Below are 143,386 nucleotides of genomic sequence, written 5' to 3'. Positions count from 1 at the left end.
GGAACAGAGCAAGAAGGCAGCTGTCTGCAAGCCAGGAGGAGAGTCTTCACGAGAATCTGACCATGCTGGCACCCTAATCTTGGACTTCCAGGTTCCAGAACTGTGAGAAAATAAATCTCTGCTATTTGAGCCACCCTGCTGCTAAGTCGCTTCAGTCGTGTCCGACTCTGTGCGACCCCATAGACGGCAGCTCACCAGGCTCCCGCGTCCCTGGGATTCTCCAGGCAAGAACACTGGAGTGGGTTGCCATTTCCTTCTCCAATGCATGAAAGTGAAAAGTGAAAGTGAAGTCGCTCAGTTGTGTCCGACTCTTAGTGACCCCATGGACTGCAGCCTACCAGGCTCCTCCATCCATGGGATTTTCCAGGCAAGAACACAGGAGTGGGGTGCCATTGCCTTCTCCGAGCCACCCAGTCCATGGTATTTTCTTATGGCAGCCTAAGTTGTTGTTATACTCTATATAAACAGAATGGTTAGGACATTCCCTCTTCTCAGGAAGAGCATTTCAACAGGGTAGTTAGTTCCTGGAGACAATGTCAATGACTGTGGTCTACTCCTTAGTAAAACCTGGAACAGAGGCAGCCATGTTTTTTCCATCATGAGCAACATGGCCAGAAATCTGTATTTAAGATTTATATTTTACATATATTTACATGTAAATATATTTTACATATATTTATGGAGAAGGCAATGGCAACCCACTCCAGTGTTCTTGCCTGAAGAATCCCAGGGACGGCGGAGCCTTGTGGGCTGCTGTCTATGGGGTCGCACGGAGTCAGACACAACTGAAGTGACTTAGCAGCAGCAGCAGCAGCATGTAAAAGATACAAAATTTTAATTGTATCAAATTTTATTAATTATAAAGTAATATTTATTTATAAGTCATACAGTATAAAAATAACAATTTAACAAACACTTGTATTCCCACCATCCAATTTAACAAAGAAAACAGGGTAGCATTACCTCTGTATGCCTTCCTGATCTCATCCAGTCCCTCCTCAACCTAAGGTAATCCTCATCATTAATTTTGTGCTTACAATTCCTTTGCTTTTCTTTACAGTTTTATCATATTTTAAATCTCTAAATGGCATAATGTTTGATTTTATGTATTTTTGAGTATTTTATCAATGGAGTCAAAGTAAATTTCTTCTTTTGTGACTAACTTCTTTCATCTGTGTTATGTGTATTACAAATTATTTCTTTTTTTTGTAGTACAGAATTCCATTGTGTGATTGTATCATTGTGTATTGCATTACTTCTCAATTCTATTGCTGATGAAAAGTATTATTTTTCCCAGTTTGAGAGTACTGAATACCATGCTACAATGAATATTCTTCTTCTTGTCTCCTGATGCATGTGCTGAAGAGTTGCTCTAGGCAACTCTTTCCATATAGAAATGGAATTGGTGGGTTACAGAGAATATGCATCTTAAACCTTGCTAGATAACATAAAAACTGTTTTCCAAGGTAATTATACCAATTTATACGTCCATTAATGATGATTTGTCAGACTTAATTTTTCTTTGTTTATCTGGAGGGAACAAACTGATATCTTTTATGTTTAAAATTTACATATCCCTGATGGCTAATGGATATTTTTTTAAGATATTTTTTGGCCATTCAGATTTATTTGTGAAGTTCCTCTTCAAACATTTTACCCATGTTTCTTTTGGATTGTTTGTCATTTTCTTATTGATTGTAGGGGTACCTCATATGTTATCAATAGGAGTTCTTTGTCAGATATAAGTATTACGAATCTCTTCCCATTCTGGTTTGCTTTTTCACTCTCTTAAGATGTCTTTCCACCTCTTTTGCTTTAGAGCTAATGCTTTTAGTTCCTATTAAAGAAATATTGCCTACTTCAAGGTCATTAAGGTACTCTTTTATATTTTCTTCCAGAAATTTTCTTGTTTTATCTTTAAATTAGTTCTCTTTGTCTGGAACTGAGTTTTGTATGTAATGTGAAGCTGTTGGTTACCTCAATGGTGAAAGCTGTCCAGGTCTTCTGTGGAACAGACCTCAGAAGACCTGTGGAGGTCTGTGCCAAGGAACACTACAGGGTCCTCTGCTGTGAAAGTTGTGGGGAGCCCATAGTTGTCGTGGGAGCTATTGAGGTCCTTAGTGGCAAAGTCTTCCAGAGATCTCCATGGAGAGGGCCACTGGGAGCTGTGATGATATTGATACTGATGGCTCTTTCCCGCCTCCTTCATCCCCGTCCATCTCTAGACATCTCAGCTAAGCCAATCTCCCTAATAATCTTCCTGTGGTTGTTCTTTGTTTTCTGTTCCACTGTGTTGCTGAAGTTCTAAACTGGACTCCTGAGCACACCAGAGCTATTTTTTGTTTGTAGATAACCATCTGTTGTTTGTTGGCAGAAAAGTGCTCCTACCTCTTACTCTACCATCTTGCTAATGTCACTCCAAGGCTATTTTTGCTGTTTATAAAATGCTACATGTGGTTGTTTCCCACACTTTAAAAACATTATTCCATTGTCTTCTGGCTTTCATTGTTTCTGTTGAAAAGTTCACTAATTGCAACAAAGTTTGTTTTTACCATGCCTCCTTTTGTAACAGGAGGGAAAGGGGCAGGGCACAACTTTTCCAAGAATGACATAGCCCTCAGATACAACATAAACCAATTAGAATCAAATGAGACCAAGGTGGCAGACAAGACTAGACCTTGATCTTCAATCAGCAAGTGAAATGACACACCCAGAGGTGCCATGACAGTTTCAAGGCACTGTCAAAAGACCAAGGAGTGGGTGGTGGCTCAAATCCTGGAAATCTCCACCCCTTCCCAAAAGTAGTTGGAATAATCCTCCCACTCATTAGCATATGAAATTACACAGTCTATAAAAGCTAACTGTGCCACATTTTGCAGCACACTCACATCTGTGATGGCCCACACTCTGTCTGTGAAGTATTCTCTCTGAATCTGAATAAATCCACTTCTTACCTATCACTTTTTCTCTCACTGAATTCTTTCTGTAATGAGACATAAAGAACCTGAGCTTCATTAGGTCCTTAAACCAGGTACCATGGTTTTGGCTGGGTTTGAGTCCCAGCCACGTGGGTTCAAGTCTCAATCTGAGGTAAATGATTTCACTTTTAAGGTATTCTCTTTGTCTTTGTTTTCTCTAGATTATTGTGATGTATTTAGATTTGGGAGAAGAGGGATGTTTTATGGATATTCTTCAGTCTGTGGCTTCATTTTGAAATATTCTATGATTTAGAATACTTCTATGTGAAGTATTTCTTCAAATACTGAATCTGTCTTATTCTTCTCCCTCTCCTCTGGCACTACAATTATGTGTACATTGGGATTTTAACTATGTACTATATGTCTCACACATTTTCCCCCTAAACGGGTGGCGCTAGTGGTAAGGAATCTGCCTGCCAATGCAGGAGATGCTGGTTCAATCCCTGTGTTAGGAAGATACCCTGGAGTAGGAAATGGCAACCTGCTCCAGTATTCTTGCCTGTAAAATTCATACTCTGCACTGAGTTCACACTCATTGGAGAAGGAAATGGCAACCCATTCCAGTATTCTTGCTTGGAAAATTCCATGGACAGAGGAGCCTGGCAGGCTACAGTCCATGGGGTTGCAGAGTTGGACACGACTGAGCACACAGGACAGGAGGGGTACATATTTTAATCTGAATAGTTTCTATTGTTTCCTTTTTCCAATTTACCAATACTCTCCTTTGCTTTGTCTAATCTACTGTTAAACTCATCAAATGAATTCTTAATTTATGCTATTGTATTTTTCAGTCCTAGGATTTGCATTAAATTCCAATTATTTTAAAATACATTAATCATTGTTATTTTAAAGTATGTATCTGGTAAATAAAAAAAAATCTGAATCACCTGTGGTTCTGGGGTTTCCTTTTGGGGGAGGGGCCTTTTTTCTTGGCTTTTAATCTTTCTTTTGTTGTTAATTTTCAATTACTTGCTGGATATTTGTTTTCTCAAAAATTTTAGGAGCTCTTGATGGTAACTTCCTCTAAATAAAGCTTTAATTGTCTTGTGGTAGGCAGATAGGTTATGAGCAGATTAACTTGGTCCAATTGAGACTTACCTGTTTCCATGTTATGCTTATTTCTAGACTATCTGGTGGCTAAACTGGGGCCCTGAACTCTAATTTTGTCTCCCCTAATCCATAAACATTGCCAAAATTTCTACTTGTTTTCTTTTATTTTCACTTTTTAAGCTTTTCATTTTGTATTGGGATATAGCTGATTAATAATGTTGTAATAGTTTCAGGTGAATAGCAAAGAGACTCAGCCACACATATATATGTACCCATTCTTCCCCAAATTCCCCTCCCATCCAGGCTGCCACATAACATCAATCAGAGTTCCACGTCACCTACTTTCTTTCTTGAAGCATTGCCTCACACGTGCAAAATTTAAACAAAGGTCTTCTTTGGAAATTGGCTTTAGAATGTTGCACTTATCAGAGCACATTTCTCTTTTCTTTGGATCTTGGCCCATCGAGTCCTGGCTACCAGCTTTGTGCCTTCAAATACTTTTACCCAGGATTTAAAATTCTCAGTGTGAGGAGTAATCTGATGCCAATTATTTTTTTCAGAAGTATAAATAAAAGTACCTCTTAGATTAAAAACTCTATGAGAGCAAGGACCTTGTCTATCTTGTTCATCACTGTACCCTAATTTCTAGAGCAGTGACTGGAATGTGTGTGTGTGTGTATGTGTTAGGCACTCAGTTGTGTTCGACTCATTGCGACCCTCATATAGCCCACCAGGATCCTCTGTCCATGGGATTCTCCAGGCAAAAATACTGGAGTGGGTTGCCATGCCCTCCTCCAAGGGATCATCCCAACCCAGGTCTCTGGCATTGCAGGCAGATTCTTTACCATCTGAGCTACGAGGGAAGCCCAACTGGTATATAGTAGGTGCTTAATAAAATGGATGGCCCAGTCCTTGGCTTCTACATGGGTCACAGCAGTTATCTGATTTGTCCCCTACATTTCTAGTGAACTTTAAAACCCAGTTGGATGCTGCACCATCCATGCTGAACCATGATAGCATCTCTTGGAATTTTGATGGAAATTGCATTGCAATTATAGGTTAATTTGGGGGAGAATTTGATATCTTTATAATTTTAAGAGCTGACATTTTTATAATTTTGTGTACTCTCAATGGTAAATAGGATGTCTCTCTCCATTTATTTTATTCATCAAGAAAGGCACCATAATACAAGATTCTATAGCCAAGTTGCTTTGGTTGAAATCTCTGCTCTGTCACTCAGTAGATTTCCAACTTTGTGATAGTTGCTAGTTTCCTTAACTGTGAGTGGGATTATTTTTATGATAAAAGTACCTTTCTCATAGAAATGGTTATGAGGATTTATTAGGTTAACAATTGTAAAACATTAGAATTACATAACATGTAGTGGCTTCTGCATAAGTATTTGTTAAATAAAATAATAATTTTCCTTTAATGTTTTGTAATAAAGTTTTAAATATTTCTTCATGAAAATCTTGCAATCTTATGTTAGGTTTATTCAGAGTTACTTTATATTTTTATGTTCATTCAAATGACTGTAGTTTTAGTTTTAAGAGGAACTAAAGAGCCTCTTGATGAGAGTGAAAGAGGAGAGTGAAAAAGCCAGCTTAAAACTCAACATTCAAAAAACTAAGATCATGGCGTCCAGTCTCATCAGTTCAGTTCAGTTCAGTTCAGTCACTCAGTTGTGTCCGACTCTTTGCGACCCCATGGACTGCAGTACACCAGGCCTCCCTGTCCATCACCAACTCCCAGAGTTTATTCAAACTCATGTCCACTGAGTCGGTGATGCCATCCGACCATCTCATCCTCTGTCGATCCCTTCTCATCCTGCCCTCAATCTTTCCCAGCATCAGGGTCTTTTCAGATGAGTCAGCTCTTCGCATAAGGTGGCCAAAGTATTGGAGTTTCAGCTCCAACATCAGTCCTTCCAATGAACACCCAGGACTGATCTCCTTTAGACAGGACTGGTTGGATCTCTTTGCAGTCCAAGGGACTCTCAAGAGTCTTTTCCATCACCACAGTTCAAAAGCATCAATTCTTTGGCGCTCAGCTTCCTTTATAGTCCAACTCTCACATCTATACATGACTACTGGAAAGACCATAGCCTTGAGTAGATGAACCTTTGTTGGCAAAGTTATGTCTCTGCTTTTTAATATGCTGTCTAGGTTGGTCATAACTTTCCTTCCAAAGAGTAAGCATCTTTTAATTTCATGGCTGCATCACCATCTGCAATGATTTTGGAGCCCCCCAAAATAAAGTCTGACACTGTTTTCACTGTTTTCCCATCTATTTGCCATGAAGTGATGAGACCAGATGCCATGATCTTAGTTTTCTGGATGTTGAGCTTTAAGCCAGATTTTCACTCTCCTCTATCACTTTCATCAAGAGACTCTTTAGGTCTTCTTCACTTTCTACCATAAGGGTGGTGTCATCTGCATATCTGAGGTTATTGATATTTCTCCCAGCAATCTTGATTCCAGCTTGTGCTTCATCCAGCCCAGCGTTTCTCATGATGTATTCTACATATAAGTTAAATAAGCAAGGTGACAATATACAGCCTTAACGTACTCCTTTTCCTATTTGGAACCAGTCTCTTGTTCCATGTCCAGTTCTCACTGTTGCTTTCTGACCTGCACACAGATTTCTCAAGAGGCAGGTCAAGTGGTCTGGTATTCCCATCTCTTTCAGAATTTTCCACAGTTTATTGTGATCCACACAGTCAAAGGCTTTGGCATAGTCAATAAAGCAGAAATAGATGTTTTTCTGGAACTCTTGCTTTTTCAATGATCCAGTGGATGTTGGCAATTTGATCTCTGGTTCCTCTGCCTTTCCTAAAACCAGCTTGAACATCTGGAAGTTCATGGTTCATGTATTGCTGAAGCCTGGCTTGGGGAATTTTGAGCATTACTTTACTAGCCTGTGAGATGAGCGCAATTGTGCAGTAGTTTGAGCATTCTTTGGCATTGCCTTTCTTTGGGATTGGAATGAAAACTGACCTTTTCCAGTCCTGTGGCCACTGCTAAGTTTTCCAAATTTACTGACATATTGAGTGCAGCACTTTCACAGCATCATCTTTTAGAATTTGAAATAGCTCAACTGCAGTTCCATCACCTCCACTAGCTTTGTTCATAGTGATGCTTCCTAAGGCCCACTTGACTTCACATTCCAGGATGTCCGGCTCTAGGTGAGTGATCATACTATTGTGAATACCTGGGTCGTGAAGATCTTTTTTGTACAGTTCTTCTTTGTATTCTTGCCACCTCTTCTTAATATCTTCTGCTTCTGTCAGGTCCATACCATTTCTGTTCTTTATTGAGCCTATCTTTGCATGAAATGTTCCCTTGTTATCTCTAATTTTCATGAAGAGATCTCTAGTCTTTCCCATTCTATTGTTTTCCTCTATTTCTTTGCACTGATCGCTGAAGAAGTCTTTCTTATCTCTCCTTGCTATTCTTTGGAACTCTGCATTCAAATGGGTATATCTTTCCTTTTCTCCTTTGCTTTTTGCTTCTATTCTTTTCACAGTTACTTGTAAGGCTTCCTCAGACAACCATTTTGCTTTTTTGCATTTCTTCCTCTTGGGGATGGTCTTGATCCCTGTCTCCTGTACAATGTCACAAACCTCCATCCATAGTTCACCAGGCTTTCTGTCTATCAAATCTAGTCCCTTAAATCTATTTCTCACTTCCACTGTATATTCATAAGGGATTTGATTTAGGTCATACCTGAATGGTGTAGTGGTTTTCCCCACTTTCTAAAATTTAAGTCTGAATTTGGCAATAAGGAGTTCATGATCTGAGCCACAGTCAGCTCCCGGTCTTGTTTTTGCTGACTGTATAGAGCTTCCCCATCTTTGACTGCAAAGAATATAATCAGTCTGATTTCAGTGTTGGCCATCTGGTGATGTCCATGTGTAGAATCTTCTCTTGTGTTGTTGGATGAGGGTGTTTGCTTTGACCAGTGCGTTCTCTTGGCAGAACTCTGTTAGCCCTTGCCCTGCTTCTTTCTGTACCCCAAGGCCAAATTTGCCTGTTACTCCAGGTGTTTCTTGACTTCCTACTTTTGCTTTCCAGTCCCTTATAATGAAAAGGACATCTTTTTGGGGTGTTAGTTCTAAAAGGTCTTGTAGGTCTTCATAGAACCATTCAAATTCACCTTCTTCAGCATTATTGCTCAGGGCATAGAGTTGGATTATCGTGATATTGAATGGTTTGCCTTGGAAACGAACAGAGATGATTCTGTCGTTTTTGAGATTGCATCCAAGTACTGCATTTTGGACTCTTTGGTTGACTATGATGGCTACTCCGTTTCTTCTAAGGGATTCCTGCCCACAGTAGTAGATATAATGGTCATCTGAGTTAAATTCACCCATTCCAGTCCATCTTAATTCGCTGATTCCTAGAATGTCGACATCCACTCTTGCCATCTCCTGTTTGACCACTTCCAGTTTGCTTTGATTCACGGACCTAACATTCCACGTTCCTATGCAATATTGCTCTTTACAGCACTGGACCTTGGCAGTGTTAGACACGTCTATTTGTGCAGCCACAGTCAAAAGGCCCTCTCAGCATATCTTCATTGCCACCAGCCCCTACTCATCCCTGGAATCTTTGCCAGTGCTTCTGTTCCCCAGTCCCGCCCTGCACTGCAGGCCAAAGCTTGCTTAGTAGGGGCTTGTGTGGATCTTTTCTCAGCTCCCTGGCCCTACCCTCTGCATTGTGGAGACTTGTGTGGGCTTTCCTCAGCCCCTTGAGCTCTCCTTCTATGTCCTGGGCTATGTGCACATGTTTTGGCTCACCAGGCCATCCCACTATGTCGTGGGGCTTGTGTGCATTTGTCTCAGCTCTCTGGGCCTGCCCTCTATGTCACAGGGTTTCTGTGCACTTGTTTTGGCTCACTGGGCCTGCCTTCTATGTCACAGGGCTGTGTACAATTGTCTCAGCTCTCTGGGCTTGCTCTCTGCATCGTGGCACTTGTGTGCACTTGTTTTGGCTCCCCAGGCCTGCCCTCTACGCTGCAAGGCTTGTGTGCACTTGCTTCATCTCAGCAGGCCCACCCTCTATGTTGTGGGGCATCTTTTGGCTCCCTAGGCCCACCCTCTGTGCCACAAGGGTTTTTTGTGTTGGAGAGGTTTGTATGCTGTGTCTCTCGGCACGCTGGGCCTGTCCTCTCTGCTGCGGGGCTTCTGTGGGCTTCTCTCTGTTCCCCAAGCTCACTGTCTGGTCGAGGCCATGGTCCATGCACTGTTTATAGGCTGAGAAGTGCAGCTTTTTCTGTTTTCTGCCCTTTAAGTCTCTGCTTTGCCTGACTTTCTGAGATTCCATGGCTCCCCCTTGAGCCTCCCTGTAAGGGAACTTGCAGTGTGTGGGAACTCTTCCTGCTTCATGACTCCCTCCCTCCCTCAGGGCAAAAGCTCCCATCCAGAAGTTCTCTGTGTTTTCCCTTTTTATGTCTCAATCCTCTCTCCTACCTCATTCCAGGAAGCTTAGCCTGCCCCCCTGGAGGCCTGGGGTCTCCTACGACAGTAGAAGCCTAGAGGTTGCTTTGTAGGAGTTGTTCTGTATCTTGATGAGTTTTTGATGTATTTGTGAGGAGGCTGGAGATCTCCCTATCTTACTCCTCCACCATCTTCTTCCACCTTCCCATTCCTAGTTTTTTAAGGACTCTCCATAGTGTTCTCCACAGTGTTTGTATCTGTTTGTATTCCTACTAATAGTGTAAGAGGGTTCCCTATTTTCCACAGCCTCTCCTGCATTTATTGTTTGTAGACGTTTCAATGATGGCCATTCTGACTGGTGAGATGATGCCTCATTGTGGTTTTGATTTGCATTTCTCTAATAATGAGTGACGTTGAGCATCTTTTCATGTGTTTATTAGCCAGCTGTATGTCTTACGTCTGTTTAGGCCTTCTGCCCACATTTTGATTGGGTTGTTTGCTTTTCTGGTATTGAGCTATATGAGCTGCTCATATATTTTGGAGATTAATTCTTTGTCAGTTGTTTCATTTGCTATTATTTTCTCCCATTCTGAGGTTTGTGTTTTCACCTTGCTTATAGTTCCTTTTGTTGTGCTAAAGATTTTATTTTTAATTAGGTTCCATTTGTTTATTTTTGTTTTCCATTACTCTAGGAGGTAATTCATAGAGGACCTTGCAGTGATTTATGTCAGAGAGTGTGTTCTGCCTATGTTTTTCTCTAAGAGTTTTATGGTTTCTGGTCTTATGTTTAAGTCTTTAATCCATTTTGAGTTTATTTTTGTGTATGGTGTTAGAAAGTGTTCTAATTTCATTCTTTTACACATAGTTGACAATGAAACAGTCCTCTTCAGTCTAACAGACACCGAGTTCAAAAGGAGGTAATGAAAATACTGAAGGAATTAAGAATGGCTATTGACAGAAATGCACATTACTGTAAAAAAGAATGAGACACTATAAGGAAGAGGCAAGAAAAATTAGAAAGTTCATTTTCCAAGATTAAAGCTGAGCTAAAGGCAATGAATACTGGAAAGAATAACGCAGAAGAATGAAGAAGTGGTCTGGAAGGTAGAATAATGGAGATTACCTAATCAGCATGGCAACCAGAAAGACAAATGAAGAAAAATGAAAGCCGTATACAAAATCTATGGGGTAATATAAAGCATGCCAATCTACACATAATAGTGATTCCAGAAGGAGAAAAAAAAGAAAAGGGGATTGAAAATGTATTTGAAGAAATTATGGCTGGAAACTCCCAAACCTAAAGATATCCAGATATAGGAAGCACAAATGTTCCCAAATAAGATGAACACAAACAGACCTAAACCAAGACATGTTATACATAAAATGACAAAAATTAGAGAGACAATTCAAAAGCAGAAAGAGGAAAATAAAACAGTTAATTAAAAGGAAATCTCCATAAGGTGATAGCTGATTTCTCTACAGAAACATTGCAGGGCAAAAGGGAAAGGAAAATATATTCAAAGTCTTAAAAGAGAATAATCTGCAACATAGACTACTCTACCCAGCATGATTATCATTTAGAATAGAAGGTGAGATAAAGGATTTATCAGGCAGGCAAAAATGAAAAGAATGCAGCAATATGAAACCTATCCTATAAGAAATATTGAAAGGTCTTCCCTAAATAGAAAAGAAGTAAGAAGATATAGGAAAAAAAGAAATCACAATTATAAAATAAATCACTTAGCCATCATATAAATCAAAAAAGAAAAAAAAACTATTTGTGAATGCAATGATAAACACATGGAACAGCAAAGGGATAAACATGAAGATATAAAAGAGGATATCAAAACCATTAAATGTGGGGGAAGAGAGTAAGAAAATGTAAACTATTTTTTTTTTTAGAATGTCTTTGAACTTACATGACTATGCGTCTAAAACAAGCAGACATAGGAAGGGGTTAATATACTTGAAAAACAGAGTAACCAGAAATCAAAAACATAAACTAGATTCATGCAAAACAAAAAAAAAAAAGAGAGAGAGATAATACAAGCATACAATAAGACCATCATCAAACCATAAAAAGTAAAACAAAATAATGAAACAGTGGAGAAATATAGAATCAACTGGAAAACAAGGTTTAAAATGGCAGTAAATTCATATTTATCAATATTTAACTTACATGTCAATAGACTAAATGCTCCAATCAAAACACATAAAGTGACAGACTGGAAAGAAAAACAAGAGTCTACAATATGTTGCCTCTAAGAGACCCACTTTAGGGCAAAGGACACACATAGATTGAAAGAGAGGGGATGGAAAAAGATATTTCATGCAAATGGAAATGACAAAAAAGCAGAGGTCACCATATTCAGACAAAATAAACTTGAAAGCAAAGTGGGTGCTTGCTTCAGCAGCACACATATTAAAATTGGAATGAAATAGAAAATTAGCATGGCCTCTGCACAAGATGACAATGAATTATGAATTTGTGAAGAGCTCCATATTTTTGGTTCAAGAGGAAGGGGACATATGTATACCTATACCTATGGCTGATTCATGTTGATGTATGGCAGAAACCAACTCAATATTCTAAACCAATTATCCTTCAATTAAAAATAAATATAACCAAAGTGGGATGTCAGATCCCACATGTCACAGAGAAACTAAGGCTGTGGGTCAAACTACTGGGCCTGTGTGCCACAACTACTGAAGCCCACACAATCTGGAGCCCATGTGACAAAACTACTGAGCCTGCATGCCACAGCTAGAGACTCTAAGTGCCAAAACAAATGATTCCTGCATGACATAATGAAGATCGCACATGCTGTAACTAAGACCTGAGGCAGCTGAATAATTAATTTTTAAAAAGGCATAAAGAAAGATACTATATAACGATAAAAGATCAATACAAAAGGAGGATTTTACACTTATCAACATATATGTAACTAATATAGGAGCACTCAAATACATAAAACAAACACTAACAGACAGAAAGGGAGAATTGACAAGAATACAATAATAATAGGAGACTTCAACATACCACTCACATAAATGGACAGATTTTTGAGGCAGAATATCAATAAGGCAACAGAGATCATAAATGATACTATAAAACAGTTAAACAGTTGATATTGGCAGCACTTTACATTGAAATAACAGAACACACATACTTTTCAGGTGTACGTGGAATATTTACTAGTATTAACCACATACTAGGGCACAAAACAAATCCCAAAAATGTTGTTTTTCAGTTGCTAAGTCCTGTCCAACTCTTTGCAACCCCATGGACTGCAACGTGCCAGGCTTCTTTGTCCATCACTATCTCCCTGAGACTGCTCAAACACGGGTCCATTGATTTGGTGATACCATCCAACCATCTCATTCTCTGTTGCCTGCTTCTCCTCCTGCTTACAATCTTCCCCAGCATCAGGTTCTGTTCTAATGAGTTGGCTTGTCTCATCATGTGGCCAAAGTATTGGGGCTTCAGTTTCAGCATCAGCCCTTCCAATGAATATTCAGGGTTGATTTCCTTTAGGATTGACTGATTTGGTCCTTGCTGTCCAAGGGACTCTCAAGAGTCTTTTCTAGCATCACAGTTTGAAAGCATCTTTTCTTCAGCACTCAGCCTTCTTTATGTTTTCACTTTTTCCTCTTCTATTTGCTATGAAGTGATGGGACAAGATGCTATGATCTTTGTTCTTTGATTGTTGAGTTTTGAGCCAGATTTTTCTACTCTCTTTCACCTTCATCAAGAAGCTCAAGAAGTTCCTCAAGAAGTTCCTCTTCACTTGCTGCCATTAGGGTGGTATCATCTGCATTTCTGAGGTTGCTGCTATTTCTCCCAGCAATCTTGATTCTAGCTTGGATTCATCCAGCCCAGCATTTCACATGATATGTTCTGCATAGAATTTAACAGGGTGACAAAATATACAACCTTGATATATTCCTTTCCCAATTTTGAACCAGTTCATTTTTCCACGTCTTGTTCTAACTGTTGCTTCTTGACCTGCATACAGCTTTTTCAGGAGGCAGGTAAGGTGGTCTGGTATTCTCATCTCTTTAAGAATTTTCAACAGCTTGTTGTCACAACAAACTGTGGAATCACAGTTTCCAGAGTGTGGAAAGCCTTTAGTGTAGGCTTTAATGTAGTCAATGAAGTAGATGTAGTCATTGTAGTAGATGTTTTTCTGGAATTCCCTTGCTTTTTCTATGGTCCAGTGAGTATTGGCAATTTGATCTCTTGTTCCTCTGCCTTTTCTAAATGTTCACATACTGTTGAAGCTAAGTTTGAAGGATTTTGAAAATGACTTTGCTGGCATGTGAAATGAGAGCAATTGTATAGTAGTTTTCACATTCTTTTTGCCCTTCTTTGGGATTGGAATGAAAACTGACATTTTCCTGCCCTTGTGGCCGCTGCTGAGTTTTCCAAATTTGCTGGCATGTTGAGTGCAGTACTTTAACAGCAGCATCGTTTAGGATTTGAAATAGCTCAGCTGGAATTCCAGCAACTCCACTAGCTTTGTTCATAGTAATGCTTCTTAAGGCCCATTTGACTTCACACTCCAGGATGTCTGGCTCTAGGTAAGTGACCACACCACTGTGGTTAACTGCATCATTAAGATCTTTTTTATACAGTTCTTCTGTGTATTCTTGCCACATATTCTTAATCTCTTCTGCTTCTGTTAGGTTTTTGCCATTTTTGTCCTTTATTGTGCCCATTTTGCATGAAATGTTCCCTTGGTATTTCCAATTTTCTTGAAAAGATATCTGGTCTTTCTCATTCTATTGTTTTCCTCTATTTCTTTGCATTGTTCACTTTATTATCTCTCTTTGCTTTTCTCTGGAACTCTGCATTCAGTTGGGTATATCTTTCCATTTCTCCTTTGCTTTTCGCTTCTCTTCTCTTCTCTTCTCAGCTATTTATAAGGCCTCCTCAATCATTTTGCCTTCTTACATTTCTTTTTCTTTGTGATGTTTTTGTCACTACCTCCTGTACAATGTTATGAACCTCTGTCCATAAGGTCTTCAGGCACTCTGTCTATCAGACCTAAACCCTTAAATCTATTTGTCACTTCCACTGTATCGTCATAAGGGATTTGATTTAGGTCATACCTGAATGTCCTAGTGGCTTTCCCTACTTTCTTCAATTTTAGTCTGAACTTTGCAATACGGAGGTAGTGCAATAAGTGCAATCTTATCTTGCAATAAGATATGCTGCTGCTGCTGTTGCTGCTGCTGCTAACTCGCTTCAGTCGTGTCCGACTCTGTGCGACCCCATAGACGGCAGCCCACCGGGCTCCCCCGTCCCTGGGATTCTCCAGGCCAGAATACTGGAGTGGGCTGCCATTTCCTTCTCCAATGCATGAAAGTGAAAAGTGAAAGTGAAGCCGCTCAGTCGTGTCCGACCCCTAGCGACCCCATAGACTGCAGCCTACTAGGCTCCTCCATCCATGGGATTTTCCAGGCAAGAGTACTGGAGTGGGGTGCCATTGCCATGAGCCACAGTCAATTCCAGGTCTTGTTTTTGCTGACTGTATGGAACTTCTCTCTCTTGCTTCAAAGAATGTAATCAATATAATTTCAGTATTCACAAAATTCAAGACTATAGAGATTATTTTAAGCATTTGCTCTGAGCACAATGGCATGAAACTTAAAATCAACCACAGAAAAATAAATGGGGGTGGGGAAGTGATTACAAGGAGGCTGTTATTTCATTTTAATAATGCAACTAAAAAACTAATGGAACAACAACAAAAAATCAATAAAGAGATTAAAAAATTGCCTAAGATAAATGACAATGAAAACACAACCATACAAAACCTATGGGATACACCAAAGCAGTTATTAAAGGTAAGTTCATAACAATACAAGCTTTCTTCCAACACAAGAACAATTTCAAATAAACAACCAAAACAACCACCTGAAAAAAAAAACTAGAAAAAGAGTTAAAACCTAAAGTTAGCAAAAGGATGTAAATCATAAAGATAGAGAGGAGATAAATAAAATAGATTTTAAAAAATAGAAAAAAATCAATAAAATCAAGAACTGGTTGTTTGAATGAGTAAACAAAATTGATAATCCCCTCACTGGAATCACCAATGAGAAAAGAGAGAGAGTCCAAATAAAATAAGAAGTGAAAAATGAGAAATATCAAACAATACTGCAGAAAAACAAACAAAAAAACATGAGAATATTATGAACAGCTAGTTATATGCTAACAAATTAGACTACCTAGAAGAAATGGGCAATGGAAACGTACAGCCTGTCCAAGTTGAGTCAAGAAGTAGATAATTTGAACAGACTGATCACTAGAAATGAAATAAAACCTGTAATATTAAAAACTCTGTATAAACAAAGGTCCAGGGCCAGATGACTTTACAGGTGAATTCTTGGAGACATACAGAAAAGAACTTGTACTAATCATTCTCTAACTCTTCCAAAAGATTGAAGAGAAGGGAACACTTCAAAGACATTCTATGAAGCCATCATCATTCTGACACCAAAACCAAAGATCCTACCAAAAAAAGAAAATTACAGGCCAATATCTTTGATTAATGTAAATGCAAAAGTTCTCACTAAAATATTGGCAAAATGAATCCAACAACACATAAAAAAGATCATGCAGCGTGATCAAGTGGGATTCATCCCAAGTTCACAAGAATGGTTCAACGTGCATAAATCAATCTATGTGATATACCACATCAACAAAAGAAGACAAAAACCATATGATCATTTCAATAAATCCAGAAAAAGCACTTGAAGAAGTTCAACATCCATTCATGGTAAAAACTCTTAAAGTGTGTATAGGGAGAATATGTCTCAACACAATAAAAGCTATTTATAACACAAACACTTGGAGGATAAACAATATGTTACTAATTAATCAATTGATCAGTGAAGAAATCAAAGAGAAAATAAAAAATACCTTGAGACAAATGACAACAAAAATACAGGAATCCAAAACCTATTGGATAAGGAGAAGCAGTTCTAAGAGGAAATTTTATAGCCATACAACACTACTTCAAGAAACAATAAAAATCTCAAACAACCTATCCTTACACCTAAAGCAACTAAAGACAAAAGAACAAATAAAACACAAAGTAGTAGCAGGAAAGAAATCATAAAGATAAGAGCAGAAATAAATGGGATAGGAATACCAGACCACCTTATCTTCCTCCTGAGAAACCTGTATGCAGGTCAAGGAACAACAGTTAGAACCAGACATGGAACAACGGATGGGTTCAAAATTGGGAAAGGAGTAGGTTAAGGCTGTATATTGTCACCCTGTTTATTTAACTTCTGTGCAGAGTACATCATGTGAAATGGCAGGCTGGATGAAGCACAAGCTGGAATCAAGATTGCCAGGAGAAATATCAATAACCTCAGATATGCAGATGCTGTTGCTGCTAAGTCGCTTCAGTCGTGTCCGACTCTGTGCAACCCCATAGACGGCAGCCCACCAGGCTCCGCCATCCCTGGGATTCTCCAGGCAAGAATACTGGAGTGGGTTGCCATTTCCTTCTCCAGCGTATGAAAGGGGAAAGGGAAAAGTGAAAGTGAAGTTGCTCAGTCGTGTCCGACTCTTAGCGACTCCATGGACTGAAGCCTACCAGGCTCCTGCGTCCATGGGATTTTCCAGGCAAGAGTACTGGAGTGGGGTGCCATTGCCTTCTCCACAGATATGCAGATGACATCACCCTTATGGCAGGAAGTGAAGAGGAATTAAAGAGCCTCTTGATCAAAGTGAAAGAGGAGACTGAAAAAGCTGACTTAAAATTCAACATTCAAAAAACTAAGATAGTGGCGTCTGGTCCCATCATTTCATAGCAAATAGATGGGATACAATGGAAACAGTGACAGACGTTATTTTCTTGGGCTCCAAAATCACTGCAGATGGTGACTGCAGCCATGAAATTAAAAGATGCTTGCGCCTTGAAGAAAAGCTATGACAAACCTAGACAGCATATTAAAAGCAGCGACATCCTTTTGCTGACAAAGGTCTGTATAGTCAAAGTGAAAGTGAAGTCGCTCATTCATGTCCGACTCTTTGTGACCCCATGGACTGTAGCCTACCATGCTCCTCCGTCCATGGGATTTCCCAGGCAAGAATACTGGAGTGGGTTGCCATTCCAGAAGATCTTCCTGACCCAGGGATCAAACCCAGGTCTCCCGCATTGTTAGCAAGCCGCTTTACTGTCTGAGCTACCAGGGAAGCTACCATGGTTTTTCCAGTAGTCATGTATGGATGAGAGAGTTGGACCATAAAAAAGGCTGAGCACTGAAGAATTGATGCTTTTGAACTGTGATGTTGGAGAAGACTCTTGAGAGTCCCTTGGACTGCAAGGAGATCAAACCAGTTAATCCTAAAGGAAATCAAACCTGAATATTCATTAGGACTGATGCTGAAGCTGAAATTCCAATACTCTGGCCACCTGATGCAAAGAGCCAGTTCACTGGAAAAGATGCTGATGCAGTAAAGAAGGTAGGAGGAGAAGGAGATGACAGAGGATGAGATGGTTGTATGGCATCACCAACTCAATGGACATGAGTCTGAGCAAGCTCTAGGAGATGGTGAAGGACAGGGAAGCTTGACATGCTGCAGTCCATGGGGTCCCAAAGAGTTGGACATGACTGAGCAACTGAACAACAGCAAAAAGAAGAAATGGACAAAGTCTTAGAAATATACATCCTTCTAAGGCTGAACCAGGAAGAAATAGAAAACATGAAAAAACTAATCACAAGTACTGAAATTGAATCTGTGATTAAAATTCTTCCAACAAAAAGGGCCAGGGACAGGTGGCTTCATAGCTGAATTCTATCAAACATTTAGAGACGAGTTAACACCTAGCCTACTGAAACTCTTCCAAAAATTTGCAGAGGAAAGAATATTCTCAAGCTCCACCGTCATGTGACACCAAAATTAGACAAAGATATCACACAAAAAAAGAACATTACAGACCAGTATCACTGATGGGCATAGATGTAAAACTCCTCACAAAAATACTAGCAAACTGAATCCAACAACACATTAAAAAGATCAAATACCCTGATCAAGTGGAATTTATCCCAGGGATGCAAGAATTCTTCAATATATGCAAATCACTCAGTGTGATACACTACATTAACAAATTAAAGAATGAAAATCATATGATATCTCAATAGATGCAGAAAAAGCTTTTGACAAAGCTCAACGGTCATTTATGACAAATTAAAAAAAAAAAGTTCAGAAAGTGGGCCAAGAGGAAACTTGAAAATGTTAGTCACTCAGTCATGCCTGACTCTTTGCGACCCCATGGACTGTAGCCCACTAGGCCCCTCTGTCCATGGAATTCTCCAGGCAAGAATGACCTAGGGATAGAACCTGGGTCTCCTGCCTTGCAGGCAGATTCTTTACCATTTGAGCCGTGAGGACACCTACCTCAACATAATAAAGGCCATATACACATACCTACAGCTAACATCATAGTCAATGGTGGAAACCTGAAAGAATTTCCTCTAAGACCAAGAATGAGAGAAAAATGTCCACTCTTGCCAATTTTATTCAAAATAATTTTGAAATTCCTAGCCACATCTATCAGAGAAGGAAAAGAAGTAAAAAAAAAAAAAAATTCAAGTTGGAAACAAGCAAGCAAAACACTCACTGTTTGCAGATGACATGGTACTATACAAAGAAAATCCTAAAGATGCCTTTAGAAAACTTCTAGAGCTCATCAATGGTTTTGGTAAAGTTGCAGGATATAAAATTAATATACAGAAATCTCTTGCATTCATATACACTAATAATGAAAGAGCAGAAAGAGAGATTAAGGAAACAATCTCATTTACCATTGCAACAACAACTACAAAAATACTTAGGAATAAACCTACCTAACCAGGCAAAAAGCCTATAGTCAGAAAACTGTAAGACTCTGATGAAAGAAATCAAAGATGACACAAACAGAAGGAGCAATATATATATCATATACTTGGATGAGAAGAACCAATATTGTGAAAATGACTATACTATCCAAAGCAATCTAAAGATTCAATGCAATCCCTATCAAAACACCAATGACATTTTTCATAGAATCAAAATAAAAATGTTTGCAATTTGTATGGAAGCAAAAGACCTCAAATAGCCAAAGCAGTTTTGAGAAAGAACAGAGCTGGAGGAAGCAGGTTCCTTGACTTCAAACCCTTCTACAAAGCTACAGTAATCAAAGCAGCATGCTACTGGCACAGATACAGAAATAAAGATCAATGGAACAGGATGGAAAGCCCAGAGAAAAATGCATGCATGTATGGTGACCTAATCTTTCATGAAGGAGGCAAGACTATACAATGGAGAAACGACAGTCTTTTCAACAAGTGGTGCTGGGAAAACTGGACAGCTACACGTGAAAGAATAAAATTAGGACAGTCCCTAACACCATACACAAAATAATCTCAAAGTGCATTAACAACCTAAATGTAAGGACAGATATTATAAAACTCTTAGAGGAAAATATAGGTAGAACACTCTGTGATGTAAACCATAGCAAGATCTTTTTCAATCCACTGCTTACAGTAATGAAAATAAAAATAAATAGGACCTAAGTGAAAGTGAAAGTCAAGTCGCTCAGTCGTGTCTGACTCTTTGCGACCCCACGGACTGTAGCCTACCAGGTTCCACCATCCATGGGATTTTCTAGGCAAGAATACTGGAGTGGGTTGCCATTTCCTTCACCAGGAGATCTTCCAGACCCAGGGATTGAACCCGGGTCTCCCTCATTGGGAGACGCTCCCTCATTGGTAGGCAGACGCTTTACCGTCTGAGCCACCAGGGAAGTCCCCAAATAGGACATAATTAAACGTAAAACTTGTGCACAGCAAAAGTAAAACTTGTGAAACCATAAACAAGAGGAAAAGACAACCCTCAGAACGGGAGAAAACATTTGCAAATGAAGCAACTGACAAGAGATTAATCTACAAAATATACAAAAACAACACGCAGCTCAATTTAAAAAAAAAAAAAAAAACAATTCTCGGAAATCCTAAATAGATATTTCAACAAAGAAGACATACAGGTGACCAACAAACACATGAAAAGGTACTCAACCTCACTAATTATAAGAGAAATGCAAATCAAAACTACAATTAGGTATCACCTCACACTGGTTAGAATGGCTATCATCAAAAAAATCCACAAATGATAAATGCTGGAGAGAATGTGGAGAAAAGGGAACATTCCTACATTGTTGGTGGGACTGTAACTTGGTACAGCCACTATGGAGAACAGTATGAAACGGCCTTAAAAAGAAACTATAACTAGAGTTACTATATGACCCAGCGATTCCACTCCTAGGTGTATATTCAGAAAAAACAATAATTCAAAAGGATGCATGCACCTGATGTTCCTGTGGCACCATTTACAATAGCCAAGAAAAGGAGGCAGCCTAAATGTCCATCAATGGAGGAATGGATAAATAAGATGTGGTACATATATACAATGGAATATTATTTAGCTATAAAAGGAAAGAAATTGAGCCAGTTGTAGTGATGTGGATGGACCTAGAGACTGTCATATAGAGTGAAGTAAGTCAGAAACAGAAAAGTAAATATTGCGTAATATCACTTATATGTGAAATCTAGTCACTCAGTCGTGTCCAACTCTGCAACCCCATGGACTGCAGTACGCCAGGCCTCCCTGTCCATCACCAACTCCCAGGGTTTACTCAAACTCATGTCCATTGAGTCGGTGATGCCATCCAACCATTTCATATTCTGTCGACCCCTTCTCCTCCCACCTTCAATATTTCCCAGCATCAGGGCCTCTTCAAATGAATCAGTTCTTCCCATCAGGTGGCCAAAGTACTGGAGTTTCAGCTTCAGCATTAGTCCTTTGAATGAATATTCAGGACTGATTTCCTTCAGGATGGACTGGCTGGATCTCCTCACAGTCCAAAGGACTCTCAAGAGTCTTCTCCATCACCACAGTTCAAAAGCATCAATTCTTCGGCGCTCAGCTTTCTTTATAGTCCAACTCTCACACTCATATATGACAACTGGAAAAACCATAGTTTTGGCTAGACGGACCTTTGTTGGCAAAGTAATGTCTCTGCTTTTTAATATGCTGTCTAGGGTGGTTATAGTGTTTCTTCCAAGAAGCAAGTATCTTTCATGGCTGCAGTCACCATCTGCAGTGATTTTGGGGCACCAAAAAGTAAAGTCTGCCACTGTTTCCATTGTTTCCCATCTATTTGCCATGAAGTGATGGGACCAGATGCCATGATCGTAGTTTTCTGAATGTTGAGTTTTAAGCCAACTTTTCACTCTCCTCTTTCACTTTCTGCCATAAGAGTGGTGTCATCTGCATATCTGAGGTTATTGGTATTTCTCCACACAATCTTGATTCCAGCTTGTGCTTCATCCAGCCCAGCTTTTCTCATGATGTACACTGCATATAAGTTAAATAAGCAGGGTGACAATATACAGCCTTAACGTACTCCTTTTCCTATTTGGAACCAGTCTCTTGTTCCATGTCCAGTTCTGACTGATGCTTCCTGACCTGCACACAGATTTCTCAAGAGGCAGGTCAAGTGGTCTGGTATTCCCATCTCTTTCAGAATTTTCCACAGTTTATTGTGATCCACACAGTCAAAGGCTTTGGCATAGTCAATAAAGCAGAAATAGATGTTTTTCTGGAACTCTCTTGCTTTTTCAATGATCCAGTGGATGTTGGCAATTTGATCTCTGGTTCCTCTGCCTTTCCTAAAACCAGCTTGAACATCTGGAAGTTCATGGTTCATGTATTGCTGAAGCCTGGCTTGGGGAATTTTGAGCATTACTTTACTAGCCTGTGAGATGAGAGCAATTGTGCAGTAGTTTGAGCATTCTTTGGCATTGCCTTTCTTTGGGATTGGAATGAAAACTGACCTTTTCCAGTCCTGTGGCCACTGCTAAGTTTTCCAAACTTGCTGACATATTGAGTGCAGCACTTTCACAGCATCATCTTTTAGGATTTGAAATAGCTCAACTGCAATTCCATCACCCAGACTAGCTTTGTTCATAGTGATACTTCCTAAGGCCCACTTGATTTCACATTCCCTGACTCTAGGTGAATGATCACATCATCGTGATTATCCTGGTCGTGAAGACCTTTTTTGTGTAGTTCTTGCATTCTCTTGGCAAAACTCTATTAGATTTTGGCCTGCTTCATTCTGTACTCCAAGGCCAAATTTGCCTGTTACTCCAGGACTTCCTACTGTTGCATTCCAGTCCACTATAATGAAAAGGACATCATTTTTGGGTGTTAGTTCTAGAAGGTCTTGTAGGTTTTCTTAGAACCAACCGTTCACCTTCAGCTTCTTCAGCATTACTGGTCAGGGCACAGACCTGGATTGCTGTGATATTGAATGGTTTGCCTTGGAAATGAACAGAGATCATTCTGTCGTTTTTGAGATTGCATTCAAGTACTGCATTTTGGACTCTTTTGTTGACTACTTCATTTCTTCTGAGGGATTCTTGCCCATAGTAGTAGATATAATGGTCATCTGAGTTAAACTCACCCATTCTAGTCCATTTTAGTACACTGATTCCTAAAATGTCTATGTTCATGCTTGCCATCTCCTGTGTGACCACTTCCAATTTGCCTTGATTCATGGACCTAACATTCCAGGTTGCTACACAATATTGCTCTTTATAGCATCAGACTTTACTTCCATTACCAGTCCCATCCACAGCTGGGTGTTGTTTTTGCTTTGGCTCTGTCTCTTCATCCTTTCTGGAGTTGTTTCTCCACTGATCTCCAGTAGCATATTGGGCACTTACCGACCTGGGGAGTTCATCTTTCAGTGTCCTATCTTTTTGCTCTTTCATACTGTTCATGGGGTTCTCAAGGCAAGAATCCTGAAGTGGTTTGCCATTCCCTACTCCAGTGGACCACGTTTTGCAGAATTCTCCACCATGACCCTTCCATCTTGGATGGCTCTACATGGCATGGCTCATAGTTTCATTGAGTTAGACAAGGCTATAGTCCATGTGATTAGATTGGTTAGTTTTCTGTGATTGTGGTTTTCAGTCTGTCTGACTTCTGATGGAGAAGAATAAGAGGCTTATGGAAATCGCTGATGAACATAGATGCAAAAATCCTTAACAAAATTCTAGCAAACAGAATCCAACAACCTATTAAAAAGATCATACATCATGACCAAGTGGGCTTTATCCCAAGGGTGCAAGGATTCTTTAACATACGCAAATCAATCAATGTGATACACCACAGTAACAAATTGAAAGATAAAAACCATATGATTATCTCAGTAGAGGCAGAGAAACCCTTTGACAAAATTCAATATCCATTTATGATAAAAACCTTACAGAAAGAAGGCATAGAAGGAACATACCTCAACATAATAAAAGCCATATATGATAAACCCACAGCAAACATAATCCTCAATGGTGAAAAATTGTAAGCATTTCCCCTAAACTAAGCAATAAGACAAGGGTGCCCACTCTCACCACTACTATTCAACATAGTTTTGGAATTTTTAGCCATAGCAATCAGAGAAGAAAAAGAAATAAAAGGAATACAGATTGGAAAAGAAGAAGTAAAACCCTCAAGTTTGCAGATGACATGGTCCTCTACATAGAAAACTCTAAAGACGCCACCAGAAAATTACTAGAGCTAATCAATGAATATAGTAAAGTTGCAGGATATAAAATTAGTACAGGGAAATCTCTTGCATTCCTATACACTAACAATGAGAAAACAGAAAGAGAAATTAAGGAAACAATTCCATGCACCATTGCAACGAAAAGAATACAATACTTAGAAATAAATCTACCTAAAGAAACAAAAGGTCTATATATAGAAAACTATAAAACAATGATGAGAGAAAGCAAAGATGACACAAATAGATGGAGAAATATACCATGTTCATGGATCGGAAGAATCAATATAGTGAAAATGAGTATACTACCCAACGCAGTCTATAAATTCAATGCAATCCCTATCAAGCTACCAATGGTATTTTTCACATAACTACAACAAATAATTTCACAATTTGTATGGAAATACAAAAAACCTTGAATAGCCAAAGCTATCTTGAGAAAGAAGAATGAAACTGGAGGAATCAACCTGCCTGACTTCGGGTTATACTACAAAGCTACAGTCATCAAGACGGTATGGTACTGGCACAAGGACAGAAATATAGATCAATGGAACAAAATAGAAAGCCCAGAGATAAATCCACGCACCTATGGACACCTTATCTTTGACAAAGGAGGCAAGAATATACAACGGACAAAAGACAATCTCTTTAACAAGTAGTGCTGGGAAAACTGGCAACCACTTGTAAAAGACTGAAACTAGAACACTTTCTATCATCATACACAAAAATAAACTCGAAATGGATTAAAGATCTAAACGTAAGACCAGAAACTATAAAACTCCTGGAGGAAAACATAGGCAAAACACTCTCTGACATAAATCACAGCAGGATCCTTTATGACCCACCTCCCAGAGTAGTGGAAATAAAAGCAAAAATAGACAAATTGGACCTAATTAAACTTAAAAGCTTTTGCACAACGAAGGAAACTATAAGTAAGGTGAAAAGACAGCCTTGAGAATGGAAGAAAATAATAGCAAATGAAGCAACTGACAAAGAATTAATCTCAAAAATATACAAGCAGCTCCTGCAGCTCAATTCTAGAAAAATAAACGACCCAGTCAAAAAATGGGCCAAATAACTAAACAGACATTTCTCCAAGGAAAACATACAGATGGCTGATAAACACTTGAAAAGATGTTCAACATCACTCATTATCAGAGAAATGCAAATCAAAACCACCAGGAGGTGCCATCTCACGCCAGTCAGAATGGCTGCTATCAAAAAGTCTACAAACAATAAATGCTGGAGAAAGTGCAGAGAAAAAGGAACCCTCTTACACTTTTGGTGGGAATGCAGACTAGTACAGCCACTATGGAGAACAGTGTGGAGATTCCTCAAAAAACTGGAACTAGAACTGTCATACGACCCAGTAATCCCACTGCTGGGCACACACACTGAGGAAACCAGAATTGAAAGAGACATGTGTAGCCCAGTGTTCATCACAGCACTGTTTACAATAGCCAGGACATGGAAGCAACCTGGATGTCCATCTGCAGATGAATGGATAAGAAAGCTGTGGTACATATACACAATGGAATATTACTCAGCCATTAAAAAGAATGCATTTGAATCAGTTCTAATGAGGTGGATGAAACTGGAGCCTATTGTACAGAGTAAAGTAAGTTAGAAAGAAAAACACCAATACAGTATATTAACACACATATATGGAATTTAGAAAAATAGTAACGATGACCCTATATGCGAGATGGCAAAAGAGACACAGATGTTAAGAACAGTCTTTCGGACTCTGTGGGAGAAGGCGAGGGTGGAATGATTTGAGAGTGTAGTGTTGAAACGTGTATATTATCATATGTGAAGCGGATTGCTGGTCCAGATTCGATGCATGAGACAAGGTGCTCAGGGCTGGTGCATTGGGATGACCTTGGGGGATGGGATGGGGAAGGAGGTGGGAGGGAGGTTCTGGATGGGGAACATATGTGCACCCGTGGCTGATTCATGTCGATGTTTGGCAAAAACCACTACAATGTTGTAAAGTAATTAGCCTCCAGTTTAAATTAATTAATTTCTTTAAATGCAAACTTAACTTAAAAAAAAAACAAAAACAAGGCTTATGGATGCTTCCTTATAGGAGAGACTGACTGAGGGGGAAACTGGGCTTTTCTGATGGGCGGGGCCATGCTCAGTAAATCGTTAATCCAATTTTCTGTTGATGGATGGGGCTATGTTCCCTCCCTGTTATTTACCTGAGGCCAAACTATGGTGGAGGTAATGAAAATAATGGGGACCTCCTTCAAAAGGTCCCATGCACGCACTGCTACAGTCAGTGCCCCTAACCCTGTAGCAGACCACCTCCGACCCACACCTCTGCCAGAGACTCCAAGACACTCAGGGCAAGTCTGGGTCAGTCATTTGTGGAGTCACTGCTCCTTTCTTGTGGGTTCTGGTGCACCCAGAGTTCTGTTTGTGCCCTCCAAGAGTCTGTTTCCCAGTCCTGTGTAAGTTCTGGCGGCTCTATGGTGGGGTTAATGGCAACCTCCTCCAAGAGGGCTTATGTCATACTCAAATCTGCTGCACCCAGAGCCTCTGCCCCTGTGGCAGTCCACTGCTGACTGATACCTTCTCTGGAGTGGCAGCTGCACAGCACTCCAGCGAGTATGTACCCCACGTCTAAAGACAGAGAAGCACCAGCAAGATGCTAGACGCTGGAGCAGTGGCTGCATGACCCTGGAGTGGTTGGAGCTGCTGTGAGGAGATACTCCACGCCCAAAGGCAGAGAAGCCCCAGCAAGACGGTAGGCGCTGGAGCAACGGCTGCACAGTGCTGGAGATGTGGGGTTGATCCCTGGATCAGGAAGATCCCCTGGAGGAGGGCATGGCAACCCACTCCAGTATTCTTACAGGAAATTCCCATGGACTGAGGAGCCTGGTGGGCTACAGTCCATAGGGTAGCAAAGAGTCAGACACAACTGAAGCAACTGAACACACGAGCATATATATGTGTGTGTGTGTGTGTGTGTGTGTATCTTAATCACTTTGCTGTATAGCAGAAATAAACACAATATTATAGATCAACTACACTTCAATAAAAAAAGAAAGCAGACTAAAATTGATGTGTTAAGCATTCTAGTTAAGAAACTAAAATCACTATATATACCTGTCAGAGTGGCTATCATCAAAATGGTCACAGATGAAAAATATTGGCAAGGATGTGGAGAAAAGGAACCTAGTATACTGTTGGTGGGAATGTAAATTTAGGTAGCCACTTGGGAAACAGTACGGAGTTTCCTCAAAAACTAAAAATAGAACTGTTTCATTATTTAGCAATTCTACTCTGGCTATCTACCAGAAGAAAACAAAAAAACAAGTAAAAAACAAATTTGAAAAGATGTATGTACTCTAATATTCATAGCAGCATTATTTACAATAGCCAAAATATGGAAATAACTTAAATGCCCATCAAGAGATGAATGGATTAAAAAATATGTGAGATATATATATATATGAATATTCGGTTCAGTTCAGTCGCTCAGTCGTGTCCGACTCTTTGCGACCCCATGAATTGCAGCACGCCAGGCCTCTCTGTCCATCACCAACTCCCGGAGTCTACCCAAATCCATGTTCATCGAGTCGGTGATGCCATCCAACCATCTCATCCTCTGTCGTCCCCTTCTCCTCCCACCCCCAATCCTACCCAGCATCAGGGTCTTTTCCAATGAGTTAACCCTTCGCATGAGGTGGCCAAAGTATTGGAGTTTCAGCTTCAACATCAGACCTTCCAATGAACACCCAGGATTCATCTCATTTAGGATGGATTGATTGGATCTCCTTGCAGTCCAAGGGACTCTCAAGAGTCTTCTCCAACACCACAGCTCAAAAGCATCAATTCTGCGGCGCTCAGCTTTCTTCACCGTCCAACTCTCACATCCATACATGACCACTGGAAAAACCATAGCCTTGACCAGACGGACTTTTGTTGGTCAACCATAAAAAAGAATGAAAATTTGGCATTTGTTTCATTGCCTTTTAACTGAGAGTGGTTCCTCTGCTTCTTCATTTTACTTTTATTTCTCTTACTCTGTGAGTTTATGAGAAAGTTATCTACTGTAGTCTTAGACAGCTATTTACATGCAGCAGTGTCCTTGTGTAACTTGTGTGGCTTTAATATTTTTGGCATGAGGGCTGCTTTTGGTTTGGATGCCTTCTGCCGCTTTCCTCAGCATGCCCTGGCCATTATCCCCTTCATAGGGGATGTGCAGATGTAGTGGCTTGCATGTACTCCTGGAGGCCACACCAGCAAGGACAGTGATTGACTATTGCTCATGTGTCTCTCCTGAGAAGGCAATGGCACCCCACTCCAGTACTCTTGCCTGGGAAACCCCATGGACGGAGGAGCCTGGTAGGCTGCAGCCCATGGGGTCGCGAAGAGTCAGACACGACTGAGCGACTTCACTTTCACTTTTCACTTTCATGCACTGGAGAAGGAAATGGCAACCCACTCCAATATTCTTGCCTGGAGAATCCCAGGGACGAAGGAGCCTGGTGGGCTGCCGTCTATGGGGTCGCACAGAGTCGGACACGACTGGAGCGACTTAGCAGCAGCAGCAGCATGTGTCTCTCAGCAGTGCCGGCAGTCTGTGCATGCTTCCTAAGCCCATGACAAGGGACAGTGATTGGCACTCGCTCCTGCTTCTCTTGGCAGTGGGGGTGGCCTGCACCCACCTCTGGAACCCACTATGGCAATGGGGGCTCACTCTCACCCTGAGAGCTTGTGTAGGTTGCCTTCTGTTGCCTGAGAGCATGCGGAAGAGAAAGAGGTTTCTATAGTGATCCTGCCCCTTCCCTAGCACAACCCCCAATAATGATACCTTGTCTCTCTGGCTGGCCCACGTTTCTTCTGCATATACCCTTGGTTGTAACCGCACATACCCTTGGTTGTAACCGCACCCCTCTCCTGTCTGTTCAGGCTGTCTCTATGCAGTCAATCCCAATTGTCTCCCCAGGTCTGACCTCCGAAGCTCCAGCTTTGGCACTCAGTCCCTGCCCGTCCTGGCAGACAAGCATCTCAGACTGGGGAGAGCATGGTGGTGGTATTGAACAACTGGGCAAGTCTCTCTCTGTTCTGCCTTACACAAACCAGTTGTTGTGCTCTCCTCCAAGTTTCTGAAGCTCCCCTCCCATCCTGGCTGGTCTTCACACCAGTGAGGTGATTTCCCAGGGTGCAGGAACATTTTTCTTTCACAGCTCTGTCCCAGGAGCACAGGTCCTATCCTGATTCCTTTCTCTCTCTCTCTCTCCTTTTTTTCTTTTGTCATACCTGGTTCCATGGAGATTTTCTTGCTCTTTCAGAAGTCTGAGATCTGTGTTCAGTAGATGTTTTATGAGAATTGTTCCACACATAGATGTATTTTTGATGTATTTGTGGGAGGAGATAAGCTCCACGTCCTGTACCTCTACCCATATTGATCCCCCTTCTGATTTGTTTTCTAATATAGGCATTTAAGACTATAATTTTTCTTTAAGGTACCACTTTAATTGTATTTCACAAGTTTGACATGTAATGTTTTGTCTGTAAGCCTTTCTAAATATTTTTAATTTCAATTAAAAATGTCATTATTCCATGAGTTCTTTTAATGTTTTTTTATCTTTCATGGATGTTATTTTCATACATATGATAATACAATAGATTTATAATAGATTTATTTTTATTTATCACATTAAAGAATATTATTGTACTGTCCTCTAACTTTCACTGTTGATGAAAAAAGGAGTCAGTCTAGGTATCATTTACTTGAAGGTTATATATTTTTTCTTGCTGACTGCTTTTAATATCTTTTCTCTTTAATTTTTATTTTTTTAATTTTTAAAATAAACATTTTATCCATCTGTTTATGACATTATGACATAGTACACAAGATGCAAACTGTTTCACATCAGAGATTGCACTTCCAACTCCTTGAAATGCTTGGGCAACTAAAATAAGGTTGCGGCCAAGGGGAGCAATACTAACATCATCCTCACAGGGAATGGGCACAATGGGCTGTTTGTGGCAAGCTGATTTTCTAGGACTGTTAGCTGGAAGCATAGGAATACCACTTCTGGATGCTCATGCTATCTCATGCTTAAGTCATCCCCAACACACAGGTATAGAGCACTTTCTGGTAGTCACTCTTGGTGTCTTGCTGGATGTAGTAGTACAGCAGCTTGTAATTGTGGGAGACCATGATTCTAATCAAGCCCTTATAATGAGGGCTTGCCCCTCATGGAGTCATATACAGCAAAATACAGGAATTTATTATGAATACTCTGGGCCAGGTTTAGGAAAACATCTTTCCAGTCTCCTTTGACCTCTTTCTTTATGCTCTCTAATATGTTTATAAATCTCTAAGGGACATAACTCTTGTACTTTTCAAGTACTTTCTGACACACACTCCACTTGGTCATGATGTTTATTCATTAAGAACATCAGTTCTCTTCTCTTCTCTTTAGTACAGTAGAGACTGTAGGTATCTTGGTCAGTTAGTACATAATGACAGAGCCATCCTCTCCTCTTCTACCCTTTACAGGGGCAACTGTCTACTTGCCGAAGTCACTAGATATTTCAGAAATAATGTCCTTCTCCAGATCAATTTTCTAAATTTCTTTGTAGACTCTTAATTTTCTGTAGCTCCTGGTTGGTTCTTGAGCAAATAATCTCAGGGAGTCCTCATAACACCCCAGCCCCTTCATGGAGGCTTTCAAATCAGAAGCATAATACTGAGCAAGTGTTTTCAATAGTTCTCAAATCACCATCTTTAGGTGGCTGGACAAGGCTGACTTCAGTGCTGCTGCAAGTTTCTTTTTGGTCCTTCTCTGGTAGGCAATATCCTGTCTCTTTTCATTGCTGCATTCAGTCAAAATGTGGATGGTGGCAACCTCATCCATACCTTTGGTCTTGATGGCTGTTTCAATGTTCAAAGCATCCTACTCAGCATCAGAGTTGTTCTATGCTTTGACTGACTTGTCTGTACTTAAAAGTGTAGTGTGATTACCCTTCATGCTGGGCTTGCACAGAAATTCATGAACAGGAGACATTTTGACAGAAGTTGGGCCAAGTACCAAGAGTTATGTGGAGCCATTTTTTAAAATTTATACATTATGAAATTTTAAATATGTGTTATGGGTGTATAAACGTTTTATTTAAACTGCTTGTGATTAGCTGGGCTTCCCAATTTTGTCAATTATTTGTTCTTCAGTTCTGAGAAATTTTCAGCCTTTAGCTCTTCAAATACTGCCTCTCTGTCTCATGTCTTTAGAATTTCAGTTCAATCTTTCTCTCCTACTTTTTAATCTCTTTGTCTCTCTGAACTGTGTTCTGAAGAGTTTCTTTAGATCTGTCTTCCAATATTGTAAATCTCACTTCAGCTTTTCGTAAGCTGGTGCTTAACCTGTTCATTTCATTTTTCAAATGTCTTTTTCAAACTTTTTTTTTAATTGAGAAAATGTAACACAAATCAGAAAAGTGCAAAAATATAAATGGAGAAGGAAATGACAACCCACTCCAGTGTTCTTTTCTGGAGAATTCCATAGACAGAGGAGCCTGAAGGGCTACAGTTCACAGGGCCGCAAAGAGTCGGACACGACTGAGGGACTAACACTTTCACTTTCACAGCTTAACAATTAATTATGAAACAAATACTAAGTAATCACCCTAGAAATGGAACTTTACCAAAGTCCAGAATTTGTGTCTGTTCCTGATCCTCAACCACCACTTCCTCCACCAGAGATAATCATCACTCTGACTTTAGTCTAATAATTTATTTGCTTTTCTTTACAGTTTTACCAGCTATATCCATTTTTGTTTGTCTGTTTTAATGTAATACTCTATATTTGGGGTCTTACATCTTTTATTCAACATAATATTTGAAAATTAATCCATGTTTGTACCTGTGATTCACTTACTTTCCATGCTTTGAGGCAGTACAGTTCATGAAAATATTATACTTTTTATTCTGTTTTTGATGGATATCTGGATTAGTCTTTTCCCCTTTTATGGAGGCACTATTTTCAACAGTGCTGCTATGAACATTGTTGTATATGTATATTGAAACACATGTGCATGAATTCTCAAGGCTGTGTACCAGGAGTGGAATTGTTGGGTCACAGATTATGTATATCTTTAATTTTACTAGATAATCCCAGGCTATTTTTCAAAATGTTTGTTCCACTGAATTTTTTAGTTCAATTGTTTTGCTTAATTCATTTTTAAAAATTTTATTTGGCTCTTCAAATACGCTTGATAATATATTTCTTTGCTGTTTTTGGATATTTTAATTTTCCTTAAGTTTATATATATATTATATATGTTTTTTCAGATCCAAAATAGAAGTCTTGTAGGCAAGATTCTGCTCTCTCAGGGTTTCTCAATGTTAGCACTACTGACATCTTGAGCTAGAGAAGACTTTATTGTAGAAGGTTATCCTCACATTAGAGGGTGTTTGACAGCAACTGGCCTCTGCACACTAGATGCCAAGAGCATACACATTCCCCTCCTAGCTGTGACAACCAACAATGTCTCTTGGAGGGCAAAATTGCCCTAGGTTGTGAACCACTGTATGCCCTCTACTTTTTCCCTTATGGGACCTCACTCATGGTATCTTGTTTCCTTGTGTTTTGTAATTTTTTGGTAAGCTCACGTTTCTTAAACCTGTATCTGTGGGAATTCTCTGATGCTTGGATTGAAATTGCTTTCCTCTGGGATGTTTTCTATTTGCTACTGCCAAGCACCTGAGGAAATTGCTAGCTCAGGATCATACAAAAAATAAATGTTTGGCTTTAGATTTTTTGAACTCCCAGGATAGTGTGAATTGTGGGCTGCAAATCTGCACAAGGTCTAGCTGGTATCTAGTAATTCTCAAAAGAAATGCTTTTCTTCTCTCTATTTAGTGCCAGATTTAAGGCAGCTGGGCATGACACAGATTTATTTTTAATTCACCATTGTAATGAATTGTAGCCCTTGGGCTCTAGGTTTATGGATTTATACTGGAAATGTAGACTCCTATTAGTCTCTTTGCCTTTAATAAACCCTCTATGTCTTGCAAGATATGTGAAAATTGAAACTCATTATAAATGCTGACATTAGTACAGGTTTATCTTTCTGGCTTTTATGTGATTTTAAGGCTTCTGAATTTACCTGTAATGTTTTCCCAATCTATTGGTGCATTTAAAAAGAGTTTTCAATTATTTTGTCCAGTATTTTTAGTTTTAACGAGAGGATCAATCACTAAACTACTATGCTATACTTCAGAACATGAAGTCCATAACTTAAACGATAACAACAACAGCGAAGCTCACTGAACAACTTAACAACAACACAAAAGCAATATAAAAGCAGTTAGATTAATAATTTATACAAAGTGCACTCTTAAAGGCCTTTGCTAAATGTGGGTTGATTTTAAGAGGATTGATGAAGTCCATGCTGCTGCTGCTGCTGCTGCTGCTAAGTCGCTTCAGTCGTGTCCGACTCTGTGCGACCCCATAGATGGCAGCCCACCAGGCTCCTCTGTCTCTGGGACTCTCCAGGCAAGAATACTGGAGTGGGTTGCCATTTCCTTCTCCAGTGCATGAAAGGGAAAAGGGAAAGTGAAGTCGCTCAGTCGTGTCCAAGTCTTAGCGACCCCATGGACTGTAGCCTATCAGGCTCCTCCATCCATGGGATTTTCCAGGCAAAAGTACTGGAGTGGGGTGCCATTGCCTTCTCCGAAAGTCCATGAGGATAGGTATATAACAAATGGAGTTGTGGAGGGTGGTCCAGCAGGTCATATCTCAACACAGGATCCAGATTTACTCACTAGTGAGGGTTCTTGGCACTGACCTCAATGGTTTCTTGAGAAAAAGAAAACGCACTCAAATATTGCTAAGTCAGACCACATAGTAGGATATTTTAAGTTCTGGAATTTATCCAGTGCTTTCTATAATTCTAGGAAAATTGATTTTCTTGGTGAGTGTGATTAACTTTCACTATAATCAGTTCCATGGAAATGAAGCCCCACTGATAGGGTTGATGCTTGGTGATTTAGATACATCTTCAAGTTTACACAGAGTGGTTAAGAGCACAGAAGTCAGACTGCTAGAATTAGAGTCTGGATTCCCCTACTTAAAAATCTTTCTTCTTAACCTTACTGTGTCTCCATTTTAATATTTGTGAAATGAAAACAATGCTAGAAATTATCACATAGGTTTGTTGTGAGGCTTGAATGTACATGTAAAACACCTAGACTAGTGCCTGGAACATATAAGCACTCAATAGATATTAATTTCAAAATGGTAACATATATGTATGAGAGGGTAACAGGCAGGAAGGCCAGCGGTCTCCGAACAGAGGAAATAGGCTGCAAGTGTCAGACATTTTTTATCTCTCTCTTTAGCAGCAGGAGGAAACAAACAAGTGTTAGATTTTTTCCCCATCTCTATACAAACTTAAAAGGAGGTTTCTTACATATATATACATATAACATAGCATATATATAATATATATAACATATATATATATACATATATATAAACATAACAAAATTCATACTAAAATTCATACCATTCATATCAAAATCTGAGAACATCTCCTGAAATGTGAGTTTATGTCCATCAGATAGCACTGCATTTCTTTATTGTTGGTGATTTCATTGGGCTTCCCTTGTGGCTCAGCTGGTAAAGATTTCATTGTGCTCAGAGTACTGAAGCAATAAGAAACGAAAGCAGGTTCCAGTGGTCAGTCACTTAGTCCACACATCCAGCTTAAGCTCAACATGAGTACTTCCTCCATCCAATGCATCAGCAGTGTTTCACTTTCAGGATCAGAGTGTTTACAAGTCTTGTCACATATAGAAGACATGAGTTGCCTGAGGTCTGAAGAGTTGAGTCCTTCAAAGCTTTTTAATTCCCTGTGGTAGAGAAGCAGTTCAGTAAACCTTTCAAGCAAATTTTCCATGACTTCACTACCCAACAGCATCAATATAAATAATATTTCCATACTATGTTTCATCTTCTAAAATTTCAGTAAACTAACAATAATAAAAGCACAAGAACAAAGAAAATTCACAACTTTGGTGACTTCCTCCATGGTATCAAGCAATGAGGTGATTTTCAAAGTTCACAGTACACATTCTTCAAACAAATGATGCAATGCAAATACCTTTTGGTGGGAATAAACTGCTGAGATCCCTCTGCCCCATCTATACTTTTCTTTGTGGGAGAACAGGCTACGAACAGTGAGCTCTATTTTTGCATGTTTGTATTCACACTCTCTTTGATAACCTCTTTTTGGGAGGCTGAGGTTTAGTTCTGTCAGAAGTTTCTGGTATACTGCCTTTCAGAGTCGGTGGGCCATACACTGATCTTGATCTTATGAACAGAGGCAGCATGGTATATATGAATCTTACTTTAAGTCTCTGCACTTCTTACTTGTTCTCTTAATTTAACATTTATTGAGCACTTACTGTGTGACAGGGACTTTTCTAGGTGCCTTCCATAAATTCATATAATTGGGAAGGCAAGAACAGGCTCCCTAAGCCATAACTGGCCTTTCTCAAGGAGATGGAGGCAAAAGAAGTGAGAGACCCAAATCAAAATGATCATGTGCCTCCAGATACACCCTTACCCTGTGCTCCTCATATTAGCCACTGGATCCCCTCAACATCTGAGATGGAAACTGGGAAGTCATCCTAGAACACTCCTCCCTCCCTTCTCATAGCCCATTTATTCCTAGTCTCTCAAGGCTTCTCCCTCTCTGATCTGTAGCCAGCTGTCTATATGTCCAACTTTCTCTCTTAAGACAGACCCTGTATTTGATCACTGACTGACTCGTTCAATTGTTAAGTTAGGTCTGACTTTTTGCAACCCCACGATCTGCAGCGTACCAGCCTCCTCTGACCTCCACTATCTTCCAGAGTTTGCTGAATTTCATGTCCATTGAGTCAGTGATGCTAACCATTTGACCCTCTGACCCTTCTTTTGCCTTCAGTCTTCCCCACCATCAGGGTCTTTTCCAATGAGTCAGATGACCAGAGTATTTGGAGCTTCAGCTTTAGCATCAGTCCTTCCAATGAGTAGTCAGGGTTTATTTCTTTTAGGATTGACTGATTTTATCTCTTTGCAGTCCAAGAGACTCTCAGGAGTCTTCTCCAGCACCACAATTTGACAGCATCAGTTTTTTGATGTTCAGCCTTCTTTATGGTCTAACTCTCACATCCGTACATGACTACTGGAGGAAACCATAGCTTTGACTATATGGACCTTTGTCGTCAAGGTGATGTCTCTGCTTTTTAATAACATTGTCTAGGTTTGTCACAGCTTTTCTTCTAAGAAGCAAAAGTTTTTAAATTTCATGGCTGTAGTCACTGCCTTGGGGCTTCCCAGGTGGAGCTAGTGCCAATGAAGGAGATGCAGGTTCGATCTCTGAGTCAGGAAGGTCCCCTGGAGGAGGGCATGGAAACCCACTCCAGTATTCTTGCCTGGAGAATCCCATGAAGAGAGGAGCCTGGTGGGCTACACTCCATAGGATCCCAAAGAGTCAGACACAACTGAAGCAACTTAGCACAGCACAGTCTCCGTCCACAGTGATTTTCAGTTCAGTCGCTCAGTTGTGTCCAACTCTTTGTGACCCCATGGACTGCAGCACACCAGGCTTCCCTGTCCATCTCCAACTCCCAGAGTTTACTCAAACTCAGGTCCATTAAATCGGTAATGCCATCCAACCATCTCATCCTCTGTCAGCCCCGTCTCCTCCTGCCTTCAATCTTTCCCAGCATCAGGGTCTTTTCAAATGAGTCAGTTCTTCACATCAGGTGGCCAAAGTATTGGAGTTTCAGCTTCAGCATCAGTCCTTCCAATGAACATTCAGGACTGATTTCCTTTAGGATGGACTGGTTGGATCTTCTTGCAGTCCAAGGGACTCTCAAGAGTCTTCTCCACAGTTCAAAAGCATCAATTCTTTGGTGCTCAGCTTTCTTTATAGTCCAACTCTCACATCCATACATGGCTACTGGAAAAATCATAGCTTTGACTAGATGAACCTTTGTTGGCAAAGTAATGTCTCTGCTTTTTAATATGCTGCCTAGGTTGGTTATAACTTTTCTTCCAAGGAGCAAGTGTCTTTTAATTTCAAGGCTGCAGTCACCATCTGCAGTGATTTTGGAGCCCAAGAAAATAAAGTCTGTCACTGTTTCCCAATCTATTTGCCATGAAGTGATGGGACCAGATGCCATGATCTTAGTTTTCTGAATGTTGAGTTTTAAGCCAGTTTTTTCACTCTCGCCTTTCACTTTCATCAAGAGGCTCTTTAGTTCTTCTCCACTTTCTGCCATAAGGGTGGCATCATCTGCATATCTGAGGTTATTGATATTTCTCCTGGCAATCTTGATTCCAGCTTGTGTTTCATCCAGCCTGGCATTTAACATGATGTACCCTGCATATAAGTTAAATAACCAGGGTGACAGTATACAGCCTTGACGTACTTCCTTCTCTATTTGTAACCAGTCTGTTGTTCCGTGTCCGGTTCTAACTGTTGCTTCCTCACCTGCCTACAGGTTTCCCAAGAGACAGGTCAGATGGTCTGGTATTCCCATATCTTTAAGAGTTTTCCACAGTTTGTTGTGATCCACACAGTCAAAGGCTTTGGCACAGTCAGTAACGCAGAAGTAGATGCTTTGCAATGATTTTGGAGCCCAAGAAAAGAAAATCTGTCACCGTTTCCACTTTTTCCCCATCTACTTTCCATGAAGTGAAGGGACTGGGTGCCATGATCTGTTTTTTGAATGTTGAGTTTTAAGCCAGCTTTTTTATCTCCTCTTTCACTCTCTCAAGAGGCTCTTTAGTTCCTCTTCACTTTCTGCCATTAGAGTGGTATCATCTGCGTATTTGAGGTTGTTGACATTTCTCCCAGCAAGCTTGACTACAGCTTGGTGAGTCATCCAGTCTGGCATTTAACATGATGTACTCTGTATATAAGTTAAATAAGCATGGTGACAATAAACAGCTTGTTGTACTCCTTTCCCAGTTTTGAACCAGTCAGTTGTTTCATGTCAGGTTCTAACTGTTGCTTCTTGACCCACACACAGGTTTCTTGGAAGACAGGTAAGTGGTCTGGTATTCCCAATCTCTTTAAGAATTTTATACAGTTTGCTGTGATCCACACAAAGGCTTCAGTGTAGTCAATGAAGCAGAAGTAGATGGTTTTTCTGGAATACCTTTGCTTTCTCCATGATCCAATTAATGTTGGAAATTTGATTTCTGGTTTCCTTTTCTAAACCCAGCTTGTACATCTGGAAGTTCTCAATTCATGTACTGCTGAAAGTCAAGCTTGAAAGATTATGAGCATAACCTTGCTAGCATGTGAATAGGCACAATTGTATGATAGTTGGAGCATTACAACTGGATGAAGCACAAGCTAGAATCAAGATTGCTGGGAGAAATATCAATAACCTCAGATATGCAGGTGACACCACTCTTATGGCAGAAAGCGAAGAAGAACTAAAGAGCCTCTTGATGAAAGTGAAAGAGGAGAATGAAAAAGCTGACTTAAAACTCAACATTCAGAAAACTAAGATCATGACATCTGGTCCCATCACTTCATGGCAAATAGATTGGGAAACAGTGACAGACTTTATTTTCTTGGGCTCCAAAATCACTGCAGATGGTGACTGCAGCCTTGAAATTAAAAGACACTTGCTCCTTGGAAGAAAAGTTATAACCAACCTAGGCAGCATATTAAAAAGCAGAGACATTACTTTGCCAACAAAGATTCATCTAGTCAAAGCTATGATTTTTCCAGTAGCCATGTATGGATGTGAGAGTTGGACTATAAAGAAAGCTGAGCACCAAAGAATTGATGCTTTTGAACTGTGGAGAAGACTCTTGAGAGTCCCTTGGACTGCAAGAAGATCCAACCAGTCCATCCTAAAGGAAATCAGTCCTGAATGTTCATTGGAAGGACTGATGCTGAAGCTGAAACTCCAATACTTTGGCCACCTGATGTGAAGAACTGACTCATTTGAAAAGACCCTGATGCTGGGAAAGATTGAAGGCAGGAGGAGACAGGGCTGACAGAGGATGAGATGGTTGGATGGCATTACCGATTTAATGGACCTGAGTTTGAGTAAACTCTGGGAGTTGGAGATGGACAGGGAAGCCTGATGTGCTGCTGTCCATGGGGTCGCAGAGTTGGACACGACTGAGTGACTGAACTGTTAGCAGGTGCTCAAATTTTGTTCACTGAATGAATTAATGAATAAAGTTTATTATTTCTACATAAAAATTTCATAGTGAATTCCTCTACCCTTATCCCATTAATTGCCCCAGTTTAGGGTCTTACTCTTTCCTATCGGAACTCTTACAATAGTGCCCTAATTTATGTTCCTTCTCTCCACTTTGTCCTAAGCCACCCAGTTTCTTCATTGCCTCAATGGTAATCTTCTAAAGCACAAATTAGAGTATGCTGTTGCTCTGATTAAATGTTTTAATGTTTCTTATTGCCCTTAGAATAAATTCAAGGCCTCATCTCTTACCTATGTTTCTCCCAAACCCTATGTTCAGCTATACTGAATGATAGTTTGTGTGTGTGTGTGTGTGTATGTTTAGGCCCTGGTGCCTTTGCACATGTGCCTTCTGCCTAGAATGCTGCCCCCTTTTCTCTGTCTGATAATCTCCTGCCCATTCTTTGAAATGCAGCTCAAATGTCCTTTGCTTGTGAAGCCTTCTGGGACACTACATCCTCCACCTACAGAGTATCAGACCTCTATTTGAGCTTTTGTTGACTGGCTATAATGTGAAGAAAGCTGAGCGCCGAAGAATTGATGCTTTTGAACTGTGGTGTTGGAGAAGACACGTGAGAGTCCCTTGGACTGCAAGGAGATCCAACCAGTCCATCCTAAAGGAGATCAGTCCTGGGTGTTCATTGGAAGGACTGATATCGAAGCTGAAACTCCAATAATTTGGCCACCTCATGCGAAGAGTTGACTCATTGGAAAAGACCCTGATGCTGGGAAGGATTGAAGGCAGGAGGAGAAGGGGAGGACAGAGGATGAGGTGGCTGGATAGCATCACTGACTCAATGAACATGAGTTTAGGTAAACTCCAGGAGCTGGTGATGGACAGGGAGGCCTGGCATGCTGCGATTCATGGGGTCGCAAAGAGTCGGACATGACTGAGTGACTGAACTGAACTGACTATAACCGTTTGCTCACACATCTGTGCCCTCATCTCTCTCTAGACACTAGAATCTGAGTTCTTTAAAATCCTGTGCTTGGTATCCCTAAATTCTTCACTGGCTTTAAAAAATATCGAAGGGAACAGGGTGGAAGGTAAACATCTGTGTACGGTGGAAACTGTTTTCAGTTCTTCACAGTTTTTACCCTATATTGACACGAATCAGCCATGGGTGATGGCTGGGCCACGGGCTGGGCCGTCTTTAGCCATAGAAACAATGTCAGCGATAGTGTTGACTGAGGCTCTTCCAGGCTCCTTGGGCTGAATCAGCCATGTGTTCCCCATCCTGAACACCCCTCTCACCTCCTTCCCCATCCCATCCCTCAGGGTCTTCCCTGTGCACTGGCCCTGAGCACCCTGTCTCATTCATCGATTGAACCTTGACTGATTGATCTATTTCACATATGATAATATACATGTTTCAATGTTTTCTCTCAAATAATCCCGCCCTCGCCTTCTTCCACAGAGTCCAAAAGACTGTTCTTGACATCTGTGTCTCCTTTTCTGTCTCGCATATAGGGTCATCATTACCATCTTTCTAAATTCCATATATATGTGTTAATATACTGTATTGGTGTTTTTCTTTCTGACTTACTTTACTCTGTATAATAGGCTCCAGTTTCATCCACCTCATTAGAACTGATTCAAATGCATTCTTTTTGATGGCTGAGTAATATTCCATTGTATATGTACCACAGGTTTTTTTTTAATTAGTTTATTTATCTATTTTTTAAACTTTGCAATATTGTATTTGTTTTGCCATACACTGACATGAATCCCGGAGAAGGCAATGGCACCCCACTCCAGTACTCTTGCCTGGAAACTCCCATGGACGAAGAAGCCTGGTAGGCTGTAGTCCACGGGGTCGCAATCCACCATGGGTGTACATGTGTTCCCCTTCCAGAACCCCCCTCCACAGCTTTCTTATCCATTCTTCTGCAGATGGACATCTAGGTTGCTTCCATGTCCTGGCTATTGTAAACAGTGCTGTGATGAACACTGGGCTACACATGTCTCTTTCAATTCTGGTTTCCTCAGTGTGTGTGCCCAGCAGTGGGATTACTGGGTCGTATGACAGTTCTAGTTCCAGTTTTTTGAGGAATCTCCACACTGTTCTCCATAGTGGCTGTACTAGTCTGCATTCCCACCAAAAGTGTAAGAGGGTTCCTTTTTCTCTGCACTTTCTCCAGCATTTATTGTTTGTAGACTTTTTGATAGCAGCCATTCTGACTGGCGTGAGATGGCACCTCCTGGTGGTTTTGATTTGCATTTCTCTGATAATGAGTGATGTTGAACATCTTTTCAAGTGTTTATCAGCCATCTGTATGTTTTCCTTGGAGAAATGTCTGTTTAGTTATTTGGCCCATTTTTTGACTGGGTCGTTTATTTTTCTAGAATTGAGCTGCAGGAGCTGCTTGTATATTTTTGAGATTAATTCTTTGTCAGTTGCTTCATTTGCTATTATTTTCTTCCATTCTCAAGGCTGTCTTTTCACCTTACTTATAGTTTCCTTCGTTGTGCAAAAGCTTTTAAGTTTAATTAGGTCCAATTTGTCTATTTTTGCTTTTATTTCCACTACTCTGGGAGGTGGGTCATAAAGGATCCTGCTGTGATTTATGTCAGAGAGTGTTTTGCCTATGTTTTCCTCCAGGAGTTTTATAGTTTCTGGTCTTACGTTTAGATCTTTAATCCATTTCGAGTTTATTTTTGTGTATGATGATAGAAAGTGTTCTAGTTTCAGTCTTTTACAAGTGGTTGCCAGTTTTCCCAGCACTACTTGTTAAAGAGATTGTCTTTTGTCCGTTGTATATTCTTGCCTCCTTTGTCAAAGATAAGGTGTCCATAGGTGCGTGGATTTATCTCTGGGCTTTCTATTTTGTTCCATTGATCTATATTTCTGTCCTTGTGCCAGTACCATACCGTCTTGATGACTGTAGCTTTGTAGTATAACCCGAAGTCAGGCAGGTTGATTCCTCCAGTTTCATTCTTCTTTCTCAAGATAGCTTTGGCTATTCAAGGTTTTTTGTATTTCCATACAAATTGTGAAATTATTTGTTGTAGTTATGTGAAAAATACCATTGGTAGCTTGATAGGGATTGCATTGAATTTATAGACTGCGTTGGGTAGTATACTCATTTTCACTATATTGATTCTTCCGATCCATGAACATGGTATATTTCTCCATCTATTTGTGTCATCTTTGCTTTCTCTCATCATTGTTTTATAGTTTTCTATATATAGACCTTTTGTTTCTTTAGGTAGATTTATTTCTAAGTATTGTATTCTTTTCGTTGCAATGGTGCATGGAATTGTTTCCTTAATTATCTTTCTGTTTTCTCATTGTTAGTGTATAGGAATGCAAGGGATTTCTCTGTGTTAATTTTATATCCTGCAACTTTACTATGTTAATTGATTAGCTCTAATAATTTTCTGGTGGCGTCTTTAGGGTTTTCTATGTAGAGGATCATGTCATCTGCAAACTTGAGAGTTTTACTTCTTTTCCAATCTGTATTCCTTTTATTTCTTTTTCTTCTCTGATTGCTGTGGCTAAAAATTCCAAAACTATGTTGAATAGTAGTGGTGAGAGTGGGCACCCTTTTCTTGTTCCTGACTTTAGGGGAAATGCTTTCAATTTTTCACCATTGAGGATAATGTTTGCTGTGGGTTTATCATATATGGCTTTTATTATGTTGAGGTATGTTCCTTCTACGTCTGCTTTCTGGAGGGTTCTTATCATAAATGGATATTGAATTTTGTCAAAGGATTTCTCTTCATCTATTGAGATAACCATATGGTTTTTATCTTTCAATTTGTTAATGTGGTGTATCACATTGATTGATTTGCATATATTAAAGAATCCTTGCATCCCTGGGATAAAGCCCACTTGGTCATGATGTATGATCTTTTTAATATGTTGTTGGATTCTGTTTGCTAGAATTTTGTTAAGGATTTTTGCATCTATGTTCATCAGTGATATTGGCCTGTAGTTTTCTTTTTTTGTGGCATCTTTTTCTCGTTTTGGTATTAGGGTGATGGTGGCCTCACAAAATGAGTTTGGAAGTTTCCCTTCCTCTGCAATTTTCTGGAAGAGTTTGAGTAGGACAGGTGTTAGCTCTTCTCTAAATTTTTGATAGAATTCAGCTATGAAATTGTCTGGTCCTGGGCTTTTGTTTGTTGGAAGATTTCTGATTATAGTTTCAATTTCCATGCTTGTGGTGGGTCTGTTAAGATTTTCTATTTCTTCCTGGCTCAGTTTTGGAAAGTTATACTTTTCCAAGAATTTGTCCATTTCTTCCAAGTTGTCCATTTTATTGGCATATAGTTGCTGATAATAGTCTCTTATGATCCTTTGTGTTTCTGTGTTGTCTGTTGTGATTTCTCCATTTTAATTTCTAATTTTGTTGATTTGATTCTTCTCCCTTTGTTTCTTGATGAAGCTGGCTAATGGTTTGTCTATTTTATTTATCTTCTCAAAGAACCAGCTTTTAGCTTTGTTGATTTTTGCTATGGTCTCCTTTGTTTCTTTTTCATTTATTTCTGCCCTAATTTTTATGATTTCTTTCCTTCTACTAGCCCTGGGATTCATCATTTCTTCTTTTTTCTAGTTGCTTTCGGTGTTAGTTAGGCTTACTTAGTTTATTTGATTTTTCTCTTGTTTCTTGAGGTAAGCTTGTATTGCTATGAACCTTCCCCTGAGCACTGCTTTTGCTGAATTCCGTCGGTTTTGGGTTGTTGTATTTTCATTTTCATTCGTTTCTATGCATATTTTGATTTCTTTTTATTTCTTCTGTTATTTGTTGGTTGTTCAGAAGCATGTTGTTTAGCCTCCTTATGTTTGTATTTTTAATAGTTTTTTTTTTTCCTGTAGTTGACATCTAAGCTTAACACATTGTGATCAGAAAAGATGCCCGGAATGATTTCAATTTTTTAAAATTTACCAAGGCTAGATTTATGGCCCAGGATGTGATCTATCCTGGAGAAGGTTCCATGTGCACTTGAGAAAAAGGTGAAATTCATTGTTTTGGAGTGAAATGTCCTATAGACTACTTTTTAACTTAATATCAGGAGCTTTTTCATACTCCTACACAGTCTTCATAATTATTATTTTAATGCTACATAATATTCTGGTGAATATATATAACAAGTTTTACTTGTTTCTTTTCTGCTAGATATTTCCAATTTTACTCTGTTGCAGAGAGTGCTGTTGTATACAGTGCTTTTACATCTTTTACGTTCTTTTACGTCTTTCTCTTTCTTACTCTTTCCTGTTCACTTTCTTTCCCTTTCTACTCTCTTCATTCTCTTTTGCATCTCCTTCTGCCTCCTTGGGTGCCCTCTCTTTCCTGGAGCAGTAGTTTGTCCCCAACTGTATGTAGAAATCATCTTAATTTGCAGGGTTTTTAAATTACTAAAAATGTGTTATAAAGAGTTCTTAAGGACACTTTTACTATTTTTGTACCCTTAAAACAGTATAAATGGTAAATTTTCCCCTTCACAGGGGTAGGAACATAGGACCAGGCAGGACAAAGTTGGAGAAAGCTCAAGCATGTGACAGAACACAATGTTTATAATAGAGAAAATGAGAGAACCTGGATGTCTGTCAACAAGAAGGTGGCTAAATGAACCATGATATGTCTATTCCAGGAAAATCATGTGGCATTACAAAATATCATGATGTAAATCTATACGTACTGATTTAGATAAGACCTTTTTATAGTAAATTTAGTTGTGAAATATTTGTAGTTTACAACTTACGTAAAAAATAACAGCAAAATCCAAGTCCACATGACAGAATTATATATTTTTCTATGTATATATTAAGCAAATATATATTCAAGCTGGTAACAGTGGTTACCTCTGTGTTGAGGGGAAATAGTCTGGATTTAGGAGACTGATCAAAGGGAGTCTGAATCTGAAATGCAATGGTTTCATTTTTCTATTCAAGGAAAGAACATTTACATATTGCTTATATAACAAAAAAATTAATTTAAAAAATATTGCCACTGTGTGTCTTTCTGTTTACATTGTACACTGAAACCCCTGATTCAGGTCCTGGCTACAAATAAATGAAATGTAATAAGAGAATGCTATTAAATATGCAAATATCCTTTTGAGAAGAGTGGGCTTCTTGCTTTTTTTCACACTGCATTTACAGTTTGTTTCAGTCAGTGCTGGTAGGTCTAGGATAGAGAAGCACCAGGCCTGCTCTTGTAGGAGATGAGGGTGCCCCTAACTCAGACTCTGCCTTTCAGCCAGTGCTCCCTACCTCAATCCTGGCAGGTGAAAGTTGGGGATTGTGAAGTTTAATCTCTTGCCCTGGATCCCAGATGCAGGACAACAGATGAGACCACATAGCCCTACTGTTCAGACCCAGTGAGACAGATGGAGACTCTGGATCCAGCGTGTGAATGGTAGTGATTCATAAGGGGTACAGGCAGGGAGAGTGCCTAGCTTAGGGCCAGTGACAGCTGAGCAGCACATGGGAAGGGGAGGAAGCAGGGGCATGGGAGTGGGGTGAGTGGGTTTAGCCATGGAGGAGGAGGCATGAGAGGGCGGAGAACAAGGGAGGGAAAGAGGGGGAACTCCTCCCATCCTACCCCCAGAGTGGAGCAGGCTTGAGGTCAGAGGTCCCAGGATGACCTGGAAAGCTTACAAAGTTGCAGGGTAGGTGGACATAATGAGAGAGAAGAGTGCTCCATATCTGCCCCTTCACCCTTCTCCCCCATCCTCAGCTGTCCTCTACCTAGCTCTAAACCCAGGGCATTTGGGCCATTCCAGCAGTAGCCATTCCCTTGGCTGGGTCAGGGCCTGGGCAGGTGGATGGAGCAGCTGCCACCCCTCCCCTGGCAGACAAGGGGTTGGAGCACAAGGAGACTGCTGGATCGCGGACATTTCAAGCACATGACTGGGCTATCCACACTTTTCTTTCCAGAACTCCTACCTGCCTACTGTACCCCTCACCCCATTCCTCTTAAGTAGAGTGACAGAATAAGAAAGGTAAAAGAATTATGAAAATAATAGTTATTATTAATAATATTTACTGAAGTCACTATATGCATAGTGCTATTGATTTTATGATATATCACTGAATCATCCTAACAGCCCATTATGAAAGTAAGGCCTATTTTATAGGTGAGAAAAATGAAGCTTCTTGGTTAAGTAATGTGCTCAAGGTCAGACACTAAGAAGGGACAGAAGTGAAATTTGATGCCAAATTTTTTTGACATTACAGATAAACTCATAACCCTTGAGGAGGACTGAATTAACAAAATATCCAGCAGAAAGCCAGCAGACCCACATTTCCAGAAGAAATAAGAGGTGGATGCATCTAAGCTAAACTTTCTCACAGTTGGAAGTGACAGGTGCTGGATGAGGTGGGGTGGGAAAGTAAAAGAAGCTAGAAAATCCTCCTCTCTAGAGATTTTGCTAAGTAGGAGCCATCCCATCTTTTTGGGCTGCTTTAAACGGCTATGCCTGGAGAAAGAAGAATAAAGGAGAGCAGTCTCTTCATTCCCTCTGGGTGGGCTCTCCAGAGGAGATCCTGGTCAAAGCCTGGAGAGAGTAGGGACTAGACACAGGCTGTCTCCTACAGGTCTGATCTGTTTTACTCTGGAGCATCCCACCTGAAGGCTTTTATAGTGTATTCAATCGTCCCCCTAGCCTTGAGCCTCCTCCCAGCCCTAGGAATCCTAGCTCAGAGCAGGCCCAGCAAGGAAGCCTCTGCTGAGTGGAAGCCAGCCCTCCACTGCAACTCAACCAACACCCAGGCTTTGGGCTGCCAGCAGGGGGACCCTGAGCCCCAGGCAACAGGGCCGAACTGGGCAGCTTCTTCTGGATTTGGATCCCTTCTCTGAGCAGATCCACATGCTGCCCTGAGCCAGTTTTCTGCTCTGAAAAAAGGGAAAATATGCTTACTTCGCCAGCAATGCTGTGAGAGTTAAATGAGTTCTAAATAAACAATAAAGCATTGCTAGACTTTTTCCTATTGTTGTACTCTTGTACAATTACTATATTATGCTGAAAATTCAGCATTCAGAAAATGTTTCTTGAGCTCTATTATTCACCAGGAGTAATTTTAAGCCCTAGATGGAATCTCTTCAACCCTTGGGTCAGGGACAGTGATTGAAATAGAAAAATCCAGCAACTGGAGGGTTCCACTATGTCTCCCACTCCATCTGATCAGCTGGATAGAGTGGATGGCTCTTAGATATAGTTGGATACCTCTGGCAAGCTCCTGTTTGTTCTCCTGGCCTGGAATTTAGAACTTTTGGGTGGGCTCACTGAGGGGCTTGGGAACCCAGGCCACAGCCTATCTCTCCGTCCATCCTGACTTCAGAAAATGTACTTAGTGTAGAGTCTTTTCACACACCCAGTGTTCTTTGTTGAAAGTGTCTTAGACTCAGGGTAGAGGGTCAAGACATGTTTGAATAGAATATTAGGATTCTGCTTAAGATAGGGAAATTAGCTTTAGGATAAAACTGGAGCTGAGAGAATGAGCTGAAGCCAGAAAAAGGTCTCCTGTCCATTCTTTCCCCAGAATTATTTCCCAGGAATGTTTTCTCCTCAGTGTGATGGGGTGCATGCTTAGCGTTTTGACTCTGGTTCCATCCCTGCTGGGCAGGGCTTCAGTTAGACAAATCAGTAGGAAAACCTGTGTGCGGAAGGCTCTTTGACAGGCTCCCAGGGTCCTATAGGAGGAGAGGGGCCATTCCACTAGCCGGCACCTAATTAAGAGTTTAGACTGACTGTTCACTTTATGTTGCTTTTCAAAATTCATGTGTTTCAAAGTTCTTGGAGAGTCATTGCTGACTATCTGAGAGTATTCACTGTGCTGTGTTGGAAAGAACCCTAGACTGGGTTCATATTTCAGCTCCAGCATTTGGTGCTTTCAGGCCTCCCTCCGAGCCTCAGTGTTTTAATCTGTTAAATGGGATCATACAATAGTGTCCCAGACAGGCAGCATGATGATAAATGAAATAAATGTGAGAAAGGGTCAGGCACATGGTTCTACTTTTCCTTCTCTCTGAATTAACTCAAAACAAATGAAAATATAGATTTACACAAAAACTAGTATCAATACATGAATGTTCATATTGGCGTTATTCAAAATAGTCTGAAAATAGAAACAACCCAAATGAACATCAACTCAAGAATGGATAAACAAAATGTGAGACATCCACACAACAGAATATCATTCAGCCTTATAAAGGAATAAAACACTGACATGGTACAATATAGCTAACTTTCAAAACGTTTTGCTAAGTGAAAGAAACCAGTAACAAAGGACTGCATATTGTTTGATTCCATTTATACAAAATGTCCAAAACCGGAAAATCCATAGAGACCAGAAGTAGATTAGTGTTTGCCTAGAGGTGGGTAGGGATGGGAAGGGGTTAGGTAATGACTGCTAAAGGGTTTAAAATTTTGGGGGGAGTAAGAAAAATGTTCTAAAATTAAATTATGATAAAGTGAAAGTCACTCAGTCGTGTCCAACTCTTTGAGACCCCAGGAACTATACAGTCCATGGAATTCTCCAGGCCAGAATACTGGAGTGAGTAGCCTTTCCCTTCTTCAGGGGATCTTCCCAACCCAGGGATTGAACCCAGGTCTCCCGCATTGCAGGCGGATTCTTTACCAGCTGAGCTACTAGGTAATGGTTGGTAATGGTTGTATAATTCTGCAAATACACTAAAAACCATTGAATTGTACACTTTATATGGGTGAACTTTTTGTTATGTAAATTATATTTCATTAAAGCTGTTAAAAAATTAAACCATTCCTAAAATTAATCTGACAACTCTAGTTTTATCCTTCCTTCCTCTTTGCCCCAGTCTTTAGGGCCTTCTTCTCTTCCTCAGAACATACAGAAGGTAGTGCGCATATTCCTTTCTTAAGGGGACAAGAGCACTGTTTGATGAGTGAGGAGTAAGGGAGGCATTAGGGAATCTGGATACCAGTCTGCTTAATCTCCAACAGAAGTCACATAATTCCCCAGTCTTGATCTTTCTTTCTGCCCACTGAGGGGAGGGAAAGCAGAGAATCCTTGCCTCACACCCTTAGAGGTGATGTTTGAGGAGTGGGCATGAATATTCTGGGCAGGATAGGGTAGGCTGTGCAGGGAGGTGTGAGCGCTAATGAGTCTAGTACATGGTAGTGTCAACACCACATCTTCCAGCCTGGCAGACAGATTGCCCAGAGGCACCTTTTCGGCTGCAGTCAAGGACCAGAGAAGTCAAGAAATTCATAGCCAGTACCGTGTGGGCTGGGGTCAGGAGTGAAGGCTTTGCCATGGGCCCAGATGAAGAGGAGCTGCTGCTGGGAGAAGACTGATTGTTTAACTGATGTGCAACAGGGCCAGGCAAACTGCTGGCCTCCTGTCAGGGGCGGGTGAGAGTGGAAGAGTGGAGGGGCTTGCAGAGAGACTGGGCTGGAGCAGAAGGCCTGGGAGCTTCCCCTCAAGATTCAGTGGGGGTGGGAGAGAGGGCCTTGGAGCACTAGTGCTCTCCAAGGTTTCTGATTATCTAGAACCTCATGCCCAGCACTCCTAAGTCATTAATCACTTAGGACTTTGACAAATAGGATGTCTTCTCAGTTTCTGATTCATCTCTTCCTTGCCACTACTTCCCTCCCTCCGTCTATGAGCATGCTCAAGGTTCCCCATGTAAAACCAACTTCTTTTTGATGCTACTCTCTTGCAACTGGCAGTCCATCCTTTATTCTCTTCCCTGCCAAACTCTTTCAAAATCTTATCTGCACCTACACACCGTATTTCCCTGCCTGCGCCAGTGTTAACCTGTGAGATGATGCTTCTACCCCACTCCTCCTCCTTCTTGTCACCAAATCTTACCATTGCCCCCTCAGACCATTCAAGCTACTCTCCAGGCCTGAATCCCCCCAGAAGCTTTCTTCCTGAAATACCTGCTAGCCTGCTCCCCACTTTGGGTGCTCCCCCTCCCAGGTGCTATAGGCACAGCCCTGCTTCCTTGCAACTACTCTTCTGAGTGATCTCATCTCTACCAGACCTCAGTTGAGATGACTCAGATGGAGCTCCAGTTGTGCCCTTGGCCATTCCCACAAGCCCGCTAGACCCTGCACCAGAGTGTCCCTATTGGCACATCCCACCAACCTGTCCCGGAGCGGATTCCCGTCCTTCCCCAGCCCTCATAACCAGCAGCTGCTGCTCCCTATCTCCCTTATAGGCATCAGCATTTCCTCAGGAGCCCAAGTTTGACATCCAAGAGTCATCTTTGCCTGGCTGTTCTGCTTGACTGGCCAAGGAGCCCAGGAATCCTACACATCTCTCTTGCTCATCTCCTCTGTTCTCACGGCTTCCTCTTATGTTTGGCTTTTAATCTTCTTGGACCAAGACTGTTGTTACCTCTGACAGGTGTCCCTGCTTTTAGCTCTCCCTCCACCAGTTCCCTCTGCACAGGGTCATAGAATTATCTTTCCAAAGCTTCATTCAGATCTGTCAGTCTCCTGTTCAAAACCTACAAAAGCTTCCCGTCACCAATATAATAAACCTTGATATCTATTTAGTGATTTACAACCTGAAAAACACTTTCAAATAAGTAAAATAGGTAATGTGATCACCCCTCCTTTATGGATAAGAGAAATGAGGCTCAGAGCTGTGGTGAATTGTTGGGGTTCACTCAGAGCTGAAGGGAGGAGCCAAGATAGGCACTGAGGCCTTCCAGATTCAATTGGGTGCACCGCCCACTCTAGTCTTCTCAACCTCCCCTGAGAAGCCTTCAGAAATGTGACCCCTCACTGTTGCCCATCAGCTCAGCTGGAGGTCAGTGCTCTCACTAAGTCCCTGACCTTGCCCAAAACATACATCCTTCGCTCTGGACAGGTTGAGCTGAAGCTCAGATTTTCAATTCTTTTAAAGTCACATGGCTACTAAAATCTTATGTTTAAATAAAATCTTATATCAGCAACCCATATGTAATATAAGTCAGAACAGCTAAAGCAGGGGCAGCTCTATGAGCCCCAAGACCTGACCCTCCTTCCCAGCTTTTAGAGCCTCTTCTGTCTAGTCCTATGTATTGGGGGTCATTTATGCCTTCTGTTCCCTGACTGGGAGCTTTTCTTATCTCTATATCCGCAGTGCTCAGCTCACTGATACAACAGAAGGAAGTCAATAAACGTCTCTTGAATAGATCAAGTGGATGGATGAGTGAAAGAATGAGCAATGAGTTTAAGAAGAAATGAAAGTGACATCTTCACTTCAGGATTTAGAAACAGTTCCATGCTGTCTGGAGGGACTAACTGGCCTTGACCTACCCCACACCTCCCTCTCCTCACAAACACACCAATCCACAGGGAATTTTCCACCTGTGTTGTCACTCCTTCTCATAGACCCAGGATCTCCCACAATGGAGCCTCTGATCCCAGAGAAGGGAGAGAGGAGGAGGGAAGGAGAAGGAGGCAGGGAGACCTAGATTCCAGATCTGAATGGGGGGAGGGTAGAAGAAAGAAGGAGAGGAAGGGAACTTCAGGAAAGCCGATGCAGAGGCAGGCTTAGCTTGGGGTGGGCCCCACTGGGGAAAGGCCAGGGGCTTCCCTGCCATCTAGAAATCTTTTCCTTCCAAACTGCTTGTCCTTGCCCAGTCCTGTTGTTTTCCTCCTCCTTGTACATGACAGTCAGAATAATCCTAAAAAATAAGGCAAGAACTGAAATAACCTTCTGCTGTTGGGAAGAGGAGAATCCTAAAACTTCATCTACCCACCCAGTCCCCTCAGAGCTACACAGAGCCTTGACAGCCCCCTTCCCTGCTGGTGTCCTGGTGGGGGGATGTGTGACTGGGATGGCTTCAGCCTCCCTGGGGGGCCCTTCCTGACTTGGGGTGTCTAACCCAGTCTGGAAAACTACAGGAAGGAAGACATGCAGTGCTTCCATCTCAGCCCTCCCTCTCCTCTATCCATCTTTCCCCCACTGCTGAGACTGTGGGGGTAAAGGGTTAGGGGCCCTGAGAGGACAGAAGCACGACCAAGAGGTAAAGGGGTAGAAGGGATGAGGGCCAGGCCCTGGGGACCTTAAGACCCACGGTAATGTTATCTTGCTTCCAGACCCACATGCCAAATATAAGCTTTTCATAAGGTATTTTAAGGACACCCAAACCTGGTACCTGTGGAACTTTAGCATGACTGGCTGCACAGAGCAGATTCCAGAATTTTTCACTTCTCTACTCTTTCTACCCCCACTACTCCACCTGCTTGGTGCTATCTACTTGCCTTGTTGATAAAATATCTGTGCTAGACATTCTGCAAGTCAGCTCTTTAAGCCTTCATAACCATGCAATGAGGTGGTATTCCTATGCCAGTTTTATGAATAAGGAAACCAAGGCTAAGCTGCTCAAGGCTGGTGTAAGCATGGAGGTCATTTATGCTTTGGAGGTCTGCGAAGCATAAGTGGACCCTGGCCATAGGGATATTCATCTAGTTAGGGTGCCCTGGACATACTGTGAAAGCCAGAGTTTTTGGCTCAGTGTAAACTCCAGACACCTTGGTTCCACTTGTTTGGCTAATGCCTCTCTACACCATCCTCTGCCCACTATAAACCTCTGTCCCCCTTTTCTACTTCTCCTACCACAAACCTCCCCTCCTCTCAGCCCTGAAATCTGCCTTAGATTAAGTAGCTTGGATTTAGAAGTTTTCTAGATGGAAAATGGGCTTCCCTGGTGGCTCGACTGGTAAAGAATCCGCCGGCAATGTGGGAGATCTAGGTTTGATCTTGGGTTGGGAAGATCCCCTAGAGAGGGGAATGGTTACCCACTCCAGTATTCTGACCTGGAGAATTCCATGGGCTGTATAGTCCATGGGGTCACAAAGAGTCGGACACAACTGAGCCACTTTCACTTTCACTTAGATGGAAAATCCAAGTGCCCGTGGGTTCCGTGTCCATCTTGGCATCTTTTCCACCTTGGAATGTACTCACCAGTTGTCAGAGCAGGACAGGATGGTAGGTGTCAATCGCCTGAGATGACTGATGGTTAAACTGAAGCCAGGAGAGGAAAAGTAACTTGGCTGAGGCCACATAGCCAGTGAGTGGCAGAGTATGGTCTAGAAGCCAGCTTCCAGCTCTGCTAACTCTCAAGTGCTCTTGAAAAGTGTGCCAAAGGGACCTGCTGCCAAAGACAGTTCACCACTGACACCCCCACCCTCTCCCACCCAGAAGACTCTGAGGAGATCGTGTGCTTTCCCCAGAGCAGTTCTCCAGGATGGACCCTAACTGAATCAGCTCTGTTCTCAAAGAGGCCAGTCTATTCCCCTAGGACGCTTGACCCTGGAAACAGGCAGGAGTAGAGGTAGGGAGGGAAGGATAGGGGGAGGAAAGAAGGGAAAATAATTTTGATTTATTTTACCCAGAGCTGAAGAAAAACAAATTACCTACAGGTATTATGCAAATGTATCTATTACATGTCAAAAATCCATGGTGAGGTGAGAAGAATTGCAGATGAGAGTGTGTGAAGGTTGGGGGGTGGGGGACAGGGGAGCTCAGTTGCCTCTAGGACTGAAGCAGCTGCTGGAGCCTCAATAGGGTGACCCAACCGTCCACCCCAAGCTAGGCCAGCCCAGCTAGGGTTTTGCAGGTTTTTATGACAGCTAGATTAATGAAAATTAGGAAACTGAGTGAAAATTAAGAGAAAGCCTTGAATCAAAAAGAATTTGAGTCAAGGAAAGGGCTGAGAGACAAGTGTATGGACACAAGGCTTGTATGTTCACAGGGCATGGGGAGTAAGCAGACCTTCAGGAACGTGAAGGAAATCTGTAGGGGAAGTGGAGGGGGATGCGGGTAGGAAAGTTGACATGTTCCAGTTTCTCCAGCTAGGTTCTAGGGAAAGATTGCAATTTTGCTCTTGAGGCATAGATTCCTTGAAGGCATAGATTCCCCCTGAAGGTAGAAATGGAAGCTAACTTTCCCCATACCGGGCTTCCTCCTCCTCCGGGGAGATTTGATCCACCCTTACCCATCTCCTCCAAGCTATTCAGGTTCTAGCCCCACCTCAGGCCTCACTGTGATTCAGCACAGATTTCCAGCAGAAGCTGTGGGCTCACGCTTGTTAATTGAAAAAATGTACAACATGAAAATTGTGTGTAATGTTTTATTTGGGGCAAAAAGAGGACCATAGCCTGGGAAACAGCTTCTCAGATAGCTCTGAGAACTGCTCCAAAGAGGTGGGTGGGGGAAAGGCAGTATATATGTGATTTTGGTGAAGGGGGATATGTGCAAACAAGCACACATTTTGGTAGAGGGTTTCTGTTAGTTATAAGGAGCAAATGTCTCCATTAATGATTTTAGTGATTTTCCATGAGAAGATGGAAGAAATTGGGCTCATAGAATCTTCTTCTGAAAATATCTGACTATCTGAAGGGCTGTTTGGCCAGTTTTTCCCAGAGCACAGAGTACTTCATTCCTGATCTCTGCCCTAACTCCTGAGTTGAAGCTCGGTGACTGCAGTGGCTAGTGACCTAATCTTTGTAGAGGCAGATGGCAAGTGACAATTTTTAGTTGGCAGGGGCTCCCTCATGGTTATAAATTCAGCCATGATTTTTGGAGGCATTTCATGACCATTTTGTCCCATGGTGCTAGGTCAGGTGAGGACTTCATTGATAGGCCACTCAATGTGATATTACTGGACTATAAAGGACAGAAATTGTATGGAGCTAACAGAAGTAGGGCTTCCCTGGTGGCTCAGAGGGTAAAGTGTCTGCCTGCAGTGTGAGAGAGCCGGGTTTGATCCCTGGGTCAGGAAGATCCCCTGGAGAAGTAACTGGCAACCCACTCCAGTATTCTTGCCTAGAGAATCCCATGAAGAGAGGAGCCTGGTAGGCTACAGACCACAGGGTCACAAAGAGTTGGACACGACTGAGCAACTTCACTTTCACTTTTCAACAGAAATAGAAGATATTAAGAAGAGGTGGAAAGACTACACAGAAGAACTATACAAAAAAGATCTTAATGACTTGTACCCATGCTTGTATGCATGCAAGGAGTCAACTCATCTCTCTCCCTACCTGTCTCCATCCTTGGCTGCATCTCTGAGTCCTGCCCAAAAAACAGCCTTGGGTAAGAGCATGGCAAGATGGACCATTAGGTTAAGTGGACTCTGCAGATTTTCTTCAAATAGAATGACCAAGATTCAACACAAAGCTTCAAGAACTAGCTTTAAGGATTAGTATCCTGGACAAATGTGTATTCTTAGTCGTTCAGATGGACACGACTGAGCAACTGACTGGTGCCCAATATGCTACTGGAGAAGAGTGGAAAAATAACTCCAGAAATAATGAAGAGATGGAGCCAAAGCAAAAACAACACCCAGGTGTAGATGTGATGGGCGATGGAAGTAAGTAGGATTCTGTAAAGAACAATATTGTACAGGAACCTGGAATGTTAGGTCCATGAATCAAGGTAAATTGGAAGTGGTCAAACAGGAGATGGCAAGAATGAACACCAACATTTTAGGAATCGGTGAACTAAAATGGGCTGGAATGGGCGAATTTAATCCAAATGACCATTATATCTACTACTGTGGGCAAAAATCCCTTAGAAGAAATGGGGTAGCCCTCATAGTCAACAAAAGATTCCAAAATGCAGTACTTGGGTGCAATCTCAAAAATGACAATGATTTCTGTTTGTTTCCAAGGCAAACCATTCAATATCACAGTAATCCAATTCTATGCCCCAATCACTAATGCCAAAGAAGCTGAAGTTGAATGGCTCTATGAAGACCTACAAGACCTTCTAGAACTAACACCCCCCAAAAGATGTCCTTTTCATCACAGGGACTGGAATGCAAAAGTAGAAAGTAAAGAAATACCTGGAGTAACAGGCAAGTTTGGCCTTGGGGTACAAACTGAAGTAGGGCAAAGGCTAACAAAGTTTTGTCAAGAGGACTTACTGATCATAGCTAACACCCTCTTCTAACAACACAAGAGACAACTCTACACATGGACATCACCAGATGGTCAATATTGAAATCAGATTGATTATATTCTTTGCAGCCGAAGATGGAGAAGCTCTATACAGTCAGCAAAAACAAGACCAGGAGCTGACTGTGGCTCAGATCATGAACTCTTTATTGCAAAATTCAGACTTAAATGGAAGAAAGTAGGGAAAACCACTAGACTATTCCAGTATGACCTAAACCAAATCCCTTACAATTATACAGTGGGAGTGACAAATAGATTCAAAGGATTAGATCTGATAGACAGAGTGCCACAAGAACTGTGGACACAGGTTCATGACATTGTACAGGAGAAAGTGATCAAGGCCATCCCCAAGAGAAAGAAATGCAAAAAGGTAAAATGATTGTCTGAGGAAGCCTTACAAATAGCTGAGAAAAGAAGAGAAGTTAAAGGCAAATGGGGAAAGGAAAGATACACCCATCTGAATGCAGAGTTCCAAAGAATAGCATGGAGAGATAAGAAAGACATCCTCAGTGATCAATGCAAAGAAATAGAGGAAAACAACAGAATGGGAAAGACTAGAGATCTCTTCATGAAAATTAGAGATACAAAGGGAATATTTCATGCAAAGATGGGCACAATGAAGGACAGAAATGGTATGGACCTAACAGAAGCAAAAGATATTAAGAAAAGGTGTCAAGAACACAGGGAAGAACTATACAAAAAAGATCTTAATGACCCAGATATCTATGATGGTGTGATCACTCACCTAGAGCCAGACATCCTGGAATGTGAAGTCAAGTGGGCCTTAGGACACATCACTACAAACAAAGCTAGTGGAGGTGATGGAATTGCAGTTGAGCTATTTCAAATCCTAAAAGGTGATGCTGTGAAAGTGCTGCACTCAATATGCCAGCAAATTTGGAAAACTCATCAGTGGCCACAGGACTGGAAAATGTCAGTTTTCATTCCAATCCCAAAGAAAGGCAATGCCAAAGAATGTTCAAACTACTGCACAATTGCACTCATCTCACATGCTAACAAAGTAATACTCAAAATTCTCCAAGCCAGGCTTCAACAGTACATGAACTCTGAACTTGCAGATGTTCAAGCTGGACTTAGAAAAGGTAGAGGAACCAGAGATCAAATTGCGAACATCCGCTGGATCATCGAAAAAGCAAGAGAGTTCCAGAAAAACATCTATTTCTGCTTCACTGACTATACCAAAGCCTTTGACTGTGTGGATCACAACAAACTATGGAAAAGAGATAGGTATAGCAGACCACCTGACCTGCTTCCTAAGAAATATGTACGCAGGTCAAGAAGCAACAGTTAGGACTCGACATGAAACAACAGACTGGTTCCATTCGGAAAAGGAGTACGTCAAGGCTGTATCTTGTCACCCTGCTTATTTAACATATGTAGAGTACATGATGTGAAATACGGGGCTGGATGAAGCACATGCTGTAATCAAGATTGCCAGGAGAAATATCAATTACCTCAGATACGCAGACGACACCACCTGTATGACAGAAAAGAGTGAAAGTGAAGTCGTTCAGTTGTGTCTGACTATTTGCGACCCCATGGACTGTAGCCTACCAGGCTCCCCCGTCTGTGGAATTTTCCAGGCAAGAGTACTGGGGTGGGTTGCCATTTCCTTCTTCAGGGGATCTTCCCAACCCAGAGACTGAACCCAGGTCTCCCACATTGCAGGCAGACGCTTTACCATCTGAGCCACCAGGGAAGCCCTTATGACAGAAAGCAAAGAAGAACTAAAGATCCTCTTGATGAAAGTGAAAGAGGAGAGTGAAAAAGCTGGCTTAAAACTCAACATTCAAAAAACTAAAATTATGGCATCTGGTTCCATCACTTCATGGCAAATAGATGGGAAAACAGTGGAAACAGTGGAAGACTTTATTTTCTTGGGCACCAAAATCACTGCAGATGGTAACTGCAGCCATGAAGTTAAAAGACACTTAATCCTTGGAAGAAAAGCTATAACCAACCTAGACAGCATATTAAAAAGCAGAGACATTACTTTGCTGACAGTCTGTCTAGTAAAAGCTATGGTTTTTCCAGTATTCATGTACACATATGAGAGTTGGACCATAGAGAAAGCTGAGTGCCGAAGAATTGATGCTTTTGAACTGTGGTGTTGGAGAAGACTCTTGAGAGTCCCTTGGGCTGCAAGGAAATCCAACAAGTCCATCCTAAAGGAAATCAGTCCTCAATATTCATTGGAAGGACTGATGCTGAAGTTGAAACTTCAATACTTTGGTCACCTGATGTGAAGAACTGAATCATTGAAAAAGACCTGATGCTGCGAAAGACTGAAGGCAGGAAGAGAAGGGGTCGACAGAGGATGAGATGGTTGGATGTCATCACTGACTGGATAGACATGAGTTTGATTAAGCTCCAGGAGTTGGCGATGGACTGGGAAGCCTGGTGTTCTGCAGCCCATGTGGTCGCAAAGAACCGGACATGACTGAGCGACAGAACTGAACTAAGACTTTATTAATGGTAGCCAAAAATCTCTGGACAGTTTGTCTTATTAGTCTGTTATGGTCCAGGAACCGATTCCCTATTGCTTTTTTTCCATATTAAAGTTACACTATTACAATCATTCATATGTTACTACATAATTGGTCAACTGCTTCAAGTCGTCTAGTTATTATTTTATCAGAGGCTCAGTCATACATTTGGTAATGCAAGAAACAACAACTTTGTAAATCAGGCAAAATATAAATGCCAAGAACTTCCATTAGGTGTGGCCCAGTATATCCTTAGGTCATCTGACTTATTCTATTCTGTACCAATTGTATCTTTAACAGAAATTACATATCATCATTATTCATAAGGCACCCAACCCAATGTCCTACTGTTATTATACTTTTTAATCCTTAGTATGGTTTAATTGTTCCCAACTTAAGGGGGACCTTGAACTTAAATGATTATATCTTGATGTTAGTCATATAAACCTATTCCACAACTGAGGGAGGTTATATTCCTTGGCTAAAATTTTACTCTGACAAGTTTGACTTTAGAAGAAAATTCCTATTTACGGTCAGAGTCAGAGCAGGTATTATTAAATGGCCAGGTGAGAGGAACCTACCTAATAATATGAATAGTGGCTTGAACAGAACTACGATTTCTTTCTTCTAGAATAATTTCCTAAGGGCCTTCCAATTAGAGCCTTGGGGTAGAGAAATCAACAAATGTAACCCAATTATAGGTAACTGACCATAAACCTAATAATTGGATGAACTTTAACTCTGCATAAGATTGTGATAGACAGGTTCGATGCATGAGACAAATGCTCAGGACTGGGGCAATGGGATGACCCAGAGGGATGGGATGGGGAGGGAGGTGGGAGGGGGGTTCAGGATGGGGAACACATGTAAACCCATGGCTGATTCATGTCAATGTATGGCAAAAACCACTACAATATTGTAAAGTAATTAGCCCCCAACTAAAATAAATAAATTTATTTTAAAAAAAAGATTGTTATAGACATTTGGTTCATAAGCAAAGGTGTGAGCAATTATCAAAGTAATTGGTATACAGGCCTGGTCCAGCATCTTGGGTCAGCTGTCTACTTCAGATGTTGTCTTCCTCTTATCCTGTTCTGGTAGTTTCTTCTCTGTTTGAACATTGATTTAAGGTAATTTTAAGGTCAGAAGTCCTCTCTATAGGCCAATCCAAAGCAGGGGGACTTTCTAAGAGGAAATAGTAATCCTAGAGTCAATTCTCTTCAGTTTCCTGTGTATGAGCTAGTTAAGAGTACCTGATAAGGGTCCTTCCATCTAGATTGGAGATAGTCTTTTAAATGACATCTTCTCAAGTGTGCATACTCCCCTAGTTTCAGGTCACAAGGCCTCTGATCTTCATCCAAAGGTAGATTAATGAGATAACCTTCAGAAACAAACTTAGAGTGTCCTTTTAATAATTCAATTAAACTTTACAAGAATATAACATAATAGCAAAGAGCTGTGTGTGAAGTGAGGCTTAGGCAGTGAATACAGACCTCAATTAACAAATCTAGAATTTAATATCAACTGAAACACCATCTTTCTCTCTCTAAAATTACCCTCATTTCTAACAAATACTGCCAAATTGACTAATTTGTTTGCAAAATAAGTCTGGTTTCAATAAACTTGACCTGATTACTTATATAATTTATCATACAGGCTTTTTAAAAATTGGGCTTTGCTGGTGCTTGTCAATAAGTTCTTGCTAGGGACTTCTCTGATGGTCAGTATTTAAGAATCCACCTTCCAACCCAGGGGACTAAGATCCCACATGCCACACTAGGATCTGATGCAGTCAATAAATAGATAAATATTTTTAAAAGTTATTGCTATGAGTCTTCTTGAAGAGGAAACATTTTTGCAAAGGCATAAGTGTAAAACAATGAATGACAAAAAAGACTTAACAAGGCACAGTTAAGTGCCTGATTATACAATACCGTTGACAAAGAAACTCAGTTACTGCTGTGACATACAATGTTTTAAGATAATAACTAGAATTATGACTGATAATAGTTTATCAGAACATACCATATTTTTAGAAATTCCATATAATTTAAAAAATATCTAGATTAAAAACAGTAACCCAGGAATTCCCTGGTGGTCCACCGGTTGAGAATCTGCCTGCCCATTCAGGGGACGTGGGTTTGATCCCTTGTCCGGGAGGATTCCACATGCTGGAGGCAACTAGGCCCGTGTGCCAGATCTACTGAGCCCGTTCTTCCAGAGCCTATGCTCCACAACAAGAGGAGACACCACAACCAGAAGCCCTTGAAACGCAATTAGATAGTAACCCTCGCTCACAGCTAGAGAAAGTCTATGTGCAGCAACAAAGACTCAGTACAGCCAAAAATAAAATAAATACATTTTTTAAAAGATGAGGTTTCCCTCATTAAAAAAGCATTACTCATACAATATAACCTAAGAAGACTTATTACCCATTTGACAATACTTCCCATTAATTAACATACCAAATGAACTTAATTAGTTTAATATTGTTCTTTGGGATGTTTCAGGGCCCCTTAAAGCATCCCCAAGTAAGCTAGATGTTAAATAAACTTCATTAGAATTTTATTTGGGAAGTCTGTCAAAAAATATCAAAGAAGTTTTAAAACTCTTGGTCAAATAGGATCATAGGTCACTGTGAAAAAATACTTATTCATTTATCCAATGTGACAATAAAATATATCAGAGGCAAATACAGAGGCGAAACGCTTAAAAGGTAAAGAAACTTAAAATCTGCTATCAAAGCAGATCAACATTTTAAGAAAACTTTGTTCTCTTAACAGAGGGAAAAGCTAAATTTAAATTTCCACAGTTTATTTTTAAAATTGATTTATGCAAAGTAATTCAAAATTTAGTCAATCCTAATCATGCACAAATCTCTTCTCAGGGCTCCTTATCCATCTCTTTCTATATCCATATTAGTTTGTCCCCTATTTTCTCCATCCAGAAACAACCAGCTCTAGGACAAAATTTCTTTCCCTTAATGAAATGCAATTCCATTCCTCACATCTTCTTTATTGAAAACCTACATCCTACTTTCTTACTGCATACTGAAACTTTTATTATTTCTAGCAGCTTTGAAAGTGAAGTCGCTCAGTCGTGTCCAACTCTTTGCGACCCCATGAATTCCATCCATGGGATTTTCCAGGCAAGAATACTGGAGTGGGTTGCCATTTCCTTCTCCAGGGGATCTTCCCAACCCAGAGATTGAACCCAGGTCTCCCGCATTGTAGGTAGACGCTTTACCGTCTGAGCTACCAGGGAAGTCCTCTAGTAGCTTTAATGACATTTAAATTAGAATCCTCAACCCTTAAAAACCTTAATTTCCAGTGAAAACTAAAAAGTAAGCAATTGTGAACTGTCTACTATGTTAGCATCCTGTAGACTGGAAAGCATAAATACCGATAACAATTGCTAAAAACCTGTACTTTTTTATATCAACTATCTCAGTATGGCACCAAATATATTTATTAATAGTACTGAATACCTTTGGTTTCTCTGTGAAAGAAGGCCAATGTTTAGTAATTAAAGTTTTAGTATCTTATTTTATTTGGGAATGATAAACTTCTATCATTTAACTTAACTTAGCACAACTCTAAAATTTTAAGTTACCAAATATCTGGAGATTATTTTTAAGTAAACATTCCTGGGGGGGCTTTTCCGATGCTCAGCTGGTAAAGAACCTGCCTGCCAGTGCAGGAGATGCAAGAGTTGTGGGTTCGATCCCTGGGTCAGGAAGATCCCTTAGAGAAGGAAATGGCAAACTCCTCCAGTATTGTGCCTGGAAAATTCCATGGAAAGAGGAGCCTAGCAGGCTACAGTCATGACATGACTGAGCACACACACACATGCACAGATATTCCTAAAATATAATTACTCCTAAAGAGTTCACCCGAAAGCTCTTATCTTATTTATACTCTAATTTACTTATAAAAATTTCATCATACCAAGTTATTTCTCTTGCTGACAAATTTGCAATAGATGTTAAGATCTTATTTAACTTCTATTAAGCCTAGGTACTTATCACCAGTCACAACTGTGGATGTGACTGGTGATAGACGCAGAGTCCGATGCTGTTAAGAGCAATATTGCATAGGAACCTGGAATGTTAGGTCCATGAATCAAGGCAAACTGGAAGTGGTCAAACAGGAGATGGCAAGAGTGAACGTCGACATTCTAGGAATCAGCGAACTAAGATGGACTGGAATGGGTGAATTTAACTCAGATGACCATTATATCTACTACTGTGGGCAAGAATCCCTTAGAAGAAATGGAGTAGCCATCATGGTCAACAAAAGAGTTCGAAATGCAGTACTTGGATGCAATCTCAAAAACGACAGAATGATCTCTGTTCATTTCCAAGGCAAACCATTCAATATCACGGTAATCCAAGTCTATGCCCCAACCAGTAACGCTGAAGAAGCTGAAGTTGAACGGTTCTATGAAGACCTACAAGACCTCCTAGAACTAACATTCAAAAAAGATGTCCTTTTCATTATAGGGGACTGGAATGCAAAAGTAGGAAGTCAAGAAACACCTGGCGTAACAGGCAAGTTTGGCCTTGGAGTACAGAATGAAGCAGGGCAAAGGCTAATAGAGTTTTGCCACGAGAACGCACTGGCAATAGCAAACACTCTATTCCAACAACACAAGAGAAGACTCTACACGTGGACATCACCAGATGGTCAACACCGAAATCAGATTGATTATATTCTTTGCAGCCAAAGATGGAGAAGCTCTATACAGTCAGCAAAAACAAGACCAGGAGCAGACTGTGGCTCAGATCATGAATTGTTTATTGCCAAATTCAGACTTAAATTGAAGAAAGTAGGGAAAATCACTAGACCATTCAGGTATGACCTATATCAAATCCCTTATGAGTATACAGTGGAAGTGACAAATAGATTTAAGGGACTAGACCTGATAGACAGAGTGCCTGACGAACTATGGACAGAGGTTCGTGACATTGTACAGGAGACAGGGATCAAGAAAATCTCCATGGAAAAGAAATGCAAGAAAGCAAAATGGCTGTCTGAGGAGGCCTTACAGATAGCTGGGAAGAGAAGAGAAGCAAAAAGCAAAGGAGAAAAGGAAAGATATTCCCATCTCAATGCAGGGTTCCAAAGAATAGCAAGGAGAGATAAGAAAGCCTTCCTCAGTGATCAGTGCAAAGAAATAGAGGAAAACAACAGATTGGGAAAGACTAGAGATCTCTTCAAGAAAATTAGAGATACCAAAGGAACATTTCATGCAAAGATAAGCTCGATAAAGGACAGAAATGGTATGGACCTAACAGAAGCAGAAGATATTAAGAAGAGATGGCAAGAATACACAGAAGAACTGTACAAAAAAGATCTTCACGACCCAGATAATCACGATGGTGTGATCACTCACCTAGAGCCAGACATCCTGGAATGTGAAGTCAAGTGGGCCTTGAAAAGCATCACTACGAACAAAGCTAGTGGAGGTGATGGAATTCCAGTTGAGCTATTTCAAATCCTCAAAGGTGATGCTGTGAAAGTGCTGCACTCAATATGCCAGCTAATTTGGAAAACTCATCAGTGGCCACAGGACTGGAAAAGGTCAGTTTTCATTCCAATCCCAAAGAAAGGCAATGCCAAAGAATGCTCAAACTACCGCACAATTGCACTCATCTCACATGCTAGTAAAGTAATGCTCAAAATTCTCCAAGCCAGGCTTCAGCAATACGTGAACCGTGAACTTCCAGATGTTCAAGCTGGTTTTCGAAAAGGCAGAGGAACCAGAGATCAAATTGCCAATATCTGCTGGATCATCGAAAAAGCAAGAGAGTTCCAGAAAAACATCTATTTCTGCTTTATTGACTATGCCAAAGCCTTTGACTGTGTGGAGCACAATAAACTGTGGAAAATTCTGAAAGAGATGGGAATACCAGACCATCTGACCTGCCTCTTGAGAAACCTGTATGCAGGTCAGGAAGCAACAGTTTGAACTGGACATGGAACAACAGACTGGTTCCAAATAGGAAAAGGAGTACGTCAAGGCTGTATATTGTCACCCTGCTTATTTAACTTATATGCAGAGTACATCATGAGAAACGCTGGGCTGGAAGAAACACAAGCTGGAATCAAGATTGCCGGGAGAAATATCAATAACCTCAGATATGAGGATGACACCACCCTTATGGCAGAGAGTGAAGAAGAACTAAAGAGCCTCTTGATGAAGGTGAAGGAGGAGAGTGAAAAAGTTGGCTTAAAGCTCAACATTCAGAAAACTAAGATCATGGCATCTTGTCCCATCACTCCGTGGGAAATAGATGGGGAAACAGTGGAAACAGTGTCAGACTTTATTTTTTTGGGCTCCAGAATCACTGCTGATGGTGACTGCAGCCATGAAATTAAGAGACCCTTACTCCTTGGAAGGAAGGTTATGGCCAACCTAGATAGCATATTTAAAAGCAGAGACATTACTTTGCCAACAAAAGTCCGTCTAGTCAAGGCTATGGTTTTTCCAGTGGTCATGTATGGATGTGAGAGTTGGACGGTGAAGAAAGCTGAGCACCGCAGAATTGATGCTTTTGAACTGTGGTGTTGGAGAAGACTCGTGAGAGTCCCTTGGACTGCAAGGAGATCCAATCAATCCATCCTAAAAGAGATCAATCCTGGGTGTTCATTGGAAGGTCTGATGTTGAAGCTGAAACTCCAATACTTTGGCCACCTCATGTGAAGGGTTGACTCATTGGAAAAGACCCTAATGTTGGGTAGGATTGGGGGTGGGAGGAGAAGGGGACGACAGAGGATGAGATGGTTGGATGGCATCACCGACTCTATGGACATGGGTTTGGGTAGACTCCGGGAGTTGGTGACGGACAGGGAGGCCTGGTGTGCTGCAATTCATGGGGTCGCAAAGAGTCGGACACGACTGAGCGACTGAACTGGACTGACAATAAGTATTACACTAAAATATTGATGTCTCTAAAGACATGTCCATATTAATTAAATCAACAAGCTTTATTGTTCATTCCCTCAGTTGTGTCCAACTCTTTGCAACCCTATGGACTGCAGCATGCTTGGCCTTCCTGTCCCTTACCATCTCTCAGAATTTCCCCAAGTTCATGTTCATCGAGTCAGCGATGCCATCCAACCATCTCATCCTCTGTTGTCTCCTTCTCCTCCTACCTTCAATCTTTCCCAGAATCAGGATCTTTTCCAATGAGTTGGCTCTTCACATCAGGTGGCCAAAATATTGGAGCTTCTGCTTCAGTATCAGTCCTTCTAATAACTATTCAGGGTTTATTTCCTTTAGGATTGACTGGTTTGATCTCCTTGCTGTCCAAGGGACTCTCAAGAGTTTTCTCCAATACCTCAGTTCAAAAGCATCAATTCTTTGGCACTCAGCCTTTTTTATTGTCCAGCTCTCACATCTGTACATGACTACTGGGAAAACCATAGCTTTGACTAGACAGACTTTTGTCAGCAAAGTCATGTCTCTGCTTTTTAATATTCTGCCTAGGTTGGTCACAGCTTTTCTTCCAAGGAGCAAGCATCTTTTAATTTTATGGCTGAAGCCATCATCTGCAGTGATTTTGGATGGTATTAATTTAATACTAGGTAACTCAGCTGATAAAAAAATCTGCCTACAATGCAGGAGACCCCGGTTGGATTCCTGGGTCTGGAAGGTTCCCTGGAGAAGGGATAGGCTATCCACTCCAGTATTCTTGGACTTCCCTGGTGGCTCGAAACTTTAATACCAGGTATTAATTTATTACTAAAAATTTCCCAGTTCATGTGAATACAAAATTCATTCTGGCTAGTTTCTTATTCTGAGAAATCTATGTAACCTCTTAATTTTCTTTAAGCTAATTAAGTAGAGCTAATATCATTCAAAGTTAGATGATATTAACAGACATATAGACAGATACAACCAGAGATCTCATAGCTTCATTTTAACACTTAGCCATGAATCAAGTATTACAATATAAAACTCATTAGAATGCCTTGTTCTTGATCTCTGCCCCAAACTCTTGTGTTGAAAGTCAGTGAATGCAGTGGCTAGTGACCTAACCCTCATACAGGCAGATGGCAAATGACAGTTTTAGTTGGCACCCACCTCGCAACAGAACCCCTCTCTTGACATCCTGAGACCAAACAAGAGTGCAGTGACCTCAGGGACTGGGGTGTGGCCAGGTGGCATTGGGCTCCCCCCACTTGACTCTTTGCCCTTGCAGAGCTCTTTTCCAATATCCATGAGCAAGGACTTCTCAGGTCAGGATCTTTGTAAGGCACATGGTCTGAGTGAGCATCTTCCTTGGGGTGGTCCTGAGGCAGTACCAGTGGCCCACCTAAACTGAAACTGTGGCAGGAAATCGCCAAGAGAGGGGTCAGGAGGGGGGACAGTAGAGAGAGCACTGTGTGGGGAGTCAGAAGCCTGGCTTCTTACTCCGGTTCTGTTAGGACTTGCTATGGTAACTTATGAAAGTCTCTTTCTTCCCTGGGCTGGCTTCTTTATCAGTAACACGTGGACATTGGACTGGATACCTGTAGTTTACGTACTGTGCTATGACAAGGGAGATAGAGAAAAGAAAGGGGGCACACGAGGAGGTGGCACTGACGGAAATGACCTTGTGAAGCCAGTAATTCACTGGTCACTTCTCTGAGTCTCAGAGCCCTCATCTGAAAAATGGCAATTGCTAATAGATTAAAAGGTATTCTGAAAGATAGAGGTAAAGTGTTGGATAGAGCCTTCAAAGCAACGTGTGCTGGAAGAACATTAGCGCCTAAGAAAATGCAGGGGCTGGTGTCATGGAAAAGGAGGGTTTCAGGGCTGAGGGGTAGGCGAGTGTCCCAGGGCTTCCAACTGACTGTTGAGGGAAATGGAGAAGGGGCGTCCTAGAGACTCGCAGGTGCGATTCCCTGCTGTGACGGGTGGCGGGGGAGAGGGGACCGCTGACACCCCACATTTGGGAAGAGGGGGCTGCACCTCTCTCCACTCTTGAAACTGGATTCGCACATCAGACTCTACGGAAAGCTCACATCTCCCAGCTTCTCTCACCCAGAATCATGGCCTTTGTTTAGAGGAGGGGATGAGGGAGGAGACAGAGGCCCAAGGAGGGAGGGGCCGGGGCCGCCCCCGCCGGCCCTGGCTGTGCGGAGCAGGGCAACCTCGCTCCCGCGCCGGGGCGACGGAAGTGCAGGGCGCCCGAGTTGAGTCTCAGCCAGTTACTCTCCCTGTGGATTCTTCAAGCATCCCTGGAGCGAGCTACTGCGAACGGCGTGGAGGAGAAGGGCGCTTGGACAGAACCATTCAGGTGGCTCGGAGCTCTGCCAGCTTTGGTAAGTCTGTACCTCGTTCGCCTGCCAGTCATCCCCAGTGGCGATGGAGGAAAGGGCTGACAGGGACTGCTAGACTCACCTCCACCCCCCCACCCCCCCCACCCCCGAGACCGGGTGTTTACGAGGGTCCCTGGCAGAGCCAGACCGTGACTGGGGACTGCTAGAAAGCAGGAACCAGCCGTGTCTCAGGTGGGTGGGCGTATGGCATGCATGCGCGGCAAGGTGGGAGACGGGGATCCCCGCACCCTGGCAGCTGCTGGGCTCAGTCCTCCAGACCCGCGTCTGCCAGACCAGTCCCAGGTGAGAAACTGGGGCGCTACCTCTTTAAAAGCGTCCAGTCTGAGCCTCTGCTGCACCATGTGATTGCTTGAAAGGCAGGGCTGGGAGCCTGGAGGATGGTGAACCGCTGCGCGGAGCCCAGAGCCTAGCCCTGTCTGGCGCAGCCTCTAGCCTCGGGCGGCACCAGGTGCCCAGAACTTTGGGCACCGCCTCTGGGACTCCCTGGTCACCAGCAGACAGGATGGTGAGCTCCCTGCGTCCTGTTCTATGAGCATGGGTAGGTAGAGCCAGGCATCGGGAGCCCTGTGGGTTGTGTGTGTGCTGGGAACTGCCTCACACCTGATAAAAAAAAGCCAGTGGAGGAGTGAGTGCTGCTATTTTAAGTTGTTGAATGGATCCTCTGGGGTTGACATGGGGAGGGGACAGAGATTAGGCAGAGAAAGGGTTAGTGTACCCAGTCAGCTTGGGTAGGCACTAGATGTGCCAAGTGGGGCACATCTCCAAAGGGCAACTGGAGTTCCAGAGCTGCCTGGTTCCCCTCCCCCCGATCCTCCAGGCAGGCCTTCCCACCCTAGGCTTCCCTGACCACAGGTGCTTGCCTCCTGCCCCTTGGCGCCTGTCTGCTGATGTGCCCAGCCTGTGCCCACCATGCCGCCCTCCATCTCGGCCTTCCAGGCCGCATATATTGGCATCGAGGTGCTCATCGCCCTGGTCTCTGTGCCTGGGAACGTGCTGGTGATCTGGGCGGTGAAGGTGAATCAGGCCTTGCGGGATGCCACCTTCTGCTTCATCGTGTCACTGGCAGTGGCTGATGTGGCAGTGGGCGCGCTGGTCATCCCGCTCGCCATCCTCATCAACATTGGGCCGCGGACCTACTTCCACACCTGCCTCAAGGTCGCCTGCCCTGTCCTCATCCTCACTCAGAGCTCCATCCTGGCCCTGCTGGCAATTGCTGTTGACCGCTACCTCCGTGTCAAGATCCCACTCAGGTGAGTCTAGAGCAGCTGCAGGTACCCCATGCTGGGAGGCTTGAGGGCCATCTGAAGAGGATAAAAGGTAGAGCATAAAACCCCATGTGAGCAGGACTTTCCTTGGGCCGTTATGCCCCAGCCCTTACTCTGCAGCACCAAGCTGAACTGAAGTTGAAGCAGGAAGGGGCTGGGTGGTTGGAAGAATGTGAACCTAGAACTGCTCGGGACCCCAGAAGCTGCTGCTGCTCTCCTGATCCAGCCAGGGCACCTGAGGCTGCCTGTCCAGCCTGCGGAGGCGGTGGTGGGGAGGGACTGGGTGGGAGCGAGCTGAGCTCCACCAGTTTGAGGCAAATAGAAAGAGCAGAGCAGGTTGCTAGGGTGGGCTGAGGGTGACGCACTGCAGACAGGGGTGCTGTTTCTCTAGCCAGACCTGGGAAGTCTTCCTAAAGATACTCTATAGCTCTCCTGTTCTCCAGATACCCCTGCGCTAGCCAGCTCTGAGCTCCAGGGCTGTCCTGTTGAACCCAAGCAGTCTGATTACCTCTGCCCAACTCCCACTTACGGAATCTCTGTTGCAGGCAGGAGGAGACAGGCTCTTAATGATTCCCTTCTGTTGTGAAACTGGTGTTTCTCCAGTCACAGCAGAGGTCCTTATGCTGTGTCCAGGCAGCAGCAGAGTGGGTGGCCTAATAACAGCAGTCCTCTCATGCAGGTGTCAAGCCCACACTGGGGTTCCTTCCCTGGGCCTGCCAGGCCATAGTCTCATCACCAGGCAGTGCCTGGGCCACCAAGTGCCAGCAAATGCCTGGGCACACTGCCAGGGCTGCCTTGCTGGGACATTCTTGTGAGGCACGCTTGCCTCCTCTTTAACTCTTCTCACTGGTAGATTCCGTCTCTACTGTGAAGTTCTAGCCATCTTTGTCACCTGCCATCCCTGGAGTAGCTTCCATACCTGGGACATGGGGCCCCTGGCCTCACTTGATAATTTGCCCAAGCAAGCCTGCTGCTGCTGCTGCTGCTGCTGCTAAGTCGCTTCCGTTGTACCCGACTCTTGTGCGATCCCATAGATGGCAGCCAACCAGGCTCCTCCATCCCTAGGATTCTCCAGGCAAGACTACTGGAGTGGGTTGCCATTTCCTTCTCCCAAGCAAGCCTAGGCACCCACATTTGACCTGTTTGTACATTTAATTTTTCAAAGCTTCTTTAATGCACCATTTTTCCCCCTCTTTTCAACATGATTCTGTAAGGGAGGTGAAGTGGAACCTGGTCAAGGGGAAACAGATCCAGAGAATCTCCTGAGGTTGGCTGGGAACACAGCCTTAATCCCACAGCTTCCCTTCCTTTCTGATTCCCCCATGTCCTAGCCCCTCCATGCCGGTCTCTCTGCCCTGTTTACCTCCCTCACAACATCCAAGTTTCCCAGGGAAGGTGAAGACTGCTGCTCAAGGGAGAAGGGAAGGCAGCCCAGAAATCCTGTGAGCTGAGGGGCCTTCATGCTGTTATTAGCATGAACAGGTCACGGCTGGCCTGTGCTGATGAACTTGGTTTCAGTCTGTCAGAGTGGGCTGGGCCTCTGAGCCTGGCCATTACAACAAAGTGTTGCCATAATCGGAAAGTCATGCAGATTTGTGAATATAGGAAAGCTGCTTAAGAAATGTGGTCTACTGAGTGGGTGCCAAGGTGAGACAAAGGCCTGGCCATGATGTAACAGTTATCACAGATTCACAGAATGTGTCCGACTTGTCCTGTGGGGGTGCGGAATGGCTGTGCTGACAGGAACTGCAGGCTCATTCCTGCAGAAGGCAGCTTCTGTCGCTCCTTGCTTCAGCCTTGAGGCAGTGGGGTGGGTGGGTGGGGTGGTCTTTAGGAGCTATCATTGGAGGGCCAAAGCAGAGGTCTGTGTAGAGGCTAAGACTGCAGGCCTGGGTTCAAATCCTTGCTATGAATTCCTAGCTTTATGACTTTAAGAAAGTCACTTATTCACCTCCTTCATTTTTAATTTCCATGTCAATAAAAGGAGACATTAATAATAGTACCTTCCTTCTAGGGTGCTTGGAAGAATATAATAAATTCCTACCTATAAAGCAATTAGTACTGTATTATACACTTGGCATTATGTGCAGTCCTTAAGTGGTAGGTTTATTTTGTTGCTTTATTATCATTATTAACATATGGGTCTGAATAGGCAAGCCCTGTACTCCCACCCACCACACACTCATGCTCTTATATAATAACACATATGCCCATACACACATGTGCACACACACATGGGCACACACAACACACCACATTCCCCGGGAGGTGTCAAACTACTACGAAATTATATTTATACATGTTTCTTCTCCCTTGCTAGATTGTCACGCCTCAAGGGCGGCAACCTAGCAGTGACCACATTTTGTTAATTTTTACAGATTCTCTAAAATGCCTAGCATAGTGTCTGGCACATAGCAAATGTCTACTCAATAAAAGTCGATTGAATTGGATGAGTGTTCAGAGTCACATGGTGAAGCCTCAGGCAGGCCTTCCAGGGGTCTGACCTCTAACCATCCTGCTGTGGCCTGTCTTCCCGGCTTTCCACCTCAGGGTCAGGACCACAGCTGCGCATATCAGCTCAGGCAGCCACTTCAGAGCCACATATGGATAGTGCCTGCGAGAAAGACTGCCGGGCCTGGCTGCCAAAGCTGGGATCCCAGAGGCTGGGCTGAGGTGACAGACCTCTCCAGGTCCTTGCTGGTCACTGCCCAGGTCCCTCCTGCAGGAGGAACAGCATGCGCAGTTCTACTCTGGGCAGCTGGAATCAGCAGGCTACTGAGCTGGGAGAACACCTTTCAACCAGAGGCCCCCAGGTGCCTGATTCCTTGCCCTGACAAGCCATTCTAAGGCGGATGGGGCCCTGGGAGCCAGGAAGTAATATTGCCCAAACATTGGTGAAGCATGTATGGGGCATTCAGTGACAGGAGTTAGCTGGACCCCTCACTAAGCAAGGCATGATTGTACCGGTCAACCACAACTTTATTTCCTTCCATTTGGAAGTAACAGCAATTTAAAAAACTTTAAATTGTTGATTCGTCAATAACCTGTGGTTATTTACATGTACTTCACAGATTATGTGCGTAGCACCTCCCCATGCTTGGCAATGGATACCCTATCTCCCTCATCTCCTGCTTCTAGGGAGCCTCTGGGTTTTCTTGGTGGCACTGTGTCATCTTGATACCTACACCAGGGGCTTGTTATGGTGAGGAGTGCCACTCCCTGACCACCAAAGCCCCCTCTGTGGAAAGGGGATCTGAGCATGGTCTGTCTGTCCATCAGATGGGTTGGTGTGGGGGGAAGGGGTGATGGGTATTTGGGAGTAAGAAATACATGAGTTTGAACCTTGCTCTGTTACAAACTAGCTGTGCAACCTTGAATAAGCTATCTGATCTCTCTGAGCCTCCTCTTTGCCACCCCGCCCCCTGCTACCGGCATTCTGGATTTGAGGTCTCTGAGGTTCCTTTCAGCTCTATGGTTCTTTCTCATCATGACTCCTGCCAATACTGTGTTGAAATCCTAGGAAGATTGTGTTGTGTTTTTTAGCTCATAGTGGTTACGAGCTAGACACAATGCTATATTTTTATGTGTGTGTGTGTGTGTGTGTGTGTGCGCGCGCTCAATCGCTCAGTCATGTCCAACTCCTTGCAGCCCCATGGACTGTAGTCCATGGGATTTTTCAGGCAAGGATATTGGAGCAGGTTGCCATTTTCCCCTCCAGGGGATCTTCCCAACCCAAGGATTGAACCTGCATCTCCTACATTGGCAGGCAGATTCTTTAACATTGGCCCCCTGTGAAGTAGTTGTATGTTTTTATTAAATGAGATAAAGCATAATGCTCATAGTTTCCTGCTGGTAGAGATTATTATCCCCATTCTAGATACTTCTATAGATAAACTGAAGTCTAAAGCTCAGAACATTTCAGTAATTTGCCCAAATATCTTGTCAGGAGCAGAGAGAGGATTTGAATCCAGGTCTAGTGCATGCATGCATGCTAAGTTGCTTCAGTCGTGTCCAACTCGTTGCGACCCTATGGACTGTAGCCCACCAGGCTCCTCTGTCCATGGGATTCTCCAGGCAAGAATACTGGAGTGGGTTGCCATTTCCTCCTTTAGGGGATCTTCCTGACCCAGTGATCCAACTTTGGTCTGTTATATCTCCTTCATTAGCAGGCCAATTCTTTACCACTAGCGCGACCTGGGAAGCCCTTAACTAGTGAGCCCATGTGTGCTTTGAGTCAGCCTCAAGAAGCTGTAGGATTTATGGAGGAGTTGCCTCAAGGCTGTCAGTGGGGGTGATTTTTCTCCACTTATTTTTGCCACGGACTCTGCACTCTGCTCCAGCCCATGCTTGACGCCTCTCTCTCCCTCCTCACCTTCTCTCCAGTGGGCAGTTGAGCCCCTGGCAGCCCTGCCTCTGTCCACAGCTGGAGGCCTGCCCAACTGGGCTGCTGACCAGGGAGTACAGCAGAGTGTGGAGGAGGCCAGACTACTGGGCCAGAGCTCTGACAGGGAAAGAAATTTGGTAGATTAAGGTACATTTGCTCTTAGGCATCAATTTAGGCAACCCCAACTCTCCAGCTACACTGGGCTTTTCTGGGCCCTGTTCTTGTACCAGCAGGTGCTCATCTGTGACCTCAGGGTCCCAGAATAATTGCTCTTCAGTGGTTGCATCTGCTTTTAGTAGACATAGGTCACCTCTAGCTCCTCTGTGTAAGGATGGATTAGTCATTGGTTTAGAGTGTCTGAGACAGAAGAGGAGTGATAGCAAGCCCTGAAGCCCAACTCCCTCACATTTGGAAAAGAGGAAACAGAAGCACAGAATTCCAGCCTTTTCAAGGTCACTCAGCCACAGGCTCTTTTCTCCTCCTAGTTCTGACTGTTGCTTCCCAGCCTCTGATGTAAAAGGCAATCATCCTCAAGGAATAGAACAGAGAAATTCAGCCTCTACAGCTTGTCAGCAAATTAATGGTGGGTCTAGAGGGGAAAAGTGATGGAGAGATGTCAGCTTTGTGATTAAAAAAGTATTTTCTTTGTTTGAACTAGGGATAGCCTTCAGATGGGTTATGTTAAAGAGCATGCTTAGCACTCTGGATTAGAATCAGTGGTGAAAGCTTCTTCTAGCTAGCATTGGAATGGCATCTAGGAAGCCTCCAAGTGCTTTAGGAGCAAGATACCCTGGTGTAAGTGCTGCTTGGAAGCAAGAGAATGGCCAAGATACCTTCTGAAGAACCCCTCTACCCAGAGATCATGGGGTAGAGTTTTAGAGGCTGTGCCCTGACATTTTATATTTATTTCGAAGCATAAAAGCAACCCATATTTATTAGCCAGGAAGTAATATTGCCCAAACATTGGTGAAGCATGTATGGGGCATTCAGTGACAGGAGTTAGCTGGACCCCATATTTATTTTAGCAGTAAAAATTTTGAGAAATATAGAAAAGAATAAAGATGATAAAGTGTTAGTAGCTCAGTCATGTCTGACTCTTTGTGACTGTAGCCCACCAGGCTCCTCTGACAATGGAGTTCTCTGGGCAAGGACACTGGGGTGGGTAACCATTCCCTCCTCCAGGGGATCTTCCTAACCCAAGGATCAAACCTGGGTCTCCCACATTGTGGACAGATTCTTTACCATCTGAGCCACTCAGGTCTCCAAAATTACCAGTAATTCTGCCACCTGCAGATCACTACTGTTAAATTTCTAGTGTTCCAGAAAATTTTCCCACATTGATGATAGATGGATAGATAGATAATTATTTTTATGTAGTTGAGTACATCAATGATTTTTATATCCTATTTTATTCACTTAATGTTATAAGCATTTCCCCATCAATAAAAATATTTTCTAAGGATTTTTATAATGATATAATCTTGGATTAGCTTTTTACTCATCTTTTAGATCTTAGCTAAAACAGCACCTTCACAGAGAGGCCTTCTCTGACCCCCTCCTCAGCTAAACCAGTTTCATTTCCTCTGTTATTTACTCAGGTTGGATTTATTTCTCCTTCCCATCTCTCCTGGCCCAGGTAGTTCTTTCTGGACTTAGTAAGCACCAAAAGGGCAGGAGCACATCTGCTCACATACTGATGTCTATCCCATGCCTGGCAGGGAATAGACATGCTGTAAACATTTTTTAATAAATGATTATCACATTTTATGGATTCATTCTTATAATTTTGACTATTTAGATTATTACTGATTTTTAAATTTTTACAAATGACACTGCAGTGATATCCACAGTTCACATTGTCTGTAGGATTAGGGCCAAGCCTAGAACTCTGGATTGTGCCTCCTAGTAAATGGCACAGCTTCTATCTGTAAGAGTTTTTACAAGTTTAAATATTCCCCAACTCCGTTTCCTCCTACTCTCCCTGCTCCTCCTGCCCAGTTTCATGAAAACTGCAAATCTCCATATCTGCATCTGGCATTTCTCTGCTCATTTACCCTTCTGGGCTAAGTAGGGCAGGAATGACTGGGCCCCAAGTCTAGTCCACACTGCCTAGTTCTCTATTCCCTGAGGCCTGAGCATCCTGTTTCTTTGTGTCTTGGTGAGGAGAGCAACCCCTAGAGTAGAGGGGCTTGGAGTATGGTATTTCCTGGTTGGCCTCATTCAGCAGGGTGGGCATGGGGCAGAGAGGAAGAAGGATACCTGACTCCATGAACTGCATGAATCACCTCTTCAGCCTCAGTCTCTTAACTCAAGCCCAGAGGAGGCTACCAGCTGCTGCAGAAGAAAGAAAAGGCTAGCAGCTAAAGGTGAGGTGGGATACAAAAGAAAGACAGGTAGGTGGGCCTTGGTATTCATATCTCCTTGGAAATACTGGCTTGGGGGTGGGCAGAGAGAGTGGGGAAACTGGCAATGGGCTTCCCTGACCCCTTCCCCCAAAAATGGAGATCAGACATCTTATCTTGCAATGTTCCTCACCTTGGAATTTTTTTCTTTAGCAGCATCGCAGGGAGCTGTTCAGTTAGGGAGCTGGTTATATCCATTTATCTATTTCATAAACATACTTTTTCACACTGACCATTTATTGGGTACTTTGTGGGACCTGGGGATACAGAGATGGGTGGCTTGGTTTGGTCTCTATCTCTGTCTGGGGGTGCTTAGACACTGCTGAAGTCGTGGATTCCTATATACCAAGGTGGCCAAGTGGAAAACCCCAACTTGTCTATGGTGGGAGTAGGGGTAGCTGGAATCCAACCCCTGACCCCTTGCAGAGCTTGGGCTGGGTGTCTGGGCCTGACTCCACATCCACTCTCTGCTGCCCTGGCCATGGTAGAGACGGCCTTTGGAACTATCTTCCTACCGCCTGCTTTCATAACTCTGTTCTTTGGGAGAGGAGGGTAACTAACCCTAATTTGTCTCCACACAGGGCCCTAATTTAGAGATATCTGTTCATTCATTCATAGGAGGCATCCTATGTGCCAGGCATTGTTATGGACACTTGGAATATATTCATTAATAGGACAAAGATTTTCATGGAGCTTGCAGGCTAGTTGGGTTGGTGGACAGATGCTAAATAATAAACATAGAACCTAATATGCAGAGTGTTAGAAGGTAAAACACAGGGAGCCCAGCCTGGTACTCTGTCACAACCTAGAGGAGTGGGATGGGATGAGGGAGGGAGGCTCAAGAGGGAGGGGATATGTATAGAATTATGGCTGATTCTCATTGTTGTATGGCAGAAACCAACACAACACTGTAAAACAATTTTCCTGCAATTAAAAAAGAAAAAAGAGCAGAGCAAATGAAATTGGGAATGCCAGGATAGGGGTCAGTGGGGGAGGGGGAAGTTTTGCAATTATAAATGGAGTGATAATTGAGGCTTTCTTGAGAAGGTGCTATTTGAGCACAAACTTGGGGATGAGGAACTCTGCCATGCAGATATTGGGAGAACAATCCATGCTGAGGAAATAATTAGAGCAAAGTTTCTGGGGAAGAAATGTACCCAAAGTGGTAGCAAGGAAGTCTGTGTAGCTGAGATAAAAGGAGAGAGTGGTTGAAGATAAGGCTGAAAAGTTTATAAACTGCTGGCTTGGAAGCCACTGGAAGGACACTGGCTTTTACTCTGAATGGGAAGCCATTGCAGGTTTAGAACAAGGAAGTGACATGATATTAATGACTTAGGTTTTCAACGCTCACTCTGACTGCTGTGTGGACATAGAGTGGAAAGCAGAAATTCAGGAAAAGAAGAGGGAAGTGACTTGAATCAGAATGATAAAATAGCAAGCAGAGGAGATGGTAAGAAGTAATTAATTCTGGGTGTGCATTTTCAAACTTTAACTTTTTGTCTTGTTTTTATTGTACCCTTCCCTGCTTGGCTGAGATGGTAAAGAATCTGCCTGCAATGAGGGAGACCTGGGTTCAGTCCCTGCGTTGGGAAGATCTCCTGGAGGAGGGCATGGCAATCCACTCCAGTACGCTTGTCTAGAGAATCACTATGGACAGAGGAGCCTGGTGGGCTGCAGTCCATATAGTCGCAGAGTCAGACATGACTGAGCGACTAAGCACATCCTTTTTATTGGGATAAAATATTCACACAATAAAGTACATAGTCTTACATGTACAGCTCAATAAAGTTTTTCACATATGGATGTATCTATGTAACTACCACCCAGATCAATATTTGGAACAATTTCAGCACCCTAGAAGGTACTTTCCAAAAGATAATCACTATTCTGACTTTTATCCCCATAGATTGATGTTGCTTGTTCTTGAACTTTCATAAAGGGAATTGAGTAGTATATCCTCCTTTCTGTCTGGCTTCTGAAGCTTAAAATTATGTCTGAGATTTATCTGTACTATTGAATGAAATAGTAGGTTTTGTTTATTTTTGTTTTTTTTTTCCTCGTTGTTATTAGAATTCCATTGAATGAATATGCCATGATCTGTCTAAATTCTGGATATATTTGGAAGAAAGAAAAATTTGTTTATGAATTGAATGTGGAGTGTGAGAGAGTGTCAAGAATGACCAAGATTTTAGTTCTAAGCAACTGGAAGTATGGAATGTGCATTATCCAAGGTGGTTGAAAGGCTATAGGTGATACAAGTTGTGGGAGCAATAAAAGGAGCTCAAATTTAGACATGTTGAATTGTCTGTATCTATTAAATACCTCAGTGGAATGCTGAGCAGGCAGCTGGATGGATATACAAGGATGGAGTTCAGGAGAGAGGTCTGGGCTGGGGATGTGAATGTGAGAGCCATTGGCATGTGGATAGTGTTTAAATCCATAAGGCTAGATGAGATCCCCAAGAGAGAAAGTGGAAATAAAGAAGAGCATGCAGATGATATGATACTATACATAGAAAATTTTAAAGACACTACCAGAAAACTACCAGAGTTCATCAAATGAACTTGGTAAAGTTGTAAGATACAAAATTAATATACAGAAATCTGCTTCATTTCTATACACTAATGATGAAATATCAGAAAGAGAAATTAAGAAAACAATCTCATTTACCATTGCACCCAAAAGAATACAATACCTGGGGATAAACCTACCTAAAAGACAAAAGATCTGTAGTCTGAAAACTATACGACATGGATGAAAGAAACTGAAGATGATGTGAACAGATGGAAAGATACACCATGTTCTTGGAGTAGAAGAACTGATATTGTTTAAATGACTATACTACCCAAGGCAATCTACAAATTCAGTGCAATCCCTGTCAAAATACCAATGTCACTTTTCACAGAACTAAGTCAAATAACTTTAAAATTTGTATGGAAAGACAAAAGACACAGAATATAATCTTGAAACAGTCTTGAGAAAGAAGAACAGAGCTGGAGGAATCACATTCCTTGCCTTCTGTAGTCAAAACAGTATGGTACTTGCACAAAAACAGACACACAGATCAATGGGACAGGACAGAGATCTGAGAAATAAACCCACACACGAATGGTCAGTTAATCTGTGACAAAGTAGGCAAGAGTACACAATGGAGAAAAGATGATCTTTTCACAAGTGCTGGGAAAACGGGACAGTTACATGTTAGAGAATGAAATTACAACATTCTCTAATACTGCATACAAAAATAAAGTCAAAATGGATTAAAAATCTAAATGTAAGTCTGGATACTATGAAACTGCTAGAGGAAAAACATAGGTAGAACAGTATTTGACACAAATCACAGCAATATTTTTTTTGGATCCATCTCCTAGAGTAATGGAAATAAAAACAAAAACAACAAATGGGACCTCAGTAAACTTAAAATCTTTTGCACAGCAAAGGAAGCCATAGACAAAATGAAAAAGCAACCTACTGAATGGGAGAAAATATTTATAAACATATGAAACAATATGGGATTAATATTCCACATATTAATATTAATAATTAATATTAATATTCCACATATTAAAGCTCAACGTTCAGAAAACTAAGATCATGGCATCAGGTCCCATCACTTCATGGGAAATAGATGGGGAAACAGTGGAAAAAGTGTCAGACTTTATTTTTTTGGGCTCCAAAATCACTGCTGATGGTGACTGCAGCCATGAAATTAAAAGACGCTTACTCCTTGGTAGGAAGGTTATGGCCAACCTAGATAGCATATTTGGAGAAGGAAATGGCAACCCACTCCAGTATTCTTGCCTGGAGAATCCCAGGGATGGGGGAGCCTGGTGGGCTGCCGTCTATGGGGTCGCACAGGGTCGGACACTACTGCAGCTACTTAGCAGCAGCAGATAGCATATTTAAAAGCAGAGACATTACTTTGCCAACAAAAGTCCGTCTAGTCAAGGCTATGGTTTTTCCAGTGGTCATGTATGGATGTGAGAGTTGGATGGTAAAGAAAGCTGAGCGCCGAAGAATTGATGCTTTTGAACTGTGGTGTTGGAGAAGACTCTTGAGAGTCCCTTGGACTGCAAGGAGATCCAATCAATCCATCCTAAGAGATCAATCCTGGGTGTTCATTGGAAGGTCTGATGTTGAAGCTGAAACTCCAATACTTTGGCCACCTCATGCGAAGGGTTGACTCATTGGAAAAGACCCTAATGCTGGGTAGGATTGGGGGCGGAAGCAGAAGGGGATGACAGAGGATGAGATGGTTGGATGGCATCACCGACTCGATGGACATGGGTTTGGGTGGACTCTGGGAGTTGGTGATGGACAGAGAGGCCTGGCGTGCTGCAATTCATGGGGTCGCAAAGAGTCGGACACGACTGAGCGACTGAACTGAACTGAACTGACATATTAATCACATGACTCAACATAAAAAAAAAAGTTAAAAAGTTGGCAGAAGAACTGAACACACATTTTTCCAGAGAGGAAATGCAGATGCCCAAAAGGCACATAAAAAGATGCTCAACATCACTATCAGGGAAATGCAAATCAAAACCACAATGACACAGCAACTCACACCTGTCAGAATGTTGCTGCTGTTGTTCACTTGCTAAGTCAAGTCTGACTCTTTGTGACTCCATGGACTGCAGCATGCCAGGTTTCCTTGTCCATCACTGTCACCTGGAATTTGTTCAAATTCATGTCCACTGAGTCAGTGATGCCATCCAATCATCCCATCATCTGTTATTCATTCTCCTCCTGCCTTCAGGCTCTCCCAGCAGCAGAGTCTTTTCCAATGAGTCAGCTCTTCGCAACAGGTAGCCAAAGTATTGGAGTTTCAGCTTCAGCATTAGCCCTTCCAATGAATATTCAGGGTTGATTTCTTTTAGGATTGACTGGTTTTAATCTCTTGTTGTCCAAGAGTCTTCTCCAGCACAGCAGTTTAAAAGCATCAATTCTTTGGTGCTCAGCCTTCTTTATGGTACAGCTCTCATATCCATACATGACTACTGGAAAAACCATAGCTTTGACTATACAGACCTTTGTCAGCAAAGTGATGTATCTGCTTTTTAATATGCTGTCTAGGTTTGTCATATCTTTACTTCCAAGGAGCAAGTGTTTTTTAATTTTGTGGCTTCAGTTAGCTTCCACAGTGATTTTGGAGCCTAAGAAAATAAAATGAGTTACTGTTTTCACTTTTTCCTCATTTATTTTCCATGAAGTGATGGGACTGGAGGCCATGATCTTCATTTTTTCAATGTTGAGTTTTAAGCCAACTTTTTCACTCTCCTCTTTCACTCTCATCAAGAGGCTCTTTAGTTCCTCTTCACCTTCTGCCATTAGAGTGGTATCATCTGCATATCTGAGGTTGCTAATATTTCTCCCAGCAGTCTTGATTCCAGCTTGTGATTCATCCAGCCTGATATTTCACATGATGTACTCTGCATATTAAATAAGCAGGGTGACAATATACAGCTTGTTGTGCTCCTTTCCCAATTTTGAACCAGTACACTGTTCCAAGTCCGGTTCTAACTGTTGCTTCTTGCCCTGCATACAGGTTTTTCAGGAAACAGGTAAGGTGGTCTGGTATTCCCAATCTCTTTAACAATTGTATACAGTTTGCTGTGATCCACACAGTCAAAGGCTTTAGTGTAGTCAATGAAGGAGAAGTAAATATTTTTATAGAATTCCTTTGCTTTTCCTATGATCCAGTGGATGTTGACACAGTGGATGTTGACAATTTTATCTTTGTTTCCTCTGCCTTTTCTAAATCCAGCTTGTACATCTGGACGTTCTCTGTTCATGTACTGTTGAAGCCTAGCTTGAAGGATTTTGAGCTTGCCACCATGTGAAATGAGCACAGTTGTACAGTAATTTGAACACTATTTGCCATTGCCTTTCTTTGGGATTGGAATGAAAACTGACCTTTTCCAGTCTTGTGTCCACTGCTGAGTTTTCCAAATGTGCTGGAATATTGAGTGCAGCACTTTCACAGCATCACCTTTTAGGATTTGAAGTAGCTCAATTGCAATTCCATCACCTCCACTAGCTTTGTTCATAGTAATGCTCCTAAGCCCCCCTTGGCTTCATACTCCAGGATGTCTGGCTCTAGGTGAATGACCAAAGCATCATGGTTATCCAGGTCATTAAAACCTTTTTTGTACACTTCTTCTGTGTATTCTTGCCACCTCTTCTTAATCTCTTTTGCTTCTGTTAGGTCCTTGCTGTTTCTGTCCTTTACTGAGCTTATCTTTGCATGAAATGTTCCCTTGGTATCTCTAATTTCCTTGAAGAGATCTCTAGTCTTTCCCATTCTATTGTTTTCCTCTATTTCTTTGCATTGATCAGTGAAGAAGTCTTTCTTATCTCTCCTTGCTATTCTCTGGAACTCTGCATTCAAATGGGTATATCTTTCCTTTTCTCCTTTGCCTTTTGCTTCTCTTCTTTTCTCAACTATTTGTAAGGCCTCCTCAGACAACCATTTTGCCTTCTTGCATTTCTTTTTCTTGGGGATGGTTTTGGTTACCACCTCTTGTACAGTGTTACAAACCTCTATCCATAGTTCTTCAGGCTCTCTGTCTACCACTTCTAATCCCTTCAATCTATTCGTCACCTCCACTGTATAATTATAAGGGATATGATTTAGGTCATACCTGAATGGTTTAGTGGTTTTCACTACTTTCTTCGTTCTAAACCTGAATTTTCCAGTAAGGAGTGGATGACCTGAGCGAGTCAGCTCCAAGTCTTATTTTTGCTAACTGTATAGAACTTCTCCATCTTTGGCTGTAAAGACTATAATCAATCTGATTTTGGTATTGACTATCTGGTGATGTCCATATGTAGGGTCATCTCTTTTGTTGTTGGAAGAGCATGTTTGCTATGATTGTTGCATTCTCTCGGCAAGACTCTTATTAGCTTTGCCCTGCTTCATTTTGTACTCCAAAGCCAAACCTTCCTGTTACTCCAGGTATCTCTGGACTTCCTAATTTTACATTTTAGTCCCCTATGATGAGAAGGATATCTTTTTTGCTGTTAGTCCTAGAAGGTCTTGTAGGTCTTCATAGAACAATTCAACGTCAGCTTCTTTGGCATTAGTGGTTGGGGCATAGACTTGGATTACTGTTATGTTGAATCGTTTGCCTGTCAGAACGGATTTCATCAAAAAAGCATTGTTGATGTTGGATTTTCACAAGTTGGAAAGGATGTGAAGAAAAGAGAATCCTCCTACATTTTGATAGGAAGGTAAATTGGTGATACCATCGTGGAAAACAATATGGGGGTTTCTTAAAAAAACTAAAAATAGAACTACCATTTGAACCAGCAGTTCTACTACTGAGTGCTGCTGCTGCTGCTAAGTCACTTCAGTCATGTCCGACTCTGTGCGACCCATAGATGGCAGCCCACCAGGCTCCGCCATCCTTGGGATTCTCCAGGCAAGAACACTGGAGTGGGTTGCCATTTCCTTCTCCAATGCATGAAAGTGAAAAGTGAAAGTAAAGTTGCTCAGTCATGTCCAACTCTTCGCGACCCCATGGACTGCAGCCTACCAGGCTCCTCCATCCATGGGATTTTCCAGGCAAGAGTACTGGAGTGGGTTGCCATTGCCTTCTCCCTACTACTGAGTATGTATCTGAAAAAAACAAAAACACTAATTCAGAAAGATACATGCATCCCAATGTTCATAGAAGCATTATTTACAATTGCCAAGATATGGAAATAACCTAAGTGTCCATTAACAGATACGGATAAAGAAGACTAGGTGTGTGTGTGTGTGTGTGTGTGTGTGTGTGTGTATGCAATGGAATACTGAAAGTGAAAGTGAAAGTGAAAGTGAAAGTGTTAGTCACTGTTGTGTCTGACTCTTTGTGACCTCATGGACTGTAGCCCGCCAGGCTCCTCTGTCCATGGAATTCTCCAGGGAAGAATACTGGAGTAGGTTGCCATTTCCTTCTCCAGGGTAACTTTCCAACACAGGGATCAAACCTGGGTCTCCTGCATTACAGGCAGATTCTTTAGTGTCTGAGCCACCAGGGAAACCCAATGGAATACTACTGAACCATAAAAGAGAAACAAAATTTTGCCATTTGCAGCAACATAGATGGATTTGACAGAAGCAGAACATATTAAGAAGAGGTGGCAAGAATACACAGAAGAACTGTACAAAAAAGATCTTCACGACCCAGATAATCACAATGGTGTGATCACTCACCTAGAGCCAGACATGCTGGAATGTGAAGTCAAGTGGGCCTTAGAAAGCATCACTACAAACAAAGCTAGTGGAGGTGATGGAATTCCAGTTGAGCTATTTCAAATCCTCAAAAATGATGCTGTGAAAGTGCTGCACTTGATATGCCAGTAAATCTGGAAAACTCATCAGTGGCCACAGGACTGGAAAAGGTCAGTTTTCATTCCAATCCCAAAGAAAGGCAATGCCAAAGAATGCTCAAACTACCGCACAACTGCACTCATCTCACACGCTAGTAAAGTAATGCTTAAAATTCTCCAAGCCAGGCTTCAGCAATACGTGAACCGTGAACTTCCAGATGTTCAAGCTGGTTTTCGAAAAGGCAGAGGAACCAGAGATCAAATTGCCAACATCCACTGGATCATCGAAAAAGCAAGAGAGTTCCAGAAAAACATCTATTTCTGCTTTATTGACTATGCCAAAGCCTTTGACTGTGTGGATCAAAATAAACTGTGGAAAATTCTAAAAGAGACGGGAATACCAGACCTGTCTCTTGAGAAACCTGTATGCAGGTCAGGAAGCAACAGTTTGAACTGGACATGGAACAACAGACTGGTTCCAAATAGGAAAAGGAGTACGTCAAGGCTGTATATTGTCACCCTGCTTATTTAATTTATATGCAGAGTACATCATGAGAAACGCTGGGCTGGAAGAAACACAAGCTGGAATCAAGATTGCTGGGAGAAATATCAATAACCTCAGATATGCAGATGACACCACCCTTATGGCAGAAAGTGAAGAAGAACTAAAGAGCTTCTTGATGAAATTGAAAGAGGAGAGTAAAAAAGTTGGCTTAAAGCTCAACGTTAAGAAAACTAAGATCATGGCATCTGGTCCCATCACTTCATGGGAAGTAGATGGGGAAACAGTGGAAACAGTGTCAGACTATTTTGGGGGGCTCCAAAATCACTGTTGATGGTGATTGCAGCCATGAAATTAAAAGATGCTTGCTCTTTGGAAGAAAAGCTATGACCAACCTAGAGAGCATATTAAAAAGCAGAGACATAAGCAAGGTGAAAAGACAGCCTTCAGAATGGGAGAAAATAATAGCAAATGAAGCAACAGACAAACAGTTAATCTCAAAAATATAAGCAACTCCTGCAGCTGAATTCCAGAAAAATAAACGACCCAATCAAAAAATGGGCCAAAGAACTAAACAGACATTTCTCCAAAGAAGACATACAGATGTCTAACAAACACATGAAAAGATGCTCAACATCACTCATTATTAGAGAAATGCAAATCAAAACCACAGTGAGATACCATTTCACACCAGTCAGAATGGCTGCTATCCAAAAGTCTACAAACAATAAATGCTGGAGAAGGTGTGGAGAAAAGGGAACCCTCTTACACTGTTGGTGGGAATGCAAACTAGTACAGCCACTATGGAGAACAGTGTGGAGATTCCTTAAAAGACTGGGAATAGAACTGCCATATGACCCAGCAATCCCACTGCTGGGCATACACACTGAGGAAACCAGAATTGAAAGAGACGCGTGTACCCCAATGTTCATCGCAGCACTGTTTACAATAGCCAGGACATGGAAGCAACCTAGATGTCCATCAGCAGACGAATGGATAAGGAAGCTGTGGTACATATACACAATGGAATATTACTCAGCCATTAAAAAAATACATTTGAATCGGTTCTATTGAGATGGATGAAACTGGAGCCCATTATACAGAGTGAAGTAAGCCAGAAAGAAAAACACCAATACAGTATACTAATGCATATATATGGAATTTGAAAGATGGTAACGATAACCCTATATGCGAGACAGAATAAGAGACACAGATGCATAGAACAGTCTTATGGACTCTGAGGGAGAAGGTGAGGGTGGGACATTCTGGGAGACTAGCATTGAAGCATGTATATTATCATATGTGAAACAGAACACCATTCCATGTTCGATGCATGAGACAAATGCTCAGGGCTGGGGCAATGGGATGACCCAGAGGGATGGGATGGGGAGGGAGGTAGGAGGGGGGTCCAGGAGGGGGAACACATGTAACCCCATGGCTGATTCATGTCAATGTATGGCAAAAACTACTACAATATTGTAAAGTAATTAGCCCGCAACTAAAATAAATAAATTTATTTAAAAAAAAAAAGCAGAGACATTACTTTGCCAACAAAGGTCCATCTAGTCAAGGCTATGGTTTTTCCAGTAGTCATGTATGGATGTGAGAGTTGGACGGTGAAGAAAGCTGAGCGCCAAAGAATTGATGCTTTTGAACTGTGGTGTTGGAGAAGACTCGTGAGAGTCCCTTGGACTGCAAGAAGATCCAACCAATCCATCCTAAAGGAGATCAGTCCTGGGTGTTCATTGGAAGGACTGATGTTGAAGCTGAAACTCCAATACTTTGGCCACCTCATGCGAAGGGTTGACTCATCGGAAAAGACCCTAATGCTGGGAAGGATTGGGGGCAGGAGGAGAAGGGGACGACAGAGGATGAGATGGTTGGATGGCATCACCGACTCGATGGACATGGGTTAGGGTAAACTCTGGGAGTTGGTGATGGACAGGGAGGTCTGGTGTGCTGCGATTCATGGGGTCGCAAAGAGTCGGACATGACTGAGCAACTGAACTGAACTGAACTGAGATGGATTTGGAAGGCATTATGCTAAGTGAAATAAATCAGAGAAAGTCAAATACTGTATATCACTTATATGTGGAATCTAAAAAATACAACAAACTACTGAATATAACAAAAAAGAAGCAGACTCATATTTACAAAGAACTAACTAGTGGTTTCTAGTGTGGGGAGTGGGTGGGGTGAGGACAACAAAGGGGTGGAGGAGTGGGATGTACAAACTATTGGGTATAAGATAGGCTTAAGGGTGTATTTCACAGTATGGGAAATATAGCCAATATTTTGTAATAACTGTAAATAGAAAACAACCTTTGAAAATTGTATAAATATATCTTTTAAAATTTGAAAAAGAAGAGGAAAGGACCAAGGACTGAGCATTAAGAGGTTGAGGAGATGAGACACCAGCAACAGAGACTAAAGGAGAGCCACAGATACAGGAAGAAACCCCAAGTCCCTAGCGTGGTGTCCCAAAGGCCAGCTAGAGACAGCAGGTGAAGGGGGACCAAGAGGTTGGCTGCCACATGAAGTACCATTAGCAGGAGCAATGTTAATAGATGGTGGGAGGAAAAAGTCTAATTGAAGAGGACTCAGGAGAGAAAATGAACGGAATTGAAGGCAGCTGGCATAGATTACTCCTTTGAGGAATTTTGTTGCAGAGCACAAAGGCAGGAGGCAGGAGCTGCCAGGGGAAATGGGAGCAAGGCATTTTGCTCTGTTTTTGCTAAGGAGAGATATTGGTATGTCTGTGTACTTACTGAGACAATTTAGTAGAGAGTGCAAAACTAACAATAGGGCAAAAGAGAGAATTTCTGGATTGATGTTGTTGTTTAGGTGAGCAGAGCTGGGACCTAGGGCAAACTCAGAGGGGTTGGCTTTAGAGGAGCATGGAGGTCATCTAACAGGCAGGAAGGCAGGGTGTGGGTGCTGGTAGGTGAAGTTCTCTTCTGAGTGTTTCGGTTTTCTTAGTGCAGTGGGAAGCAAGGTCATCAGCTGAGAGGGAGGAGGTGTTGGAGAGAGTAGAAAGAGTGAAATAATTCTTTAGGAAATGGGAAAATGACTAGATTCAGAAAGTCTAGTACAATTGGAGGCAGCGTTAAGGGATCAGTTTGAATGTTCAGCTGCATGGGCACAGGCATAGAGCAGGTGAAGAATTCATTTTTTCACTTAATTAGAGGTGCCAGATTCCTTGCCAGGCATTGTGTATCTTACAGTGGTCAAGAAGTCAGCCCTGATCCCTGCCCTTGTGGAATTCAGAGACTAGTGGGAGTGAACCAAGACCCAGATAGTATTAATGCATATATATGGAATCTAGAAAAATGGTACAGATGAACCTATTTGCAGGGCAGGAATAGAGACACAGACATATAGAACAGACTTGTGAACATGGGACACACTGAAACTAAAATTACAGAAAACTAGCTAATCTGATCACACGGACCACAGTCTTGTCTATCTCAATGAGATAGTGAAGTGCTGTGAAAGTGCTGCATTCGATATGCCAGCAAATTTGGAAAACTCAGCAGTGGCCACAGGACTGGAAAAGGTCAGTTTTCGTTCCAATCCCAAAGAAAGGCAATGCCAAAGAATGCTCAAACTACCACACAACTGCACTCATCTCACACGCTAGTAAAGTAATGCTCAAAATTCTCCAAGCCAGGCTTCAGCAATATGTGAACCGTGAACTTCCAGATGTTCAAGCTGGTTTTAGAAAAGGCAGAGGAACCAGAGATCAAATTGCCAATATCCGCTGGATCATCGAAAAAGCAAGAGAGTTCCAGAAAAACATCTATTTCTGTTTTATTGACTATGCCAAAGCCTTTGACTGTGTGGATCACAATAAACTGTGGAAAATTCTGAAAGAGATGGGAATACCAGACCATTTGACCTGTCTCTTGAGAAACCTGCCCTGCTGTGGAGTGGGAGAGGAACAACCATTTTGCAGAGGATTAACACAATCTACAGTGCCAGACCTGGAGAAGAAAATGGCAACCCACTTCAGTATTCTTGCATGGAGAATCCCATGGACAGAGGAACCTGGCAGGCTACAGTCCATGGGGTCGCACAGAGTTGGACACGACTGAGTGACAGCAGCAGCAGCACAGTGCCAGGCCACACTGGTGGGCTCCAGCGATGAAGGTGGGGACTGAGGCCGTGGAGGCACACAGAGTATCTGTGGAGAGCGCCCGCCTGACTGAGGATGGGTAGAGACTTGAGGTGGCCTTAGCTATCACAGAAGCCACTGTGCCTCACTCTAAATAAAGCCTGGCAAGAAGGACAAACCCCCAACTCTGCCATCTCCTTCTGGAAGCTTTAGGGAATCCAAAGTCGCATGTCCTTATTTCTGGGCTTTCAGCCTAAGAAAGCAATCTCCCCCTGAGAAGTGAGGTGGGAACAATAGGCGCAGCAGCTGGAGGCACCCAGGAAGCTTGCTCAATGTTTGAGGGACTCCTTAAAGAAGGCTGTTTGAGGCCAAACAGCTGTTTGTTGGGCCACATGAAAAGGACAGAAGCTGGTGAATCAGCAAGAGAGACACCACCACTACACCTGCCATTGCATCAAGTGGAATTCACTTGAATACCTACTAGGATCTGAATCGCCCCCTCCCCAATTCCTCCCTTCCTCACCATTCCCTGTCTCCAGAAATGGCACCACCATCCACCCTGTGGCTTCAGCCTTCATCTTGGGGAGTCACACTTGATCCTTCTCCCACTTTGCACATCCAGTTCTTTACCAGTTGATTCTAATGCTAACAAGCAGTTAGTCTCTGCAGTTCTCTCCATCTCCACTGCCTCCTTGGCTACCTGCCTGCCCCAACCTCTGCCTGAGCCATGCTCTCTACTGTCTCCTCTTATCCGCTCTAAGCCATTCTCCACACACCAGGCAGAGTGACCTTACATTAATGTGGTAAAGACATTCATTTTTTTCAAATGTTAAACGATACCTGTATACTTGGGATAAAACCTGTTTGGTTGTGATATATTATCCTTTTTATGTATTACTGGATTTGATTTGCTTCTCTTTTGTTAAGGACTGACATTTTAAAAATGTAATCTGGATTATGTCATGACCTGGTTAAAGCACTCAAAGGCTTCACTGTGTACCTAGAATCCAAACCAAACTCTTGACCATGAACCACCTGGGGCCTACAAGATCCTGCCTTAGTCCTTGGACCCCAAGGGAGCTGGACTGACACAAAGCTTGGAGAAGACAAAGTAAAGTGCCAGCTACAGTGAATTCCAGGAGGGTTTCCTTCCTCAAATTCTTTTCAAGTTGCACTTGTAGCTACCTGCTTGTTTTTGCTTTTTAAATTTCTATTGGTGTATGATTGCTTTACAATGTTATATCAGTTTCTGCTGTACAACAAAGTGAATCAGCTATGCAAGTGCAAGTGCAAGTTGCTCAGTCATGTCTGACTTTTTGTGACCCCATGGCCTATACAGTCCATGGAATTCTCCAGGCCAGAATACTGGAGTGGGTAGCCTTTCCCTTCTCCAGGGGATCTTCCCAACCCAGGGATTGAACCCAGGTCTCCTGCATTGCAGGGGATTCTTTACCAGCTGAGCCACAAGGGAAGCTCAAGAATACTGAAGTGGGTAGCCTATCCCTTCTCCTGAGGATCTTCCCGACCCAGGAATCGAACCAGGGTCTCCTGCATTGCAGGTGGATTCTTTACCAACTGAGCTACCAGGAAAGCCGAATCAGCTATATGTATACATATATCCCCCCTTAAATCTTCCTCCCACCCCACCCCATCCCATCCCACCCCACCCCTCTAGTTTATCACAGAGCACTGAGCTGAGCTTCCTGTGTCATACAGCAGCTTCTCACTAGCTGTCTATTTTACACATGGGAGTATATATATGTCAATGCTACTCTTCAATTCGTCCCACCCTCTTCTTCCCCCACCCATACCCCATGTTCACAGTTCAGTTCAGTCGCTCAGTCATGTCCGACTCTTTGCGACTCCATGAATTGCAGCACACCAGGCCTCCCTGTCCATCACCAACTCCCAGTTCTTCTGTGCAGAAACAATCTCCTTTAGCTTTGTGTAGCAAGGAAAGCTTGGCAGTACAGTTTGTGGGGTTGGTGCCGGCCCTGAGGGCCAGATCTTGTAGCTCTCACCATGCAGCTTGTTCTTAGAGTCCACAGGCTTCCAATTCTCTGCTTCCCACCCCTGGGAAAGCAAGGACAAAGACTACAGGAGGGCAAGAGTTACTTCTTAGGCCTTGTTTTTCTAGCCCAGTGGAACCAAGTGCTCTGATGCATACCTACCCAGTTGGAATGGGAACGTATCAGGTCATGATTCTCTTGGGGGCACCAGAGGGAAAGGTCTCTTGGAAAAGAGCCTCTTAGCCCAGATCTATTTCATTTTTTATTGAAGTATAATTGATTTACAGTATTGTATTAGTTTCAGGGGTACAACATAGTATTTGATATTTTTATACATTATAAAATAATCACCAGGATAAGTCTAGTTGATTTTTTACCATACAAAATTGTTACACTATTATTGATGATATTCCCTATGTTGTCTATTATATTCCCATGACTTATTTTACCCCAGATATTTTAAAATTTTGTTTATTTTTAATTGAAGGATAATTGCTTTATAATATTATATTGTTTTAAAATTTATTTATTTTTAATTGGAGGATGATTGCTTTACAATATTGTGTTGGTTTCTGCCATATATCAACATGAATCAGCCATGCTGCTGCTGCGTCGCTCCAAATCAGCCATAAGTATATGTATATCCCCTCCCTCTTGAATCTCCCTCCTACCTCCCGCCCCATCCCACCCCTCTAGGTTGTTACAGAGCCCTAGGTTGAGTTCCTTGAGACATATAGCAAATTCCCATTGGCTATTTTACGTATGGTAGTGTGTATGTTTCCATGTTTCTCTCTCCATTCGTCTCACTGTCCTCCCCTGCCCCCCAACATGTCCATAAGTCTGTTCTCTATGTCTGCATCTCCACTGCTTCCCTGCAAATAGATTCATCAGTACTGTCTTTCTAGATTCCATATATGCACATTAATATACAATATTTGTTTTTCTCTTTCTGACTTCACTCTGTATAATAGGCTCTAGGTTCATCTACCTCAGAATGGACTCAAATGCATTCCTTTTTATGGCTGAGTAATATTCCATTGTATATATGCACCACAGCTTCTATCCCAGATATTTTTAATGATCACCTTTTCAAAGAAACATCTCTCTGGTTCTGCTTTATGGAGGTACACAAGTGGAATGAGGAGCAAGAGCAGTATCCCCAGACAGATAGTTCAGATACTTAGAACTAGTCATCTTGGAGTTGCTACTTAACCTTTCTGATTAAGGTTACTTAACTTTAAGGTTAATTGAGGTTAACTACTCAACCTTTCTGATTAAGGGTGGCTATTACTCTTGTCAAATAACCCAAACTTGGTTTTCACTTACCACTTGCTCTTCTGTGGCCACTGTGGTCCCACAGGGAGGAAGCTCTTACTGAGACGCGTTGCATACTCTGTGAGAGAAGGATGTGGTTCTCTTCACCTGCCTCACTGACTGTATTTCAGGTCCTAACAACACATGTATGACTGGAACTTAGTACATGGCTGAATCAGTGTTTGGTGGGAGAAGGAAGCATTAGTGGGGCAGACTGAGTAGCCAGATTGAGAAAAAGTCAGTTGGATATTTTATATTCACCTGCAGAGGGTAAATGCAGGTACTAGAGAGTAAGTGTTTTTTATTAAAACATCCCCAGGAGATCAGTGGAGTAAAGGGTCTTGTCAAGCTTATCTGGCAAGTTAGGGGGAGTATTCTGGCTTCCTGATCCCCAGCTCAGCTCGCATTGGTCTCCACGCTCCTGTTTCTATGAGGAAAGGGTGAAGAGTCCCTCCTGAGCTCCGTTTACCTTCCCAAGGCCTCATCCTTCCCTTTCTGGAGGGCTGGCCTCTGAGGGAGCTGCAGTAGGGCTCCCCTGGGGGCTGACAGGTCCATAAATCCTCTCTGGGGAGGAAAACATTCAGTGTGTTAGAGGCCCACTGTGCTCAGCAGACGCACCTAAAGTGGTGCCCTATCCTCTGTGCAGTAAACATAACCCCGCACCCCATGTTACGGGCTGCTGGTGCTGCCTTGATGTGGATGGAGATGCAGACACCACTCAGGCCCAGGGCTGACAGTCTGGGAGCAGCCAGCATGCCAGTGAGGGGTGTGAAGGCATGACACCCCTGCCATCATCACCATTAGTCATGACAGGAAGCCATGGTGGTTTTGGGCTCTTAGTGGTGTGTTTGTGTGTGTGTGTGTGTGTGTGTGTGTGTGTAGGGAGCTATAGCTTTTTATTTTTTAAGGTCAAGAAATTATGTTCTGGATTTGCAGACCTTTCATCCAATTCTCCTTGTTCACCCCTGCTCCCTCCCATTCCAGTCCTTCATTCCTAGGGAAGAGACCCAGCAAGCTAATCCCTTTTCTGTCTGTGCCCCCACCCAACCCTCATGCCTCACCCCCACCTCCCTGATGTAGAAATACAAGCTATGTGTTCAAGTCAAGAAATGTTTTCTGACAACATAAGTCCTGCCCTCAAGGGCACAGCCCCGTAGTCTCATGGGTGAGACTGGCAGTTTACCAGCTGCACACAGCAGGAGGCCTGAGCAGCCTGGTCCACAAACAAGCACACAGGGCCAAGGTTACTCCCCCAGCCTAGGACGCTCAGCCTCATCCCTCTTTTTACCTGTGTTCAAAACTCACTTTCTTTGCTTCCTAGCCAGTTACAGCTTAATCTGGCCAAGCCTTGGAGTTGAGGATAAATATAAAAGGATATTTGACATCTAAGACCATGTCTTAAACACATACACACACCCCTCAGAAAACTATTCCCTTCTCCTTTCTAATTCCTGCTCATTGCTTAATAGTCAACTCAGATGACACCTCCTCCAGGAATTCTTCCTTATTTTGTCATGTTTACAGCTCCCCATGCTCGCCTGTTACACAGCCCTTGTCAGATTGCGCTGAGGTAACCTCCTTAATTGGCTAGTGAGCAACTTGAGGGTGGGGTCCAAGCCTATTCATATCTCCTTCACAGTGTCCAGCATAGTTTCTGCTCATTTTTGGTATCCAATGCCTGATCAATGAATGAATGGTAATAGTAGCAAGTGACTCTTGAACATCTAATATTTGCTAGGCCCTATGCTAAATGCTTTGTAAGGATTCTCTTATTTAAATCCTTACATAATTTTATGAAGAGGAGCTAATAGTATTTTATAGTAACAGTTATAATATGTTCCTCTTTTCCTCATTTTCTGAGGAAGCTGAGGCTCAGAGAGGTTAAACAGCTTGATATTAGTCACACAGCAGCAAAGTGTAACTGGGGTTGTTTGAATGAACAGCTGAATAGATGAATGAAAAGACTTGTATTTGAGCCTTGACTCCACCGTTACTGCTGGGTGGTTTTGGGTAAACCACTTACCCCTTTGGGTTTCAGTTCCCATGTTTATAGAATGGAAGCAATTGCTAACCATACTGCAGAGAGCTGTCCATAAGATGGTGCTCTCAGAACAGAAGAGGAGAAGGCTGCTTGCTCAGGAGTGAGCTGGCTCTGGGTGTGTCTGGGGGAGGCGGGACCCCTAGTGCTCCAGCCTCACCTGTCCTCTGGCTGCAGCTCAGAGGAGGACCCGAGAGTTGGCGCAGCCGGGCGCACAGAAGGGGCAGAAGGAGCTAACACTGGCAGCAGGGCCATGGGTGTGCGAGGGACAGGAACCCGCGAGGCAGACGCGGCTGCCCTTGGGAGCTAAGAGGGCCCAGGAGGCAGGTGCTGCCACACACCTGGCTGAGGGGCCTCGTGTGTCTCTGGAGCCAACGTTCAGGAAGAGCACCTCTTCCCTCTTGGGTGTCACCAGAGCGTAGACAGCTTCTGGCTGCTGAGAGGGGGCTGTCCACCTCCAGCACACAGTGGACTGGTGGCTCCACGCCAGCAGCTCCCTGACCACACGAGGTCAGCGGGTGCCTTGGGGCTGGGGTGGGGGGGAGGCTCACAGCCACTGGACGTGCGGGCTAGCGTTGAGCTTGAACTCCTGTCAAGCAGCTCTAGGGCCTCAAGGGGCTGCACAGGAGTGGTTGTCACCTCCCTCTGCTGATGTCCACATAGGCAAGAAGGGGACACTCTTTAGGCCCCTGTCTTCCTGTCAGAGCATGGCCTGAGTCTGAGCTCAGTCTACTGTTGATTTGAAGAAAAGAAGGGAAACAATTGGGAGAAGAATCAAGGACAGGGAAACTCCTCCCCAACCAAGGAGATGTGATCCCCTCATTTTCCCAGGGCAAAGAGAGACTGGGAGCCAGGCACCCTGAGGCTGGAACCCAGACTGCACCATCTGGACAAGCCACCCCACTTCTCTGGCCCCACATCCCCTCCAGGAGCGGGGACTCACAGCCCCTACTGACCTCTCAGAGTGGCTGCAGGGATCCAGGGGGCAGCATGTGTGCTGAGCCTGAAGAAGGAAGGCAGGCTGAGGGGCGCAGAACTGCGTGTCTCAGGAGTCAGGCTGGCAGGGCTGGTCTCCCTGTCCTGACTCTGCGGCTCACTTGTTCTGTGATCTTGGCAGAACTCTCTGAGCCTCAGTTCCTACATCTATGAAAAAATGAAAATAAGGATATCTACGTCACTGAACTGTTGAGAGGATTACACGTGAAAATAATGTAAACCCACCATCTTTCTCTGGTACCACAGGGCTTGTTCTTCCCTTTTCCTGCTGTTTCATGGAAGGGAAGAGAATAGATGGATGGCAGCGCGCGCGCGCGCGCGTGTGTGTGTGTGTGTGTGTCTGTCTGTCTGTCTCTGTTGCAATTGGAGTGGACAGTTAACAGACGCCTGCACCACTGTGTCTTGAGGGCTCCTTTACAAGCTTGCTGTGTTTACCTTGGTGAGGTGGCTGCAGCAAGCTGGGAGGCACGCTGAGTGTGAGGTGGTGTGCTGTCACTGTTCTGGGTACAGTGCCTGGGGCTCCTCCTTCTGCTTGAAGCTCTTCCATGAGCCCAGAGGCTGCCTGACAAAGGGTCCCGAGGAAGGAGACGTGTGGTCTTGAGGGGAGGGGAGGCAGCTGTGTGCTGAGTGTCTCCTCAATGTCAGGAGCAGCACTGAATGACTGCTTTGGCAGCATATTTAATTTTATTTAGCCGTGCAGGCTGGTATAAACATCATTTCTACAAATAAAGAAATAGAGAACCAAAGAGGTAAAGGAACTTGAAAATTGTTATTCAGATAGTAATTAGCAAAAGTGAAGCTTGAACACCTGCCTGCCAGATACCAAAGTGAATGCTGTTTGTGATACACCCACTTACTCGGCCACTGTCCTCAAGGATTTCCAGTCCATGGGGAACCGCAGTCCCTGTCCTCAGAGAGCTTCTAGGCTAAGACAGAGGCAGAACACCCAAGATTTTCCAGATAAGAGAAATTGGCTAAGAGGGCTGAGACTTCTGGGACAGGGGCTGCTAGTAGTAGGCAGAGGTCTGGCCTGACCTGCCATCTGGTTTCCTTTAGGCCCTGTCTGCTTTCTCTCGGGTTCTAGAGCCTGCATGCGCTCATTTGCACAGCTACTTCAATCACAAGTGCAAGGAAGCTAAATCAGGAGGTGTTGCTAGCCTCATGGCAGTAGAAATAGCCCAGTGAGGTCTGTGGAAGTGAGAATGAAGGAGATGGGCTAAAGAGGCAGCCCAGCAAATGCTGGGCTTGGTCCTAGGGCTTAGTGTTGTGAGAGATTCTGGGAGACTTTCTCTGCCACCCGCTGGTAGCATACCCCCTGCAAAGAGCACTGGGCCACAGTCAGAGGAACCTGGTTAACTTTCAGCTCAAACACTAACCAGCCAAGCTATGGCCTTGGGTGCTCACTGAACCCTCCTAGGCCTCAGTTTCCCTACCTGTGAAATGTCAACAACAAAAGCTGTCCTTTCTGTCAGGCAAGATAATGTGTGCAACAGGGAAGATCCTCGGTTGGAAGTGCTTTGTGAGGAGAAAGGTTCCGCCCCACTGTCATTTCGCTGAGGTGGAAGCCTCTTGCCCTTCTTTCTCCCATTCTGGCTCCCTGCCTTTCCTCCCTCCATATGGGGGAGGTGGCTCTCCATACAGAAAAGTGAGTCACACAGGTGGTTTGCAGGGGATGTGGCATGGATTTGAGTTCCTGTTTCCTACAGGATCCAAGACAATGCCTTTCTTTTTCCTAGGCTCCTCAGACAGCCTTCTCTGCAAACAAGGGTGGGAAGGGTTACTTTTGTGCCAACCATTCAGCTGAATACCATTGGGCCTTGCTCCTTTGACACACTGAAGTCTGAGAAGCTTGGGCAGTAAGGGATACTGGGGAACATAAGGCTATAGTCCCTGTTCTCAAGGTCCTCACAGCCTCATGGGAATATTACTGTGTGAAATACCAAACCCTGGTCTTGGAGGGAGCTGACCTAAGTTGCAATCCCAATTCTAACCACCAGCTGTATGACTCTGAGAGAGTTACCCAGTCTCATCTGTGGAGATGCTGCCTTCTTCCTGGGAGAATTGTGAAAAGAGGAAAGGAGAGACTGCATGTAAAGCTCGGTGCCAAGTGGTTACTATGGAAACACTGGAAGGTGGGCTAGGCAGCTATCAGCTCCATTTGATATCTGCCTAGCTAAGATTCTGAGAGGTGATACAATCTGCTAACACAGCAAGTTTGAGTCTGATTCGAACCCAGGCCCTCTGATACCTGTCACATGCCTGCCAGTGTTTTGTTATCTTGAGCTTCTTGCTTCCCTGGCCAACTGGTGTGACTCTGTTGCAGACACTGGTACCAGCTCCCCCAGGAGAAGGGGAGTAGTGGGTGGTCAGGTCTTTGTGGGATTTGAAAGTTGGGGCACTTGAGTTGAACCTTCCAAATGGCCCAGATTGTTGCTATTAATATCAGCTGGGAGAGGAAAGCCACTCTGGTGTTCCTACCACGTCCCTGGCATGCCTTTTCTACCTAATTCTTGCCTGGTTGAGTCCCCAGGGTCCATTATTGCCCACAGTCTGCCTTTACTTCTTGCGGCTCTGAGCCCAGCACTTTGAAGTTTTTGTCAATGGTAAATGGAAAAAAAGGCATTGATTTTTAATAAGCTTCCTCCTCTCCCACATACATCTTAATGTGAGATTCCCTCATCCAGGGTTGTGGCAGATGTGAGTGATTTATTGGGCTTTGCAGAAGTGGCAGAAGTGACTGAAAATGAGGTCATTGATCAAGGCTCCAAGAAGCTGCCTCACCAGGTCCCTACTCTGGGATGCTGCCAGTTGCTCCATGCTGCTCCATTATCCTGATGCAAATCACGGGGATGTAGGCCAGCTCACTGAGAACAGACTGTCCCCTACTTCCACCCAGGAGCAGCCGTGAGGAGAAAGTCTAGTCTTGCAGCAGGAGGAAGTGTAGTTAGACTCTAATTAGGCTAGAACCACTAATTAAGTAGCTTAATGTATTAAGCTGGGTGACTTAGAATGGAAAGTGGTCTGGGTAACTGGGGCAGAAATTTAGGGTTGGAAATCTCAAGGATTCTATGGGAGGTTCCTCAGCTGTGTGGGCTGGGTGCACATTCTGTTCTTCTCCCTCCAGGAGGGATGTTGTGGCAAGAAGCAGAAAGCCTCAGAGCAGCTTCCTCTTCTTCTCCTCCCTGCTTTATTCCCATTTAAAGTGGTCAATGATATCATTGGCCAACTACCATGTTAGTGACTGTTTTCTATTCATTGGATTTGTTGTTTCTCTCCCACCTTCTCTTTTTCTGACTTCTCTGGGTTTAATTGAGCATTTTATGTGAATCTATTTTCCTTTCTAAAAATATTATTGTGTGCCTACTGTGTACCAGGTACCATGGCAGGTGCTAGGAATACAACATTGAACCAGACCTGACTCCCATCATTGGGGAACTTGCAGTTATGTGCTCAGGGAGGAAAACATAGTTTTAGTGATTGTCCCACACGGGGAAAAGGAGGGTATCAGCCTCCACTTTGATCCAGGTGAACCGACCGCAAGGCCTGGGAAGGGGACTCTATGCTTGGCCTACGCCTACCTGGGCAATGCTGGGTGCTTCCCCATCTTTCACTGCATCAGGACCCTCCTTCTCCCCAGCCCATCTCTGGAGGTGCTACGGAAAAGAGGAGAAAAGCCTAGAGCAAATCCAAGAAGTCGGAAAGGCAGGGTGGGGCAGGGTTCAGGGCTGACAGCTGTTGCTAAACTTTTCTGTGTGCTGCTGCCTGGGTGGTACACTGGTTCCTGGACTGGACCTGGCCTGTAGCTTCATGTGAATGTCCTGCACACTGTGGGGATCAGTGAGTAGGCCTGTGGTGGGATCAGGGGAATAGGCAAAGGAGGGACGATGGGAAGCTGCTAGGTGCTGGAGTTCTTACCACTGTAATTTGGGCTCCAAATTTTCACCAACCTGAACGTGAAGTGGGAGCAAGGACAGGACCTGGGAAAATATGACTGCAGCTTCTTCCGGGTCCCAAGGGCAGTACTTCCTCGGGTTGGGATATAGCAGGAGGGACTGAAGTTAGATCCTGGGTAGGACTTTCTGGTGTAAAAGTACAAGCTATGGAATAGAGGCCTGCAGGTGAGACAGGCCCTGTCTGTGGAAAGATTTCCAAACAGGAGGGGTCTCCCTGTTCTCCCTGCCCTCCTCCCAGGTCGCTTGCGTCTTTCCTAGAGTAGAGGGCTGATGCTAGAACTTTAGGGAACCCTGAAATTCCAAGTGGCTTCCTTGGTGGTTCACTGGTAAAGAATTGCCTGCACTGCAGGAGACTTGGGTTCGATCCCTGGATCGGCAAGATCCTCTGGAGAAGGAAATGGCAACCCACTCCAGTATTTTTGCCCGGGAAATCCCATGAACAGAAGATCCTGGTGGGCTACAGTCCATGGGGTCGCAAAAGAGCCAGACATGACTTAATAACTAAACAACTAAACAACACCAATGAGGCCCAGGTGGCTGAAGCAGAGTAAGGACCCAAGTCCTCTGAGAGCAGCAGCCTCCTCAGGGCAAGCACCCCTCCCTCCCAGGCCAGGGGAGGCCTGGGGGGCGCCCCTGTGACTCCACGCTCTGGTCCGCTCTTTGATCTCAGTGTGCTACCACCTATGGGCTGCTCTGGACTCTGCTTACTGTCTCTGTACCCAGAGTGGGTCAAGGCCCCTTGAGGGAAACAAGCCTTCAGGCGGATGTTGAGGACTCTACAGTTCCAGACAGACTAGAAGATGAGCAGAACGGGGTGGGAGACAGCGCCAGAGCCCCCGAGACTGTCCCCCCGTCTCCACTCTCTGCACTGGCCGCTCACTCGCAAGAGCTTTACTGGACTTAGCCAGGAAGTAAGGTTTCTCCAGGGCCCTGTGGGGTGTAGTGGCAGGCTCAGCAAGCGCACCATCCCCGTCCGCTCCCCACCCAAAGACTCAGACACTATTCAGATCAGGGAACACAGACTAGTTTTGTACCAAGGCTGAATTCAGCAGAAGAGCTGAAGTGAAACAAGTAACTTTTTGTTTGTCTGAGTTGCTGCAACCTCTTTTGTGTCTCTTCAGGGGCTGACTGTTTTCTGGTGGAGTCAGGGGTGTCCTTGGGAGAGGGGTGGTGATAACAAGAGGCACCAGTTGCTACTATTCACAGAGGGGCCTTGTGGTCACGGTGAGCTTGCCAAGTAGGTCCTCTCGTGCCAATGTGCTGAGGACAAAGCAAGGCTCAAGGAATTGTTACTTGGCCAAGGCCACAGACTGTTAACTGGTAGAGCTAAAGCTTAAACTCAGATCTGACTCTATAGCATTCTTCATTCACTGGAGAAGAGTTTCACCCAAGCTCACTCCCTCCTGCAAAGCCTGGATCAGAACTCAGCTCCATTTTCCTATAACGTCAGGTCTTTCCACTCCGTTGGAAAAGAAATTTGACACCCTTTACCACCGTGGTCAAACCAGAAAGGCCTCACCGTGCCAACCACTCATAGGTCATTAAATCTATACGCAGACAGGATGCTTTTTTTCCCCATGCCACTGAATGAGTCAGAAAGTCTCCCACAGCAGGTGGGGTTATTTGGCCTTGGTGTTTTCACCATCCTGGCCTTACCCCAAGAACTGGAGAGAATCAAATCTGAGAGCAGGAAATGGCCAGGAATGCTGAGGTCTGGGTCCTGTTTTCCTGAGTTTGCAGTTCAGGTGAGACACTCTCCTCCCTGAAGACCACCCTGTTACTGGGATGTGGGGCTTCACTGGTCTCAGGAGTCAGAGTACTGGGGCTGGGGAGTACGTGACGGCATCTCAAAGTCACCCAGGGGATTGTGTCAGAGCACAGTCCCTGGGTCTCCTGTTGCCTGTGTGGGGACGTTCTGATATGCCCGGGACTGGGGGAAAGGGTTGGGGATAGGCAAGGTTGGGGCTTCCCTGGGGGCTCAGACAGTAGAGAATCTGCCTGTACTGCAGGAGACCCAGGTTCAATCCCTGGGTCAGGAAGATTCCCCTGGAGAAGGGAATGACAACCCACTCCAGTATTCTTGCCTGGAGAATCCCATGGATGGAGGAGCCTGGCGAGGGGAGAAGGGAATGACAACCCACTCCAGTATTCTTGCCTGGAGAATCCCATGGACGGAGGAGCCTGGCGGGCTACAGTTCATGGGATCGCAAAGAGTCGGATACAACTTAGTGACTAACACTTTCACTTTCATATTTTGAGAGCATGCCCTCCCTGAATCTGCGAACCTCCCTCCCTACATCCCACCCCCTGCAGCATCCTCCGCATCAGATGCTCTGAACAAATCCCAACCCCTCTTCCTAAGGATGAGAGGACACAGCCAGATAGGAGAGGGGCTTTGTCACAGGCTCATAGGCCTCTAGAGGAGCTTGTGATGTCAGTTACCTGGACTACTTTTGAGTCTGGGGTTGAGGCCAGGAACTTTGGCCCTGTATGTTTTATTTAGCCTGGACTGCTCTTCCATCAGAGACTCAGGAGCTATACCTCCCCTGTCAGAAGGAGAGTTCCCTTGGGGCAGAGAATAGCATGCGTCTTCCACTCATTCCCAGATTCAAGGAAGCTCTGAATCTGAAGCAGAGAGGGTGGGGGAAGTTGTTCAGAATAGAGGATGTTCAGTTCAGTTCATTTCAGTTGCTCAGTCATGTCTGACTCTTTGCGACCCCATGAATTGCAGCACGCCAGGCCTCTCTGTCCATCACCAACTGCCGGAGTCTACCCAAACCCATGTCCATCGAGTCGGTGATGCCATCCAACCATCTCATCCTCTGTCGTCCCCTTCTCCTCCCGCCCCCAATCCTACCCAGCATTAGGGTCTTTTCCAATGAGTCAATAGAGGATGTTACTGGGTCACATACATAGATATAATTGTTTTTCCTACCAGTCTGTTGAATTGTTTGTCCTCAGAACATGACCAGGAGTTATTTCCAAGGTCCATTACACTACTAGCATAATTAATTTATCCAGTTCTGTTCTTTCAAGGAGTTTAGTGTCTTCCCCCACTGTCTGTAGCTCTGCAAAGTAGCCCTGAGGGTGTCAGATGGATCCCCCTTTTGAGGATTGGTGACACTGATATTCAGAGGTGGTGGGTAATGCCACAGGGCCTGAAGCAAGCAATATTCAAGGCAAGATAATTAGGACCCAGACATCCTGGTCCTTCCCTGGGGCTTCTGATCCAGACTCCCGTGGGGAATGTTACTATTAAATATTTTGCCCCTAGAGTGTGCTTTTGATTGTATATGGTTTCCTGTTTCCTTTGAAAGGGAGACTTTCTCTGCAGGAAGTAGTTTAATAGTCTGAAATCTTAAGTCCCTGATCTTGAGATCCAACTTTCCATTTGAAAGGAGCTGAGATCTATGATAAGAAGGGAGGCAAGGAAGGAGGTAACCCGAGCTATGCAATATCTGTCCTTCTCAGACGGCAAGAAAGAGGGGAGGGAACATGGAGGATTCAGCCTCAGACTATCCAAACTGCATGTTGCAGAAAGGTGTGGACCCCTTCCAGTCCCCTACTCACTTTGCATGCCCAGGGCCTTGGTGAGAAGCAAGTGATGGTAAACAGGCCTCAGGACCCTGCCCTGATCTCAGCAGTTCACAGGACACTTCATCACCCCTGCCTCCAAACAGAACCATGTTTAGCCTTTTCCACACTCATTGTTTGGATTATCTCTCTCTTCTTTTGAGTTAACACATATTTACTAAAAGTCTGGTCAGGTCTCTTGTCTCTCTAGCAGGGAGTTCTTTGTGATAACTACACTCAATTGTTCCTGCTCCAGCTTCACTCATGAACCATTGGGATCTAACCTGGAACACAGAAATTATTAGGTGTTTACAACTGAGGGCTTTTAATGCCCTCATTAGGAACTGGTAACATAGGTCATGAAGCATCTGAAAAGTCAAAGAGGGGATAGTGAGGTAACTCAGACATTAGCAACAGCAAGAAGCTACCCCTAGGCTGAAGGACAAAAGAAGGAGGTGGTCCCAAAACCTAGGGGCTGCAGCCGGTTAGTGGAAGCTGGAACCATGGTGAGCCTGCTAGTGGGAGGTAGAGCCAAGGAAGAGATTTAACCACTGCCTGAGACACGCCTGTGACAGAGATGCGGGTGGAAACATCCTTCCGTCTCCTCCCTCCAGCAGTCCAATGCCTTCCACGAACCCAGTGACCCAGGACCTTGGGAGATGCAGGCTGCAGGAGTTAGCCCCCATCCCCTGTGACTCAGAGTAGGGCAGGGGAGGGGGGGTTAGGGTGCCTAGCTTGAGGACCAGCACACCCCAGTCTTGTCTGTGCAGGGATGGAGCAGCTTCTCTGAGCACCTTCCTCTGTTGGCCAGTTCTTTTTCCACCAAAGAGTTTTTGAGGATCTGTTTCCCTCCCTTCTCTTTTCTTTGTCAAATGCATCTTTCCTGCCTCAGTCCCCTGGTCTCTTTACCACCTAGTGGCATTCTGAGCTTTTCCTGTTCTAAGGAGCTTATTGTTCATGGTCTTGGAGTCCGCCTAAAAACCAGTCCACAGTGGTGTCCCTGAAGAGCCATCCTGTGACACTGTAAGCAGGCAGAAGCCAGCCCTCCCTGCAGTCAGGTCTCCAACCCATGAAGAAGGCTTATTCATAATGGAAAGGGCCAATGCAGAGCTCAGGCACGCTCATAGCTCCTGATGGAGTTTAGCTTGAGATGGAAATGCCCCTAGTCTGGGAGACTCTGGGGAGGCTGGTTCTGGCTGGGGAAGCCTCTGTTGGTCTCACTGTGTGTTGGGAGCAGGGCTGCTGCGTGTGTGTTGGAGCCTGGCTGGTGGCCTGGTGGCACTCACTCGTATCGCTCAGAAGAGGCCCTTGTCTTCAATCAATCATGAATGGTCAAATAATTCATTTTTACTTATCACTGAATAAAATGTGGTTGCCATTGCATAAATCATAAAGATTGAATAAATGGATATATGGATTCATGTGTCCATTTTTATGTGTATTTATTCACGTTGAGGGGTTGGGAGAGGAGAAGGGTCCCTGGTGAGAGAGGGATCAGGCTCAAGGAGGGGTGCCACTCTCCCTTCAGTGGTTGGGATCAGAAGCTGAGCCTCAGCCTGATGGTTCTCTCTCTCACTCGGACATCCAAACTCAGCAGCAGGTCCTGTGAGCTCTGCTCCCAAACACATCTGACAGCCGTGAGCTTCTCCCCACCCCGCACCGTCACCTACCCGAGGTCACCACCTCGCCTCTTGCCTTCGTGCATGTTACTTCAGTTGTGTCCGACTCTTTGCGACCCCATGAACTGTAGCCTGCCAGGCTCCTCTGTCCATGGGATTCTCCAGGCAAGAATACTGCAGTGGGTTCCATGCCCTCCAAGGGATCTTCCTGACCCAGGGATCAAATCACATCTCTTATGTCTCCTACATTGGCAGGTGAATTCTTTACCACTGAGCCACCACAGAATAGGGAATACTTGCCTCTTACCTGGACAGCTGAAATAGGCTCCCTCTGGTGTTCTTGCCCCGCTGCACAAAGCACACTCCACACTGCAGCCCAAGGTATCTTTTAAAAACAGAAATTGGATTATATTCTTCCTTTGCTTACAACAGCTTTCCCTGCACAAGAACAAAACCTTGAAATCTTTCATGTGACCTGCCCAGCCCAGGGGGCCGCCCCAGACCACAGCTCTGACTGCCCTGCCCTGTGTCTTGCCCTCACTAGGCTACAGGGGCGTGCAGGGCTCTTCCTGGCCCCTTCAGTGACATCTTCAAAGAGCTGCCTGCCCTGCTTGCCTGTGGACAGGGCTCCACGTGGTGTTTCAGTGCCTCCATGCTATTGCTTCCCCTTTGTCTGTCTGAGATTGCACACTACTAAGGGCAGCCATCTCTCTGACTAGCTCTCAGCATAGCCCCAGGGGTGATGAGGCCTTAGACCATGACTTGGCGGGGACAACACTTGTCCTATTGAACATGCCCCACCCCATGTGCACTCCAGAACTTGCAGCCTCTGCTGCTCTTTCCCACGTGTAAGGAGAGGTGAGTTTTTCTCCCAGCCCTGGGAGGAAGCCCTTCCTGTGAATGCCTGCCCCTACCCCACCAAGGTTCTGAGTCTAACCCATTCCCACTATGGAAAAAATAGCAAGAAAAACAGATGAGAACTGATACCCTAGGCTGCAGGGTCTGCTGGGACCTGGTCCTGGAGGAGCCCCAGGAAAGCTTTAACCCCAGGGCTCCAGGCAGTTGAGAAGGGTGAGGGGAGGAGAAAAGGGGGGCAACTCTTTAGCCAGAAGCTGCCTCCTCCTTGTCTCCCAGCTGGGACACTGTCAGAATTCACCTCCTCTCCTGATGGGTCATCATTGCCCAGATGTGAGTCCTGGGCTAGGCACCCCACATCCAGTCCTCAGGCTGGATGGCAATGCCAGAGCTCACCATGTCTACCCTTCTTTCTCTGGGTAGTACCGCCTGTGGACAGGGTGTAGGCATTCCCATTTTAAAGCTTGTTGGAAAGGGATATTCCCAATCTGCTTATCATCCACAACTAAACAACCCATAGTCAGCCTGCAGAGTGGCCGTGGGGATTACCTGAGACATCAGCGTGAAAGCACTTTATAAATGATACACATGGTGTGAACCACAGAGGTGATAGATTGTGACGGGGAGGCGTGGCCTCCATCCTTCCTTCTGCAGCTACAGCCCCATTTGGCCCTGCTGAGGCTCATCCAGGGCCCTGCCCCCCACCTTGTGACAGCTGTGACAGAGTGTCTTTCTCTTTTGTAGAATGATCTGTACTCCTTTAGTCACACCCTATAGACTCTCCCAGAACTTCTTTCACCATGGGACATGTGGGAAAGCAATTTAGCTCATCAGAAACAAATCCTGAGCCAGATGATTGCAGACACATTGGGCTACGTTTGCTGGACATCTAGAAATAGCAAGGTTTCCCAGGTGTGTGTGTTTTCAGGGGCTTTGGAGGGGTAGGAGCTCAGGCACAGGAATGTTGGTGGGGTGCTTACAGATCATTTCACATATATTAACTCATCTGAAGTAGGTCCCATAGTCTCATTTTACAGAAGAAGAATTGACCTAGTAGGTTGCAGACCTGGGACTCAGATATGGATCTCTGACTCCAAAGTATGCACCAGGCTTGCTATTCTGCTGGGGGGATTCAAAAGGTGGAAATAGGCTTTAGTTACAGCAAGAATTGAAAGATTCAGTTCAGTTCAGTCACTCAGCCGTGTCCGACTCTTTGCAACCCCATGGACTGCAGCACGCCAGGCCTCCCTGTCCATCACCAACTCCCGGAGCTTGCTCAAACTCATGTCCATCGAGTCGGTGATGCCATCCAACTATCTCACCCTCTGTCATCCCCTTCTCCTCCCACCCTCAATCTTTCCCAGCATCAGGATCTTTTCAAATGAGTCACTTCTTCCCATCAGGTGGCCACAAAGTATTGGAGCTTCAGCTTCAGCTTCAGCATCAGTCCTTCCAATGAATATTCAGGACTGATTTCCTTTAGGATGGACTGGTTGGATCTCCTTGCCATCCAAGGGACTCTCAAAGAGTCTTCTCCAACACCACAGTTCAAAAGCACCAATTCTTCGGTGCTCAGCTTTCTTTCTAGTCCATTTGTCACTACATGACTACTGGAAAAACCATAGCTTCAGATAGGCACAAGCAATCTGGGCAGATTTTAAGACTCCTTGAAGCTCTGGGGATACAAGTTTACAGGGTAGGGGAGGGGTACTGCACTGTGGTTTTGGAGTCTTCTAAGGGCCTCAGTTTCCCCACTGGAATGATGAGATTGGAAACAAGGTTCCCAAGGTCCCTTCTAGTGCTCAATTTTTAGATGGGGTGGAAATGGGTCCAGCTTCTCGCATCCCCCAAATCATTCCCCTTTCCACTCCAGTAAAGTCTTCAAGGAGCAGTCGGCTTTGGTCCAAGGTGAGAGAGACCTTAAATATTGCTGTGGAGGAGAAAGCTGCAGATTCTCCAGGCACAGGACAGAAGAAAACAGAGCTAGAAGGAGGCCTCTGCATTCACACCCATGGGCCTCAGTAGCTGTTTACGTGCTCAGGAGGCCACTCCATCCATCTCAGAAGCTGCATCAGAAAATAACAACTGGGCAAGCTGCTGGCCCAGAGCCAGGCAGGCCCCAGCCGTTGGCACTCATTCCAAGGCCAGTGCATGGGCCAAGGACATGCTGGATGCTGTCTGAATTGGTTTAAAGGGAAGAGGGGAGCCCTTCTAGAGTTCGTTGCCTTGACCTTGGGGACAGCGGTAGAGAGAGGCACGGCCCATGGGCAGCCTCACCCATTTCCTGTGTTATCCTAATGTTTTCATATCTGTATGTGTTATGGCCTGAGAAGGGCTGGGGGCTCTGCCCCTTAACATGGTCCTCTTTATTTTCTTCAAAGAACATATCACAACCTGTAGTTGTATTACTTATTTCTTACTTTTATGTTTTCTATTTCTTCACTCAAAGTGTGAGCTGTGTAGAGGAAGGGATTCTTTATCTTACTCCCAGCACAGAGACCAATGCCTGGCACAGAAAGCACTCAAAAAATGAATGAATGCACCCATGCATGCATGCCTAAATTGGAGTCCCTTGCATGTAGTCCTCGGTGACCATCAGTTTTCTTTCTTGAGACTAGTTCCCAATTAGTTTGGGGGAGGAGAGGTGGTTCTTGAGATGAACCCTTCAGGAGATAAGCACTGTACGATGACTAAAAAAGGAGGGGAGGTAAGGATGGAGGTGGGGGAGACTGGGCGGAGCCATGGGAGGTGGGTATGGGGGAGCTTTTTATGATAGTGAGTCAGCTGGCCCAAGGAGAGGGGTGGTTTGTTAATCATTTTGTTGTGTGGTCAGCTAGGAAGCACAGGATAGCCTGCACCCTGCATGTGGCCTTGGGGAGAACACTTGAGTACCTTGAACATCAGTCTTCTCAGCTGTCAAATGGGCCCTCATTCTGATAGTGCTTTTCTACCACATGGGGACTGTCATGAAGCAATGATAAGATCACCAGTGGGGGTGTGCCAAGTGCATATGAACAATTTTTACTTTGGTAATTTAAGTAAAACTCCTAAAGGAGTTCATCTGTTATTTTCTTCTAGATCTTTCTCACCTTCAGCAGGCGACATGAGCCAGTGCATTGCAAGTTCTGGCCTAAATTCTATATCCCAAAGAGTTTGCCCTCTGGCCAAAGACATGCACCTCCCCACTTACTGAGCCCTGGCTGGGCAAGGAGCTCCTCTTAGAGACCCCTGGGGCTGGGTGAACCGAGGAGGGGGCCTCACACTCTGCCCTCCTCTCCCTCAGGTACAAGACAGTGGTAACTCCTCGAAGAGCTGTGGTGGCCATCACTGGCTGCTGGATTCTCTCCTTTGTGGTGGGCCTGACACCCATGTTTGGCTGGAACAACCTGAGTGCGGTGGAGCGGGACTGGCTGGCCAACGGCAGCATGGGCGAGCCTGTGATTGAGTGCCAGTTTGAGAAGGTCATCAGCATGGAGTACATGGTTTACTTCAACTTCTTCGTGTGGGTGCTGCCCCCACTGCTGCTCATGGTCCTCATCTACATGGAGGTCTTCTATCTGATCCGCAAGCAGCTCAACAAGAAAGTGTCGGCCTCCTCCGGAGACCCACAGAAGTACTATGGGAAGGAGCTGAAGATCGCCAAGTCGCTGGCCCTCATCCTCTTCCTCTTCGCCCTCAGCTGGCTGCCCTTGCACATCCTCAACTGCGTTACCCTCTTCTGCCCTTCCTGCCGCATGCCCAGGATCCTCATATACATCGCCATCTTCCTCTCGCACGGCAACTCGGCCATGAACCCCATCGTCTACGCCTTCCGCATCCAGAAGTTTCGTGTGACCTTCCTTAAGATCTGGAATGACCACTTCCGCTGCCAGCCTGCGCCCCCTGTTGATGAGGATCCTCCAGCAGAGAGGCCCGATGACTAGACTCTGCCTCCTGCCCCCCCTTGCCTGTGTCTGGGGTGTCTCAGCCCGGGACTCCCCTCCCTGCTATCCCACTCGTCTCCCTTGTCTCTCCCTGCTGTGGGCTGTGGGCTGTAGGCTGTGGCTCTGACCCGCCCCTCACGGTCCTGGGGGTGGTTTGGGACGTCAGTCCATGGGAAAAGAACTAGGTAACCTGAGGGAAAGAGGAAAGTGGCTTGGGCCTCCCCAACTGCCTGATCAACCCACAGGCAGCCCAGTGCCGCAGCCTGAGCGGGCCTGAGATCCTGAGACTGCCATGGGACCACATAGGCCAGAAGACTCCTGCAAGGAGCCTTTAGTCCCACCTCCCAGAACCCTATGTTCCTGGCCACCATGTTTGCCAGAGTGCCTGCTCTCCTCGCCCCAGGGATTCCAAGGTTATACTTGCGAGAGGCAGAAAGAATGGGTCCAGAAATAATTTCCAGTATTTGCTTTATTATCCACTAGCCCTTGGGCCCTGAGTGGGGGTTCCGTGCTCTCCAGAGCTAGTGTGGAATTGTAGGTGTGGGCCTCAAACACCCACTAGGCAGAAGCATTGAGCCCTCATTCTTGCCCTGAGTATCCCAAGTAAGAGAATGAAGTGTCACTGCTTGTCATCTGGGCCACCAGCTCTACCAGCTCCACCAGTCCTCTGTGCTGGGCACCCTCCTAGGTGACACCCCTCTTTGCTGCTTCTGGGCCAAATAGAGAGGGGAACTCCAGCCCTGTCAACTCTTGGGAACATGCTGCCTGCCTGGGGAGGAGACGAAAAAGGGAAAATGGGCTGCCATGGGCACCATGGGATGAGTGTGACACAGGCTGGTCAGGCCAGAGGAGACTCCCCTCCAGAGTGTGTGGACAGGAAGGTCTTACTGGATTTTAGTACCCTCAGTACCTCTGGAACTTAGCACTATATTCAAGGGCTTCGAGGCTCTGTTGCAGAGTCTAGGCCTTTAGACTAGACCCTTCGGGAAGGGTCTACTCCTGGCCCAAACCAAAGCTCCTTATACAGAGGAGTGAGGGGCCAGGTTCTAAGTGTGAACAGCAACTCCAGGGCTGATTCCAGGCCCTTCCCTCTCTCAGGTGGGATGTCCCCTGGCTCCCAGGAAGGGTCACTTGACTAATACAAGACTGTCAACCCTCAGGGAGAATGCACCCCACCACTGAGGGCAACAGACAACCTCAACAGAGAGAAATCAGTGGTGGTGTCTGGGGAGAAATGAAGGGAATGGGGAGGGTATGGAGGCGTTTGGAGCAAGGAGGGTTCCAGAGAAGGGTATGTCTTTTCCTGTAGTTATCCTCTAAGGGCAGCAAACTCTGAATGTGAAACAAGATCCTAAAAGATCTCATATCTGGAAAACCCCCATGAGACCACGAGTCCCCTCCCACTGGACCTTCCTCATGGTGTCAGAGGTGGAGACTCCGTCATGGGGACCCATTCATCCCACCCTCCTGGGGACACAGCCCCCATCATGCTGACGCTCACTGTCACAGAGGCGCCTGCACCGTAACACCAAACACCTTTATTCAAGTGCTTCTGGCCCAGCATACAGCTCTTGGCAGGAGGGCTCTGATCTTTGCACCTTCCAGGGCTCCTGGTGTCTAGGAAGCCTGTTCAGAGGCCCACTAGACCCACTCTCAGCGGAGGGACAGAGGCGAGGCAGGTACCAAGGAGCACAGCCATCAGCTGTCGCTATGGGGTAAAGACCTCAGGCCTCTGAGGCGCTCGATTCTGGACCTGGCAGCCCTGACCCCTCAGGCCTGCAGCACCTGGCAGAGAACATTTCATGAGCCCCGCTGGTAGGCAGAGCTGGGCAACATGCGCCTGCTGAAGAGGTGATATGGGGGAGAAGGCCTCCCTTCCCAGGCCCCCCTCCCCTTAGGCCCTTAGACCCTTAGACCCAAAGCCCAGGCTCCAGCTCTGCCCACCGCAGCTCTAGGATACACCCTCACCCGTCCAGAACCTCAGAACCACCTGGGAAGGGCAGTCAGGGCACGGTTGTTTCTGCTACTTTTCTGGCTGAGGAAATTATCCCAAGGGGATGGCCCGGCCTAAGGTCAGAGCCAGGACTAAATCCTGTCCTGTGCCCATCCCCTGGATGCCCATGCCTTCTAGGCCTTGCCAGCATCACCCTACTGTGCTGGGTCTCTGGAGCACCACCAGGACTGCATGCGTACCTTGCCTGTGGCTGCAGATTTATACTCAGAGCTGACTGCCACCCTTCCTTCTTAAGCCCACCCCTGCTCTGGGCCTCCACCCCCAGAGGCAGGAGAGGGGGTGCATGCAGTTACTTACCTTTCTCCTCTTCACAGCTTCCACCAGAGGCTCCTCAGTGTGTGGCTGAGGCTGGGAAAGACCTTAAGGTTAGAGCTCAGGGAGGGGGCGGGTGTCTGCTGGGGACCCAGGTGGAGGGTGGGAGGTAGTGAGTCCCACACCCTCACCCCAGTGAGCTGTGTGTCTGCAAGGCAGCCTCCACTGAGCCATCCTCCCTCTTGGAAAGTCCTCCTGAGAGCCTGACCTTTACTACCCTCACCTTGCCTCGATTTTCAGTGCTCAGCCTCATCTAGTCCAGCAGGAGAAAAGATGGCTTCCCTGGCCTCGCATGCATCAGAAGATTCCCAAAAGGCAACCTCTCTCAGCCCTCACCTTTCACCTCCAGCCGGCAGTCCACAGATGCCTCCCCCAGAACATTGACGGCCTTGCAGGTGTAAACTCCGGAATCAAAGGGGCTAGGTTTCCGGATCTCTAGGGTGCAGACACCTTGCTCAGAGAGAGCTCGGTATTTGGGATCACCCTGGATGTCCATCTTGTTTTTCATCCAGATGATCTTGGGCTGGGGGAGCAAGGTCAGAGAGAGCTGGGAAAGGTGTGGGCCAGGATGAAGCCCCCGAAGGCCACCCTCACTCAGGCTTAGGCAGAGTTGTTTGGAAAGATTCTTCAACCCCAGTGCCCCTGCCCTCACCTTGGGTGAAGCTCGGACACTGCAGGAGAGCTGCGTACTGTAGCCAGGGGTGGAGGTGTGGTCAGCCAGGGGCTGAGTGAACGAGGGCGCTTCTAAGAAGTCTCGCTCAACAAAGCTTTTAGGTTTGGCAACAATATCTGGTTTTAGGGGAGAAAGAGGGGATGAATTTGAGGTGACAGGAGGAGACCTCTTAAGACTGACCTCATCCGTTTTCCTGAAATAATCACTATAGCTTACACCTACGTATCCCATTTAATCTACACAGCATTCCTTTGGAAGCCTAAGTTTGTCATCCCCAGCTAACAGATGGAAAACTAAGACCCTTCATGGATGAGGGACTTGCCAATCTCACATAGTGAGTTTGTGGCTTAAGAGGTGGAAGGTCACATGATGATTATGGCTCTTTGGTCTGGAGGAAGATTGAGGGCAGGTGACAATCCATTTCATCCCTGCCTCCACCTCTGGAGCCCCATGGCAGGATCCCAGGTTCCTGAGATCTTTGGGAAGCCAGGCACAGCCAACATGCAGGAGCTTAGAGGCAGAATATCTCAGAGAGGCAAAGGAAAGCCAAAACCATGGCTGGGTGAGTTACAGAGGGAGGCAGAGAGGGGAGTGATGTTGACTGAGGGTAGAGACTAAAAACCCAGCGAGTCCACATTTTATTTCTCTCTGTTTTTGGAGACTTTACTGGCTTTCTATTTTTAAACAAAACCTTTTTCCTAATTCTGTGCAACTTAGGCTGGTGTTTAAAAGAGTATGCTTTCTGCGGCCCACACAGACTGTGTGGGGCCCTTAGGCCCAACGTCCAGGTGACATGCAAGGTGATAAGGAGAAAGGACCGGGAATTTCACATTTGACGCAAGAGGACCATGTGTCTATGTAGAAACAGTAAATACCCATATCTCTGTTGTCCATCTATGTGGTGCTATATTAGGGTTGGGAGTTTGCTTTCAGCAAATTCGCCAGTCTACCTAACCACACACATCGTCCTTCAGAGTGGTTCTCTTGGGACGCTGTACATGAGACCCAGTGACTGCTATGATGTTGGCAGCCACGTGGCATCTTTAGTATAAGTGCAGTCTCCCAAGGGGTGCTGCTCATTTGCGTGGTTTACTCTGATGTGTTTGTTACAATCAATCAACCACATCCATTTTTTACAGTCACTCTATGAATATGTGTGTGCGCATAGCGGTGGCATGGGTATGGAGAAGCAGTAAAAGTTCTGGCAAGTGGGCTCCCGTGAGACGTACACAGGGAAGGGTGCTGAAACTCCAAGGGAAAGGGAGAGATGGGCAGAAGTGTCAGCATGGCGATGCCTGGCTTGATTTCTGGTCTTGGACCCAGACCCACCTGTCTTTACAATGTGGGCGAGCTCCTTGGTGATGGCCGCTGAGGCGCTGAGTCCACACAGGTTTTCTGAGAAAACTCGGAAGGAGTACGAGTTGCCCACAATGAGGTCGGAGACAGTGCAGGTTGTGGGGTGGTAGCGCTCCAGCACTGTGAACCATTGCTGCAAGAGCCCGGCCCTGTCATCCTCACCTCCCCATGCCCTCACCCTCCGTGCACCCCCTGGGGCCTCCTCCTTGGAGAGGCTTGCTCCACGTCCCACCGCTGGGACTTGGAATGCAGAGAAGTAACTCCTGGGAGAAGGTGACCTCTCTGGGGACCTCAGAGAATTCTAGAACCTTACTGGTCAAAGTGTGGCCAGATGATCTGCAAAGTAAGAACCACCTGGGACCTTCAGAGAAGTGTAGGATCTCAGTCCCCACCTCAGATCCACTGAATTAAGACCTGCATTTTAGCAAAATTCCCAGGTAATTCACATGTACATTACATTTCCAGAAGCACTGCTTTAGAGCTTGAAGGGCCCCAGAGAACCGCCCTTGCAGTCTTCAGAAGGAAACTGAAGTCCAGAGATGAAAGAGATTTGCCAAAACCCACACAGCGTGTCAGGTTGGCAGCAGACAGACCAGAAGTCCTCGGTCCCTGTACTCTCTGTGGACACGCCTTCCCCACCACCTCGGCCACTTCCTCTCCCCCAGACCCACCTCTAGTCAGACCTTCCTCCCCGCCAACCCTGCTCCAGCAGGCCTCACCTCTGTCTTTTTGTCTGCCTTCTGCACCGTGTAGCCCAGGAGCTCCGTGTTGCCTGTGTCCTGGGGTGGTGTCCACTCGAGGGAAGCATTGCAGTTCCAGACGTCCAGCAGTCTGATGCTGCTGGGGGGTCCAGGTTTTTCTGCAGGACCAGAGAGTAAGGAGCAGGGCTGAGCTCACGGCAACCCCACCCCCGACACAATCGGGCTCCTATCACTCTCTCTTGGCCTGACCCCACTGACCATCAGTTCTGGGGCAGGAGGAAACTCAGCCCTTGCCTCCCCTGGTCCCATACCAATCACCAGGATGTTGATGGCTGCTTTGGCCTCTAGGCCTTTCAGCTGCACAGTGAGCTCATAGCAGCCTGAGTCGGAGCGCTGGGCTGAGCGGATGAAGAGGATGGAGTCCTGGTCCCCGGTGCGCACGCTCACCCGCTGGCTGTCCAGGGCATGACCGTTGTGGGTCCACAAAGCCTGAGGCTTGGGATTCCCCTGGGAGGGAGGAACTCTCTGAGTGGAAGCAAAAGGTTCCAGGCCCCCACTACTGCTCCAGGGTTCTCTGGAGCTGTGCTCAAGGGAGCTGACCGCACTAGCCTTGCCTAGGAAGGGCAGCAGCGGCTAGAGCCACAGGTGCTTCCAAGAGCCTCACTGTCCGGTTGTCCAGCCGGCCCCGGGGCCACCTGTCCTATTCACCGGCTGGAGAATCGACCGAGTCATGTGCATCTTGATGGGTGGGTCTCAGCAGACCTCCAAGGGAACCCTGACATTTTCTGGGCTCCTCCGATACACCTCAGACAGGGCCCTGTATTTCCACCCAAGCTCTTACCCTGGGAGGGGGGCATACCCACCTGGAAGGGGATTTGCACGTTAATCGACTCTCCCACCTGGCGAATGTAGGTCTGACGAAGGTGGCGGGGAACACGGATCTTGGGGGTCTCTGCATTAGAACCAGAGTCTAGGCTTAGCACAGCAGGGGGGCTGCTGCTGAGAGGCTTCTGCGACAGGGGACAGGACAAACTGAGGCTGAGCCCGCAGAAGGGCTCCTGGGATGCTCTGAGACTGCCTCCCTGTGGGCAGGGCAAAGCTCACTCCCCAGATCCAGGGGGCCAGAATCCCCTGAGGCCCTTGGGGAGTTGAGAGATGGGAGGTTCCAGGAGGGCAGGGCCTCCACGGTGTGAACTGGTAGGCATCCTAGGCACTCCCTTGGTGTCCCAACCCTGCCAGGCTGGGATTTGCCCTGCAGCCCTGGCATTCCTGGACTCCAGATGGGCCCTGCTGGCTCCCTGGCTCCCCCTGGTGGGGAGTGCGTGTGCACCTGTCGCCTGCGTTCCCAGGAAGGGTGGCCAACTCTGTCTCCTTCCTAATGCCTCTGCCCTTCTGCCTTGCACCAGCGCAGGCCTTCAGAGACGCCCCTGTAAGATCCATTTGCTCATTGCTCTGTCCCCAAGCCAGGTGAGAGGACTAGGGTCTTTCCCTTGCTAAAGGGAACCAGAGCAGGCATACTCCCTTCCTTCTCTTACCCCTCCCACTACCTTTCAGTCTGCAGTTGGGAGGTCCTTCCTGACACCTTACTTCCGACTGGTGCTCTGGTGGAGAAACACCTTCCTGACCATTACCTCATTGGGTACAATCACTGAAGCTGTTGGGCGTTCCACAGGGAGCTGTAACACCCCTGCGACTCTCTTCCTGGGCGGGGTTGGGGTGGGGGTGGCTGAGGCCCCTCAGTGGCAAACAGGTGACAGCAGTTGGTTAGTGGCGTGCAGGGCGGAGAGGGAGGAGACAGTGAGAAGGAACACGGTGTCTCTGAGGATTAGCTGTGCAGACTCTTGGCCCTGGAAGCACCAGGGGTGGAATGTTCCAGAGGCAGCTGCAGGGGGCCAGGAATGCTTGGCAGCTCCAGGTGGCTGAAGAGGGACAGCTGAGCAGCTGAGGACTCTAGACAGGGTCCCCACTCTGCCCTGCCCCTGAGAAGGGCCTGGCTGCTCTCTGTTTATTCACGACCTCCTCCTGCCCTCTTCTCTCCAGGAAATCCCCTTCTTTCCTGCCAGAGGAATTTTAACGGAGTAATGGGTGCTGAGTCTAGCTGATTCCTCTAACATTAAGCCTCGAGGTTGAGGGTCCTGGCCCCTGCAGGCTCTCAGAGTCTGAGCTCCCTATGCCATCAGGGAGGGTCCAGGATGCCTGCCAATGCCCGCTTCCCAACCAGGAGGGCTTCCTGCCACTTCTAGGCTGGAATCATACTGAGCTGCTAGGTGGGACCATGTCTCACCCAGACTCAAAGGAAGGAAATGTCCTCTGGTTTTGAAATTCACCAGAAAAGATTCCTTGCCACGTGGTGGGACAGGAACGGTCCTGTGTGGGAGTCAGTTCTGGAACTACCACTAATAGTCTGGGTGACCTCAAGGGAGCCCTGGGGTGCCTTGGCTTGGATGGACCAGTTGTGACAATTCTATATTGCCTAGCCCTGTGGTTCCCACATCTCTCAGACCTTAAGGCTGAAAAGTATTTCCTTGAATCCAAACTTGAATCTTTTCTGCGGTCATGAAGCCCCCTCTTTCTGCGGTCATGAAGCCCCCTCTTTCTGCAGGCCTTGTCCGGAGCTGCGGGGTGCCCCTCTGCCTCTGGGAGAGAGGAGGGCAGGACAAGCAGGAAGGTGGAGGAGGCCTCGGGCCACCTGCTGGCCCATGTCTCTTGTCACTCTGGGGCTCTGGGCTGTCCCCAGAGACCTTGGATCAGACCAAATGACTCACTGTCATTAACAGACTGAAACCTGATCAGCCTTGGGAGGGGAGCAAGGGTAGGCTTGAGGCTAATGCACCCTACAAATAGAAATCTTAGCAAGGAGACAGCAGCTGGCGTCCCAGGTTTCCAGTTCAGCACTGGCCTCGGGATGGAGAAATTTTCACAGGTCTTTTGCAGGGTGTCCATCTTGTTTCCACTAGGGACGTGGTACAGTAAGAGGCAAACAAAGACTTTTCTCTGTTCCAAAACCTTTGGGAGAATCTGGAACCCAGGTCATATGAAATGAGCAGAAAATGAGCTTCTATGGCTGCTGAAGGGATTACGATTAGATGGGAAGAATGAAATGAGTCTAAGCGTTGGGACTCTGAGGCAGGTGACCGGAATATAAGCTTTCATTTCTGGGGGTCAGGAAGCCCTTTCTTCAATGCTCGCGAGCTGGACCACCCAGGAAATTGGCCTCTTTGACCTCCAGAGACTGCTTGCTGCTGAGGAACTTGGAACTTTCTTAAGGCAAGATGGCGCTAGCAGGTGGCTTGTGCACGTGAGTGTGGGGAAGCGACTCTACCCGTTGGCCTCCTTTTCTCCGTCCATTAGCTAAGGTGCCTAGGAAGGGCTGGGGAGCAGGGATGGGCTTTACCGATGGTCTCCTGGATGTGGACGAGCTGCTCCAGCACCGCTGGTGGGCCAGCCCCTGCAGAGCTCACTGCAGCCACGCGCACGAAGAACTTATCACCTACAACCAGGTTCCGCACAGTCTGCTGGGTCACCATCATGGGCCGGGCATTCACAGGCACCCACTCCAAGGCTGAGAGGAATGAAGAGAGTACAAGGCCCTGGCCCCATGGCTGCAGGCACCCTTTCTCAGTGGGGCTTCCCTTCTCACTGATGGTCTGAGGAAGCTGGCCTCCCTTTCCAGGCCTTATTTTTCCTTTGCTCTCCCTCCCTGACTTCTCATGTGTCAAATGGCATCAAAGACACCTTATGTCAGAACCCTTGAGTGGTGGCCAGAGATAAGGTTGCTGAAGCCCAGAGAGGCTTGGGCACGTTCGCCAAGTCACACAGCAAGGTGGGGGTAAAGGCAGGAGCCAGACTGAACTTGCCTGCCGCAGAGGTGGACAAGATGGCGGCAGACAAGATGGCGGCATCAGGAGTTTGGCCACAGCCCCGCTATTTCTGCTCACTGTCCCTTGTTCTAACTTAGCCCTCTCCCTCAGCTTCTCTACAAGCAGGGTCCTCTGAGACTCAGCACCTCCTTAATTCTTACAGAGGAGAACCCCAGTGTCACCGACCCTTTTATCCTTGTTACTCGGAGGCTTCCTGGAGCTGGAGAACAAGGCATCTGCTGAGGTCCCTTGGATACCCTCCTGCTTTCAGAGGTGTGTAGGTGAGCAAGACGCTGTCCGTGAGGCTTAAGCAGACTGCCTCCACTCCCGCCTCTGCATCTTCCTCTGGACTGACCCAACTGCAGAGTCTTGTCCCTGCTGCCCCCCAGGCCCACCTCTCCTCGGTATATGAGGTCTTAACCCGGAGCTCACCTCCCTCTCGACGGAGTTCCAGCACATAGCCCTGGAGCCCCAGCCTCCCCAGCCTCTCTGGAGGCTCCCAGCTCACAGTCACCGAGCTGTCACTCACATCCTCCACGGCCAGCAGCAGCGGGGCACTGGGGACATCTGAGGGAGAAGCAGGGGGCGGTGAAGGGGTTTGCAGCCGAGACCTTGCCCCCCACCGCTCCCTGCCATGACTGCCTCCCCCCTCCGCCCGCCCCAGATCTCATCACCTTCACGTGGAAGTGCAGGGTCAGTGGCTGCGGGGGCTGCGGGGGCTGCAGAGGCTGCGGGGTCAGGAGGCTGAGGGGCGGACTCCTGTGGCTCGGGAGCCTGCTCCCCCCTAGGAGCCTGCGGAGCTGCCGTGTCTCCAGAGGGCTCTGTTGGGGGCACATGTGCAGACTCAGAGGCGGTCTCCTCCGGACCAGAGGCAGGGGCCTCCAAGGTGGCTTTTTCTGTCATTGCAGTGCCTGCTGGAGGGTCAAGCTGGAGTGTGCAGGGATTAGCACTGGAGGAGCTGTGCTTCCAGGGTGCCTGGGACTACCTAGGTCCAGTCTTATATAGTCAGGGGGCTGCCCCACCCCCAAGCAAATGTTCCCAGCTGTGGGGTCAGGTCAGGCAGGGGGACTGAAGGGAGAGGGAGGCGCCTAGGCCAGGAATAGCTATGGGGGAGGAACTGCAAGGGTCCCTTGAGGAGCGCACAACCTCGTCCATCATCCCAATTGAATCTTAGAGACAGGGTTCTTGTGCCCAGATAGGAGGAGGGCACAGATCAGTGAGATGGGACGTTGCCAGGAGCCTGTGCCAGGGGTCAGGGCATTGGGAACAAGAGCTTCCATCTGGATAATGAACCCAGATCAGGCTCTGTGTGTTTGGCCTCTGTGGGGCCACTTGTGCTCAGGGCTTCTTGGCTTGGGTGCACACAGCCTGAAGCAGCCTTCTCTTAGAGCATTCCCAACTTTGTTCCTGGGGTCTCACACTCCCCTAGTCCTCACATTCCCTGGCAATTCTCACTTGGGCTGTATGAGGCTGAGGGCCTAGAGAGGGAGGGAACTGAGATGCCCAAAGTGGGCTGGATTGCAGGAATTCTTCTAGCAATGGGACCCCAGGAAGGGAGTTCAAGGCCCCGGGTTACCCAGCCTCTCAAATTCCTGCTCTGGACCTCAGTTTCCTCGTCTGTTACAGAGGGCACTATGGCAGTCCCCTAGCCCTTGGGGTGAAATCAAGTCGTTAGACAGATCTGGAAGAGATCTTGGAGGAGGACAGCACTCGGAGACTTCTAGAGTCCTCGAAGCAGAACATGGCATGGACACTTGCGTGCCACAGGGGAAATGAGGCAGATATGGCCAAATTTCTAGTCATTGAGTCATTCATCCAGTAAAACATTAAGATTTGTTGCTGGTGGGAGTGTAGATGGGAGCAATCTCTTTGGAAAAAGTGAGATGGTATCTAGTCAAACTGAAAATGTGTGACCCAGCAGTTACAGTCCTGGAAACACACATGTAAACATTCACAGCAGCATTGTTTATAACATTAAACCTGAAGAACACAGCTCTGCCTCAACAGAGGAATGTATAAATAAGTGGCGTGTATGTGCACCTATAAACCAAAAATGGAATAAAATGAGCAAGCTTCACCTACATGGCTGATCTAACAGACATAATGGGGAGCAAAAGAAGCTGGGCACAGAGAGTGATGCGACCCCATTAATACTCAATTCAAACACGGGCAACACCAGCTGTCTTCTTCAAGAGGCATCTCTAGGAGATGAGACAACAAAAGAAGGCAAGGAAGATTAGGATAATGCTTGCCTCTGGGTGGAGGGACAGAGATATATGTGACTGTGGAGTTTTAGAGGCATGAATGAGGTCTTGTTTCCTGTCCTGGGTAGTGGTTATACAGGCTTTCACTATACAGTAATTCTTTAAATTAAAAAAAAAAAAACATTTTGTGCACTCTTCAGCATGTATGATATATCCCACCATTTTAAAATCAATGCCCGTGTAATTTATTTCGAGCCATCAGTCTCGTTCATACTTTGCCCCTTCCCCAGGGCTGGGGGTACAGGAGTGTGGCCACGTCCCATGGTGGCTGTCCTTGTTGGGAAGGGCAGTGGAGGGCCTCAGGAGCCTCTCGATCCTGCCCTGCTTGGGTGCCTGGGCCCTCTGCTAGGTGAGTCAGAGTCCTGCTGAGCGGGATGCAGGTCCTGGAGACCCGATCCTCATCCCTGGCCTCTGACTCTGCAGCTATAAGTGAATGTGACTAACGCTGTGGGACACTGAGTCAGCCCTGCAAAGCCTGTCCCAGGATGGGGGAGGGTGGCAGGGGGAGGTTGGGAGGGGATTAGCTGCACTGGAGGACTCACAGCTCCTGGGATTTCAAAGATCCCCATGTGGTAGAAGGGCCATGGGCACAGATTGGGAGTGCTTGGCCCAATGGCCGGCAGTGAAATGCCAGGCACCCTTGAATCTCTGGCCAAGTTCTCACTCTCTTTGTCTTTAGCTTGGCAATGACCTTGGGATTAGTTGCTTCTGCCCCGCTCCAGCTAGTTCAGATTTCAGGGAGGCTGAAGGTATTTCCTTTCCCCACACCTCAAACTAGTGCCACAAACCACTGGGCCAAGTCACAGATGATTCAAATATCCGGGAATTCCCAAATAAATTCTCTTTGATTTTGGAGCGTGCAGATGAACTCTCTTTGTATACAAAGCTTGTCCGTGGCTCTTGGAATGTGCCGGAACTGTTAGGAACATCTCTACTTCATGAAGGCTGGAAGCCTGGCTGATCTTCTGAGCTCCTCCTGTCTGACCCACACTGTCCCAGCTGGCCCCCACCTTGTGTCCCAGGCAGGACCAAGGAGCCTTGATTTCTGCATGGGCTGAGGGCTGAGTGTGTCCTGAGAGGGGAGAGACAGAGGGCTAGGCTCCAGCCCTACGACATCTGACCAGTTTCAGTCCAGCAATGAAAAGGGCTCATCTAAGGTAGTGAGCAACTGGTCACTGAGAGTGTTAGGGGAGCTTGGAAGGGCAGCTCTCAAGGTCTGTGGAGACTCTAGACCTGGGATTGTGGGACAGTGTGTGAGGTAACGTTCTAGCTTACCTTCTAACTCTGAGTCCAGGCTCAGGGCTCTCTCTAACTTGGCCCTGTATTGGCTCCTACACCTCTCCAGGGTGAGAAGAGATGAAGGGCTGGGATTAAAGGTTTTCCTTCCTAGTGCCTGCTAGCCCCTGGAAACAGAAAAGGCTTCTTTCAACAAAGAACCGTATAGAGAAGTCTGGATGACAATAACTTTAAGATCTAGAGGGCCTCCAGGACTCTCGGGTTAAGTTCACAACTGATGGATCTGGTGATGCTTGCCCCTTTGGGGGATGCCCTGGAGGCAGCAGAGGATAGAATGGTCTCACTTTCTGCACCTCAGTGCTCCCAAGTCTGAGAGAAAGGAATCCAGAAGAGAGGTGGGAGGTAAGCCCAGTGGGGCCACAGATACTGAAGCAAGCGCCAACAACAGGTGAACCCTGGTGCTTTATTGAGCAGGTGCAGAACCAGGAAAGGGAAGTGGGATGGGGACACAGTTATGTTCCCGGGTAAAGGTTTCAAGTTGGGCTTTGCAGACGGTGTAATTAGTGCGGTTACTGCTTCCTGTAAGGCTGTGTGGCAGCAGAGCTTGCCAAAATGGCGTCCTTAGGTATCAGGTCCCGGGAGTAAGCGAGGGGAAGAAATCTCCTGGTGTCGGGCTTGGCGCTGCTGAGTGTTCTTCATCAGCAGGCACGAGCTGACCCTGCGACTTGCACTGTGCTGGCCCCACAGCCCCACCCCCGCCTGCCCCCAACCAGAGGTGAGCTCAGACGGGAGAGCCGTGGCCCTCACATGGGCCCAAGGAAGGGAGGCTGAGGCTCAGCGGGGCCCCGGTAGGGCAGAAGGTCAGGCTTCTGGTCAGACAGAGCCAAGTTGTGAGCAGCATCTTTGCCCCACCGTGAGCCCAAGGGCAGAAGGCTACGCCCCAGCAAGCACATCCTTGATGGCACTCGTGAGAGGAAAGGGCAGGTTCTGCCCACAGAAGGTGCCCCGGAAGTCATCCAAGTCCAAGGCCCACACCATGGCGCCAGCCAGCTGCCTGCTCCTCAGGTACCGCACCTGGTGGGGAGACCCAAGGCAGGCATGGCTGGATTTCCTGTGCCAGGGTGCACATGGCGGGAGTGGGGGGGGCATGCTACCTAGACACCTCCCCAGGGGAGAGAAAAGCAGACACCCGGGACCCAAAAACCTCTGTAGCCAAGCCCCACCCTCAGTGCAGGGGGCATCCCTCCCGCTTTTCATCTGGGGGTGTGTGGCCTCGTGAACATACCTTGTTTTTGACGCTCTCCTGGTCATCATACGCCACCCACTGGTTGCCCTTGGTGGCATAGGGGACCTGCTGGTCACGTAATCTATGGACGGTGGCTCCGTGGAGGAAGTCACAGATCTGAGCAGAAAACAGGGCAGGGGTGGCTGGGGAGCTGTGCTGAGACTTTGCTGGTCACTGGGGGGATGCTACCCCCCAAATCTATTGCAGCCCCTTGCTTCATCCTGCAGGTTGCACCTACCCCTAGAACCTGCAGGTTTCACGCAACTTTACTTAAAACAGATGCAAATATCCCGGGTTCTGTGGTTGCTCTGCACTGACAAAGGGCTGGCCAAGGCAACTCAGAGCAGCAGAGGTTGGGCCAAAACAAAAGAACCTACCTCTTGGCCGTTGCTTTTTCCTGGGCTAAAAGGAAGGCCCCAACTTGGTGGCCAGAGAGGATGAAGATGTGATGTGCCTGCCTGCCTTCCTCCTCCCCTTCTCCAGAGTGCTAGGTCTGCTGGAACACTTATTTTTTTTATTTGCAAAGGAGTAAAGTGGGGGTGATTTGGAGGGTCACCTTCCCCAGGGCTGCTGATGCTGTGGGAAATCTTACCTTCTTCCTAGCTCATACCTCATAGTAGGCAAGGATCCCTTTCTCCTTGGTGAACTGGCCTGGTATTCCTGGCCCTGAGATGGGGGCTCCCACATCTGTCTTGGAAGAGGCCAGAGTGAAGGTCCTCCCAAAAGTGGGGATACCCATCACCAGCTTATTGGCTGGAGCCCCCAGCCTCAGCATGTAGCTCACAGCGTAGTCCTGGGTATGGGAAGGGCAGGACAGTTTGAGCAGTTAGTCTAGGAGGGAAAAGGTCGTGCAATTCCCACTGCTGCCTTGAAAGGAGTTCCAGGTCTAAATTCATCTGAAATTCCCTTCCTTCTGGGAACTTATAATGTCAATCTAAAAAGCACTGTACAGTTTCAGTCTCAAAGAAATCCTCTTAGGTATAGGAAGAGATGCTGTTTGATAGTTGCAGAAATCAGGTGACTGGCTCAGGTTTCACATCAAGCAAATGGCAGGGCTAGACTAGACTCTTGGCTTCTCAGCCCTCAGCCCTCTTTTGCTGTCTCCCATCTGCCCTGTGCCTACACCCTATAGGCTCGTCAGGAGATATCTTGATTCTTTATATAAGTGTGACCCCCTCAGTTCCCAGAGCCATGGAGAATGTATAAACTTTGCGCCTCAGATTCCTCATCTGTGAAGTGGGCCCCTAACCCCTCCCTTACAGGATTACCAAGGAGTGGGGAGATTGGTGTGTGAGCTCTGGCAGGCACAGCTCTTTGTGGCCTCCTCTCAGCCTTCCCTCCTTTGGGACACTCACAGCGTTACTGAATCTGTCAGAATGTGCATCTTCCTGGCCTCGAAACAGGGGGCTGTGATGTCCTACTGTCTGGCGCCAGGCTCCATGAAAGTCATAGGTCAAAAGGCTGATGAAGTCCAGGTGTCTATAGAATAGTGGATGTAGGGTAAGAAGGAAAATTTAAAAGCACACCACCCAACAGGATGTGAGCAAGAAAAACAGGTAGCCATTAATCCAAAATCCAGTAGAACCCGGGGACCAGTCTAGGCTGCTGGACCTAGGCTCCTGCTCAGGGTCCCACAGGAGCATCCAGAGCAAGAATGGGGCTCTTCCTATCTGCTCCCAGGACACAACTGGGAGCTGGCCTCCAGCACACCTCAATCCCTATTCTCCAACCATATTCATCTTTGAGAAAGCAGATTAATATCATCAGTAACTAGCACTGTGAGGAAAGAGCAGGACCAAAGGATGGCCTGAAACTATGATTCCTTGTAATAAGGAGTAAGGTTTCTATACACAGAGATTAAGGGTCTCCGGGTGGATTGCATGAACATGAGCTTTAGCTGTTTGGGGCAAATGATTGAGAGCCACTTCATTCCTACCCTCTAAGTGATCAATGATCACTTGACCACCCTCAGTGATCAATGCAAAGAAATAGAGGAAAACAATACAATGGGAAAGACTAGAGAACTCTTCAAGAAAATTAGAGATACCAAGGGAACATTTCATGCAAAGATGGGCTCAATAAAGGACAGAAATAGTGTGGACCTAACAGAAGCTGAAGATATTAAGAAGAGAGGGCAAGAATACACAGAAGATCTATACAGAAAAGATCTCCATGATCCAGATAATCATGCTGGTGTGGTCACTCACCTAGAGCCAGACATCTTGGTGTGTGAAGTCAAGTGGCCCTTAGGAATCATTTCTACGAACAAAGCTAGTGGAGGTGATGGAATTCCAGTTGAGCTATTTCAAATCCTAAAAGATGATGCTGTGAAAGTGCTGCACTCGATATGCCAGCAAATTTGGAAACCTCAGCAGTGGCCACAGGACTGGAAAAGATCAGTTTTCATTCCGAGTCCCAAAGAAAGGTGATGCCAAATAATGCTCAAACTACCGCACAATTGCATTCATCTCACAGGCTAGTAAAATAATGCTCAAAATTCTCCAAGCCAGGTTTCAATAATACATGAACTGTGAACTTCCATATGTTCAAGCTGGTTTTAGAAAAGTCAGAGGAACCAGAGATCAAATTGCCAACATCTGTTGAATCATTGAAAAAGCAAGAGAGTTCCAGCAAAACATCTATTTCTGCTTTATTGACTATGCCAAAGCCTTTGACTGCACGGGTCACAGCAATATCAGGCCACCTTACCTGCTTCCTGAGAAATCTGTATGCAGGTCAAGAAGTAACAGTTAGAACCAGACATGGAACAACAGACTGGTTCCAAATAGGGAAAGGAGTACATCAGGTTGTATACTGTCACCCTGATTATTTAACTTACATGCAGAATAGATCATGTGAAATGCCCAGCTGAATGAAACACAAGCTGGAATCAAGATTGCCGGGAGAAGTATCAATAACCTCAGATACGCAGATACACCACTCTTATGGCAGAAAGTGAAGAAGAACTAAAGAGCCTCTTGATGAAAGTGAAAGAGGAAAGTGAAAAAGCTGGCTTAAAGCTCAACATTCAGAAAACTAAGATCATGGCATCTGGTCCCATCACTTCATGGCAAATAGATGGGGAAACAATGGAAACAGTGAAAGACTTTTTTGAGCTCCAAAATCACTGCAGATGGTGACTGCAGCCATGGAATTGAAAGATGCTTTCTCCTTGGAAGAAAAGCCATGACCAACCTAGACAGCATATTAAAAAGCAGAGACATTACTTTGCTGACAAAGGTCTGTCTAGTCAAAGCTATGTTTTTTCCAGTAGCCATGTATGGATGTGAAAGTTGAACCATAAAGAAAGCTGAGCCCTGAAGCATTGATTCTTTTGAACCGTGGTGTTGGAGAAGACTCAAGAGAGTCCCTGGGACTGCAAGGAGTTCCAACTAGTCATCCTAAAGGAAATCATTCCTGAATATTCATTGGAAGGACTGATGCTGAAGCTGAAGCTCCAATACTTTAGCCACCTGATGGGAAGAATTGACTCACTGGAAAAGACCCTGCTGCTGGCAATAATTGATGGCAGGAGGAAAAGGGGACGACAGAAGATAAGATGGTTGTATGGCATCACTGACTTGATGGACCTGAGTTTGGAAATGGACAGGGAAGCCTGGCATGCTGCAATCCACGGGGTTGTAAAAAGTCAGACACGATTGAGCGACTGAACTGAAGTGATCAATTAAAGCAATGAGTCTACACGTGCCTGAGACCCTAAAGAAGATTCTAGTCAGAGTGAAGAGTCTTTGTTTCTTACTCTTGGGTTCCCTAAGATCCACGCCTTGTTCCACCAAGAAATCAAGCTGCTTGGCTGGAGACTGCTCATCGCCACATGCATAAGGAGGCAAGGTGAGGAGAAGGGACAGGTGGACAAGAAAGAGGAGTCCCTGCAAGACAGAGGCCCTTGAGGACTCTCCAGCAGCCTAGAAATGAAAGGTATTATTAACTGTTGCTTTGCCCTTCCAGAGACTAGTGACTGACTCGTTTGTATAACTTTCTCTCTTCTTTTCCCACAAACACATACATTCATAACAATTTTCTCAATTGGTCAGCACAATATCTCAAGTGAAAAGGAAAGATAGGGATTATTATGCCCCTTTTGACAGATGGGAAGGCTGAGGCACAGAGAGGAGGTGTGCCTTGCTCAAGGTCACACATCTCTGGAGAAATTTGGACCAAAAGCCCAGTCTTCTGATTATACATAGACTGCTAAGTCACGGTAGGTCAGGAGACTCACCGGGATATCTGGGTGATGTCATAGCCTCTGTCAATAGCAATCTTCCCTGCAGGCACTGCTGCGCTGAGCAGGAGCTGCTCTGTGCCTGCTTGGGCTTCCCTTACAAACTCAGCCTTCATTTCCTGGTTGGGAGAGAGGCAGGTGAGTGACAGCAAGCCTTGTGGAGAAAGATCTTTGAACATGTCATTGGCCTTCCTAGTCTGCTATAATCTCCAACCAGACCCGAGCTTAGTGGGAATGATAAAGTGGTCCCATCTGCAGGCTCACCCATCCTTTTCCTTAAAAAAAGGTTGGACCAATCTCATCCCTACACCCCATGCATACTCATCAATATTCAATTTTTCTCTGTCCTGGAGGGACCATGAGAATAAAGAGTGATCCCACTTAGTCCACAGATAGAGTTGGAAGACATTTGCCAGTTGGTCTGTGCTTTGTTTAAGCTAGTCAATGAAGACACAAAATTAAAGTGATTTATAATGATTGTTGTTCAGTGACCAAGTTGTGTCTGACTGTTTGTGACCCCATGGACTTCCACACACCAGGCTTCTCTCTCCCACACCATCTTTCAGAGTTTGCCCAAGTTCATGTCTATTGAATCAGTGATGCCATCCAACCATCTCATCCTCTGTCACCCCCTTCTCCTTCTGCCTTCAATCTTTCCCAGCTGAGGGTCTTTTCCGATGAGTTGGCTCTTCACATCAGGTGGCCAAAGTATTGGAGCTTCAGCTTTTAGCATCAGTCTTCTAGTGAGTATTCAGGGTTGATTTCTTTTAGGATTGACTGGTTTGATCTCCTTGCTGTCCAAGGGACTCTCAAGAGTCTTCTCCAGCACAACAGTTCAAAGCATCAATTCTTCAGTGTTCTGCCTTCTTTCTGGTCTAACTCTCACATTCGTACATGAGTACTGAAAAGATCATAGCCTTAATTATATGGACCTTTGCCGGCAAAGTGATGTCTTTGCCCTCTGCACTGTCTAGGTTTGTCATAGCTTTCCTTCCAAGAAGCAGTCATCTTCTGATTTCATGGCTGCAGTCACCATCCACAGTGATTTTAGAACTCAAGAAGAGAAAATCTTCCACTGCTTCCACCTTTTCACTTTCTGTTTGCCATGAAGTGATGTGACCGGACGCCATGATCTTAGTTTTTTTAATGTTGAGTTTTAAGCCAGCTTTTTCACTCTCTTCTTTCACCCTCATCAAGATGCTCTTTAGTTCTTCTTTGTTTACTGCCATTAGAGTGGTATGATCTGAATATCTGAGGTTGTTGATATTTCTCCCGGCAATCTTGATTCCAGCTTGTAATTCATCCAGCCCAGAATTTTGCATGATGTGCTCTGCATATAAGTGAAATAAACAGGGTGACAATATACAGCCTTGTCATACTCCTTTCTCAATTTTGAACCAGTCAGTTGTTCAGGTTCTAACAGTTGCTTATTGACCCGTGTAGTTTCTCAGGAGACAGGTAAGATGGTCTGGTATTCCCATCTCTTTAAGAGTTTTCTACAGTTTGTTGTGATTTACACAGTCGAAGGCTTTGTTTTATTCAATGAAAAAGAAGTAGATGTTTTTCTGGAATTCTCTTGCTTTCACTATGATCCAGCAAATGTTATTGATACTGTGAACAGTTTGGTTGATTGCTCTGCCCCTAGGGTAACTAGAGATGCTTGGGCTGCACCCAGACAGAGTCGAGTATCCCTGATTTAGTGCATGCACAGGAGTGTGCAGTGTCAGTTTGAGAATGAATAGAGGACAGTGATGCTCGATGAAGTGGGTAGGTGCTCTGCTTACTGAACACTGCCTCTTAGAACCACAGCCCACCTCCCGCTGTTTTCAGAGGATGTCTTCCCTGCTGTGTCAGATCTCAGGACACAGACCTGTTTATCTTATCTTTGGTTCAAATCTCAGGACTCTGCAGCAAGGAGGCTTTAGTCTCCCTTTGCCTGCCTCAGGAGAACATCCCCGAAGATAGCTTCTGCCCTCCCCACTCCTTGGTGCTCCCCACCTCCCTGACCCTTTCCCAGCACCTTGACCAGAGTGGTGAGAAGCCGCTTGTCTCTCCACCCAGGGTAGAGCCATGCTAGGTCCAGTCCATCAAAACCATGGGTCCGCAGAAATGGCGGCACTGACTTGATGAAAGTCCTGCGACTCCGGGTCTTGGAAGCTATTTTGGAAAATCTAGAACCAAAATCACCACAGTAGAGTGCTCAGCACCAAAATGCTGGGTGCCTTGGCCCTCTGGAGGGGTCTCTGGGGCATGTGCAGCTGGGAGCCTGAAACCACACAGCTATAGGAGGGCGTGGTTGGGACAGGACCCACTTCTAATCATCCTATTAATAGAAAGAACATGTGCATTATAATCAGATATCCCTGGCTCTATCACCTAGTAGCCAAGCCATTTTGAGCAGATTATAACCTGGGCCTCAATTTCCTCATCTGTAAAATAGGCATACATGTAATATCTCACAGTGCTATTATGAGGATTACATGTGATAGTGGTTGGACAGGATGCCTGACACATAGTAACCACTCAATAAATGAGAGCTGTTATAGCCATTACTTTAAGTCTTTTTAAAGCCTGCTCCAACTCTACCCATTCCAGGAAGTCCTCCCAGGGTCTCCACTCCCAAATTCCCATTCATTTCATCTCACTCTTTCCAACCCTTAGGACAGTATCCCCTCAAATTTCTTTGTTTTCATGTCTGAGAAGTAGTAAAAAGAGCATTGGCAAGAAATCAGAACATTGACTGCCATCTTGCTGTGTGTCTGTTGGCAAGTTCCTTCCCCTTTCTGGGCTCTTATTTCATGATTGCACATGATGCAAACTCCTGACAACCATTCATGTCCCTGTGCCTGACCATTCTGGGGTCCCTGTTACCTTCATCCCATGGATGAAGAGAAACCTATACTTCCTCTTATCCCATCATCCTCTGGGGGATGCATCCTACCTTTGAGGACTGAAGTTCCATCCCCCAACAGATAGGAGGGTCTTCAGGTTGGGGTTCCTGTGGGGCACAGAGAAGCAGGAAGGCTGGGGTTGAGTGAAGTTGCTATGACATGGGGTAGCCCCATGTTTAGGCTTCTAACTTTGGGTAAGGGCTGAATCAGGCCTCCAAGGCCCTTCCAACCTAGAAATTCACTATTCTGAGATTTTCTAAGTACTTGTGGCACTTATTCTGAAATGTGTTGCCCATTTTTGTTCCCTCCAGTGGGGAAGCCACAATATGGCAAAATAGAACCATGAACATTTTCTCTGTGGACAGGCACCTTCAGGGGACACACAGAGAGAGAGAGAGAGAGAGTTTCTTCTCCCAGGGGAGTTCAGCTATGCCTTTTTCTTCAGGCTTTTTCTATACCCTGACCTCTGCCCTCATCACTTCCTCCCATTTGAGCCAAGGCCCTCCAATTCTCCACTCAGAAGTGAGTCCCGGGGACCTTGCCCATCCCCTTGAGCAGGCGTACTCTACCCTGAAACCAGCCCTCCTAACCCTCCATCTTTCTCCTGCCCTAGCTAGTCAGTGGCCCAACCTGTTCTTGAGTGTGTTCAGTGTGTCATAGAGCGTCACATCATTCCACTCCCAGGTGTCAATCTCATTGTTGCTTATGTTGGCAAAGCTGTAGATGATGTGGGTGCACAGGAAGGGGTCGATGGCGTCTGGGAAGCAGCTCCCATCACCCTCCCGGTACTGGGACCAGCTGGTGTAGTAGCAGATCAGCTTGTATGCAGCACCTGAGGAGAAGGCTAGGGTGGGCCCTGGGCCAAGGTTGAGCCAGGGACTCTCTGGCTGAGCCCTGAGCTGAGCACCAGTGGGGTTTGGGGGAGGGGTGGGATGGATGGGTAGAATTGTGAGCAAAGTTAAAATTCTGAGTGAAAGGAACTGGCTTGAGGGAGTTCTTTGTCTGGTGAAAATAAAACCTGTTTTGAAAATGCTTAAGAAACATCAAACATGGTAGATAAATATACTGCAGACTAAGAACAGAACACTGTGTGGAGTGAGGGGGCTCTGATGAATAAAGGTGAGATGGGACTTGGTGCAAGTAAGGAAGGTTTTCTGGAGGCAGTGGCTTTGAAGGAGAGGGGTGACCTAGCCCCAAACAGCCAGTATTAGAAGACCTTGGCCTTTAGGGAGTCCTTGATCCGTGAGGCTCTGGCCTGTCTCTTCTCTGCTTTCATGTGGGGGGTACCCCTATCTTGTAACCCACCCAGAATGGCAGTCTCCAGGCCCCTCAGTCCATCCCCCTAGCTGGGACACAATAACCCAGTGGAACAGAAAGTTTCCCCTCTCTTCTTAATCTAATTTCTGCTGCTGCAGAGCAGGCCTCTTCTGCCCTCTTGATTGTGGAGGAAGAAGAGTGGGCATCACTCATCCACACTGTTCCTGGGCTCCTGTTTATGGTTCCCACTAGGCTATTAGTTGAAGCCTTCACTGAACCTGAGCCTTTGAAAGTTTTTAATTTTGAAAAATTTTAAATATACAGAAAAATAGAGAGTAGTATAATAAACATGTATATACTCATCACCTTGGTTAAACAAATGCTAATATTTCTGAGCCATTTGAATCACAGAAGAAACTGGGAAAAAGCGCCAAGTTCCTTTCCATACAACCCTCACCATGCCCCCAGCTTCCGTGACTTAAAAGAAGGTTACTTACAGCTCTGGAGCAGCACCAGGACCATAAAACCTGAAGGGAAATCCAGAATGAGACCCCCTGCAAGCACCTCCTCCTCCCTCCTGCTCCCTGCACCCACCCACCACCGCCAAGGAATCCAGGGCCTCCTCACACCAGGCACCTCCTCTCTCTCTCCCCTGGCTCTGCACCCCCCTTCTCCCACCCACTGCCTCTCCCCACAGCAGGTAGGAAGCCAGCCTCTGCAGGCAGTAGCTCTGCGGCCAACCCAGATACCTGTCCAAGCCGCCCTCAGCCCCATCCTGGCTGCGGCAGAGGAGGGCATGGCGTGGCCTCTTCCTGTGCCTTTAGGTTCCCGTTACCCAGCGGCCTGAGCAGGACGCTTCCTGGGCCTCCAGCTTCCTCTTATACCAACCCTTCTCCACTCCCCTGCACCGCAATCCTCCCTTTACAGGAAGCGAGCTGTGTGTCAATGAAGGAACTGGCAGACTGTGAAGTGGTGGGGGAGGAGCACTGTGGGCCAACTAGAGGAGGATTGGGAAACCCTAGAGAGTCTTGAAAACTTGGGCCAGGTCCTCCTGAGGCATCTGCCAGTAGAAGAGCCATTAGAGGGATGATCTGGGGGCTCCTGGGGCCAGTGACTCGGCCTCCCACTCACTTTTCTCCAAAAGTCAGCAGTTCCCCAGCTGCTCTGGCAACCCCTACCTTTGCCTCTCCAGCCCTCTGTCCAGGCCTTTGACCAGGCTGAAACTGGGCACAATTGAATTCTGCAACCCACAGTACCTCCAAACAAGGCTGTTATTTCTTCTCTCCCTGAGCCCAGCATCACCCTGCCTGACCTCGTCACCTCCTCTTCAAGCCTGTTTCCCATAGCAGCCTGAAGGTCAAGGTGAGGGCCGGAGAGCCTTTCAGCGACTGATGTGCTGATTGTTTAAAAAGAAAAGGTGAAGAGGAGTGGGAAGTTGCTGAGTGGCACTCTTGAGACTTGGTGCTGCTTTCCTTCCTTTTGAAATGCCAGTTAAAATGAATGAGAAAGAATTTGGCAAGTCTGGGGCTTCAATGAAGTACCAAGAATTAAGAATGCAAACAACTCAATTTCCCCCGGGAGCAGATAATCTCAGAAGATCAATAACCTCCATTCCCTCAGCTCCTCTCTTTTGAAACCCAAGTGTAATGATACCACCCCTTTCTAGATCCCTCAGTGATTTTTTTTTTTTTTTGTCACTCTTCAGATAAGAACAAAACTTCTTAACAAGCCTCTGCATGATTTGTCCTATTTGTGGATACATTTTGAGCCAAAGATCCTGGACAACTCTGTTCTTTGTAGGCTATAAATTAATTAATGAGCAGGGAGTAAAAAATTCAGAACTCCAGTTGCTGGAATAGGTCAGAGGGCTTCTCAATAGATACCTTTACTTTTACACTAACATTAGGTACTAATCCAGTGTTAGCCACACTGGCTTCACACCCCTTTCTTGGTGAGGTCTGTCCCTCTGTGCCCTTCTCTTCCTTCCTCTCCCTGTAAAACTGAAACAACTCATCACTGAAAGAAATGGTCAGAGAGCAGTTTGTCCAGAGTCATACTCATGAATACTAAAGGGTCATTGCTTCACCCTTTTAAGGCAAATAGCCTTCTTTTGTACCCTAGATAATTGATAGAAATGATAGTTCATAATAACCTTTCTTTGTTTGGGGCACTGGGAATAGACTTCTTCTAATGTCTAACAGAAATATTACAGTGGCAGGTATGTAAAAATTTTCATAATAGGGTGCAGGATGTTAAGAAAACACCTACTTTCACTCTCTTCCTTTGTTAAAAATTATTTCATAGGCTTAGATTGGTTCAGGCTTTATCCTGTGCTCCCCTAAATCCAGTTTATTAGTTCCACATGTCCTGCGTGAAAGTGGCTGTCGTAAAAAGTGGCCAAGACATTCCCTGGGGCTGCCCCAGCATGATTGGCCAAGGGTCCCAGGGCACCTCCCAACCTCATCTCATGTCCTGCCCCCTTCACTCCCCCCATAACCCATCCTTTCATTCCGTCTTTCTTTTTTAACTTTTTGTCCACGCCACGTGGCATATGGGCTCTTAGTTCCCCGACCAGGGCTCAAAACCAGTGGAAGCACAGAACTTTCACCGCTGGACCGCCAGGGAAGTCCCAGTGCCTTCTTTCTTATACTTTCTTATATTTGCTCTGCTCTCTTCCACCACACGGCTTTTGTATATGCCATCTACTTGCCTGTCAATAACTTTGAAGAGCCTGAGATTTTATACTACTTGCAAACTGATGAGATAGATAGCCACAGTCTCATGGATTCTGGCAGAAGACGCAGAGACTTAGGGCAGAGACAAAGACTTTTCATGTCACAACAGGCAGCGTGAGCTTCATGTTTACACCATTTCTTGTGATGAGACAGCTATTTTGAGTTGCTACCTAGGCATTTTACGGTATGACAACTCTACTCACACCCAGAGTCTGGCAATTTAAATAAGAACCTGAGTTCAGGATTCCAGCCACAAGGTCCTGCTTTGCATTTCCCCAGGCATCTTTTAAAATATAAATTTTTAACTTGAGCCCTCGAAAAGTGGTGCTCCTCAACCACCTTATAAGTAAAAGATGCTTGCTCTCTATCTCCTGCTGGCTTGCGAACTAGGACAGAGGACTGCTCCTATCCCCAGCTCATTGCACACCCCTCTCCTCTGTTTCTGGAATCTGTAAGTAATCCTGTCACCTTACTTTCTTTGTGTATTGAAACTGCGCCTTCAATCAAAACAGCCCCAGGGTTTTCATTTCCCCAAAGTCGAAGCTGATAGTGAAGGAGCCACCTGCCCACCCTGTGTATATGGCTTGTGCCTCTTCGTTCTGCAGGTCATAATCTGCATATTCTCAACTTAACACACTTACTCACCATTCAGATTGCAGCTCAGCAAGCACCTTCAGAAAAGGCAGACTCCCCTCTGAGGGCAAATCCCTATTGGGACTGTCAGAGTACTTTGTACCTCTCTTCCTAGCACATGACTGTGTTATAATTTTACATCTTGTGTGTGAATGTGGATGTCATTAATGTCTGCCTCCCTCTCTAGTCTATCAACTCAGTAAAGGCAAAGACGGGGTCCTGTTCTGCTCACCTTTGTGTTCATCCCTAGTGCCTGACACATAGTAGATGCTTAGTAAAGTATTAAGTGACTGAATAAATGAAAAAAATGATCTCAGGATGGTACAAAACTCCAACTCTTCTGCTTTGAGTTTGGAACCTGACGTGCTAGAAATTTCATCTTTTTCAAAAGTTCTTGTCACCTTGTGAATAACCAAGTTGGGAGGTACAATGAAAACCCAAAGAAAACATCCTGACAATTTTTCCCTGATCCAATCATTCTAATCCCTCATTTTGCTCTTATCTTTCATTTACTCATTCAGCCAATACTAATTGAGCAGTTACAGTTGCCTTGTACGTGGGAGGCGGTGGAGGCAGAAAACTGAGTGAAAACAGAGAATCAGTGCCTGTCCTCGTGAAGTACGTGGTCTGGCAAAGAATATGGACATTAAACAATGGCTTATATAAATAAGTAATTTGTTACAACTGTGAAAAGTTCAACAAACTAATTCTGAGGGTTAGGAGAGTTTACAAATGCTATGGGTGGTCAGGGAAGTCTTCCTTGGGAAATGATGTTTCAGTTGAAAGGGGAAAAGCAGGTGCTAACCTGGCAAAAACATATGAGGCAGGAGAAACAGAAAAAGCCTGGAGTGGGAAGAGGCTGCCACGTTTCAGAACCTGGATGGATTTAAGAGTGGTTGAAGCACGAAGTAGTGTAAGGGAGGCACCTTGGTGGCCCAGACAGTAAATAATCTGCCTGCAATGCAGGAGAACTGGGTTTGATCCCTGGGACAGGAAGATCCCATGGAGAAGGGATTGGCTAACATAACCACTCCAGTATTCTTGCCCAGAGGATTCCAGGGACAGAGGAGCCTGGCAGGCTACAGTACATGGGGTCACAAAGAGTAGGACACTACTGAATGACTTTCACTTTCTTTCTTTCACTTTGAAGAGCAAAGTAGGGCAAGGGAGACACAGATAAGGCTGGATCAGGAGGCTGTGGGCAGACAGAACCATGTCAGAGGACAACTTTCTGGATCCCAGGGATAGCCTCTCAGGCATAACTGTTTTGAGGATCCTTTCCTCTTGCATGGAGCATCAGAACAAATGAAGGTGATGTTAACATCTTACCAAACATTTGAGGGGAAGTTCTTTATTGACAAGTAGGTCTCCTCCTCAAATTCATTTCCAAATCCTCAGCTGTTAGTGTCAGCACATAGTAAAAGACTCAGAGACAGAAACATTTGGACAAATAACCAATTGCAAAAGTAACTTCAGAAAGAAAGCTTTGTTAAATACAAATTGCACCAAGTATTTAAAAAGTGAAAAAAGATGACTAAGGCCACCATGTTCATGGCAGAAATCAGCAGCTTTCTTACATGTCCATCACATTCGGTTTATCTTCACTTGTTAGCATGGTAAAAATCAAGGAGAAAATAGTTTTTGTCAAATGGTCCATATTTATGAGAAATAGTCAGAATTTATTATTTTGTAGTCTGAAACCAGTCAGGATAGCCTGTTGGTTTTGATTTATCTCCATATAATGAACTTCTGTCTGGAGGCTTGTGAAACTCCTAGGCTGGGAATTACTTTTGTGTCAGAGAAATTTTACCATCCTTATTAGCACTGTTTTCTCTTAAATTCCCATATTTGTTAATATGTCTGCCAGTAAATGAAATTTTGGAATTTCACAAATCAAAAAGCTGTCCCAGAAAAGTTTTCCTGGGAAGACTTCATAGATGTCATCCTTACATGTAAAATGTAATCTTTGTTCCTTTAAAAAGGGCTTATCACACCTAATTAAGTGGAATTTTTGGCATAGTCAATATTCAGTTATATTCTGGTAGGAAAAATGGATAGATTCTATTGAGCCTATATAAATAATCTACATGATCACAAGTATTAATTCTCTCTAAAGGTAAATAAGCTGTATCAGTTTGGTTATATTGCCTCAAACCTATAAAATACGGAATTTGGCCATGAAAAGTATAGGAAATCAGTAAAGGCACTTTCCATACTATTTAACCTGTGTTGTCATTGTTCTGCAGACAAGTCCAATCAATACATGTCATCACAATGTACAAAATTGTTCTTTTTAAATTGTTCTAATGATATATCAGCTTATAATATATTTTAAGATCACTCAGGGATTATTTTTTTTCCTTTTGAAATCTGAAAGTTCAGTTGGGACAAAATGACGTTCAAAATGTGATTACTGAGGCTCTAAGTATAAAAATAAACACTAGATTTAAAATAAAACTGAAGACAGAGAATTTAAAATATAAACGATCTGTAATGTTTTTTGCATTGATTATATGTTGGAATGTTAATATTATGGATTAAATAGGGTTAAATAAAATATATTATTTAAAAAATTAAGTATATTCTAAGTTGAGGGTAATAAATAGATTAAAAAGAAAGGTTTTATCCTTATGCCAATTAATATAAATATTAATCATATGAAATCAGTTCATTTAGTCTATTTGCTGCTGCTGCTGCTAAGTCGCTTCAGTCGTGTCCAACTCTGTGCGACCCCATAGACGGCAGCCCACCAGGCTCCTCCGTCCCTGGGATTCTCCAGGCAAGAATACTGGAGTGGGTTACTATTTCCTTCTCCAGTGCATGAAAGTGAAAAGTGAAAGTGAAGTCGTGTCCGACTCTTCACGACCCCATGGGCTGCAGCCTACCAGGCTCCTCTGTCCATGGGGTTTCCCAGGCAAGAGCTGTAGGTAATTCATTTTAATTTTATTGATCTGGTGTTAGGTAGTCTATTTCTGGAGAAGGAAGTGGCAACCCACTCCCGTTTTCTTGCCTGGAGAATCCCATGGACTCCTGATGGGCTACAGTCCATAGGGTTGCAAAGAGTTGGTTACTGCTGAGTGACTTAGCCACAGCAGCAGTCTATTTCTACAAAGTTTTATACTTTTAGGTGAGTTGCATACCTTGTATGTAACCACTGAATTCTGCTGTTGTGGGAAGTGAGCCATAGATAATAGTGACTCAACGAGCATGTTGTTGTTGTTTAGTCACTAAGTCCTAACTGACTCTTTCACAACCCCATAGACTATAGCCTGCCAGGCTGCTATGTCCATGGGATTTTTCCAGGTAAGAATACTGAAGTGGGTTGCCATCTCCTTCTCCAGGGGGTCTTCCCTACCCAGGGATGGAACCTGCATCTCCTGTGCCTCCTGCATTGTAGGGGGATTTTTTTAAAACACTGACCTACCAGGAAAACCCCTCAATGTGCATGACTGTGTTTCAAAAAAGCATTATTTACAAAAACAGACAGCTAGTTGGATTTGTCCTGAGGGTCATAGGTTGCTGACCCTTATTTAAATCTAGACCAAAGCCACTCTAGAGAGGCTGACTCAGTAACTTGGTTCAGTCTGACAGGTCCATGGCAAGAATGTCCATTTATTTAGGGAGGTCTGTACCTGTGAGTGTATATCCTATGGTATTCAAGTCAAGAGTACCAGATTCAGGTGGGTTTTTTTTGATGTTCCTTTGTTAGTTTTTTCTTTCAGAAGACTGAATTTCTGATTTTTCAGCTTATAGCAAGGGCCTTTAGTAGATGCAAGGAAAACTAATTTGTAATTATGATTAATAAACTATCATCTGTAATAATAAGATTACATGGTTCTGGTTAGTCAAAAGATGGAGTAGGATTGTAGAGCCTTTTTTATCCAAGTATAATATTCAATCAATTTGTGTGAGAGAGTGCATGCAGAGCTACATGGATCTCTTATACCATAGCAGGAGATGGTTCCTTTAAGGGTTTTCAACACTAAAACAGGCAACTAGAAACATCTATAGATCCTCCATTCTTAGAATCTTAAGCCAGGCACTTTGGACTGAGGTAACAAAGTCTCTTTTGGAGCCTGGGAAATAGATGAAGTTTGAAAAGAATAGCTTATACACTAAGACAATTGCAGTAGACAGAATATGGTTTCCCCAAAGATACCCATGTCCTGATTCTTGAACCTGGGAGTACAGCACCTTACATACAAAAAGAGCTTTGAAGATGTATTGAAGTCAAGAATCTTGCAATGAGGAGATTACTCTGGATTATTTGGGTGGGCCTGATGTAATCATAATAATCCTTCAGACACAGAGAAGGGGATGTGGTAATGGAAGCAGAGGTTGGAGTGATCAGCTCTGAAGATGGAGGAAGGGGCTACAGACCCAGGAATGCGGTGGCTTCTTGACGGTAAAAAGGGCAAGAAAATGGATTCTACCCCAGAGCCTCTAGAAGGAATACAGTCCTGCTGACACCTTGATTTTAGCTTCACAAAACTTATTTTGTATTTCTTACCTCCAAAACTGTAAGAGAATAAATACGTGTTATCTTAAGCCATTAAAATTTGTGGTAATTTGTTACAGAAGCAGTGGGAAACTAACACAGAGGTTGTTTTCTCCAGCTAACAACAAGGAAGCTGAGAATAGGTGAATTTCCAAGTCGTTCATCCTCTGTGACAGAGCCTGCCCTAGAGGCCAGACTTCAGTTTTGTTCCAACAGGCACAGCCTAAAGCAGACCTGAGCTCAGGGACTGTGAGGCCATGCCTGAAAGCGAGGGTTTTCCTGCAAAGCCTTGGGAGATGAAACCTGCACGATGTGAAATGAATACCCCTGGAATGTTGAAGGGGCCATTGCAGCTCCCTTAATAAAAGCAAACTTCAGGCAGGACTGCCTGAGTTGGCGCTGGAAGAAGAATTCATACACAGGAAGGGCAACTGGACTACGTGATCCCACCTTGAGATGCTATCACCTTGAGCCTTGGGACACTGGTTGTCCCTCAGTAAATACTCTAGCCCAGGAGGTGGCACACCTTCCCTCTGCAGAGTTGGGTCTGAGCCACTGCATTCAACTAAGACGTTAGGGGCGGCTCCGGGGTATCAGAGGGAAGTGCCCACTAAGTGATGGATACCAGAGGAAGCAGACCTGCCAGCTATGGTCTCCCACTGATGCTGCAAGAAGGGTGGCATCTCACAACCACTTTTCAGGGATGCACCCTTGTTCCCAAGCTGGGGTTAAGAGAACCAGGCCCAAGAGACAGGAGATCCTCTACTGTCTGCCTAAGACCAGTCTTAGGAGCTCTGATTTCCAATAAAGATTTGCCCTTTCCCCAGTAAAGTACAAACATGAGTCCCTAGAAGAAAAAGTCCCTGCACTTTCTTCCTCTCCTCAGGGAGACTGAGCTCCAGCCCTATAAACGTGACCTGGCTCACAGTTCAGCCTACAAGAATGTACCAGTCATCCAATGCCATATCAGTTTCATGTGTACACTGGTTAAAGCACTAAATTGTTCACTAGAGCCTAAGATTCTGTCGTATCATTTATCCATTCCGAGGGAAATGGGGGCACTTTTTTATGGGTTCCAAATACTTGACACTTATAATAAGCCAATCACCACTTTGGCAGTTCCCGGAATGGAGGTATTGATCTTATCCTTATTTTGCAAATAAGCAAACTGAGACATGAAGAGGGTAAGTAATTTTCCCAAAGTCATTCAGATTTTATATGGCAGAACAAGGGCTTGGATCAGACTGTGGCCTTTCAACTATTGAGAGTGGGGGTGGTTTAAGAAAGCCTGTTGTCTTGGGAGAAAAGCAGGAAGAGAAGGTTAGAATGACTGTATGGTAAGAAGACTCATGGTACACAGTCAAACACTAGAACAGAACGGTGGAAATCAGGGCTGTCCTAGATAACTGGTGAGATCTTGCCAAGAAAGGCAGTCAGGAGCTAACTATAGAGCACGACCACGTCTCCGGGAACTTCATCGGGCTCCGGGCTCAGCCGCTTCTCCCAGTTGGTGATTTTCCATTCTCCCCACCATTCCCCTGCAGTGACTAGTTTTTAAACCTGAAACTGAAGATGATGGCCAGGAAGCAGATAGCAAAGGAGTCTTTGTCCAATTTTGCAGCTAATTTTGGAGGAGAAAGAAATCCTACAATATGGTGCTTGTGTGGGCAGTTTTGAGAAACTGTAAAAGTGTGGGGAGAGTGCTGAATCCCTGGTGGTATGGAAGGAGGAAGAAAAGAACTCACAGGAGATGGGACCCAGGGATGCACCTACCATCCTTTCAGGAAGTATTTACTGAGCCCTATTAGGTGCCAAGTCCTGGGCTAAGTGGTGTGGGTGGGAGTGATGAGTGCGTGGAGGGACTTACTTTATTTTGCATGGCCAGGGAGGTCTCTCTGGAGAGTTGAGCTTAAGCTTAAATCTGAGGGATAGGAAGTTAGCCATGCCAAGAAATGGGAAAGTGAGCTAGGTAAAGAATACCATATGCAAAGTCCCAGGGGTGAGAAACAGCTTTGGATATTTTTTTTTTAAGTAAGAGAAAGAGACAGTCATTGTGGCTATGGTAGACTGAATCAAGGGGCAGAGAGGCAGGAGGCCCAGTGGAGAGATAGAGGAAGCTCTGGGTCAGGGGGACCTTGTAACCTATGGAAGGATTTTACTCTGTGTGCAGTCAGATGACACTGAATGTTTAAGCAAGGAGGTATGTGATAGGATTTGTGTTTTAAAAAGCCTCTCTCATTGCTCTGTAAAGAATAATATAGAGTGGAAAGTGGTAAGAACATAAATAGCTATTAAAGAGTCCAAGCAAGAGATTTCAAGGCCTGCACCAGGCTGGTAGAGATGGAAATGGAGATAAGCAGGCAGATTCTAGACATTTATTGGAGGGGAATTAACAAACTTACCAATGAGTTGGATGTAAACGGACGAGGGAAAAGAAGGAATCAGGAACCACCTTGGACTTCTACTTCTAGCAACTTGGAGAGGATTGTGGTAATTTTCTAAAGTGAGGAATACTTGGGGTGAGGATGGGTTTTAGAGTAAAGAGTTCTGTTTCAGACATGGTAAAGATGAGCTGTTTACACTTCCTCCGAGTGGCAATAACAGGAAGGCTTATGGATATGTATGTCTGGAGCTCAGAGGGGAGCCTTGGACTAGAGATATAGAAGTATGGGAGTCATTAGCATAAACATGCTATTTAAAGCCATGAGAATGGATGAGATCTTCCAGGGATGGAAGGGAAGCAAGCCCCTGTCCAAGCCTCGTGATGGTTAGAGATCAGGTAGAGATAGTGGAGCCAAGCAGGTGCAGCTGGAGCTGCTTCATTCAGCCAAACACTTCATCCAGCCTACAGGCTTGGCTGCACAGATGCTAGAGACACCAGAGGAGTAGGACAAGGCTCCTGCCCTCAAGGAGCTCACAGTGTGTGTGAGCATGTGTATGAGCCTGTAATTACAGTACAATGTGGTAAAGTAGTTATAGAGATGGACCCAGGAGAAGGAGCTGAAAATGTCCACTGGTCCCTGAAACTGGGAGTATGGCTGAGTCTATGGGAGGGGCCCTGAGCCTCTGGAAGATGAAGAGAAAGGATGCACAGGCTTGGAATTATTCCCGATCTGGTGGATCTCCCGTGAGACTCCCCAAGTCTCCCTGAACTTCAACTTCACCTTCAACTTCACCTCTCCCCCCGCCCTCCACACCCTAGTCTTCTTCCACCAGAATACCCACTGTCCATGCCAACTCCATACAGATCACTCTTAGTTTCCATCCCTGTCTCCAGCCCCCAGGTCTCCACCCCTTCCCAGACAGGCTAGCACCGTTACAAAGAAAACTACTTTCAGAAACGGTATTGACTGCAGAGCAAAACTACTCTGCTGCCGTGCCCTCTCTAAAGGCAGGATGTTGTCTCAAAAACTGTTGCTTAATTTCCTACTGTTGAGAAATCATGTATGTTGACCAGCTTGTTTTTCACACTGCTTGAAGAAAAGAGAAATGTGTCTCACTGAACTTCTCAGAGAGAAGCCAGTTCTGCCCCCTCATGACTGCAGGTGAAGACCCTCCTCTGCCCACCTTCCCCGCACCCATCCACTGGGGGGGGAAGGGAGCCTGGCTGCACTTGCTCACTTTGCTTCTAGGTCAAGGTGTCCCCATGGCTCACTCTCCCTTGGCTATGTTCAGTCCACGAACTTGCACATTCTGGCCCCAACCTCTACTTCCATCATTGTCTTGTGTGTGCCTCCTTCGTGTGTGCCATGTCCAGTCAGTCTGGCCATGCCCTGGGGATCCTGGCACTCAGTCCTTCCCTGGGTAATGCTCTGCTTCTGAGATTGAGGAGGACCTGAACCCACATCCAAGGCTCAGTCTCAGTGCTGGCACCTCTGTTAAAGCCCTCACACATCACCCAACCAAAGAAAATTTCTCTTTCCTTTGAACATGTTTAGTTTGTTCCTTTTTCATTCTTTATGGCATTTTAATATTGAAGTATAATGCTTCAGGCATGCGTGTTGCCCCTTCTACACTCTATAAACTCCAGGAGATCAAGCCTTGAGCCTGGGGTCCAAATCTCATTTATCTCCATCCATAGTCTCAGCAAAGATCCTGTAAAGTT

The 143,386-nt window shown here is 44.8% G+C and overlaps 3 protein-coding genes, 1 non-coding gene and 1 pseudogene across 10 annotated transcripts; 2 read left to right on the top strand and 3 right to left on the bottom strand.

Annotated features, from left to right (window-relative positions):
* Positions 1 to 11,863: 11,863 nt before the first annotated feature.
* On the top strand, positions 11,864 to 11,973 carry LOC145508075 (U6 spliceosomal RNA). The gene has a single exon (XR_014055342.1). It is a non-coding gene; the product is annotated as a U6 spliceosomal RNA (small nuclear RNA).
* An 18,187-nt stretch (positions 11,974 to 30,160) lies between these two features.
* Positions 30,161 to 30,778, bottom strand: LOC145505203 (annexin A2 pseudogene; annotated as a pseudogene).
* Positions 30,779 to 67,874: 37,096 nt separating this feature from the next.
* Positions 67,875 to 113,215, top strand: ADORA1 (adenosine A1 receptor). Of its 6 annotated transcripts, none has more exons than XM_081495048.1 (3): positions 67,875 to 68,042; positions 68,913 to 69,310; positions 108,684 to 113,215. In XM_081495048.1, exons 2-3 carry the CDS (start codon positions 68,970 to 68,972, stop codon positions 109,321 to 109,323), a joined length of 981 nt encoding a protein of 326 aa, XP_081351174.1. In that variant the 5' UTR covers positions 67,875 to 68,042; positions 68,913 to 68,969; the 3' UTR covers positions 109,324 to 113,215. The 6 variants fall into 6 exon arrangements, with proteins under 6 accessions (XP_081351174.1, XP_081351175.1, XP_081351177.1 ...); XM_081495049.1 differs by having other exon boundaries at positions 68,878 to 69,310; XM_081495051.1 differs by lacking the exon at positions 67,875 to 68,042 and adding an exon at positions 68,412 to 68,565.
* MYBPH (myosin binding protein H) lies at positions 110,842 to 119,212 on the bottom strand. The gene is made up of 11 exons (XM_081495045.1): positions 118,914 to 119,212; positions 118,672 to 118,806; positions 117,774 to 117,941; positions 115,243 to 115,331; positions 114,691 to 114,886; positions 114,398 to 114,537; positions 113,652 to 113,811; positions 112,302 to 112,438; positions 111,986 to 112,172; positions 111,635 to 111,685; positions 110,842 to 111,108 (listed from the first exon to the last, which is right to left on the bottom strand). Exons 1-10 carry the CDS (start codon positions 119,140 to 119,142, stop codon positions 111,669 to 111,671), a joined length of 1,458 nt encoding a protein of 485 aa, XP_081351171.1. The 5' UTR covers positions 119,143 to 119,212; the 3' UTR covers positions 110,842 to 111,108; positions 111,635 to 111,668.
* A 2,970-nt stretch (positions 119,213 to 122,182) lies between these two features.
* CHI3L1 (chitinase 3 like 1) lies at positions 122,183 to 132,252 on the bottom strand. 2 transcript variants are annotated; one of them, XM_081495046.1, is made up of 10 exons: positions 132,165 to 132,252; positions 131,913 to 131,942; positions 130,789 to 130,990; positions 130,209 to 130,265; positions 129,288 to 129,438; positions 127,265 to 127,386; positions 124,380 to 124,503; positions 123,635 to 123,817; positions 123,025 to 123,141; positions 122,183 to 122,813 (listed from the first exon to the last, which is right to left on the bottom strand). In XM_081495046.1, exons 1-10 carry the CDS (start codon positions 132,211 to 132,213, stop codon positions 122,673 to 122,675), a joined length of 1,176 nt encoding a protein of 391 aa, XP_081351172.1. In that variant the 5' UTR covers positions 132,214 to 132,252; the 3' UTR covers positions 122,183 to 122,672. The 2 variants fall into 2 exon arrangements, with proteins under 2 accessions (XP_081351172.1, XP_081351173.1); XM_081495047.1 differs by lacking the exon at positions 123,635 to 123,817.
* Positions 132,253 to 143,386: the final 11,134 nt, after the last annotated feature.

The sequence above is a fragment of the Giraffa tippelskirchi genome, chromosome 5 (assembly GCF_054371585.1).
Source record: "Giraffa tippelskirchi isolate mGirTip1 chromosome 5, T2T-mGirTip1v1.2.pri, whole genome shotgun sequence".
NCBI classification, from domain to species: domain Eukaryota; kingdom Metazoa; phylum Chordata; class Mammalia; order Artiodactyla; family Giraffidae; genus Giraffa; species Giraffa tippelskirchi.
The sequence above is the reverse complement of the archived record's forward strand: the minus strand, read 5'-3'. Positions and strand labels throughout refer to the sequence as shown.

Coding starts and splice junctions, on each gene's coding strand:
- ADORA1 (XM_081495048.1), top strand. CDS start 68,970: ATGCCGCCCTCCATCTCGGCCTTCCAGGCCGCATATATTGGCATCGAG. Junction 69,311..108,683: donor CGTGTCAAGATCCCACTCAG/GTGAGTCTAGAG, acceptor CCTCTCCCTCAG/GTACAAGACAGTGGTAACTC.
- MYBPH (XM_081495045.1), bottom strand. CDS start 119,142: ATGACAGAAAAAGCCACCTTGGAGGCCCCTGCCTCTGGTCCGGAGGAG. Junction 114,538..114,690: donor CATCAACATCCTGGTGATTG/GTATGGGACCAG, acceptor CTGGTCCTGCAG/AAAAACCTGGACCCCCCAGC. Junction 113,812..114,397: donor AGGCAGACAAAAAGACAGAG/GTGAGGCCTGCT, acceptor GGGCTCTTGCAG/CAATGGTTCACAGTGCTGGA.
- CHI3L1 (XM_081495046.1), bottom strand. CDS start 132,213: ATGCCCTCCTCTGCCGCAGCCAGGATGGGGCTGAGGGCGGCTTGGACA. Junction 129,439..130,208: donor TGGAACTTCAGTCCTCAAAG/GTAGGATGCATC, acceptor TTTTGGTTCTAG/ATTTTCCAAAATAGCTTCCA. Junction 122,814..123,024: donor AGGAGAGCGTCAAAAACAAG/GTATGTTCACGA, acceptor TCTCCCCACCAG/GTGCGGTACCTGAGGAGCAG.